At 39.9% G+C, this 108,365-nt stretch overlaps 1 protein-coding gene across 1 annotated transcript; it reads left to right on the plus strand.

The window, feature by feature from the left end:
* Positions 1-4,380: 4,380 nt before the first annotated feature.
* LOC126188979 (uncharacterized) lies at positions 4,381-107,630 on the plus strand. The gene is made up of 3 exons (XM_049930767.1): positions 4,381-4,539; positions 73,432-73,595; positions 105,425-107,630. Exons 2-3 carry the CDS (start codon positions 73,499-73,501, stop codon positions 107,593-107,595), a joined length of 2,268 nt encoding a protein of 755 aa, XP_049786724.1. The 5' UTR covers positions 4,381-4,539; positions 73,432-73,498; the 3' UTR covers positions 107,596-107,630.
* Positions 107,631-108,365: the final 735 nt, after the last annotated feature.

A 108,365-nucleotide genomic window follows, 5' to 3' on the forward strand; every position in this document is an offset into this window, starting at 1 on the left:
CACTCTAGTCGAGCGATGTGGTTATCCTGAAGGAAATCATTCACAAGATGTGCACGATGGGGACGCGAATTGTGGTCCATGAAGACGAATGCCTCGCCAATATACTGCCGATATGGTAGCACTATCGGTCAGAGGATGGCATTCTTGTATCGTACAGCCGTTACGCGACAACCAGCGACGCACGTCGGCCCCACATAATGCCACCCCAAAACAGCTACACTCGCTGGACAGTGTGTCTAAGGCCTTGAGCCTGACTGGGTTGCCTCCAAACACGCCTCCGACGATTGTCTGGTTGAAGGCATATGCGACAATCATCGGTGAAGAGAATCAACCGCCAATCATGAGCGGTCCATTTGGCATGTTCTTGGGCCCATCTGTATCGCGCTGCGTGGGGTAGTGGTGGCAAAAATGGACATCGCCATGTAGGTCAAGAGTGAAGTTTCGGATCTTGCAGTCTATTGCGCACAGTTTACTCGTAACACGACGTAGTGTGGCTGCACGAAAAGCATTATTCAACATGGTGGCATTGCTGGCAGGGTTCCTTCGAGCCATTACCCGTAGGTAGTGGTCATCCACTGCAGTTGTAGCCCTTGGGCGACCTGAGAGAGGCATGTCATCGACAGTTCCTGTCTCTCTGTATCTCCTCCATGTCCGAACAACAGCGCTTTGGTTCACTCCGCGACACCTGGACACTTCCCTTGTTGAGAGCCTTTCCTGGTACAAAGTAACAATGCGGGCGCAATCGATCTGCGGGATTGACCGTCTAGGTATGGTTGAACTACAGACAATACGAGCCGTGTACCTCCTTCCTGGTGGAATGACTGGAAATGATCGGCTGTTGGACCCCCTCTTGTGTAATAGGCGCTACTCATGTGTGGTTGTTTACATCTATGGGCAGGTTTAGTGGCATCTCTGAGCAGTTAAAGGGACTGTGTCTGTGATACAGTATCCACAGTCAACGTCTATCATCAGGAGTTCTGGGAGCTGGGGTGATGCAAAACTTTCTTTGATGTGTGTAATTCTTATGACAAATCTCAATAACGTAACTACATGTAAATCTCTTCTCATTTGCTCTAAATGAAATTAACACAGTCCTCCTGTAGTCTGAATCCCCTCATCTGGGCAATCTGCCTTTTGAGGAAGTATTTCTGGCATCCTTTTGTAAACACTGTAAGCCACCACTTACCATGAAAGGGTGAAGTTTGTACATGTGCCAGTCCGTCAAGGAATATTTAGCAATTGTTGTTAAATTACATTTAAAACTTCGTTTTCCATTGTGTCTTTCAAGTATATCTTCGCTAGTGCCTACATGCCATCGCAGCTTGCCTTTCAGAATGGAGGCAGTTCAGTCCATTATAAGTTGCTGCATACATCATGACACCACTCTTCTGATATCTTTGATAAATAGACTGGCCTACCAATATCACCATTTTAACCAATAGGGACTGTGGGAGGTGCACCATGTGTATAATCACTGGAGTGTCTTTGGGGGCAGAGTGTAACTGCTTCCCTCTCTAGTGATCCAGGCTTCGGTCAGAGCAGTTTGTGCCATCTCTCCGTGGCCCTATACACCAGGGTGTCACCAGTAATATGAATGTGAACTGCCACCTCTCTCGTTTCTTTGCCTTTACATTTTTTGACAAGCTTCTTAGACTGACATTCAATCTATACCTCCCTACTCAGGGTGAGCCCTTTCTTTATTCCGTCATTGATAGTATATCCCAAGTTCTCTTTAATTGTATCTTTTTGTTCACCACCTCCCTTCCAATGCTCACCCAGCGCACTCTGTATCCTATGCATAGCATACGATGGCAAGTCATAATGATGAGAACTATTTATGATTATTACATATGTAGGTATTACCTTTCCTATGCATTCTTTTAGGGCTGCCACAGTCATATGTGATTCACTTACGTAGATATCATCTTAATCTGCTATCAACACAATAAATCATTAGAATAAGGTTAGTTACTTCTAACTTTTTTTTCCGCTTCTGTACTTCAGATGATTTCGGTGGGGGCACTACACTAATGAGTGAAAGAAGATTCCTGGCAGTTGCAATGGGCTTGGTGCAGATGCTTCACGCTTCTACATCAACCAACCCAGTAACGCGATTTTGTATACATCTCACTGGCGATGCCTCAGTGTTGTCGCAACTCTAGAGACAAGTATTGTTTTGGCCTGCACCCATTTGCACTTCGTGTGTGAAAGCTGGCAATAGCACTCCCGGCTGTCAGGGATTTTCTTTCGTCGATTCTACTGTAGGTTTGACGAAAGTAGTTATCCCTGCACTGGAGTCTTTCCTTCTGATTTCGGCCATATGATGACGATGACGATGACTGTGAACTAGAAATCTCCATGGCCTATTCTCTATTTTGTATGCATATTGAACCCTACTGTGACTACTCAAGTTGCTTGCTTTGCAATTCGAAATATTTTTGTAACGTCATTTGCCCACTATTTTCTTGATAGTTTTATGTCTTTTGTCAAGCTATTTGCTTCATCAATCGAAACATTTTTTACTATAACGTCACTTCTCCAGTATTTTGTTGATATCGAAAAAGGAAGTAGTTGTAGGTTTTAATGAATACTAGATAAATGGTAGAACATTTCAGTGAGTAAGTGACAGTGATATTTGGTAACTGACTATAGATTTTAAAATTAATTTCAGTGGTTTGTGGCACATATCTTCGAGACTACTCGTGTGAACACCATAGAAATGGAAGTCGACTGTTCATGTTTAGAGCTGCAGATGTGCTTATATAGTGATGAAAGATGTCGTAAGTCAATTCAGTCTCACTGCATCTTTTTTATTTTCCATGTTATCAGTGTTAAAAATGTGTTGCTACTATTCTGGGTACCAGCAACTCAAATAGAGGTGAATCGCTGTCTGAGAGAAAAAGTGAAACACAGAGAAATGGAAGAGGAAATGAAACGCAACTTCACAGGTTATTAGGGTATGTGATGCGTTTTAATGATTACAAAATCGAGTCACATTTACAAAGAACTTCACAATATGAACCTACTTATCAGTATGCCATTACGATCCCTCTGGCCTTGACGCATACGCTAATTTAGATGGAAAGGGTGTCATAAAGCCATTGTAACCTCTCCTGACGCACGCTAACCCATAACTGTTGTAACTGGTGCTTGATATCCTGGATGATGCATTGACATGGACTTGATGTCCGAGCTAGTCCCGCACATGCACTATTGGAGACTGATCTTATTTTCAATGGGAGTATCTTGTCACCACTCAAACAGTTCATAGAGAGGTGTGACATATCTGAATGAGCAGTGTCCTGTTGAAAACTGGGACCATGATTCTATCACAAGAGATATAACATGTGTACGTAGGAGGTTCGTGACATATCATTGTGTCATCAGAGTCCCCTTAATCAGTATCAGCTGTGACACACCTTGACGCCAGGGTTAACACTACTGTTGTTTACAAAACATCAGAAAAACGGAAAATCTCTTTGTGTAGCTGACATACTAGCTGAAGATGCCATTTCGATGCAGTGCAGAATCACGACTCACCACTGAACATAATGTGACGTCAGTCATCAACAGCCCATGCTTCCCTGTCATGGCACTACTCCAAATGCGGCTGTTTGTGGTGTGATGTTAATAACAGCCGATGAATGGGACGGTACTTTCCTAATCCAGCTACTGTTAGTCACCAACCAACAACGTGTGACAACACAGAATACTTGAGGGAGTTCACTACTTATTCTCCGATTCCAGGCGCAGATGTGAAGGGGTTACGATGTTGTTGCACAATACGGTGATCCTTTTTTATGGTGGTCAGATATGGTTGACCGAACCTCGATGTCGAGTATGCCTATCCAGCATTTGCATGCTGGTACTCGCCGATGCCGTGTATGCGTACAAAGTTAACTGTCATCTGGCTATATCTTCTGGGTGTTTCACTATTTTTGCCAGGCAGTTTATTTTCTTGAAATAAGGACAAGTCACCGGAATACGATGGAAAATTTAGTCCTTTGAAGAAATATCAAAATTCACTCGCTACTAATGCAAAAAAAGAAGGGGAACAAAAGGAATCAAGCTTTCACTGCACTAGGACGACTTTGCCTCTTCATTCCTTCTCCAACTGTTTTAGCTAACGATTTCTTAACACAATCATCAATTATTCCAAACCAAGAAGTTTATTCTGTCGGAATTGTTACACTCGAATTTGGACGTCTGTAATGGCGAGATGATATGTTACGAGAGAGGAAAATCGTCGCTCGGGGAGTAATCACTGTTATTGTTTTCCACTTGTTTTCTCTCTTGGAGTAAAAGAAGCGGTACACTCAATACACATGGAATAACCCGACAGATCAGTAGGTCTTTGTAATCTCTGTGTCAGTGAAGTCATTGACTGAACTGCATGTATAGTTGCGGGAAGTTTTGACTCAAAAATGGATCAAAATTACTTGGCTCACTTTCTTCCCATAGTGTACAGTTACAACTATCGTCAGTAATCTGTATACCATGCTTCGTTTCACATTAAGACCAACAATGGCTAGGACGAAGGTAAGCTTGGAATCTCCTTTTTCATGTAAAATTGTGACTTTTAGAAATTGCCAAAATAAACCTTTTAAGTTAATTGAGGTAAAAACACAATTTAGTTAACGCTGATAGTCTCATTTCGAGTGTCTTAGATTCCCAGGAAATGTATTTTATGATGTCTTGTACTATTAAGCACGTGACCTTGAGTTTCTCCGTATCGCGAACCGCTATTTTAGTAATAGTTCATTAAGCAGCATTTCACGTACAAATTCAAAACATATGCATACTTCCACCACAAACTTCAGATGTCGGGTCCTCTTTCCACCTGTTAAAGTCGAAATTTTTACGGGCACAATTTCAAACATTGGGCCAAGGGAAATATTTGTAAGTGCGTCACTGATATAGCGCTGATGACACAAGCACGATTTTTTTAAAGAACTTCTTATTATTCTAATATATCGATAACAGCAGGTCACATACAAATTATTTTCGAATGAAGAATATTAAGCTTGAATATTTTTCTATCGTTTGTGTATACTGTACATGCAAACATATATTCAGGTCAGAAATAACTTACAATCTGCGGATGTAAACTTAACCGCACAAATAAATTTTTAGCAGTACTGTTATCCTCTGCCCCTAGCCAGGTTTTTGGAACAAACTGTATTGCTTTAAATGACGTTAAATTGATACCCATCAGTGATAAAAGGAATTTCTGAAAAACATAGTACAAGATTCTCAGTGCTTCCGCAACTGTGTGTATTTTGATACTTTAAAGACGTACAGAGTTGTTTCATGCATTCTAAACGTTCAGAAGACAGAGATGATAACATGCGGAAGAATGCGATTTTGTATGCCCTCGTTTTATTCACATTTTCTTGCGATGTATTCGTTTTTCGTATTTTCTTTTAGTTTTTCAACCCCTTCGCCCCATATGGGCAGGGAGGGGCTGCCAGAGGTGCAACCAACCAGCTCTTCAGCAAAGGATTTATACTTACATAAGACGAAAAACAATAAATTGCACATCTTCCTAAAATTTGTGGGAGGTGATTTTGAAATTTTTATATTAAAAAGAACCTTGATTTTCATTTAAGCTCAAAGGTAAAATAAAAATAATAAGAATACATCTCAAGCACGTTATAAAAACATGATCTTAAAAATAGAGCACTACATTTTTACTAAAGTTGAAGAACTTGCCCAGGGAAAAAATGACATATCCTTGGAGAGGAAGAAGTCAGGTGTTTCGTAGGACAGGAGGATTTGGGTGTAAGTATAGAGATCTGATAAAGCCTGTTCCAAAATATAAATGGTCAACGGCAATTAAAGTGTGGTTAATAGACTGACAGGTAGTAACAGTGGAGAAAGTGTTGCAGTGGCTGTGGGAAGACGGGTAGGTAGTAGTAGTTTGGGATGTGAGTAGGGCCATAATATGAAGGAAAAAAGATATAGAGAAAGATGTGGAGGGGAAGGTAAAGGGAAGGGGAGGATTGGAGAGAAATGGTAAGGGAAAGATTAGGAGGGAAAGGGGAACCCTGATATAGGATACGTGGGGTGAGATTATAGTTGGTAGGATGGATACATGTCAGGGCAGATTTCATTGTGTGGGAGGGAGATGGTGAAAGTTTGTTGGGCGGTGATGTGAAATGTGTGTAAGGATAGGGTTGGTGGAATGTGTCGATGCAGGTGCAGCAGCATATCAGGATTGGAAATTAGAGAGCAGACAATAGGATTATTGGAGTCGCATATGAGTATCATATAGACTTAGAGAGCAGACAATAGGATTATTGGAGTTGCGTATGAGTATCATATAGACTTGGAGGTATTCATGTGAGTGAGGAGAGGTGGGAATTTGATGAGATGGTACGAGATCCATATGGGGAAAGGCAAGTGGATGTGGAAAATGAGGTTGTATGCGTGGCGTTCAAGAATTTGGAGGTACTAGTAAAGCCTAGATGGAGAAGATATCCATGCAATGTTTGCATGTGACAGGATAGGTTGGATGAAGGTTTGTAGGTGTGAAGGCTAGTGGAGGAGTGTAATTCCCAAATCTGTCTATTTAGTTTTGGTTTATTTGTGTGTTCAGTTCAATAATTATCAGGTGGGATTTCTATGTCAGTTGCAAGTCAAATGTTACTCCCAGATGTTTTAGTATGTTGGTTAATTGGATAGGGCCATCATAGATCTTGAGGTAGGAGTCAAGTAGGTGGAAGTACAGTTAGTTCACCCTGTAAATATTACTTGGGTTTTGGAAATGTTTATCTTGAGGAGCTATTGATTACACCAGGATGTAAAATGATTATGATGGATTTAGAAGGATTGTTAGAACTTCTGCTGCATACAGTTAGAGGGCTAGGAAAGCAATGTAATAAGCACATTGAAGTAGGTCGACAGGAGGAGGTTCTTTGGTTATCCCAGCAGTGTAGAGGATACGAATGAGAGAAGAGAGGTTGAAGCCTTGGGGCAGGGTTACAGTGGGGTGGAAAGTATGGGAATTGCTTCTAATAGTTAATAGTGCCAAAGAATGGAGGATTAAATATGGAGGATGCAATAAGGCAGACATGGGTAGTTCATACATCTGGAGAGTGCAAATGAGACCAGAATGTCGTACAGAGTTATTGAGTATCTCCAGGTCAAGGAATACAAAAAACACTGGATTTATGGTTGTCGAGGTGGTGAGATAGGTTGTGAGAGAAATACAGGAGTTGGTCATCAGAGGAGAAGTTGGGACGGAACCTCCTCCCTTTCACATCTCCTTTCGAAATTTGTGCCAGTGATTCTGAAAACCATGTTGTTACTTGTACACATTGTGTAACTGAATAGTTACAAACTAAGTCTATTTGTTTGCTGCTCAGCTTGCTATTTAAATAAATTAAAAGAAATTAATAAAAATCACTTGTTTGCCAATAAAGAAAAGCTGTGCATAGGAAGAATACAAGGTAGAGCTTCTGGGTACCACTATCAGAAGCAGGTGATGCTTTGGGTTGCTGATGAGGGAAGTTATATGATGCAAAATAGTACAGTAACTGCACTCATTATTGTGATATTGATTTTTTTATCCCAGTGAGTGGATTTAAGACTGCACAAAGTACATAGAACTGGTTGGTTGGTCTTCTTCTGTATACTACTCAATCTCTTTCGTTCCTTTATAGTGAGCTTGTTTTATCACTTGATGCCACATTGCTCTGGTCTGCTTTCTGTTTTTTCTCTTGGCCAACTTGCCATTTTTGAATCAGATCAAAAACTTCCCCTGCTCTGGATGTCATATTGTTTCATTCCTGACAGTGTAAGACAATTTTACGTATTCCTTCAGTATATTTGATGATCACCGTTTTTGTTTTGCTTATGCTCTCATAAAATTTAACTTTTTTCTTATCAGTCCCTGTGATTTTGTTATCTTGATATGGTAATAAATTTTTTACCTAATGTAACTGTGAAAGTGTGTGCGATTGCCTATGCATTTTGGCTGGGACATTATCATGTAACTTGTTGTTTCTTATCCTTCTGTAACTGCTCTTTCTGTATCTTCTGTAACTGCTTTCCTGTCTGAATTAGTGTCTGTGAGGCGTAAAGGCAGAAAGGGAGAAAGGAGGGACTTACTAATTTTTTTTTGTAGAGAAAGAGTGAAGAAAACTTTTTTTTACCAAACAAACTCAACACCAATGAAAACTTTGTTAGTCACCTAATATCACTTTATAACAGGAACCTGAAGTGTTCTTAACTAAGATAGTACACTTTGTATGAAATTAGTACACATTATTTTGCTGTCAAAAAAGTAATGTTAAATTATATTTGAATACTTTATATATTCACATTTTAGTAGTTTTTAGGCAATGGATGATAACAAAGGAAAAAAAGACCTGAATGATAATAACCTATATAACAAGTGCAATGTTGCAAACTTTTGTTACAACAAATTATGTAATTTCATATTTGTATGAATGCATATGTACAAAAAATCAGAGACAATATAAAGCAAGCAAGCAAGCGAGAAGGCTTTTGAGATTTCTATTAAACGAGGGCAAGCACAGTGTTTCGTATTTCTGTTGCCCATTTGCTGTCAGTGGTGGCTCATGACTAATAAAACAGAGGCTTCACATGACAATTCAAATCTGCCCATGAATATGAAAATCTTTATGAAGTTCATATGAACCACATACATATTGCTATAAAACTTAATTCCAAATGAAATAATTTGGATTAACTAGTGTCAGTATGATTTGCATGTGATGAGTACGGTAACATTTCTGTATGTAATTCATATACACAAAGGCAAGTCTTAAGCCTTTAAAAAAAAAAAAAGAAAAGTTAAGTATGCTCTGAATGATGTACTTCTAAATGGACAGAATTGCTAATGTGTTCAGCCTAGGCTTGTTCATTGCACTTCTTAAAAATGTAATGGTCCTCCTCAGAGTTGAGAAGCATCTTTCAGTGTAATTATAGTTACTGTTCAGATAAATGTCAAAAGTCTGCATGTTCCTGGAAATGTCAGAACATTTCAATATGTGAATTATGAGACAGACCTTCAGACATAATATACACAAAATAATTTTTACATATAACATGTAATAAAATATATCACATACTTAAACTATGAAAAAACAAAAGTGCTGAAGCTACATACGTTGTCAACACAACACATACTTTTCAACACATTGTCCATTCCACAACCAGACCACAGCTGCAGTGTGTGATTGTGGTTTGTGGCTGCAAAGTTCCTTCGCCATTTTGCTCACCAAACACAGCCCACACTAATCCGTAAGCACTCCTGACCCAACATGCAATGTTACATTACACTACATAAGTCTTATTCCATGGTTTCCACAGAAAGTGATCTCTAGGACGTGGAAAGAACTGAAAATGTATCTTCTATTTTATTTTATTGTTGTATGGTGAAATAGCGTAACATTTCGAAAGACCTTTGTATTACAGTGCTAATTATAATTATAAAATAACCTAAACATCAAAATTCTTAAACTTGTTTGCATTGTATAAAATTTAATGTGCCCTGGCAGTTTGAAGGATGGCTACATATGTACCCATGTATCTGATACCTGTCTGTACTAATGTTAACCCCTTGTAGTCTCTGTAGAGGTTGTTTTTAGTGTTATATTCCTGCTTTTCACTATTTTTTGAGAAAAGAGAAATATTGGTAATGATAAAGGATATTGATCAACATAAGCATTGTCGAGTAATTGTCAAAAGACAAATTTATTTGAATGCATCCCTGTACTATGTTCTACAATTAACACCAGATATAGCTCTTATGACACTTTTCTGTATTCTAAACATGTTTGTCTTAAATTGAGTCTCCTAAAAAATGTGTCTTTAACTGATTAACAAATAGAAGATACAGAATAAAGCAATTTTTTAGATGCAATAAATCACATGGAGGCTCTTGCATGCTTACTTACTCTGATAAAAAACATGAACTGATTTTAATCATTTGAATGAAGAGTATATATTTGAAAGCTGCTGTATCGAGTTGAATGGCATAGTAGTCTCTGTTTATAGAATACCAGAGAAAGCTAAAATTGAAGCTTTTCTAGTAGAATTTCATTGGCTGCTTGAAATGCTCAGTGAAGAAAAAGGAAAAAGATAAATTATCATGATCGAAAACAATGGACATGTCCAAATTCACTGATTTAATAAAAAAAACTTTGGCTTCAAAATAAACTTGATGTAATCCACTAGAGTAAATGCAGAGTCAGCTACCTGTTTTGATAATATTCTAACAAATTATGTATTTGAAGATGTTTATAAATTTTGCAGAGATTTAGGACTCTCTGACCGTTCTGCATTATTCATTGAACTACCAGAAATTAACAAAGAAATTTCATGGAGCAAAAGCCATATGTAAAGGAACTTTAATGAAAAAAATCCAGTTACATTTAGAAATAAGTTAAGATGGATTGAACGGCCTTAAACAGCTGTATTTCAGGTAATTGTACTTTTAACAATTTTTTAAGCAGCCTTCTTGAAGTATTTAACTTAACTTTACCACTGAGAACTACATGTAATGAAACAACTAATAAATTTAAATGGATAACTCAAGATATAAAAATTTCTAGTGCCAGGAAAAGGAAATTCCCCAATGAACAGAAATATAATAAAAACAGACATTTTATTGAGTATGTTCATCATTATAAAGCTATATTTAAAAAAGTTATGAAAGCAGCCAAACAAATGACAATACGTTCATTATACAATTTAAAGGTAAAATATGAGCAGTGTCGTCTGTTGTCAAATCAGAGTTACGTGTAAGAGTTAGTAGGAATGAAATACTTAGGATTAAAGTAGATGACAGCTTTACTGTAAACCCAGCTCATATATCAGAGTGTTGACATGAATTCTTCATAAATGTGGCAAAGTCAGATGTTGATGCAGATGAGTATCAGGGAAAAGTAAATTCCTGTGGACCCCACCAAAAAGCTGAGTATCTTACAGATTTTAAAAAAGTCACAATAAACGACGTGGAAAATGTTATATTGTCATTAAAAAATAAAAACTCTACTGGATGGGATGGGATACCCACTAAAGTGATTAAAACAGTGTGTGACATAATAGCACCTCCCCTAACTAAAATATTCAACCAATCTTTTGAACAGGGATGCTTTACCGATGTTTTGAAGTATGCCGAAGTCAGACCTCTGTTCAAGAAAGGATCGAGGTAAGATGTGAGAAACTATCACCCTATTTCTATTCTTCTAGTTCCGTCGAAAGTGTTAGAGAAAGTAGCTGCAAATCAGATCAAAAATTTTATTGTAAAAAAATGATATTATTAAAAGTTATGTTTCACCCAGGAAAAAACACTCTGCGTGCAGTGAATAACTTTATTGAAAAGGTATGCCAATCACTGAATCATTGGAGTAAAGTTGCAAGTATCTTCTGTGATCTCACAAAAACATTTGACTCCATGAACCATGACTTGCTCATCTACAAATTAGACAAATACAGGATCAAGCACAGTCCTCTAAATTGGCACACATCATGCTTACACAACAGAAAACAAAGGGTAACTATCACCTCAGATGCAGTGAATTATTATTATTCTAAATCACAGGATGTGCCTCAAGGTTCCATTTTTGGGCCAATCCTGTTCCTATTCTGCATAAATAACTTGCCCCTAAATATAAATTCCCCATGAGTTCTGTTTGCAGATTATACTTCCATTTTAATTGAAGAAGACGATGCAGAAAAAATTCCGAGCTGCATTGTAAGTGCACTGGATACCTTAGAAAACTGTTTCCAGTTAAATGGGTTGAAACTGAACATTGCAAAAACCCATATCATATGTTTCAAAACCAAACATTCAAAATGTGTGAAACTTGAAATACAATGAAACAATCAACTTATGATAGAAATTGACACGGTCAATTTCATGGGACTAAATGTGGACAATAACTTAAGCTGGAATACAGATTTTGACTTCCTATCAAATAAATTTTGCAGTTTTGCATTTGCAATGAAAATTCTAGCAAATTCCACTGACTTAAGTATCTGATAAATGTCTTATCATAATTATTTTGAATCTGTTATTAGATATGGAATAACGGGCAATTCAAATAGTGTATCTCGTATATAGAATGTATTATAATTTGAGCAACGGGTAATTAAGTGTTATATATATATATAAAAAAGAAAGATGATGAGACTTACCAAACAAAAGTGCTGGCAGGTCAATAGACACACAAACAAACACAAACATACACACAAACTAGCTTTCGCAACCAACGGTTGCCTCGTCAGGAAAGAGGGAAGGAGAGGGAAAGACGAAAGGATGTGGGTTTTAAGGGAGAGGGTAAGGAGTCATTCCAGTCCCGGGAGCGGAAAGACTTACCTTAGGGGGAAAAAAGGACGGGTATACACTCGCACACACACACACATATATCCATCCACACATATACAGACACAAGCAGACATATTTAAAGACAAAGAGTTTCTTTGTCTTTAAATATGTCTGCTTGTGTCTGTATATGTGTGGATGGATATGTGTGTGCAAGTGTATACCCGTCCTTATTTCCCCCTAAGGTAAGTCTTTCTGCTCCCGGGACTGGAATGACTCCTTACCCTCTCCCTTAAAACCCACATCCTTTCGTCTTTCCCTCTCCTTCCCTCTTTCCTGATGAGGCAACAGCTTGTTGCGAAAGCTTGAATTTTGTTTGTATGTTTGTGTTCGTTTGTGTGTCTGTCGACCTGCCAGCATTTTCATTTGGTAAGTCACATCATCTTTGTTTTTAGGTATATATATATATATATATATATATATATATATATATATAACAGAATTGTATTATTACTATTATTATTATTATGCTGTTTGTTAACACCAGCTGTTCTGTTTTTATGGTGAAGTTTTACCACAACTTTGATGTGTCTCCTGTCCTAAATCAAATGATTTAGATTATGTATGTTATGAAACAAATAAACCAAAATTCACAATTCCTCAATTTTAAATCATGTGTTACAGTTACCGTGTGTACTGCAAATATAGCTAAACTAAGGTATTTAATTAATTCTAGGTGGTGAGACTTGCAAATGGAATTTTGATTTATCTGTAATCCTGTGAACTCAACACTTTCTACTTCTTTTATTTCGTTATACGAGAAACCTATTTTTATATCTTATGCAGTTCTATGAGATGAGAGGTACTCAACTGTATGTTCTGAGTCTGGTCACATTTCAGCGGTATACTCCATCTGCATTGAACCATCTGTTGTTGATTTTGAATCTTTGTTAGCTGCATTTTCAGTAAGGGAACTGGTACTACTTTTTATTCCTGTGGTTATATAATCTGAAAAATAAATTTTCGCTACTGAGACAAATGGTAAAAAAGCTTCCTGATCCACTGTTTCGAATGAGACCATCCCCACTCTCAGTCTGCTGTGCCTCTGTACACCGCACTCCATTCAAACAAAACAGGACCCAAAATAAAACATTGTGGTCCACCATGTCTGATGGCTTCAAATTCTGAGTGTCTGTTGCCATGTGATTGACATATAACAGACACTCTTTGCTTTCTGTCATTCAGAGAAGACAAACATCATGAAGCTGCTGCTACCAGTATTCTGTAGTATTTTTAATTTGCACGTCAAAAGCTTTCCTATACTAAGTGCTTATGAAGTCTATTGTACATGATCTTCTCGAAAATTCTACTGATAGGGCTGCTCAAGCTACACAGGCCTCAACAGAGGGCCTGGTGAAGTGAGTCTAAACACCTTAGGGGAGAGAGAACTGAGTTAGTGCTTCCCCAGAAAACTCAGCCAAAAATGGTTTTTTATATTACCATTTATTTATTGTTCACCAGTCAAGACTGAGCAGACTGCATCAGTGTTGCAAGGTTAATATTACATAAGCATTATAATACGATAACTAATCAACTGAGAACTTTTTAACAAGTACATGTCTGCTTCATTTCATATAGTAGAGGATTGTTTAGGCAGTCGAATTTGCTGCTTCACTGTGAAAATATTCATTTATACTGTACAGTGGTTTTTGGTGTAGATTTTGTGACATCTTTCCTTAAAATATCAAAAATTCCAAGCACTGCAGCTTAGTATTCAGATGCTTGAACATTTTAATAGCTACTTTTGGAAAACTGTCATGTATCATGGAGAGTTGACAGCTTGGGATGTCCACGTTTTATTTATTGCATGTGTTATAATTTTGGACCTCACTCCTGTTGTTGAATATTTCGTCATTTTGTTTCACAAACACGAGACAGGTGAAGACATATTGACTGAAAATTTTCGTCACTCCTAGACGGTATTGGTGTGATGAACTTCGGGTTTCTGAGCTGGGGCTGGTCAGCACTATCAGTTGGTTGGTACTGTTAACTCTGAGCATTCTTCAGCAGCCATCATTAGAAGTGATAATGAAACATTGTGTATTTGAGGGTATGGGAATCTTGGTGTAACTGCCTGAGTCACAAGGAAGGTACAAGCCTTTATTGAAAAATTCTCAGCCTCTGTGTGTGCTATATGCTGCTGGGATGGATAACTGTTGAGGCAAAATAGTCAGAATGGTTACGTTGGCATAAGTTGATCCCCGACAGTTGCTGTTGGCTGGGTGCGGCAGCTTCGCAGGCGTATCTCAACCAGTAACATAATGCGATTTTATAAGTCTCTATGGCAGTGCCTCAGTACTGTCAAAGCTGTGTAGACAGCTGCTGTTTTCACCTTCAGTCATTAGCACTTTGCAGTTGAAAGTGGGCAACAGCAATGTGAGCAGTCAAGGATGATCTTATGCCAACTCAACTGTAGTGGGCAACATCTGGGTCACCTGCAATATTCCAACTATATATAAAAGTTGCTCAGGGGGCAAATCTAACAGAAAACCCATACAGGAAGCACTTACCCTCAGGCAAAACACATACCAAACAAACGAAGAGAGCTCAGGTGGTCAGCCCAGCCAAGAAGGACTATCAGAAAGATAGCAACAGGGCACAGGTTTCCGATAAAATCTCTCTACTAATCAGAAGTGGAGACGAAATCTTTGAAAACTCTTCCCATTTCCATATTCATGGAAGCCCCGAGGGAACTGCTGTGTCTTTAAAAACAACTTCATAATGGTATGCTAGAAAAAGCTATGTGATACCAGTTATCTAAGTTTCTAGGATGCAAGAATCAGGTAACAACAATACCCTGTAATAGTGGAAATGTGTAAGACACATAACTTTAGCAATTGAATAGTGTATAGTACAGATAGTTTTTCAGGTTGAGTGGATATGAATGGAAAAAGTTGGTTTTTACGGAAGTGAAAAACTATTTGAGAAAAGTAAATGGTTCATTGGGAAAAAAGCAACAGTTTTTTAATATTCAGTATTCTTGTACTACCTGGACATATTACTGCATGTTATATATCCCAAACCAGATGTGATGCTTCAAATGGCAAAAATTTGTCCACTCTGCTACATAATGGAAGAATTGCAAGTGGGAATCATGGAATCCCAGCACATGAAACAGGTGAATCTTGTATATTTGCTCCAAATTGTATAAATTATGCTGGTGATCTCTTGGAGTGGAGCAGAAAGTGCTGCATTTGTACTGAGGAATGAAATTTCAAGAACTGTGCCAAGAAGAATCCACTATAATGAGGCTAGAATGCCATTTAAGACAATGCATCTCCAGATATCTTAAGGAAAATTATAATACTGAAGGAAGGGCAAAGTGTAGAGTTGCTGTTTTTGTCAGTGATGAATACTACTTGTGCCAAGTCCCCATTGCCATAGACATAGAGGCAGTTGCAGTGGCACTTCTTACAGCTATCAGGATCACAGTATGTTCTTTATACCTCCCACCAAATGATTCTTTGGATGACTTCTTTAGGGCCTATTCCTCATTATGGAGGACTTCAGTATTCTGTGGGGAGAGGTTACTACATGCCCCAAGGGTTGAGTCATTGGGAGACTTGTCCATTTAGAGCACATATGCCTCATGGATTCTGAATCACCTTTGTATAGCTGTAGGGTTATGTTTGGCAGCTGACATTGCTTCTGTTCTCTAGCTCTCACAGACTCAGTTCAGTGGAAAGTGGCTGCAGATTTTCATTGCAGGACCACTTTCCTGTGGACCCATTTGCTCTATTGAGCTGTTGTGGACAGGAAACCACAAGGGTAAATTAAATAGGGCCTACTATATATTGTATTTGAATTAAAATAAAGCGTCTGGATGGTGGGTGGTATTAGCTGTCTGATACACAAGATTTCCAAAGAATAATTCATATCAAAGACCAGAAACTGTCTCAGAAGACTACCTGCCATTCAATAATTAGAGCCAGGCGCATGGCTTTGTGGAACTTTAAACATAGCCCATCAACAGAAAATCATGCTGCCTTCTGGACTGCAAGGGCAAAACCATGACAAGTGATTAAAGAAAGCAAGAGAAACTCCTAGGAGGAACTTGTGAATGCCATTAATGATTCCATTTCAATTACACAAATTTGTTAGTCAATATGGAGAACTTTGTGCAGGGATGGAACAAAAACTCAACTCCTACAGGCATATTGAAGAATGAGCTCCTGGAGAGATTCTCAACAGGAATGGCTCAAGCATTGACTGGACACTTTTGCAACATTATTGCATTACTGAGACAGACTCCACTGGCAATCTGCATAACCATAGGTTAAAGAATTTCCTTGAATAATAATGAAACCTACAGCCAAAGTGGGAAATAAAATTTGCTCTGTCTGCAGAATGAGAATTGGCCTCCAGGATCAGATTAGAGCATTATGCTAAGCTGTGCCATCTGTGTTTGGGAGCCAAGTACATGCTTCTACATTGTTTCAGTAAAGTGTTGTTTGGTGAATAATATCCCAACATGGGAAGGGAGACAAAATTAATTCATTTGCTGAAACCAGGGAAGGATAATACCAACCCTCACAGCTATGGTAGCATTGCTCTCACCAGCTGTACTGAAAAAATTCTCAAGCGAATACTCAACTATTTCTTCACATGGGTTCTTCAATCCCAAAATCACCTGGGTCATTCCCAGTGCGGTTTCAGACAGTACTGCTCCACCTTGATAATTTAATCCACTGGAGAGAGCACTATTAGAGTCTTTCTAATGTCAAAACTGTTTAGCTGGTTTGTTTTTTGACCTGGCAGAATTGTGCAGCATCATTGGGAGATACAATTTCCATTATCAACTTCATGAAAAGGGCTACCAGGATATCTGTCAGTTCTTATTCAGTCTTTCATTGAGGAGCAGTACTTCTGCTACCATACTGGAGATGTCCTATCAGACAACAATATGGCGACTACAGCTGACCATCGGGAGGCTGGAAAGCTCTGTCGAGACCTTCTCATACTGTGCCCTTATTTTCTCAGACAGAATCTTTGGAGGAGTATGCATAAGGAGTTTTCAGTACCGAAATTGATACCTTTGCAGTCTTGAAGAGCTCAGGCACTGTCTTGACCAGCAGCTCTGCTTCCTCCTGTGGATGTATCTGGGGCGCCTCCTCCTTAAGTCAATCTACTGTTCTCATCCCTTCACAGACAAAGACAAGAGCACTTTTATCCAGACAGACACTTGTGAATTTGGGGTGTGGACTAGTGTCCTCCCCAGTCATCTCAAAGAGAACCACCTGAACAAGCTTCAATTGGTGTAAGGTCAAGTTGAGTAGTTGGTATCCCTCTTGGATATTGCAGTACTGAGACTGCAGTACCATAGGTCTGTCTTCCTATTTATTGCCTTAGCTTTTTCTGGATACAGTTATTCTGAGAAGTGGGAGTATTAGACTGATCCCGTGTTCTCTTGTTTTCTGTCTGGTGGAATGGGTCACTCTGGGACAGTCTTTTTTTGGAGATCTTAGGTTCAAGACCTTTTAGTTCCCTCCACTTTTGTTTAGGAAGCCATTCTTTATCTTCCATTTGTTTTTGTTCTTTGAGAAGTTTTCTTCTCTAAGGTCCGCAGCTCGTGGTCTCGCGGTCGCTTTCTCGCTTCCTAAGCATGGGGTGCCGGGTTTGATTCCTGGCGGGGTCAGGGATTTTCACCTGCCTCACGATGACTGGGTGTTTATGTTCTCATCATTTCATCATTATTCATGAAAGTGGTGAGATTGGACTGAGCAAAGATTGGGAATTTGTACAGGTGCTGATAACTGCGCAGTTGAGTGCCCCACAAACCAAACATCATCATCATCATCATCTTCTCTGAGCCCCCAACAAGTATTTGATCTTGACCTGGTCCAGCTTCTTCAACTGGTCTGTCACCCAATCCAGTTGTAGAAACAGTTTTATCAGTTCCAACCCCAGTGTGTGGATGTCTGAGGTCTCATCACATGCCTCAGTCTTATGTATTTCTATGTTCTCCATTTTGGTCCCATGAGAATTGGGGAAATATTTCATTCACACCATGGAGCACCATGCGATGCAAGGCTAATGGATCTGTTAATGACACCTTTTCTCGTGTACCATGCACCCCTCAGCAAGAATCACAACACATCTTGGGTTGGGTATCTGGGAAATTAGGGAAGGACTGTGGAATTGAATATGGGAGACGGAGTGTTATGGGACACTCTTCATCTGGTTCATCTGCTGTCGGGCATGGGTGACCTTTGTCTATGATCATGCTTTTCCTGAAACCTATTTAGGAAGTAGGCTGTCTCTACCAGGTTGTAAGATTCAGCCAAGTCCATTAAAGTTATTTGTAGTACTTAATTTTAATGTAGGTAGCCAGAAATGAGGAGATCAACTTTATAGTCAGTGTGGTCCTTCACCTTCTCTGGGATTAATTCATGGTGAAATAGTTCACATATGAACTATTTTGTCTGTGTAATCAATATTCTGCAGTTTACACATGGCAGCTAGCAGAAGGTGGTAGTGCAGCAGCCTTTTGCCGTCCCCAACCTTGTCTCAGCAGCTATGTTTCCCAAGCCCACATGCAATTTTAGCTGCAGAAGTTTTCCCTGTCTTACATATCCCCTCCACCTTCAGCTTGCTACCTTGCCATTCTCCTGTCGAGTGCATCTCAGCCACCTGACAGAACAGGCATAAACTCAAAAGTATTTACACTTGTAGAAATTATATTGTGACAAAATTTACTGTCAGTTTTGAGTGCAAACTTGGCCTAAAAATAGTGACTAAAATTGCACAGAACTTACAGAAGGTGGACAATGTAAACTGTTCAATCATCTTGTCAAGTTTAATAGCTTTACCATAGTTATTCCCTGAAATACAGCACTCCGGACTTAGACTGTCATCTGTCTTCTGTAGCACAGACTTTATGCTGCGTCCCAAAACTCTGGATCACATTCTGACATTAAATATAGAAAGTTTCCTTTTGACACTGTCACCCTACATGAGAGATGCAATAAACAACTTGCAAAGTCACAATGGCAGTTTGTATTGTCTGGCCAAGGAACAATAGTGCAGCTACTCTGATGTAATATGAAAGATAACTGACATTCTTGGCTTGGAATACTGTTCAGACAACCACTCTCTGCACACTCTTGGACTGTCCACAGACTAAGTTTCTTTTCACAGCTCTGATGGAATAGACGTCACTATTGATAGGTATGATGGGACTAATAAAACCCGCGTTATGCCATAAGTCACTGGAATAGTCGCAGATCTGATGTGATAGTCCAACCAAAAACAGAAAAAAAAGGAAAGTCTTTCCTACCCACACTTGACCACTATTCTAGGATGGATCACATAAGTGTTTTATAAGGAATCTCCCTTGTAGACTGCATTTTCCCAATATCCTATCAATAAATGGAAGTCTGCCATGTGCTTTACATATGTTGAGCCTGTGTCATCATTTGATTTCATATACACACAAAAACTGTTATAGACAAGTATTGTATGAGATCTTAACAATATTTATGAAAGACAGAAAAGGCATGTAGGAGCCATTCTGAATTTAAAAAAATGTTCTTAGATAAACAATTTACTTGTAAAGCATGTTATCCATTCCCCTCTCTTATGATATAAAACAACTTTTGAAGTCCTGCAGTGTGATGTAATACTTAATCCCTGTTGTAGATTCCATCTGAAATATTGTAAATTTAGTATGATTTCAGCAAGTAGCAAGTGATCTGAACTGTCTCAGTATTTTATTTAAGGTTTTTAGTAGAATGTCTCCTTTCTTGTTATAGATTTGTACATGTCTTCAAGTTCTGGTCATTGGCTGATGCAAGAATTTGTAAAATCCATGAGACAATAGAGTAGTTCATTCAGTATGTCATCAGAGAACAGAATGAACTAGAGATTAATGCCATCAACTGAGTTCTATTCAGTTGCAAGTGGAACACCACTTAAAGTAGCAGCCTCTTGCAATTTTTCATATTAATAATACCTTATAGGCTGTTAGAAGCAACTATAGGGCACTGCATGGAGATCGAACTCAAGCTCAGCGTGGTAAACCTCATACTCTTATTATTTTGTTAATTTCTGTCTGTATTAACCATTATGCTAATGGAAAAGTTCATTCACTACACAATTTTTTGTCGATTTCTTACAACTGCTTCTCCTTTAGTTAGGAGCAGAGGATGGAACTGAAGTTGCTCTACACACAGTCACTATTTTCAGTTCTTAATTGCTTTTTAAAACCCTGTTTTTCATCACTTCATGTGTGTTTGTAGCACAGTTTACTTCCTTGTTACGTACCCTGGTATTAATAATTTATTAAATTTCTCTGTGGGTGTTTGTTTTCCACTTAATTTATTTGTTGATTTTTCACTCTACGTATTCATTTATTTAAGGGGTGCATTACTTGCAAGAGCAGATGTTGCACTGTCTTGTTTCACGTCTCATATTTCACATGCTACAAAAATTCTACTACTTAATTAAAAAGTGATCTAATTAGAATGCCCTTAGGGCTTTACAAGTTTTACAAAAGTGTGAGAATAAGTTTTACTTATGTGGAAGACTGTTGTAAATTTATGTTACAGGTCATTTGATGTCAAGTGGACCATTTTTAGAGGTGGTCTCAGCTTGATCAATTCTGAATCTAGTTATTTTTTTGAGTAGATTCAGGAAGATTCATACTTACATTTATAAAGTTTCTTCTTGAGATCTCCTTTGGTTCCATTTCTACAGCCTCCCAAAAATAGGTGTTCCAAGTTTGCACCAATTACACGCATGCTAAAGTTCCAGCTTTGGATAATTTTATGAAAGGTACTCTTTACTTGAGAGTCCCTACTTAAACAACTTCTTGTGCTGAATAAGGATATATTACTGCTTAGATTTTTTTAACACATCTGGTGACAGCTGTACTTCAGAAAAGGCAAAAAAAGGACCGTGTGGCTCGAACAGCCCATTTTTTACCAGCCATAAGTCATAATTCTGTGAACAGATTCAGCCAACAATTGGCAATATAACACTCAGCCATACTATCTTCTTGTGATTTTTGTACAGCAGCTTCTGTCCTTCTCTTTCAAATTATAAGCACATACAGAATTGATGAAAACATTTTGGGCACCAAATTTTGGGTATTATTCGGGCACCATATCTCAGCTGTATGTTTTTCATCTTTTTTCCTTGCTGTATCTATAATGATTATTCCTTAAGATTCAGAAGTTAGATAGTTTAATTTAAGACTCATGCCTGCTTATTAACTCAAAGTTATTACTTTTCATACACAGTGTATGTCCTACATTGTGACATTAATGAGTATACAGAAAGAAAAATCAGTGAAAACTGCTTTCGTGTCAAGTGTAGCTATGTAGAAATCAACTTTAAGCAATAATCAACAATAAAACAAATGAAAATCCAGAAGGTTACATCTTAAAATACAGTATACAAAAGAAAAAAATTATAATCCACTTCAGACTGAATGCATTGCCAGTACTGTCTTGTTCAGGTGCTGAGTAAACGTATTGCCTTCCTGATAATGTTGTTGATGTTAAAGCTGTTTTGCTCAGGAATCCATGAAGTATCTTTAATAGGTGATGCATAAAGCTGGCCAAGTTTGGGTTTATTCTCTTCCTCTCCCCAGCCCCCTAATGAAACTTCAAATACATTTCTCACCCACATTACAGAGTCATACATATAAGCAGCATACTCTACAGGTTGCAACTGTAATTTCTTTATTTGCCTCAAATGCATTAACAGTGAATGCTGCAGCATCTTGGAAACTCTTCTTACTCTAATCTTGTCTAAATCAGTGGGCTTCAACGCTTGATTTTTCTCTTATCTCAGCAATTGTGTGAACTTTACCAAACCTTCTTTCTTGATCAGACTGAATTTGTTCCATTTCTTTCTGTGTAACATAAAAGAAGTTGATACTCAAACTGGAGAACTTTTGATTGAGAGCTGTTGATATTTGGTGATCTTAAGGTCTCTGCAAACTAGCATGAACTGCCAATCTTTTAGCTGTTCCTCCAGTTCAATCACAAGGAGATCTTCTACAGTTGAATCCAAAGAAATTCCTCCCAATATAGATTCCAAAGTCCTTTCCATGATGACATAATTTGATCAAATCCTTGAAATTCTTTTTTGGGCAGTAGATCCATCATGAAAGTAGTGAATGTGCTTCAGTTCTCATATTGTTAACCTCAAATATTTAATCAGCCTCATTATGAACTCATGAACTGCAACAGTATCATGATGAAGGCAGCCACTAATAATAAAGATGCTGATAATCTGTAGTTCTTTCTCATGAGAGTAAACTACAATGGGATATAATGTGGCTTGATTATACACCCAAAGAAACATTGCTACATCTAAATCTATACTATGCAGACCTCTGTGAAGTGCATGGCACAAGGTATGTCCCATTCTGCTAGTTATTAGGGTTTGGGGTTTACAGTTTCTTCCCGTTCCATTCATGTATGGAGCGTGGGAAGAATGATTGTTTAAATGCCTCTGTGTATGCTGTAATTAATCTCGTTCTCATGATGCCAATGTGAGTGATAAGTAAGGACAGGGTGTATACGACCCGGGACAACCGGGAAATCCGGGAAAAACCCGGGAATTTTTTCATCCGGGAGAAAACCGGGAAAAACCCGGGAATTTTTCGGAATTCCGTGAATTTTTCATTGTTTTAGCTTTCACTTAAATTTTTTAATTTGGCTGCAGAATTGATTCTCTAGCAAAGAATGTTATTGTATCCTGCTACTGGAGAATGATACTGCAGCAATAAAATATAAACGAGAGGGGAAAAAAATAAAACTTTAGTGACAAAGGAAATGTGCAATTTACAACAACAAAAAACCGTGCACGCACAAGCGTTTGCAAATAGCAAAAATATGTCAAAGGCCGTAGGGCGCAGACTAATTCTTCGTAACAATAAACTGCTTGCTATGAGCATGACGTCACAACTGTTCACATTAGGTTCGTTTGACCAATTGCCAGCGGTCTGTTGGGCATGCGCATTTGACTCGCGTATAAGCAGTACCTTCTCCCGCTACTTGAAGTTTGACTGTTAACTGTGTCGGTAACAGTAGCAAGCAGCCAGATGCAAACGAGAAAAATTTTTTTCGTGCGCCATAGCTGCCAGTTTCACGCTTGCACAGAGTTGTCTGAGTTGTAGTGGGCAGGGGGTTAACCTCCACGTGACGCGTGTTTGCGTTAAGTGATTTCGCTGCTTCTCTTCGTGTACAGCTCCCAAGTCAAATGAAAACAAAACGGATTTCTGTGGCGGGGGAGCTATCAAGTGAATTAAAATACATTCACATAATTATGGAGGGCAAAAATATATTATTAATTTCAGTTTTCTGATTTTATTTTGTTTCCAAGTTAGTAGCAGTCAAGCATTAATTGCCTTGCAGAACAGTGAAGTTATTTTTGCAAGTTTGCTAAAGAAATTTGGCTTTATTAATCTTTCCGCTGAGGCAATCATTTTATTTGAAACGGAGTGTTTCATTCTACAGTATTGGCTAGTTCCAACTTTTCGCTGAATTTCAAGTGCACGTTATCATCTTCTGCCATACATGGCATTATGCCATAATAAAGAACCAAAAATGAGATCGTAGAGTACTGGTACTCCAAGAAAATTTACATCCCAAAAGCCACACTGGAAAGCTTAGTATCAGATGGGACATACTTCATTGTGAATCTGGAAAAAGCCAATTCGCACTTCAAGCCGAATTATGCATTTTAGTATGGTTTACGAAATTCCGATGCTCTTTGGAGTACCCTCTGATGCCCTGTTTCTTTTATGGTGTAATGTAAGCTCTTTTAGTGCTTTATACACACGAACATAAGGGCTTCCTACACCACTGCAGTTGCACACGCACAATAATGCCTGTTTTCTGGCGCTCTCTGGAAACTGGTAAATCGAACCTATTTCTAACAGTCTTCGGATAGTATTGCGAACGGTGGTTGGAAAAGCTTTACTTTCAAAGTAAATTTCTTTTTACGCAAGATGAATTATGTTACGTGTGAGAAAGTGGGTTGGATATCTAAATCACAGAGCGTTCGAAACTGAACAGTTTGAGGACCAGCCACTTACAAGAATTTCGAGCCGAGACATTTATGTCATAATATTAAATTTACTGGCACATTTGTGTGATGTATCTTAAAGTATAACACACGCAAAAAAGATCAATATTACATGTACTGTGTACATTAATGTAAACCGTTAACTTTTCCTCTTGCGTGTTCGCGCTATTTAACCAGTGATCTTGCTATTGGCTGACTATAACACGTGTCCTATGTTCTGCATAGCTGCTGTCATCGGCTGACGAGATCTCGTGGCTTGAGATATGACTCGCTTACAAAATGACATCGCAACCTCGGTTTCAACGCTCCGCAAACTAACGCGCTGTGTTTGGTGCAATTCGAATTTATACTTATGTAATAAGAAAATATGCAACGTATATGTTGCTGCAAATCAAAGGTCTTTCCAACACTTCTCTCCTTTTATTTTTTTTATTTTTTATTAACAGTCTCTCCAAAACTTCTCTGCCAGTCTTTTTTTTTCTTTTTTTTTCGGGAAGTTCTACACGATTGTATAAAACGTTAACCATTCAAAGACTTGATAAGTTTTACAGTTCCGAGGGAAAATCTACGGAAAATCTGTCACTTAGCACAGAAAAAGTGTATTTTCGCCCGGGAAAAAGCGTATTTTTTAAACGGGATATCCGGGAGAAATCCGGGAATAATCCGGGAATTTTTTTTCCTTGTCCCCGTATACACCCTGTAAGGAGTTTTAGTATATTCCTACAACCATCATTTAAAGCCAGTTCTTGAAACTTTGTAAGGAGGCTTTCTCAGGATAGCTTACATCTATCCTCAAGAGCCTGCCAGTTCAGTTTTCTCAGCATCTGCGTGACACTCTCCCATGGGTCAAAGAAACCTGTCACCATGTATGCTGCCCTTCTCTGGATACTCTCAATATCCCCAGTTAATCCTGTTTGGTATAGGTCCCATACACTTCAACAGTATTCCAGATGGGGTCAAATGAATTATTTGTGAGCAGTCCACTTTGCAGACAGATTGCATTTTCCCAGTATTCTAACGATAAAACAATTTCCGTCACCTGCTTTACCTAGAACTTAGACTATGTGATCATTCCATTCCCCTAAAAAGTGTTACCCCGAGTATCTGTAGGGGTTCACCAATTCCAACTGTCACTCATTCACATTATAGTCATAGGATACTATGTTTTTTCATTTACATTTCTGAACACTCAAAGCAAGTTGCCAATCTTTGCACCACTTAAAGCAAGTTGTCAATCTTTGCACCACTTCAAAAACTTGTCAAGATCTGACAAAATATTAATGCAGCTTCTTTCAGACACTGCCATCTGCAAAAAGTCTAAGGTTACTGTTGACATTGTCTGGAAGGTAATTAATATACAACATTAACAGCAAGGGTCCCTATGCTTCCTAGGATCACATCGAAGTTACTTCTGCACCTGACGATGTCTCTCCATCCAAGATAACTTACTGGTCCTCACTACCAAGAAATCCTCAGTGTAGTCTCAAACTTTGCTTGATACCACATACAGTCGTATTTTTGATAATAAGCGTAGATGTTGTACTGAGTCAACTGCTTTTAGGAAATCAAGAAATATTGCATCTACCTGACTGCCTTGGTCCAAAGCTTTCAGTGTGTTATGTGAGAAAAGTGCGAGTTGTGTTTCGCATGATTGATGTTTTCCGAATCCAGGCTGGTTGACATGGAGGAGGTCATTCTATTCAAGGTATCTTGTTACATTTGAGCTCAGAATTTGTTGTAATATTCCACAATAAACTGATGTTAAGGATATGAGGTGGTACATTTTGTGGATCATTTCTACTACCATTCTTGTAAATGAGTGTGTCCTGTCCATTCTTCCAACTACTGGGCATGATTTTTTGTTTGAGGGATCAATGACAGATTATAGTTAGAATAGAAGTTATGTCAGGTGGAAATTCAGTGTAAAAGCTGATAAGGATTCCATTGGGGCTTGGAGCTTGGTCAGATTTTAATGATTTCAGCTGTTTCTCAACACCACTGATACCAACGCTTATTTCACTTATCATTTCAGTGGTAGGCCTACCAGGATTAAAGTGGGGCAGTTCTCTTGGGTTTTCCTTTGTGTAGCAACATTTGAAAATGGAATTAAGCATTTCAGCTTTTGTTTTGCTACTCTCAGTTTCAGTTCAGTCTCCTTCACAAATGGCTTTGGTGCCACTAACAGCCTTTACATACAAGTAGAATTTCTTTAGTTTTTGTGAAAGATCATTTGACAGTATTTTGTTACAGTATTCATTGAAGGCATCACACATTGCTCTCTTGACAGCCAAACATGATTCAATGAATGTCTCTCGATCTATAGCCCTATACTTTGTTTTACATCTATTGTGGAGTAGTCTCTATTTCTTTAGAAGTTTGTTTGCATAGACGAAATACCATGGAGGGTCCCTTCCATTATGAACTGTTCTATTGGATACATATCTATCCAGTGCACAGTATGCTATTGTTTTGATCATAAGCCATAGTTCCTCTACATGCTCCTGTACTGTGCTGAAAGTTTTGAGTTTCTCATTGAGACATGACACTACAGATTTTTTTGTTTTGTTTTCATTCTCCTCTGTATTTTGGTAATCATTATTGCCAAAGTGCATGATGGTCATATGGTCATTGATGCCAGTTTCTATGTAAACATCCTCAAAGAGTTCAGGTCTATTCGTTGCCAATAGATCAAACGTACTTCCATGATGAGTGGGATTCTGAACTATATGTTCTAGGTAGTTTTCAGAGAAGACACTTAGTAATGTTTACAGGATGTCTTGTAATGCCCACCATTACAAAACTGTAGTTTTTCCAGTTGATTGTTGGATGATTTATGCCTCCACCAATGATTACAGTGTGAGTGGGAACTTATGTACGAGTGAACTGAAGTTTTTTCTAAACTTTTCGATTACATTAGGAGGTGCATGTAGTGGGATCCAGTTACCATTTTATCCTCAGACAATCTCAGTGGATTGGAGTTGCTTTTCTACTGCAACAAATACACCACTTCCATTTCCTGTTAGCCTACCCTTTTGATAAATACTTAAATTTTCTCCAAAACGTTCATTGCTATCAATTTCAGGTTTCAGTCAGCTTTCTGTATCTCGTATTACATGAGCTTCACTGCTTTTCAGGAGCGTGCCTAACTTTGGCACTTCATTGCAAATGCTCTGGCAGTTAACTATTAGGATTTTAATACTCTTGCCTGTAGGAGGCATTCTTTTGGACCTTACACTTATACATCTGGATCTCCTACAGCCATTATTTACTGGATGGAGAGTTGCTTAATCTAAAAATACTTTGTGTGCTACTTGGGTAGCAGCCTCTGATGTGCAGTGCACACCTGACCCATTTAGGGGGACCGTACAGCTCTCAACCCTGTGGTGCAAATTCATGAAGTTGCAGTCTAGCTTGTCACGGAATGTGCAAAAGTCTCTGGCAGCCCTTCCACTCGACTCAGATCCAGGGGCCACAATCAACTATGGGGCAGTGTTGCAAGTTGTGGTTGGTCTTCTCAACCTCCTTTGCCAGTCGCTGGGAGGATTGAAGTATGACTTTAGAGGCCGGACAACAGGCATCATTTGTTCCAATGTGCTCCACAATTTGCAGTTGATTGCACCCTCTTTCCTCAGTGGCTGTGGGTACAGCTTCTTCAGTGTGTTGAATGAGACCTCCATGTATATCCACTGAGTACACCTGATGTTCCTTCCTGTCCCTGCCCTGTTCCCTCCTGCTGCCCCTTTTCCTAAGTATAACAGTATACAGCATATGTTTAAACTGCTGACAATTAATGGACCCCTACCCTGTTTCCTCTTGACACAGGACAAAGCAGGTTTCCTTGGAACAGGTGAAGTGAGGCCCAGTGGCTCAGTTTCTATGAAAGACAGCATCTTGAACTTATTGGTTAGGGGGATCGTATAATACTCAGGGTCCTCCCTGTCTAGCCTGTACGGGATGCCTAGATCTACCACTAACAAGCCTCTCGCAGTCAAGTAAACTATTAATGACAGACTCCCAACCTTCCCTGCAGAGGAGACAGCAACCACAGGAGAGGAGCTGAAGGAGGTTAATACCATAATGAAAAGTGAGTTCCAGAAGTGCTTTGAAGATTCGAAAAAGCACTGACATGAGTATATTACATCCAAGGGGGATTGCTTTGAAGGGGACAAGTTTGATATTGATGAATAAATAAAGATTCATTAAGAAAAACAAAAGTTCTTGTTACTTTTTGATTGCACCTTGTATTTCAAATAAAAACAAGAACTGATACAATAAGTGAAATATTATGCAGAAGTGACACAAAAAGTAAAACATGTGATTCTAGAATTTCAAATCAGCACACGAGTCTGGCGCATTCAGTTTCACACAAAGGATAGTTCCGAAATAGGCTTTTACACATAAATAAATGTGTCAGTGTTTTGCATAGCTGATTCTGTGGTAACTTCGGCACTGGGATGTCAAAGAGGAACATTGCAGCATTGGTTTATCTCAGTCAAAACCACAAAAATGTGAATATTGAATGATAAGTATATCTCAGCAAAATACATCAAAGTGATCACTTCACCATCTTCAAGATTTTCATTCAGGTGCCTCAGATATGAGCCTTGGTATTCTGAAATTAAATGATGGCTTTCAAATCAGAGAGTAGGATGTGTGTCTGCTTATGAACTTTCTAATCTTCCATTGTTACTGTTATGTAATCATTTTTGCCTGGGTGCAGCCGAGAAAATTCATCATCTTCAAAGAATCTGAGGATTTTGTGTTTGATCTGATCACTGAGGTTTTTTGTTTGTGTTTTGAAGGTATTGTCAAGATGTCAGTATCTTTAGTTTCCTTGCCTACTTCACCACTTTTGCAGAAACACTAAATTCTTTTGCTGTTTGTTCTATATTCCAGCTGCTAGGAGTTAGGGTCAAAATTTGAACTTCGTTGGAATGGCTTGAATGATACATTGTAAATTTTTAAATTGTTAATTAAGATGTCCATATCCTTTTACTTTTGGCATTGCTTCAATATTTGTGTCCCACAACATCAATGGAGTGCACACTAGCAGCTGCTGCTAGTGATGGAACCTTGTTATTTCTGAACTTTCTACCTTTTGTAATCCATTGAATCATTTTCACCAGTTAATTAAAGCCGTGAAAGAGAATCACCAAGGGATGGTATTCACTCTGTAGAAAGTGACAGATGCATCCATGTACTAAGGAAATATTGATTCTTGCTAATTCTGAGGCTATAGTTGCTTATAAGCTAATACTTGTCTACATCTGAGACATAACTTCTGGTCAGTCTAGAAGACTTTATTAGCCAACAGTTTCAGTTTGTCAACATGAGAAATGTCAACTGGCTTTAAAACCTTCTTAACTTTATATTTGTCTTTCTCAAACAGACTACACCAAGCATTTTTCAGAAATTGAAATTTTGTCATCATCAGGGCATTATGGCATGAACAAATTAGGTCACCTTCAGTAAAGTTGAGGTTTAAAAGCACTTTGTGCAATGAGACGTTTTTTTCACTGACTTCATCTATATCTACATGACTACTCTGCAATTCACATTTAAGTGCCTAGCCGAGAATTTATCGAACCTCTTTCACACTATTTCCCTGTCATTCCACTTCCGAACAGCATGTGAGAAAAACTAACACTAAAATCTTTCCTTGCGAGTTCTGATTTCTATTATTTTATTATGACAGTCATTTCTCTCGAAGCAGGTGAGCATCCACAAGATATTTTCGCATTTGTGGTGGAAATTGGAAATTGAAATTTTATGAAAAGATCTCACTTGGGGGGGGGGCTGCTCTTATTTGAACCTTACTGATGTCTGCCATCAGTCCTATCTGTTGACTTTCACCATAATAAAATGATGAAAGGTTATGACAATCAGTGCAATCCTGTTTACAAATTAGTTTAGTTACAAAACTTTCTAAGTTCAGCAAGCTGATCACAAGTTCAACACCAGATAAGAACTGACGGTTCAAGGAAAATATATATTCTTACAGCAATGGTGCAAAAATGTTTTAACATTTTTTTCAATAATGCATTGTATAGTTTATGAAGCTCAAGGGCACTCATTCTAGACACAGCTAGTTTAAAGAATTTTTCTAACAATGTCTTGGCAATATATTCAACATTCATCCATAAATAGACATGGATATTCATTTGTTTTATTGCTGCTTAAAGCTTGACACTCTAATATCACATTCTAGAATATACACTGTGTATGAGCAATGTTTTTCATTGATAAGTTTGTTGTTTAAGATCACTATTTTGCTGCCTAAGTTCATAATTCATTTCTTGAATGTATGAAAACCATTGATTTAGTCCTACAGATACTGGTCCTTTGCTAACTGTTTGTGTGATAACCTCCACTGTTGAGCTGGCTACCCGTTCCACAACTTCATTATTCTCACTGTTCCCTGTTGTATCTATTGATTGTAAGCCTTGTGAACTTCATTCTTGTGGAATTCACTGTATCCCTGCTGTCTATCATAAGGTCTTATGCAGTCATCATATTTTCATGATCCGTTACGAATGGTCTTATTTGGTGCTCCAAAATTCTGTTCATTACGTAATTCGTATATGTGTCAACCTATCATCAAATGGAATAAGCTTTGTCACCATACTCATGCTGCAATATCTCATTGTCTTGATTTCTCATGTTGGAATGATTGCCCCCATGCTGCCTTTTCTCAATGCGTGGAGCTTCAGTTCAGACTGCCAACAAATATGCATAATTGACATCATTGTGTCTTTAGAGAGCTAATTTCTCCGCACATGCAGTGGCAATTGCTGAATAGGAATCTCTTATGAATTCTGTGCCTTTTCACAGGATCATGTAAGTATACATTACGATCCCAATACTTCTGAAAAAGCTCACAAATGTTACCATTACTGCAGCCATACAGTGATGGTGTCAATAATTTGGACTTAACTGCCCACTGTTGTTCGACAGATCAAAATTTATTCCAGAAGTCAGTCTGAAATTCACTGAAACTATTTTCAGTATCTGCAACTCCCATGTCCCATGTCTTCAAATTACTCACACAAATATGTTTTTTTGTTTCTCAGAATTCAATGTTGAGAAAGCATGCTTATATTGACGTTATGAAAGCAAATGCATGTACTCCTCAATTTGGTATGAGTTCATGAAATTTGTGTATATTAATATTGGTATCAACAGTCAGGCTTGGTGTTGCACTCAGCACAATGTGACATTTCTCTTGTACCCCATTACTGATTTTTTCTTCTAGCACACATTTGTCTAAAATGGACTGCTGCATGTTTTAGACTTGAGAGGTGAGGGTCGTGCATTGTTCCTGTATGCCAACTATCATTTTAAGGAGTGTCTTGCACTGTAAACAATCCTTGTTTACTGTTATGGTCTTATCATTGACTGTATTTTCCATCTGACCAAATGTGGTTTTATTAGACTCGTGATCTTCATCATGCTCAAGTTTAAATTTATCAACTTCTGCTGTGAGCTCTGAGCATCAATTATTCAGCCGTAACTTTGTTAAGTAACTCATTGAGCTTTCCCAAGAACGTATCGATAAGTTCCATTTGCAACATTTTTAATTCATCTCGAAATTCATGTGAACTAATGAGCTAATTCTCCACATGATTACTAGTTTCAGCAGCTTGCTTCTAAAGATAATCAACAATTTTCTGATTAAGATCATCATTTTTCTGCCTAAGATCTTATTCATTTCTGTAATGTATGGAAACAAATGATTTAGCCCCACCATTACCGGCCCATGTCTAACTCTTGGTGTGATAACCTCCTTTGTTGAGCTGACTACTGGTTCCCAAAATTCATTACTTTCACTATTTAAGTTGCTGTTACTTAACATATTCCCAATTCATCTTCAGAATCAACATTTACAGTTGGATTGTCCTGCATATTGATATTCCCTACACTCCCAATGGCATCATCACTATCAGCATCCACTGTCAAGAAGCACTGCTATGTTGGACTGCTGCACACTCATTATTTTCAGTAGTTTTGCAGCATTGGCTGTCTCTGAAGACTGCAATGAAATCATAGTCCAATATACACTCCTGGAAATTGAAATAAGAACATCGTGAATTCATTGTCCCAGGAAGGGGAAACTTTATTGACACATTCCTGGGGTCAGATACATCACATGATCACACTGACAGAACCACAGGCACATAGACACAGGCAACAGAGCATGCACAATGTCGGCACTAGTACAGTGTATATCCACCTTTCGCAGCAATGCAGGCTGCTATGCTCCCACGGAGACGATCGTAGAGATGCTGGATGTAGTCCTGTGGAACGGCTTGCCATGCCATTTCCACCTGGCGCCTCAGTTGGACCAGCGTTCATGCTGGACGTGCAGACCGCGTGAGACGACGCTTCATCCAGTCCCAAACATGCTCAATGGGGGACAGATCCGGAGATCTTGCTGGCCAGGGTAGTTGACTTACACCTTCTAGAGCACGTTGGGTGGCACGGGATACATGCGGACGTGCATTGTCCTGTTGGAACAGCAAGTTCCCTTGCCGGTCTAGGAATGGTAGAACGATGGGTTCGATGACGGTTTGGATGTACCGTGCACTATTCAGTGTCCCCTCGATGATCACCAGTGGTGTACGGCCAGTGTAGGAGATCGCTCCCCACACCATGATGCCGGGTGTTGGCCCTGTGTGCCTCAGTCGTATGCAGTCCTGATTGTGGCGCTCACCTGCACGGCGCCAAACACGCATACGACCATCATTGGCACCAAGGCAGAAGCGACTCTCATCGCTGAAGACGACACGTCTCCATTCGTCCCTCCATTCACGCCTGTCGCGACACCACTGGAGGCGGGCTGCACGATGTTGGGGCGTGAGCGGAAGACGGCCTAACGGTGTGCGGGACCGTAGCCCAGCTTCATGGAGACAGTTGCGAATGGTCCTCGCCGATACCCCAGGAGCAACAGTGTCCCTAATTTGCTGGGAAGTGGCGGTGCGGTCCCCTACGGCACTGCGTAGGATCCTACGGTCTTGGCGTGCATCCGTGCATCGCTGCGGTCCGGTCCCAGGTCGACGGGCACGTGCACCTTCCGCCGACCACTGGCGACAACATCGATGTACTGTGGAGACCTCACGCCCCACGTGTTGAGCAATTCGGCGGAATGTCCACCCGGCCTCCCGCATGCCCACTATACGCCCTCGCTCACAGTCCGTCAACTGCACATACGGTTCATGTCCACGCTGTCGCAGCATGCTACCAGTGTTAAAGACTGCGATGGAGCTCCGTATGCCACGGCAAACTGGCTGACACTGACGGCGGTGGTGCACAAATGCTGCGCAGCTAGCGCCATTCGACGGCCAACACCTCGGTTCCTGGTGTGTCCGCTGTGCCGTGCGTGTGATCATTGCTTGTACAGCCCTCTTGCAGTGTCCGGAGCAAGTATGGTGGGTCTGACACACCGGTGTCAATGTGTTCTTTTTTCCATTTCCAGGAGTGTATGTTGTTAGTTGTGTGAGTCCTTTTGCTTCACTTAATTGAAAATAAAATCTCTTACCTTTGACTATGATAGATCATTGATCTATCCGTACCGTAGATGCAACCACAACGGAGGGGTATCTGTTGAGAGGCCAGACAAATGTGTGGTTCCTGAAGAGGGGCAGCAGCCTTTTCAGTAGTTGCAGGGGCAACAGTCTGGATGATTGACTGATCTGGCCTTGTAACACTAACCAAAACGGCCTTGCTGTGCTGGTACTGCGAACGGCTGAAAGCAAGGGGAAACTACAGCCGTAATTTTTCCCGAGGGCATGCAGCTTTACTGTATGGTTTAATGATGATGGCGTCCTCTTGGGTAAAATATTCCGGAGGTAAAATAGTCCCCCATTCGGATCTCCGGGCAGGGACTACTCAAGAGGACGTCGTTATCAGGAGAAACAAAACATGTTGTACGGATCGGAGCGTGGAATGTCAGATCCCTTAATCAAGCAGGTAGGTTAGAAAATTTAAAAAGGGAAATGGATAGGTTAAAGTTAGATATAGTAGGAATTAGTGAAGTTCGCTGGAATAAGACTTTTAGTCAAGCGAATACAGGGTTATAAATACAAAATCATATAGGGGTAACGCAGGAGTCAGTTTAATAATGAATAAAAAAATAGGAGTGCGGGTAAGCTACTACAAACAGCATAGTGAACGCATTATTGTGGCCAAGATAGACACGAAGCCCGCGTCTTCTACAGTAGTACAAGTTTATATGCCAGCTAGCTCTGCAGATGACGAAGAAATTGAAGAAATGTATGATGAAATAAAAGAAATTATTCAGATAGTGAAGGGAGACAAAAATTTAATAGTCATGGGTGACTGGAATTCGAGAGCAGTAAAAGGGAGAGAAGGAAACATAGTGGGTGATTACGGATTGCGGGTGAGAAATGAAAGAGGAAGCCGCCTGGTAGAATTTTGCACAGAGAATAAATTAATCATAGCTAACACTTGGTTCAAGAATCATAAACGAAGGTTGTATACATGGAAGAATCCTGGAGATACTAGAAGGTTTCAGATAGATAATATAATGGTAAGACAGAGATTTAGGAACCAGGTTTTAAATTGTAAGACATTTCCAGGGGCAGATGTGGACTCTGACCACAATCTATTGGTTATGAACTGTAGATTAAAACTGAAGAAACTGCAAAAAGGTGGCAATTTAAGGAGATGAAACCTGGATAAACTGAAAGAACCAGAGGTTGGACAGAGTTTCAGGGGGAGCATAAGGGAACAATTGACAGGAATAGGGGAAAGAAAATGCAGTAGAAGAAGAATGGGTAGCTTTTGAGGGATGAAATACTGAAGACAACAGAGGATCAAGTAGGTAAAAAGACGAGGGCTAGTAGAAATCCTTGAGTAACAGAAGAGATACTGAATTTAATTGATGAAAGGAGAAAATACAAAAATGCAGTAAATCAGTAAATGAAGCAGGCAAAAAGGAATACAAATATCTCAAAAATGAGATCGACAGGAAGTGCAAAATGCTAAGCAGGGATGGCTAGAGGAGAAATGTAAGGATGTAGAGGCTTATCTCACGAGGGGTAAGATAGATACTGCCTGCAGGAAAATTAAAGAGACCTTTGGAGAAAAGAGAACCACTTGCATGAATATCAAGAGCTTAGATGGAAACCCAGTTCTAAGCAAAGAAGGGAAAGTAGAAAGGTGGAAGGAGTATATAGAGGGTCTATACAGGGGCGATGTTCTTCAGGACAATATTATGGAAATGGAAGAGGATGTAGATGAAGATGAAATGGGAGATATGATACTGCGTGAAGAGTTTGACAGAGCACTGAAAGACCTAAGTTGAAACAAGGCCCCGGGAGTAGACAACATTCCATTAGAACTATTGACAGCCTTGGGAGAGCCAGTCCTGACAAAACTCTACCATCTGGTGAGCAAGATGTATGAGACAGGCGAAATTCCCTCAGACTTCAAGAAGAATATAATAATTCCAATTCCAAAGAAAGCAGGTGTTGACAGATGTGAAAATTACCGAACTAGCAGTTTAATAAGTCACAGCTGCAAAATACTAACGTGAATTCTTTACTGATGAATGGGAAAACTGGTAGAAGCCGACCTCGGGGAAGATCAGTTTGGACTCCATAGAAGTGTTGGAACACGTGAGGCAATACTGACCCTACGACTTATCTTAGAAGCTAGATTAAGGAAAGGCAAACCTACGTTTCTAGCATTTGTAGACTTAGAGGAAGCTTTTGACAATGTTGACTGGAATACTCTCAAACTCTGAAGGTGGCTGGGGTAAAATACAGGGAACGAAAGGCTATTTACAATTTGTACAGAAATCAGTTATAAGAGTCGAGGGACATGAAAGGGGAGCAGTGGTTGGTAAGGAAGTGAGACAGGGTTGTAGCCTCTCCCCGATGCTATTCAATCTGTATATTGAGCAAGCAGTAAAGGAAACAAAAGAAAAGTTCGGAGTAGGTATTAAAATGCATGGGGAAGAAATAAAAACTTTGAGGTTCGCCGATGACATTGTAATTCTGTCAGAGACAGCAAAGGACTTGGAAGAGCAATTGAACGGATTGGACAGTGTCTTGAAAGGAGTGTTTAAGATGAACATCAACAAAAGCGAAACGAGGATAATGGAATGTAGTTGAATTAAGTTGGTTGGTGCTGAGGGAAATAGATTAGGAAATGGACACTTAAAGTAGTAAAGGAGTTTTGCTATTTGGGGAGCAAAATAACTGATGAAGGTCGAAGTAGAGAGGATATAAAATGTAGACTGGCAATGGCAAGGAAACCTTTTCTGAAGAAAAAAGATTTGTTAACATCGAGTATAGATTTAAATGTCAGAAAGTCATTTCTGAAAGTATTTGTATGGAGTGTAGCCATGTATGGAAGTGAAACATGGACGATAACTAGTTTGGATGAGAAGAGAATAGAAGCTTTCGAAATGTGGTGCTACAGAAGAATGCTGAAGATAAGGTGGGTAGATCACGTAACTAATGAGGAGGTATTGGATAGGATTGGGGAGAAGAGAAGTTTGTGGCACAACTTGACTAGAAGAAGGGATCGGTTGGTAGGACATGTTCTGAGGCATCAAGGGATCACCAATTTAGTATTGGAGGGCAGCGTGAAGGGTAAAAATTGTAGAGGGAGACCAAGAGATGAATACACTAAACAGATTCAGAAGGATGTAGGTTGCAGTAGGTACTGGGAGATGAAGAAGCTTGCACAGGATAGAGTAGCATGGAGAGCTGCATCAAACCAGTCTCAGGACTGAAGACCACAACAACAACAACAACATTAATTCAATGTATCTAATACTCTCCCCTTAGCCATAATACATGCTCCTCAATGTTCTTCACAAAGGCAATTATATAATCTAAATACAAAATACGTTGTCTAGGTTTCTGTAATAACTTCAAGTTGAACAAATATATTTCAAGGAAGACGCAATACATGAAAGTCACAGATCAAGTAAACAGAGTAAGACGTGTGTACACTTTAACAGTAAAATCATAACTGAGTCCAAGTCTAGCAGCCACTGGCTGGCTGGCCGCTTAGGTGGTGCTGCTGCTGCATGGCTGGCAGACAGCGCCGCATGTAGAGGACGTGCGTAACTGCGCGGCGGCACTTTGAAAGATTGGCGAGTCACAACACTTTTCCCCCCTTTGAATTTTTTGCACAGGTCTTGATGGAGGTGGCATGTAGATTGCTAACGTCCATAGGTGTTGTTTGACTGCCCGTAAAGTCTCGAGGAGGAGGCTTCCAGTACAGACGGAAGTGTCCCCAATGATAACGGGTCGAGATGACAGGAGACATGGGGGTCGAACCTGCTGGGGCCCCGTGCACCAATCTGCCCGTTGCAGCAACTCCGGTTGTTATAACAGGAGACATGAGCGATGTGTCCGCGTCCGTAGGAGAAGGAAGCGAGTAGAGTTGCTCCGACAGATGATGGTCATCTGGTTCCTGTATGGGCACGTCTCCTGGTGGCATCAGTTCTTGTGCTAGGACCGATATGATGGTGAGAGGACTATGTTGTGAGTAATGAGAGATTCCAGTATCCCGAGCATCAGGTAGAGCTGAAGGTGGTGTAGTGGCATCCGGAACAGGCGTTTCTGGCACATGAGGCCGAAGCTGGTCCGAATGACGCACTGGAACACCGGTGTCCGTCTGGTTTTCATACAGGCGTCGGCCACGGAGTCATAAGATGCGGCCAGGACTCCATTTTGGCCGCCTGCCATATCCCTGTACCCATACAAGGTCGTCAGCGGGGAACCAGCCAAGCGAAGGCACCCGCGGCCGTGAGGTGGAAGGCCGCAGAAGATGAAGTAGCGTGCGGGGCTGTCGGCCATGTAAGAGCTCAGCCGGGCTGTGGTCGCCCATGGGGGCGAAACGGTAAGAAGTCAGAAATTGGAGAAGCGCATCATCAGCAGAAGTCAGGAGTTTCCTCATCTGAGCCTTAAATGTGCGGACCAGTCGTTCACCCTCACCGTTTGACTGTGGATGGAATGGAGGGGATGTGACATGCATGATGCCGTGACAGGCACAAAAATCCTCAAAATCGGAAGAGGCAAATTGTGGACCATTATCAGTAACAAGAGTAGAGGGAAGGCCTTCCAAAGAGAAAATGCGGGCTAGAGCATTGGTGGTTGCCGCGGTGGTAGGCGATGTGCAACGGACAATGAAAGGAAAGTTAGAGTAGGCATCAATAACAAGAAGCCAATAAGTACCTAAAAAAGGTCCTGCAAATTCAGCATGAATACGCTCCCAGGGCTTCTGAGGCGAAGGCCACGGTGACAAAGATGACTTCGGGGCGGTGGCCTGTGACCCACAAGGGCTGCAGGCAGCGACCATGTGTGCAATTTCAGAGTCGATCCGGGCCAGTACACATGACAGCGCGCTAGAGATTTTGTGCGAGAGACACCCCGGTGCCCTTGGTGAAGGAGGCGCAAGACCGAAGCACGCAAAGACACAGGTACCACAACATGCGGTGAAGCATTTTCAGTGGAAAGGAGGATAACACCATCCCTAGCCGTGAGGTGGTAACGCCTAGCTTAGTAGTTCCACAACAGATCAGAAGTCTTAGTGCACGGACAATCTGGCCAACCCTTCTGAATACAGTGTAAAACCCAGGAGAGGGTAGGTTCAGAACCCGTAGCAGCTGCCAGCCGGTTCCCGGTGATGGGGAACCCGTCCACAACCCACTGCTCGGCAACATCCAGGTGGAAACACAAAAGTTAGTCCCTATCAAATGCCAGATCAGGACCCATGGGAAGGTGAGACAGTGCATCAGCATTTGCATGTTGAGCCGTCAGCCGGAAATGAATCTCATAATTGAAACGAGACAAGTAAAGAGCCCAACGCTGGAGGCGGTGTGCAGCCTTGTCAGGAAGTGACATTGATGGATGAAACAAGGAAACAAGTTGTTTGTGATCCGTAACAACATCTAAATCTACATCTACATGATTACTCTGCAATTCACATTTAAGTGCTTGGCAGAGGGTTCATCGAAACACAATCATACTATCTCTCTACCATTCCACTCCCAAACAGCGCGTGGGAAAAACGAACACCTAAACCTTTCTGTTCGAGCTCTGATTTCTCTTATTTTATTTTGATGATTCCTACCTATGTAGGTTGGGCTTAACAAAATATTTTCGCATTCAGAAGAGAAAGTTGGTGACTGAAATTTCGTAAATAGATCTCGCCGCGACGAAAAACGTCTTTGCTTTAATGACTTCCATCCCAACTCGCGTATCATATCTGCCTCACTCACTCCCCTATTATGTGATAATACAAAACGAGCTGCCCTTTTTTGCACCCTTTCGATTTCCTCCATCAATCCCACCTGCTAAGGATCCCACATCGCGCAGCAATATTCTAACAGAGGACGAACGAGCGTAGTGTAAGCTGTCTCTTTAGTGGACTTGTTGCATCTTCTAAGTGTCCTGCCAATGAAACGCAACCTTTGGCTCGCCTTCCCCACAATATTATCTATGTGGTCTTTCCAACTGAAGTTGTTCGTAATTTTAACACCCAGGTACTTAGTTGAATTGACAGCCTTGAGATATGTACTATTTATCGAGTAATCGAATTCCAACGGATTTCTTTTGGAACTCATGTGGATCACCTCACACTTTTCGTTATTTAGCGTCAAGTACCACCTGCCACACCATACAGCAATCTTTTCTAAATGGCTTTGCAACTGATACTGGTCTTCGGATGACCTTACTAGACAGTAAATTACAGCATCATCTGCGGACAACCTAAGATAACTGCTCAGATTGTCACCCAGGTCATTTATATAGAACAGGAACAGCAGAGGTCCCAGTACGCTTCCCTGGGGAACACCTGATATCACTTCAGTTTTACTCGATGATTTGCTGTCTATTACTACGAACTGCGACCTTCCTGACAGGAAATCATCAATCCAGTCGCACAACTGAGATGATACCCCATAGGCCCGCAGCCTGATTAGAAGTCACTTGTGAGGAATGGTGTCAAAAGCTTTCTGGAAATCTAGAAATACGGAATCAACTTGAGATCCCCTGTCGATAGCGGCCATTACTTCGTGCGAATAAAGAGCTAGCTGCATTGCACAAGAACGATGTTTTCTGAAACCATGCTGATTACGTATCAATAGATCATTCCCTTCAAGGTGATTCATAATGTTTGAATACAGTATATGCTCCAAAACCCTACTGCAAACCGACGTCAATGATATAGGTCTGTAGTTCGATGGATTACTCCTACTACCCTTCTTAAACACTGGTGCGACTTGCGCAATTTTCCAATCTGTAGGTACAGATCTATCAGTGAGCGAGTGGTTGTATATGATTGCTAAGTAGGGAGCTATTGTATCAGTGTAATCTGAAAGGAACCTAATCGGTATACAATCTGGACCTGAAGACTTGCCCGTATCAAGTGATTTGAGTTGCTTCGCAACCCCCTAAGGTATCTACTTCTAAGAAACTCATGCTAGCAGCTGTTCATGTTTCAAATTCTGGAATATTCCATTCATCTTCCCTGGTGAAGGAATTTCGGAAAACTGCATTCAATAACACCGCTTTAGCGGCACAGTCGTCGGTAACAGTACCATTGGCACTGCGCAGCGAAGGTATTGACTGCGTCTTACTGCTTGTGTACTTTACATACGACCAGAATTTCTTCGGATTTTCTACCAAATTTCGAGACAATGTTTCATTGTGGAACCTATTAAAGGCATCTCGCATTGAAACCCGTGCCAAATTTTGCGCGTCTGTATATTTTAGCCAATCTTTGGGATTTCGCGTTCTGAACTTCACATGCTTTTTCTGTTGCCTCTGCAACAGCATTCGGACCTGTTTTGTGTACCATGGGGGATCAGTTCCATCTCTTAGCAATTTATGAGGTATGAATCTCTCAATTGCTGTTGCTACTATATTTTTGAATTTGAGCCACATCTCGTCTACATTTGCATAGTCAGTTCGGAAGGAATGGAGATTGTCTCTTAGGAAGGCTTCTAGCGACACTTTATCCGCTTTTTTAAATAAAATTATTTTGCATTTGTTTCTGGTGGATTTGGAAGAAATGGTATTGAGCCTGGCTACAATGACCTTGTGATCACTAATCCCTGTATCAGTCATGATGCTCTCTATTAGCTCTGGATTGTTTGTGGCTAAGAGGTCAAGTGTGTTTTCGCAACCATTTACAATTCGCGTGGATTCGTGGACTAACTGCTCAAAATAATTTTCAGAGAAAGCATTTAGGACAATCTCGGAAGATGTGTTCTGCCTACCACCGGTTTTGGACAAGTATTTTTGCCAACATATCGAGGGAAGGTTGAAGTCCCCACCAACTATAACCGTATGAGTGGGGTATTTATTTGTTATGAGACTCAAATTTTCTCTGAACTGTTCAGCAACTATATCATTGGAGTCTGGGGGTCAGTAGAAGGAGCCAATTATTAACTTAGTTCGGCTATTAAGTATAACCTCCACCCATACCAATTCGCACGGAGTATCTACTTCGACTTCACTACAAGATAAACCACTACTGACAGACACAAACACTCCACCACCAATTCTGCCTAATCTATCTTTCCTGAACACCGTCTGAGACTTTGTAAAAATTTCTGCAGAACTTATTTCAGGCTTTAGCCAGCTTTCTGTACCTGTAATTATTTCAGCTTCTGTGCTTTTTATTAGCGCTTGAAGCTCAGGGACTTTCCCAGCACAACTACAATTTACAACTACAATTTCGACTGATCCTTGATCCAAGCACGCCCTGTATTTGCCATGCACCCTTTGAGATTGCAGCACACCCCGTACTTTTCCGAGGCCTTCTAACCTAAAAAACCGCCCAGTCCACGCCACACAGCCTCCGCTACCCGTGTAGCTGCCAGCTGAGTGTAGTGAACTCCTGACCTATTCAGGAGAACCTAAAACCCCACCACCCTATGGCACAAGTCAAGGAATCTGCAGCCAACACGGTCGCAAAACCGTCTGAGTCTCTGATTCAGACCCTCCACCTGGCTCTGCAAGGTTCTGTCAACGATGCTGCAGATGGTGAGCTCTGCCTTCATCTCGTAAGCAAGACCGGCAGCCTTCACCAAATCACATAGCCGCTGGAATCCAGAGAGAATTTCGTCAGATCCGAAGCGACACACATCATTAGTGCCGACATGTGCCACCACCTGCAGCTGGCTGCACCCTGTGCTCCTCATGGCATCCGGAAGGACCCTTTCCACATCAGGAATGACTCCACCCGGAATGCACACGGAGTGCACACTGGATTTCTTCCCCTCCTTAGCCGCCATTTCCCTAAGGGGCCCCATTACGCGCCTAACATTGGGGCTCCCAACTACCAATAAGTCCACCCTCTGCGATTGCCTGGACCTTGAAGGCTGAGAATCATCCTCTGGAACAGGGCAGGCAGCTGCATCTGGCTCAGCCAGAGACAGTACCTGAAACCTGTTTGTCAGACGCACCGGGGAGGCTTTCTGATCAGCCTCCGGGGAAGTCTTTCGCTGCCTGCCACGCCTTGGAACGACCTCCCAGTCAACCACAGGCAAGGGCTCAGCCCCACTGCGGGCAGCAACCGGGGCAACCACAGCGGCAGACCGATCTGGGGACAGACGGGACGAGGTTGACATCCCCGTGATACCCAAGTCCGGCTCCCCACAGTGGTGCCCATTGGCAACAGCCTCAAGCTGCGCGACCAAAGTCAGTGCCGCCTGCAGCTGTGAGCGAAGGGATGCCAACTCAGCCCTCATCCGAACACCGCAATCACAGTCCCTGTCCATTCTAATCGATGTTGAACAACAGTTACTGAAACACGAGTCCGTGCCTAGATAACACAAAGGAAACACGCAAAAAATGTGTGAACTAACCTGTACAAATGCCTAACAACTGCGCTACAATCTGCCTGAATTTACGATTACAGTAACTAAAACTCGAAATTACACCTCCTATACGATACTCACATGCAATTTAAGTAAGAATCTACAAAGTAAACACAGAAAAGAAGCTATATACGTATCTTTCTGTGCTGTTGATGTGCACCAACTGGGAGCTCAGGCCACACTGGTCTCTGAGAGCCTACTGGACAGACAAGTGCCACTGACGTACCAAAACAAAACAACTGCCTAACGACTGCGCTACAATCTGCCTGAATTTACGATTACAGTAACTAAAACTCGAAATTACACCTCCTGTACGAAACTCACACACAATGTAAGTAAGAATCTACGAAGTAAACACAGAAAATAAGCTATATACGTATCTTTCTGCACTGTCGATGTGCACCAACTGGGAGCTCAGGCCACACAAGATGAAATTTGGATCCATAGAGAAAAACACCAAACTTATGAAGAGCATAAATAATGGCCAAAGCTTCTTTTTCAATTTGAGAATACTTTTGTTGGGCATCCGTGAGCGTTTTGGAGGCATAAGCAATGGGTTGTTCAGAACTGTCAGAAAAACGGTGCACAAGAACTGCACCGACCCCGTATTGAGAGGCGTCCATCGCAAGAACAAGATTTTGGCCAGATCGATAAGTAGCCAGGCATGGGGCCTGTTTCAGCATAGTCTTCAGTTTCTGGAAAGCCGCATCACATGACGTGGACCAGTGAAAAGGTATGTTTTTATGCAACAGGTGATGCAACGGCTGAGCCACCGAAGCAGCAGATGGTAAAAACTTGTGATAGTATGCTCTTTTCCCCAAGAAGGCCTGCAGGTCCTTAACAGATGTAGGGTGAGGAAGGGCATCATAGATCGCAGCGACAGTTTGCTGAAGCGGACGAATACCATTCTGAGAGAGTTGAAACCCCAAGTATATGATAGATACCTGAAAAAAATTTGATTTCTGAAGATTACACTTAAGACCAGCAGTCTGTAAGACATGAAAAAGTGTGCAGAGATTTTGAAGATGTTCGTCAGTGGTGGAGCCAGTGACAACCATGTCATCCTGGTAATTTATACACCCAGGGACAGTGAGCAATAATTGTTCCAAGAATCACTGAAAGAGAGCAGGGGCGCTGGCAACCCCGAATGGCAATTGTTGGTATTGATAGAGGCCGAAAGGCATGTTAAGGACCAAAAACTGCCAGGAAGCAGCATCGAGAGGAAGTTGATGATAAACTTCTGACAGGTCAAATTTAGAAAAATACTGGCCTCCAGCAAGTTTAGTGAACAATTCTTCAGATTGAGGCATAGGATAAGTGTCGATAAGGCACTGAGCATTTACAGTGGCTTTGAAATCGCCACAGAGATGAATATCACCATGTGGCTCAGCAACAACAATGACAGGAGATGACCATTCACTGGAAGTGACAGGAAGCAAGACCCCCTGAAGCAGTGAGACGATCCAGCTCCCGTCTGACCTGATCATGAAGGGCCACAGGAATGGGCCGAGTCCGAAAAAACTTAGGCCGAGCAGTGGGTTTGAGCAAGATATGATCTTCAAAGTCGTTTGCACGCCTAACCCAGGAGAAAAAAGGGATGAAAATGTCGACAAGGAATCCAATTGAGCATCAGAGACGATATTGACAGAGTCATCTATGGAGAACCCAAAAACGCGAAAGGCATCGAAACCAAAAAGATTCTTTGCGTTACTATGGTCGACCACAAATATGGGAACAGTGCAAACGACAGATTTGTAAGATACCTCAGCATCAAATTGTCCCAAGAGAGAAATCTTCTGTTTATTGTTACGTCCGTAATTGCCTAGTGACAGGTGACAGGATTGGAGAACCCAACTGAAGATACGTCTGAGAATTGATGATAGTGGCAGCAGAACCAGTATCCACCTGCATGTGAACATCTTGACCAAGTATTTGGACAGTGAGGAATAACTTCCCTGAAAGGGAAGAAGTACAGTTGACAGACAACACAGAATCAGAATCAGCGTCATGTTCATGAACATCATGTATGCAGTCAGATTTGCAAACGGATGACACATGACCCTTTTTTTTTTGCATTTGTGACACACAGCCCAACGTTGTGAACAATCTTCTCGTGAATGTTTCGTAAAACACCGCGGAGATGAAGGAAGTTGCTGTGGGTTTTGCTGCAGTTTCTTAGAGGTTTGTTTACAGTTAATCCAAGGCTGTGCTTGGGAGCGTACTATGGCCACGTCGGCCGGCGGGGACACGCCACACACTTCATCAACATCGCACAGAGGTTGTATTTCCCAGACATCGCCCCATGCCTCTATTTGCGCTCCAGCAGCGCGAGAAATTTCAGAAGACTGAGCGATGGATAGGACTTCATCTAGAGTCAGATTTGTCAATTGCCTAACTTATTTGTCGGGCGCTGATCGGATAATAGCATCCCATACCATGGAATCGGCATAGGATTCTTTGTGAACTTCAGTAACAAATTGACACTTTCTACTGAGGCCGTGAAGTTCAGCAGCCCAAGCGCGATAAGATTGATTCGGTTGTTTTTGACAACGATAAAAGGCAACACGAGAGGCTACCACATGCATTTGCTTTTGAAAATAGACAGACAGAAGTGAGCACATTTCAGCAAAGGACAAAGACGCAGGATGTTTCAAAGGAGCCAATTGCAACAACAACTGATACATTTGAAGTGAAATCCATGAAAGGAACAGAGACTTACATGTTTTTTCGTCCGCGACATGAAATGCCAAGAAGTGCTGTTGAAGACATTTTTCATAATCAGACCAGTGTTCTGCCATCTTGTCGTAAGGAGGAAAAGTAGGTAGAGACAATGACGAGAGACGCCCCACATTTGATGCCGCGACGAAATCACAAATTGCATTTGTGAGAAGCGTTTGCTGTTCTATGAGACCTTGCAGTAGTTGCTCTAAAGTAGCCATGGAAACATGTGGGTCAACGATGGAAAAGAAAAATCACTACCTCGTCGCCAATTGTAATGACTTCAAGTTGAACAAATATATTTCAAGGAAGACGCAATACATGAAAGTCACAGATCATATAAACAGAGTAAGGTGTGTGTACACTTTAACAGTCAAATCATAACTGAGTCCAAGTCTAGCAGCCGCTGGCTGGCTGGCCGCTTAGGTGGCTGCATGGCTGGCAGACAGCGCCGCATGTAAAGGATGCGCGTAACTGCGTGGCGGCACTTTGAAAGATGGTCGAGTCACAACAGTTTCAGTCTCTGCAAAACTTTTCAATCTCTGCAGAACTCCATTTAAGAGGCATTGAAATGTGCCCAGTGCATTTTGCAATTCAGATAGCCTATTCTGATACTGGTAATGTCCTGACAGGACTGTAAATACTGCATTTGGCCAATCCTCTGGCACTACCTCTAACTAATGATAACCACTTTACGGATCCATGGTAGAAAAATATCTGTGTTGCCTCAGATTATCCAAAGTTTCCATTATATTTGGGATTGGCTAAGCATCTACAACTGTATGCTTGTTAAGGTACTGTTAATGACAACAAAAACAATATGTCTTCGTTCCATCCATACTTTTCTTCAGGACAATCAACACTTGGGACTGGTACTTCCCTCAATAATACCATCTTGTAAATGCTGATTAACAAATTCTTCCATCACTGGTTGCAGGTGATGTGGGATATGATATGGTTTATGATACACAATGGCAGCTCATGAGTACACATTCTGGGTGTTCACAAATTTTTAGGTTCAGATGAATGTGAGATTGTGAAATTAATATCATCTGCTATGTAACAGTTGTGCTTATCAACAAATTTATACAATTACAGCCACATAATAATAATAATAATATGCATAATGTGTGTAACAATAGAAAGAATTGTGTTTGTCAAATTTTGTTGTTTTGTACATAATTAAGTACAGTTTAGGGCAGGAACAAACTAATGTGTAAGCTTTTGCTACTCTCCATTTCAAATTTTTGTGTAAGTGGGAGTTTTCGTGCTTTTTTATTTTTTTGGACAAATGTACGAGATCGTCAATGCATGTATTAGTCCTGAATTAATTTCTGGGCTGAAAAACAGACATTCTTACTTACACTGCACCAACACAACAAATTACACTATTGTTTACATATGTTGTGGTTTTTTTTTATTTTTTTGGACAAATGTACAAGATCACCAACACATGTATTAGTCCACAAATTAACTTCTTGGCTGAAAATCAGACATTCTTACATTGCATCAACACAACAACTTATGGCATTGTACACTTCTTTGTTAAATGTTTGCTAGTACAAAGGCTTACTTGATTTCATCACTTTCTCAATCAACAAATCTGGTCTGAGAGGCCTAATTCCTTGACTAGTAATGTGTAATTTCCTTTTCTCTTAGCACTCATAAACAGATTCATCAGATGATATGGTTTATGGTACACAATGGCAGCTCATGAGTACACATTCAGGGTGTTCACAAATTTTTAGGTTCAGATAAATGTGAGATTGTGAAATTAATATCATCTGCTGTGTAACAGTTATGCTTGTCAACAAATTTATACAATTATAGCCACATAATACTAATAATAATAATAATAATAATAATAAACCCCGTGGAGGCCCGGGAAAAGAATAGGCCTCCGGTATGTTCTGCCAGTCGTAAAAGGCGACGAAAAAAACAAACCACTAATAGGGCTAACCCCCCTTTTAGTGTGATTAGTTGGTTCGGGACAGAACTAAAGAAGCCTCGGACAAGCGCCGTCATGGTCGGGGTTGACGCTTGAACCCTATGCCCGCCCACAATGGTAACGACACTGCTAGCCAACTGGAAAATGATTTAAATCGAAATAGAGGTGTTTTGCAGGACATGCTTCCTGCGACCACCCTAGAAGGAAAACAAAGACAGAGGATGAGATGGTCAGATGAAGTTAATCGACACCTCATGTTCTGTTATTACCAAGCAACAAACCCAGGAACCAACACAACTGGATACCGATCACAAGTATACACAACATTTATTACCAGATACCCAGAATTAAAATTTTTAACAGAACAACGACTAGCTGATCAGATCCGTGTAATAATCAAAAATAACAGGATACCCCAGTCAGAATTAGAAAACATCAAACAACAAGTACAACAGATACTGGAACAAAATAATGTGCAATCAGAAGAAGAAGAAGAAGAAGAAGAAGAAGAAAATACAGTAATGGACTCAAACATCCCAGAGCAAACAAAGAACAACACGCATCAATTAAACAATCAGAGGAAAACGAAATTTTAAGACAGCCACCAGAACAAGCACAAATAGAACATGAAGTGACACACATGTTAGATATAGAAGAAAAATTTCAGCTGACATATATAGAATACAAAGACACATATACAGACATTAGACCATTCTTGCATAGACTGCCAAATAACCCACAAGTCGAAACAACAATAAAAACTATCAACACAATCATACACAACAAAATAAATGAAAACACAACTATGTAAGAGTTACAACTACTTGTTCATATAGGAGCACTCACTACACTAAATATACACACTAGGCAGAGATCAGAACCAACCAACACACAGAAGAAACCCACAAAACCAGCATGGCAACACAGGCTATAGATCAGAATAGAAAAACTGAGAAAAGACATCGGACAGCTAACACAATTTATAAGAAATGAAATGTCAGAAAAAAAGAAGAAAAAGGTTAGGTAAAATCTCACAACAAGAAGCGATAGAACAATTAGATGCAAAGAAGCAGAAATTACAAGCATTGGCCAAACGACGTAGAAGATACAAAAAAAGTGAAAATAGAAGGAAGCAAAACCAGACATTCAACACAAAACAAAAGAGATTTTACCAGACAATAGAAAACACACACATTAAAATAGACAATCCACCAAACATAACAGACATGGAACACTTCTGGAGCAACATATGGTCAAACCCGGTACAACATAACAGGCATGCATGGTGGATACAAGCAGAAACAGACACATACAAGATGATACCACAAATGCCTGAAGTGATAATTTTGCAACATGAAGTCACCCAAGCAATTAATTCTACTCACAATTGGAAAGCCCCTGCAAAAGATAAAATAGGAAATTTCTGGCTAAAGAAGTTCACCTCAACACATTCACATCTAACTAAATTATTTAACATGAATATAATAGAGGGAAACATTCCACGTGGGAAAAATATATTTAAAAAGAAAGATGATGAGACTTACCCAACAAAAGCGCTGGCAGGTCGATAGACACACAAATAAACACAAACATACACACAAAACTCTGGCTTTCGCAACCAACGGTTGCCTCGTCAGGAAAGAGGGAAGGAGAAGGAAAGACAAAAGGATTGGGTTTTAAGGGAGAGGGTAAGGAGTCATTCCAATCCCGGGAGCGGAAAGACTTACCTTAGGGGGAAAAAAGGACAGGTTTACACTCGCACACACACACATATCCATCCACACATACACAGACACAAGCAGACATTTGTAAAGGCAAAGAGTTTGAAACTCTTTGCCTTTACAAATGTCTGCTTGTGTCTGTGTATGTGTGGATGGATATGTGTGTGTGTGCGAGTGTAAACCTGTCCTTTTTTCCCCCTAAGGTAAGTCTTTCCGCTCCCGGGATTGGAATGACTCCTTACCCTCTCCCTTAAAACCCAATCCTTTTGTCTTTCCTTCTCCTTCCCTCTTTCCTGACGAGGCAACCGTTGGTTGCGAAAGCTAGAGTTTTGTGTGTATGTTTGTGTTTATTTGTGTGTCTATCGACCTGCCAGCGCTTTTGTTGGGTAAGTCTCATCATCTTTCTTTTTAAATGTAAATTATTTAACAGTTACATTGCAGACCCATACACATTCCCTGATACACTTACACATGGAATAACTTATCTGAAACCTAAAGATCGAGCAGACACAGCAAACCCAGCTAAATATCGCCCCATAACATGCCTACCAACAATATACAAAATATTAACTTCAGTGATTACACAGAAATTAATGACACATACAACACAGAAATTAATGACACATACAACACAGAACAAAATTATAAATGAAGAACAAAAAGGCTGTTGCAAAGGAGCACGAGGGTGTAAAGAGCAACTGATAATAGATGCAGAGGTGACATATCAAGCTAAAACTAAACAAAGGTCGTTACACTACGCATTCATTGATTACCAAAAAGCTTTTGATAGTGTATCCCACTCATGGTTACTACAAATATTGGAAATATACAAAGTAGATCCTAAATTGATACAGTTCCTAAACATAGTAATGAAAAATTGGAAAACCACACTTAATATCCAAACAAATTCAAATAATATCACATCACAGCCAATACAGATTAAGCGTGGAATATACCAAGGAGACTCATTAAGTTCTTTCTGGTTCTGTCTTGCTCTGAACCCACTATCCAACATGCTAAATAATACAAATTATGGATACAATATTACTAGAACATACCCACACAAAATCACACATTTGCTATACATGGATGATCTAACACTACTGGCAACAACAAATCAACAACTCAACCAATTACTAAAGATAACAGAAGTATTCAGCAATGATATAAATATGGCTTTTGGAACAGACAAATGTAAGAAAAATAGCATAGTCAAGGGAAAACACATTAAACAAGAAGATTACATATTGGATAACCACAATGACTGCATAGAAGCGATGGAAAAAACAGATGCCTATAAATATCTAGGATACAGACAAAAAATAGGAATAGATAATACAAATATTAAAGAAGAACTAAAAGAAAAATATAGACAAAGACTAACAAAAATACTGAAAACAGAATTGACGGCAAGAAACAAGACAAAAGCTATAAATACTTATGCTATACCAATATTGACCTACTCATTTGGAGTAGTGAAATGGAGTATCACAGACCTAGAAGCACTCAATACACTTACACGATCACAATGCCACAAATATAGAATACATCACATACATTCAGCAACAGAAAGATTCACATTAAGCAGAAAGGAAGGAGGAAGGGGATTCATCGACATAAAAAACCTACATTATGGACAGGTAGACAGTTTAAGAAAATTCTTTCTAGAACGAGCAGGAACTAGCAAAATACACAAAGCAATCACTCATATAAATACATCGGCTACACCACTGCAACTTCATAACCACTTCTACAACCCTTTAGATCACATAACATCAACAGATACGAAGAAAGTAAATTGGAAAAAGAAAACACCACATGGCAAGCACCCGTATCATCTAACACAGCCACACATTGATCAAGACGCATCCAACACATGGCTAAGAAAAGGCAATATATACAGTGAGATGGAAGGATTCATGATTGCAATACAGGATCAAACAATAAACACCAGATATTACAGCAAGCATATTATTAAAGATCCCAATACCACAAAAGATAAATGCAGACTTTGCAAACAACAAATAGAAACAGTAGATCACATCACAAGCGGATGTACAATATTAGCAAATACAGAATACCCCAGAAGACATGACAATGTAGCAAAAATAATTCACCAACAATTTGCCATACAATATAAACTAATAAAACAACACATTCCCACATACAAGTATACACCACAAAATGTACTGGAGAATGATGAATACAAATTATACTGGAACAGAACCATTATAACAGATAAAACAACACCACATAACAAACCTGACATCATACTCACAAATAAAAAGAAGAAATTAACACAACTAATCGAAATATCCATACCCAATACAACAAATATACAAAAGAAAACAGGAGAAAAAAATTAAAAAATACATCCAGCTGAGGAAGTCAAGGACATGTGGCATCAGGATAAAGTTGACATTATACTATCAACTACAGGAGTCATACCACACAATATCCACCAGTACATCAACGCAATACAGCTACATCCAAACGTATATATACAACTGCAGAAATCTGTAATTATTGATACATGTTCTATTACCCAAAAGTTCCTAAATGCAATGTAACATATACCGTACAGTTAAAAGGAAGTCACGCTTGATCAAGGTCGGCGTCACTTTCCATTTTTAACCAGACATAACGTCTGAGGAAGGAAAGAAATAATAATAATATGCATAACTTGTGTAACAGTAGAAAGAATTGTGTTTGTCAAATTTTGTTGTTTTGTACATAATTAAGTACAGTTTAGGGCAGGAACAAACTAGTGTGTAAGCTTTTGCTACTCTCCATTTCAAATTTTTGTGTAAGTGGGAGTTTTTGTGCTTTTTTATTTTTTTGGTCAAATGCTGACACTGCACATGAAAGCCGATTCGTGAACAGTAAACAACCAACTCCAAACACAAACTGTGATTTGTGGAAATGGTTAAATTCAAGCAGTAATGTCTACCAACAGGGTCACTTGACTAGAATACAAACGAGACACTGAGAGCCATAAAGGTTAAAAGCACATCTTTGTCAAACTTACATGTAAGTGAATACAGGGTGTTACAAAAAGGTACGGCCAAACTTTCAGGAAACATTCCTCACACACAAAGAAAGAAAATATGTTATGTGGACATGTGTCCGGAAACACTTACTTTTCATGTTAGAGCTCATTTTATTACTTCTCTTCAAATCACATTAATCATGGAATGGAAACACACAGCAACAGAACGTACCAGTGTGACTTCAAACACTTTGTTACAGGAAATGTTCAAAATGTCCTCCGTTAGCGAGGACACACCCTCCGTCGCATGGAATCCCTGATGCGCTGATGCAGCCCTAGACAATGGCGTATTGTATCACAGCCGTTCACAATACGAGCACGAAGAGTCTCTACATTTGGTACCAGCGTTGCGTAGACAAGAGCTTTCAAATGCCCCCATAAATGAAAGTCAAGAGGGTTGAGGTCAGGAGAGCGTGGAGGCCATGGAATTGGTCCACCTCTACCAACCCATTGGTCACACGTAATCTGTTGTTGAGAAGTGTACGAACACTTCGACTGAAATGTGCAGGAGCTCCATCGTGCATGAACCACATGTTGTGTCGTACTTGTAAAGGTACATGTTCTAGCAGCACAGGTAGAGTATCCCGTATGAAAGCATGATAATGTGCTCCATTGAGCGTAGGTGGAAGAACATGGGGCCCAATCAAGACATCACCAACAATGCCTGCCCAAATGTCCACAGAAAATCTGTGTTGATGATGTGATTGCACAATTGCGTGCGGATTCTCGTCAGCCCACACATGTTGATTGTGAAAATTTACAATTTGATCATGTTGGAATGAAGCCTCATCCGTAAAGAGAACATTTGCACTGAAATGAGGATTGACACATTGTTGGATGAACCATTCGCAGAAGTGTACCCGTGGAGGCCAATCAGCTGCTGATAGTGCCTGCTCACACTGTACATGTTACAGAAACAACTGGTTCTCCTGTAGCACTCTCCATACAGTGACGTGGTCAACGTTACCTTGTACAGCAGCAACTTCTCTGACGCTGACATTAGGGTTATCGTCAACTGCACAAAGAATTGCCTCATCCATTGCAGGTGTCCTCATCGTTCTAGGTCTTCCCCAGTCACGAGTCATAGGCTGGAATGTTCCGTGCTCCCTAAGATGCCAATCAATTGATTTGAACGTCTTCCTGTCGGGACGCCTTCGTTCTGGAAATCTGTCTCGATACAAACGTACCGCGCCATGGCTATTGCCCCGTGCTAATCCATACATCAAATGGGCATCTGCCAACTCCGCATTTGTAAACATTGCACTGACTGCAAAACCACGTTCGTGATGAACACTAACCTGTTGATGCTACGTACTGATGTGCTTGATGCTAGTACTGTAGAGCAATGAGTCGCATGTCAACACAAGCACCGAAGTCAACATTACCTTCCTTCAATTGGGTCAACTGGTGGTGAATCGAGGAAGTACAGTACATACTGATGAAACTAAAATGAGCTCTAACATGGAAATAAAGCGTTTCCGGACACATGTCCACATAACATCTTTTCTTTATTTGTGTGTGAGGAATGTTTCCTGAAAGTTTGGCCGTACCTTTTTGTAACACCCTGTATAAGAGAAACCAGTGAGACAGCTTTTCATGAATGTTCAGATACACATACAGTGGGTCTGTAGTACAGATAAAAATGACTCACCACAAGATCAACAGATATCAGAAGCATGAATAAATGCTACAGTCTCACAGTCAATGCTGATGTGCTTTAGGCCCTCAAATGGATTACTGTATGATAAATCCAGAACTTAATATACTGTAACTCATTCACAAACCCACCAACTAGGTTTTTCTGTGAGTATAACTATAACATATACTGACGTCCGATCTGATTTTACTATACAGTGAGTAAATTGGCATATCTGAGGACTGTGCTACTGTCAAACACAATTTGTGCCAAGTGAATGGGGATAAAAGTCTGCTGCAGTGTGCCTACTACCTGGTGGTACTGTCATAAACTTGTAGTTGCACATTAGGAGATAGCCGTGGAAAGGTGTCGAAAGTTAGGGTGTTCACATGTTCTTGTGCTCTTACACAGCAGCCACCACTGCATAGACAGTTCATTCCCAGTTCAGGTTCTATGCTGTGTTATGTGGGTTGCTGGCAACACCATCAGGATTAAACAGATCCTCATATTCTAACAATAATTCCCACATTGCTGTCTTTTCTGATGTTTGCATGTGCAGTATCTCCTCCCATAATGCAGCTAATCTGGTGGCTTGCTTAAGCCTATGGTCCAAATTTGTTCTATCTAAATCATCTCCAAAGTGCCGACTGTCAATCCCATAGATAATTCCACGCCCAAAGACATAAAGTCCTGCTCACCACCTGCTCATTGTCTAACTCCTGTATGCATAAAACACACATACACATCAAACATCATGCTTTATATAATTTCCAATTTTCTTGTAGTGGTTTTACTATCCACAATACATTTACCAGCAGGTCAGTTCCTTGGCTCACCCACAGTAGTTCTCCCATCCTTTCGGCACATTATCATGCAAATTGATCCTTATTGGCTGTGTAGAGTCTAAATGAAACTTACCTGGCAGATTAAAACTGTGTGCCGGACCGAAACTCGAACTTGAGACCTTTGCCTTTTGCGGGCAAGTGCTCTACCAACTGAGCTACCCAAGCACGACTCACGCCCCATCCTCATAGCTTTACTTCCGCTAGTACCTCGCCTCCTACCTTCCAATGGTTTGTAGCAGAGCTTCTGTAAAGTTTGGAAGGTAGGAAACGAGGTACTGGCAGAAGTAAAGCTGTGACGACGGGGCATGAGTCATGCTTGGGTAGCTCCATTGGTAGAGCACTTGCCCACGAAAGGCAAAGGTCCCGAGTTCGAGTCTTGGTCCGGCACACAGTTTTAATCTGTCAGGAAAGTTTCATATCAGTGCACACTCCACTGCAGAGTGAAAGTCTCATTCTGGAAACATCCCCCAGGCTGTGGCTAAGCTATGTCTCTGCTATGTCCTTTCTTTCAGGAGTGCTAGCCCTGCAAGGTTTGCAGGAGAGCTTCTGTAAAGTTTGGAAGATAGGAGATGAGGTACTGGCAGAAGTAAAGCTGTAAGGAAGGGGCGTGAGTTGTGCTTGGATAGCTCAGTTGGTAGAGCACTTGCCCATGAAAGACAAAGGTCCCGAGTTCGAGTCTCGGTCTGGCACACAGTTTTAATCTGCCATGAAAGTTTCATATCAGCACACACTCTGCTACAGAGTGCAAATCTCATTCTGGTTTCCTTTGTACCAGGAATGAACCTTGCAGCAGTGTGGTGCTTTCAGCAGTTTCCTCTAGATGGAACAATGTCTCATCAAGTTCTACCATGTGTCGATCAAGCGCAATTTCAGTGTGAGCAAGGAATCTGACTCTAAAATTGCATAGTAATGATTGACTGTATTAGGAAAAACTTCATACAAATCCAAAAACTTTATGCCCCCAACCCAGAAACTCAACAACTTTCAACCAAGTGAATGCATGTCATTCCTATCCATTCCAATTAACCTGCATAGTGATAGGCCCACCCTCAGATATGAACCCCTGTCCAATAAAAACTTATGCTTCCTTCCATTCACTAAGCTATCTAAGCAACATTCCGCCACTACACACATTTTAATTGTGCTTACATTTACCTGGAGCACCACACAGCAACTCAGGAACCCCTATTGGCATTTAATGGTGAGTTACTATTCCCACCCTGTGTCCGTGTGTCTTGCTCCTGGTGGGCTCTGCCTGCAGTTCCATTCTGGATCCTCTGTTCACCTGCATTTCCTTCTTCACGGTTCACAGCATTTACAATGTATGTGGTCTGTTCATCCACATTTGTAACACTTTACTCCTTTGGTGAAAATTCCTTTCCTATCTCAAACTCAGGTCACCATCTCTCTTTCTTCTAAAACTATTGCAATTGCTTGAGCTGATTTCTTAGGAAACTTTGCCCATACTTTCCATGATGTATTAGGCAGCAGCTGTGTAAAAATGTATCCAACATTATCTGTTTTGCCTCTTGCAGAAGGATCCTGTTGGTATCATCACTTTCTGTCAGTTCATATGTAGTGAAATTCATCTTTCTAATCCTGTCCCTGAAGTTTTCAGTGGACTCCCCCTGTTTCTGTGACACATTTCTCAGTTGTTCACTATAATACCTACAGCTATTTTTCCTTCTGTATTACTGTACTAAGCCTGCCCTCAGAATTTCAGATGTCAGTGCATTCCTGTATCCCTTGCGATACATTATGTATGTTTTAGTGTCTCCCACCAAATGTGTACATGGTGTCCCTCCAAATGGTGTTCCACCTTAGTGACTTTTTAATAAATTGTCTGTGAATGCTAAGATGTCCTCTCCTGTCGTAACAGAAAAAGGAGAGACTAGGTTCTTGATATTAGAGTCTAGTGTGGGCACCAACATACTGGATACAGATTGATCTCTCCTATCCTCTCTAAATGTATCTAACTGTTTGTGTAGCTCCATGTTGTCTTCCTGTGTTTGTGTCATCTGATTCAGCAAGGTCTGAACTGCTGCTGCAATGGTAACCTTCTCTAGCCCTGGTCTGTCCAATGAAAGGAAAAATACAATAGGAAACGAACCGACATCAATATCATAATCATATTTTCTTCCTCAGAGCACAATTCCTAAAACTGAATGCTGCCCATGCTTATTCCATACATTCCCTGGAATAATGTTAAGCCCTTCTATTCTGGCAATTATACACTGTGTGTCCAGCTCCATCACATGAAAAACAGTTCATTTTCAGTCACTATGTTGAAGTGATACTGCAGACCATTACTCTTCAATGTTGCCCTTAGATATTGTCTCATCTTATATCACATGTAATGTTGTTGTGTTTGTGTTGTAACCACTATGCTGACATCAGTGCTGCAGGAGGGCCACTTGTATCTCCAAAGTGACATGTGCCAGAAACTGTAGGATGGGATCTCCAGCACCACGGTGATCCTGGAGTGCAGAATGCTTACTCAGCAACAGCATTCTTTATTAACAGATGCACAGGGGATCAATGACTGTAGCTCAGGAGCTGGATCTGGCTAGCAGACAGCTGGCTGCAACAGCAGCCTTGCTGATGCAAGACAGGTGACAGCTTCACAGTACAGGGAGCTTATTGCTGGACTGGCATACACTGCATGTGCCCCAGGATGGCTGGCAGGTGTGTGCAGACACCTCGAGCCAAACCTGGGGCTCTTAGAGACTGGCTAGAGTGTCAAATAGTGGCACTCAATTGGGGCCCTGACATGTACAGTTCAAACTGCACAACTGATTGGAGCACATCTGTGCCCACACCTGAATGTGTGCAGAACCGTGGTGTGCAGCTGCATGGAGTGAAGTTAACAGATGCATTCTCACCTGCGCACAAGTCAGCATTTAGGACTGCCACAGACAAGCATCTGTGTGTATGGTGACCTGTGGTATGTGTGCAAGCATGACATGCGGAGTTTTGTAAATTCTAAAGTCTTGCATGGTGAGTACATTAGTTGCAGCCATGTTCCACATTGAAAAGGATTGAACACATGTTACACACATCAAAAAAAGTTTTGCATCACCCCAGTTCCCAGAACTCCTGAAGATTGACGTTGACTGTGGATATTGTGTCATAAACACAGTCCCTTTGGCTGTTCAGAGATGTCACTAAACCCACCCAAAGATGTAAACAACCATGCATGAGCAGCACCTATTAGATGGAGGGGGTCCGAAAGCCGATCAGTTCCAGTCATTCCACCAGGAAGGAGGTACACAGCTCGTGTTGTCTGTAGTTCAACCAAGCCTAGACAGTCAATACCATGGTTCGATCATGTCTGTATTGTTACTTTTTGCCAGGAAGAGCTCTTAACAAGGAATGTGTCCAGTCTCGAAGTGAACCAAAGCGATGTTGTTCGGACATGGAGGAGATAGGGAGACAGGAACTGTTGATGACATGCCTCGCTCAGGTCACCCAAGAGCTACTACTGCAGTGGATGACCGCTTCCTACGGATTATGGCTCAGAGGAACCCTAAGAACAACAACACCATGTTGACTAATGATTTTCGTGCAGCCACAGGATGTCATGTTACTACTAAAACTGTGTGCAATAGGCTGCATGATGTGCATCTTCACTCCCAACGTCCATGGTGAGATCCATCTTTTCAACCACGACACCATGCAGCTTGGTACAGATGGGCCCAACAACATGCCAAATGGACCGCTCAGGATTGACATCATGTTCTCTTCACCGATGAGTGTCACATATGCTTTCAACCACACATCATTGGAGACATGTTTGGAGGCAATACATACGGTCCAGCGAGTGCAGCAAGGTGGAGGTTCCCTGCTGTTTGCGGTGGCATTATGTGTAGCGATGTACACTGCTGGTGGTCGTGGAAGGGGCCGTAATGGCTGTATGATACATGAATGCCATCCTCTGAGCGATAGTTGAACCATATCGGCAGCATATTGGCGAGGCATTCATCTTCATGGATGGCAATTCGCACCCGCATCATGCACATCTTGTGAATGACTTCCTTCAGGATGACAACATCGTTCGAATAGAGCGGACAGCATGTTCTCCAGACATGAACATGCCTTGGATAGATTGAAAAGAGCTGTTTATGGATGATGTGACCCACCAACCACTCTGAGGGATCTGTGCCGAATCGACATTGAGGAGTGGGACATTCTGGACCAACAGTGCCTTGATGAACTTGTGGATAGTATGCCAAGACAAATACAGGCATGCATGAATGAAAGAGGGCATGCTACTGTGTATTAGAGGTACCAGTGTGTACAGCAATCTGGTCCACCATCTCTGAAGGTCTCACTGTATGGTGGTACAATATGCAATGAGCAATAAAAAGGGTGGAAATGATGTTTATGTTGATCTCTATTCCAATTTTCTGTACAGGTTCTGGAACTCTCAGATCCAAGGTGATGGAAAATTTTTTGGATGTGTGTATTATTGGTGCTGCAGTAATAGATGTTGCAGCTATGAATGTGAACATGAACGTAAATCAAACAAAACCTGGTACTTGGTTAAAGATTATAATTAGCATCCCAGGCATACTTCCTTTCTTAAAGAGATGAGAGATAATTCCTCAATTATTGAGTCTATTTAGAGGTGATATATTGCTTGAAAATGTCAGGGACAAAAACAGCTGGAACGGCATAGTTATGAGGAAGAGCATTTCTGCAAAAGACTGAAGCTACTCTCAGATTTTTGGCAAAGGGTTACTGTCTCATAGATTTAAAATTTGTTGCAAGAATTTCCACATTCTTGAGACATGCAAAGTACTTTATGATATGCTATGGCTGGAGATCACAATGGTGAACAATTAAAAATATCAGTTATTATATTAATGTCTGTAATTTAAGAAATTGCTGTAAATTATGTTAACATCACTGTTTAAAAATTAGCAAACCCCAGGCCATTGTTACTACTCTGTCATCATATAATTACCAAATGGTCGTAAAATGTGTTAAGGAAAAATAGTGTCTTGATCTGAAACATGAGTGTGAGACCCTGCAAGCATTAAGGAGACAAAAGAGGAAAAGGTGTCGAAGCATGGTGTGGTGCTGGTATCAACTTGACTTTACACATATTACTGTCACACAAATCAGTCCCCGCAGTCAAAGATTTCAGCAAATGTTGGCAGCTTCTGACACACAGTGAATAAAAATAAGTTGCTGTACTGAGTTAATTGAGAAACCTGCCGCTACAGCTACCACCAGGAACTTCCTTCAGTTCCTTTCTAAATGAGCCTTTTTTGCAACAAAGTCACAGTTTGTTTCAAGGAACACTAGTTTGCAAAATGCAGTAAATTTTTCATAAGCTTTCGTTTTTAAATACTTATTTAGTTTCCATAAATATTGTTGTTTTTATACTCATACATATGTACAAATTCCATAAAAATATCCTTGATCCAGCAATGGGAATCCGCCATGATCATGTCGGGTACTGTAGACTACTGAAAAGAATCTCAGAAAAAAAGTACACCACAATCCCGTTGTGTACTGTGGGAAATTGACAGAAGAGTCCAACAGAGAGCACATAATAGATTGTGTGACAGTGCCACATGCCTGCCATGTTCTTTTAAATGGAATGGTGGTGAGGTACAGGACACATCTGACTAACGGCTTAACTGCACTCCTACTTCTTTAATGACACTGCATTCACATGGACATTTTTATGTGCGTATCTGCATGGCTCGTCCTATATTGCATGGTTAGTGTGTGTGTGTGAGTCCCTCTAATGGGTGTTCTCGATGTGGTGGATTCAGTTTGAAGCCCAGAACTATCAGGACTACCTGACAGCTTGTACAGCAGTGGTTTCACCTAGTTGATGTTGCTGTTTGATGAAGCTGTAGCTGTTTGGCCCTGCATTCAACCAGTGACTGATGCACAGACTGCACCAATCAAATGCATGGCACTGATGAAATTCTGCTATTGGAGAGCATTTATACTTGCTCTGGCCAGGTGTATTCTGACAAGAGCAGGTTCCTCACATATAACTGGCTGCACAAATGCCATGTAGCACTGCAGCATGTAGCAGTCTAGTCCACCACTGATGGAAGAACACTCTCTGGTAGAAAGCTATGTACCAACATTATTTCAGTGTCTTAAATGCAGTATTATTTAAGTGGCTGGCCTACATATCCCTTGGCTGGTTGTGATGCTGATGATCCATGTGTTGGGCGACTGGTTGAGATGGTGACATAAAACCATCACTGCTGTTGATAGTGAAGTTCCATCTACATCTACATCTACATTTATACTCCGCAAGCCACCCAACGGTGTGTGGCAGAGGGCACTTTACGTGCCACTGTCATTACCTCCCTTTCCTGTTCCAGTCGCGTATGGTTCGCGGGAAGAACGACTGTCTGAAAGCCTCCGTGCGTGCTCTAATCTCTCTAATTTTACATTTGTGATCTCCTCGGGAGGTATAAGTAGGGGGAAGCAATATATTTGATACCTCATCCAGAAACGCACCCTCTCGAAACCTGACGAGCAAGCTACACCGCGATGCAGAGCGCCTCTCTTGCAGAGTCTGCCACTTGAGTTTGTTAAACATCTCCGTAACGCTATCACGGTTACCAAATAACCCTGTGACGAAACGCGCCGCTCTTCTTTGGATCTTCTCTATCTCCTCCATCATCCCGATCTGGTACGGATCCCACACTGATGAGCAATACTCAAGTATAGGTCGAACGAATGTTTTGTAAGCCACCTCCTTTGTTGATGGACTACATTTTCTAAGGACTCTCCCAATGAATCTCAACCTGGTACCCGCCTTACCAACAATTAATTTTATATGATCATTCCACTTCAAATCATTCCACACGCATACTCCCAGATATTTTACAGAAGTAACTGCTACCAGTGTTTGTTCCGCTATCATATAATCATACAATAAAGGATCCTTCTTTCTATGTATTCGCAATACATTACATTTGTCTATGTTAAGGGTCAGTTGCCACTCCCTGCACCAAGTGTCTATCCGCTGCAGATCTTCCTGCATTTCGCTACAATTTTCTAATGCTGCAACTTCTCTGTATACTACAGCATCATCCGCGAAAAGCCACATGGAACTTCCGACACTATCTACTAGGTCATTTATATATATTGTGAAAAGCAATGGTCCCATAACACTCCCCTGTGGCACGCCAGAGGTTACTTTAACGTCTGTAGACGTCTCTCCATTGATAACAACATGCTGTGTTCTGTTTGCTAAAAACTCTTCAATCCAGCCACACAGCTGGTCTGATATTCCGTAGGCTCTTACTTTGTTTATCAGGTGAGAGTGCGGAACTGTATCGAACACCTTCCGGAAGTCAAGAAAAATAGCATCTACCTGGGAGCCTGTATTTAATATTTTCTGGGTCTCATGAACAAATAAAGCGAGTTGGGTCTCACACGATCGCTGTTTCCGGAATCCATGTTGATTCCTACATAGTAGATTCTGGGTTTCCAAAAACGACATGATACTCGAGCAAAAAACATGTTCTAAAATTCTACAACAGATCGACGTCAGAGATATAGGTCTATAGTTTTGCGCATCTGCTCGACGACCCTTCTTGAAGACTGGGACTACCTGTGCTCTTTTCCAATCATTTGGAACCTTCCGTTCCTCTAGAGACTTGCGGTACACGGCTGTTAGAAGGGGGGCAAGTTCTTTCGTGTACTCTGTGTAGAATCAAATTGGTATCCCGTCAGGTCCAGTGGACTTTCCTCTGTTGAGTGATTCCAGTTGCTTTTCTATTCCTTGGACACTTATATCGATGTCAGCCATTTTTTCGTTTGTGCAAGGATTTAGAGAAGGAACTGCAGTGCGGTCTTCCTCTGTGAAACAGCTTTGGAAAAAGGTGTTTAGTATTTCAGCTTTACGCGTGTCATCCTCTGTTTCAATGCCTTCATCATCCCGGAGTGTCTGGATATGCTGTTTCGAGCCACTTACTGATTTAACGTAAGACCATAACTTCCTAGGATTTTCTGTCAAGTTGGTACATAGAATTTTACTTTCGAATTCACTGAACACTTCACGCATAGCCCTCCTTACGCTAACTTTGACATTGTTTAGCTTCTGTTTGTCTGAGAGGTTTTGGCTGCGTTTAAACTTGGAGTGAAGCTCTCTTTGCTTTCGCAGTAGTTTCCTAACTTTGTTGTTGTACCACGGTGGGTTTTTCCCGTCCCTCACAGTTTTACTCGGCACGTACCTGTCTAAAACGCATTTTACGATTGCCTTGAACTTTTTCCATAAACACTCAACATTGTCAGTGTCGGAACAGAAATTTTCGCTTTGATCTGTTAGGTAGTCTGAAATCTGCCTTGTATTACTCTTGCTAAACAGATAAACCTTCCTCCCTTTTTTTATATTCCTATTAACTTCCATATTCAGGGATGCTGCAACGGCCTTATGATCACTGGTTCCCTGTTCCGCACTTACAGAGTCGAAAAGTTCGGGTCTGTTTATTATCAGTAGGTCCAAGATGTTATCTCCACGAGTCAGTTCTCTGTTTAATTGCTCGAGGTAATTTTCGGATAGTGCACTCAGTATAATGTCACTCGATGCTCTGTCCCTACCACCCATCCTAAACATCTGAGTGTCCCAGTCTATATCTGGTAAATTGAAATCTCCACCTAAGACTATAACATGCTGAGAAAATTTATGTGAAATGTATTCCAAATTTTCTCTCAGTTGTTCTGCCACTAATGCTGCTGAGTCGGGAGGTCGGTAAAAGGAGCCAATTATTAACCTAGCTGGGTTGTTGAGTGTAACCTCCACCCATAATAATTCACAGGAACTATCCACTTCTACTTCACTACAGGATAAACTACTACTAACAGCGACGAACACTCCACCACCGGTTGCATGCAATCTATCCTTTCTAAACACCGTCTGTACCTTTGTAAAAATTTCGGCAGAATTTGTCTTTGGCTTCAGCCAGCTTTCTGTACCTATAACGATTTCAGCTTCGGTGCTTTCTATCAGCGCTTGAAGTTCCGGTACTTTACCAACGCAGCTTCAACAGTTTACATTTACAATACCGATTGCTGCTTGGTACCCGCATGTCCTGACTTTGCCCCGCACCCATTGGGGCTGTTGCCCTTTCTGTACTTGCCCGAGGCCATCTAACCTAAAAAACTGCCCAGCCCACGCCACACAACCCCTGCTACCCGTGTAGCCGCTTGTTGCGTGTAGTGGACTCCTGACCTATCCAGCGGAACCCGAAACCCCACCACCCTATGGTGCAAGTCGAGGAATCTGCAGCCCACACGGTCGCAGAACCGTCTCAGCCTCTGATTCAGACCCTCCACTCAGCTCTGTACCAAAGGTCCGCAGTCAGTCCTGTCGACGATGCTGCAGATGGTGAGCTCTGCTTTCATCCCGCTAGCGAGACTGGCAGTCTTCACCAAATCAGATAGCCGCCGGAAGCCAGAGAGGATTTCCTCCGATCCATAGCAACACACATCATTGGTGCCGACAGGAGCGACCACCTGCAGATGGGTGCACCCTGTACCCTTCATGGCATCCGGAAGAACCCTTTCCACATCTGGAATGACTCCTCCCGGTATGCACACGGAGTGCACATTGGTTTTCTTCCCCTCTCTTGCTGCCATATCCCTAAGGGCCCCCATTACGCGCCTGACGTTGGAGCTCCCAACTACCAGTAAGCCCACCCTCTGCGACTGCCCGGATCTTACAGACTGAGAGGCAACCTCTGGAACAGGACAAGCAGCCATGTCAGGCCGAAGATCAATATCAGCCTGAGACAGAGCCTGAAACCGGTTCGTCAGACAAACTGGAGAGGCCTTCCGTTCAGCCCTCCGGAATGTCTTTGCCCCCTGCCACACCTTGAGACGACCTCCCACTCTACCACAGGTGAGGGACCAGCCTCAATGCGGGCAGTATCCCGGGCTACCACAGTCGTAGTCCGATCGGGGGATGCGTGGGACGAGCTGGCCGTCCCCGACAAACCCCCATCCGGACCCCCACAGTGATGCCCATTGGCAACAGCCTCAAGCTGTGTGACCGAAGCCAACACTGCCTGAAGCTGGGAGCGAAGGGATGCCAACTCAGCCTGCATCCGAACACAGCAGTTGCAGTCCCTATCCATGCTAAAAACTGTTGTGCAAAGAACGTCTGAACTAATCTACAGAGAGCGCAAACAAATCGACACAAAATTTAAATGGTTATTAAAATACAAGATTGCATAGTAAATGCAGTAATGCTGCTACTTGTGCACTGCTGACACACTGATCGGCGGCGGAAGGAGACTACGCGATTTTACACTATTCATGTACTAAAACGCGATGCTACAACTCTCAAATACTATAATACGCCCGAAATTTATGAATTAAACAATGCAAGTACCAAAAATACGCAAAGAAATTAAGAATTAAACTATGTAACAAATGAGTGAGCTAGGAGTATACGACTTGCTGCTGCAGCTGCTTATCCAACGGTGGCAGGGAGTGACAGGTGATTAAAACCTAAGGAAATTGCAGCAGGGTTAAGATTATCTAAAACAATCATTTACCAGATCATGCATGATCATTTGAACCTAAAAAATGTCAGTCAAAGATGAGTGCCCAGACTTCCCTCTGCAGTGCAGAAGGAGCAGCGTGTGACTTGTTGCATCAAGTTTTTACAGCTGTGCCTTGGCAACCAGAAAGAAGTAATGGAATCCATCATTACAGTGGATGGAACTATGGTTCCTTATTATGATTGTCTGTCCAAAGAGAATCTTTTGAATGGCATACAGCAGATGAAGCTCCACCAAGAAAGGTGAAGGTCACTCAGTCCATAAAGAAGGTCATGGTAACAATCTTTTGGGATTATAGAGGAATTCTCTTAGTTGATTTCAAGGAAAGGGATATCATTGTGAAGACACAATACTGTGATTCACTTTTGTAAAAATTACACAACTCTATCAAACTAAAGAGGTGAGGAAGGTTGTCACACGGTATTAGTCTTCTTCATGACAATGTGCCAGTGCACACAGCAGCAATTGTGAAGGCTATAGTAAAGGAAAGTTGCTTCCAGGAGATTGACCACCCATCGTGTAGTCCAGATCTAGCCCCAACTGCTACTATCTCTTCTCCAAACTGAAGAAAGGTCTTCAAGGAAGGAAATTTGATAATGGTGATGGGCATGATGATGATGATGATGATGATAATGAAGTGAAAGCTGCTGTGATGGGACATTTTGCCAATAAAGAATCAGATTACTTTTTGAAAGGCATAGAATTGTTAATTCGCAGATGTAAAAAGTGTATTGAAATAAAGGACGATTACACTGTTGTTTTATTCTTACAACTTTAAAATTGTAATCAAACTGGATACTTTTGGAACCTACCGCATACTTCTGAAGCCCATTTCAGTGTCGTCATGTGTGGTGTGGAATCTACACCTATACGACTGACGTCAATTAGCTTTGCATCTCCGAACAATACAACAAAGTGATTGTGAATTGAATTAATGATCTCAGGTGAGTGGATCAGTTTCTGTATTTCGGTCAAGGGAGCACCAGGCTTATCAAATGCTTTTACTTTTCCAGCTTTTGTTTCATTCATCTGAGAGGCAATTCTATGACTATGGCTCAGCGAGGATAATGAATTTTGTTATTTTTTTGCATTTTGGAATGCTAGGGCAGTAGATTGCTATGATTCTGAGAAGCTATGGCAGCTATCTGCAAATATTCATTAAGAACTCTGTATTCTCCATTCATTTTATTTTGCAATGGATGCCAATGTGAGCATTCTTAAATACAACTTTTTTAAGCTGTTATAATCAAAAGGGTAAGAGTTTTATCTCCTTTATAAAAATACTATGTTATTAATGACTGACTTAAATTTGCGGCCAGGTGCAGTATATTCCAATAAATTGATATATTTTTGCCACACACTAAAAAATGATTGGGCGCAAGAAGTACAATGGAAATTTTCACTTATCTGGTAATTCGTGGAGTCATCTGCAGTTCATGTGTTATGGAGCTTCCGCTTTTGTCTGGGATCCTTCAGAAATTTTGTATATATCATACTGAGTGTACATGTGTAACTCACAGGAAAGGAGGGGCACCTAAACAACCAACCTCTCTCTAATTTTTCATTTTGTACAGTTAAAATTATACTCTACAAGAAATCTTACAGTTTTTTGCTGGAGGATAATTAATGTAACATTAACATTCTCTGACATAGTTAGACATTACAGCACCTGAACATTAGTCATAAATATGCTTTACATTCCCCCCTAACTATAAGAATCGGAATGACATCAGTTGAATATTTATTTACTTTTTACATACTTCATCAGTGTGCTTTCTACTGCATTTCTGATGGCTGGCCAATTTCTTTTCTCCAGCAGTTTGAGACATATGGCCCACCCAAGCAGATCAGCTGCAGCTGCAGAAATGCATTCTTAACTCTATTAGTGTAACTAACACTTTGCAACATCAAAGGAAATTCTTAGTACTTTATATGCATGAGAACTTTGCAACATCACAGAAAATATGTAGTAAGTGCATGAGAAGAAGTTACAGTAACTTGCAAGCATGTTAACAGATGACAATGCTACAGCCAGAGCTCCCAGCATTAACCCACTAACCACAGTAACAATGAAACAGCTGATGTTTGTCACTAAGACTTGGCTCCCCTTGTTGCAATTGTGCACAGGGCACTTTGTTCTTATTGTTCCCCTTGCGCATCTATTAGCGGACATCTGATGGCATGATAAAAATAACTGAGTACATCCACTAATTTCCCTGTGAAGTACTGAATTATCCAGCTAAATTCACTTGACATTTTTCTTATAATTTTAATGAAATATTGCACAGAATTTTAAGATGTGATGCTGAATATGCAACTTCAATTTTTTTAAGTCTAAGAAATTTGCTCCATGCATAAACTCCTGTTCCGGTTCACTTAGACATCATTATGACAAAGAGAAATTTAAACCAACAGTGTCTCAATAAATAATGTGCTCATATTGTGCAACAAAGGCTGCTTTAACTGTCAGATCATATCTTTCTGGACAATCAGTACATGCTGCCGGTGTCCCCCCCCCCCCCCCCCCCCCCCCCCGATTGAACTGCAAACTATCTGAACAACATTCAGTAAGGATCTCTCTGTGTCGCAAGTATTTTTGCAACCTCTCTTAGGTATTTTCTTTGGGAATACCAAGCAAACTAAGATTCAAAGGGACTCTTAATGATACAGCATGGATTTGGGCTACGTTTGTCATTTGGCCATCAGTCAACATGAATAAATTTAAGTAGTGGTGATCAAAGTAAATATCATTTTTCAGCAGTAGGTATGGAGATGAAAAACTCATGAAATTGGAGAATCTCACAATTATAGATTTCTGCTTCAGTCTATATATTTTTTAACAGACAATTTTATTTATGTAATTTGTGCAGGTTTCTTTGTAGGTCTACTCCTACCATAATATTGGGGGTCCATACATGCTTCTTCCTTACAACAAAGAGCTTTGCATACACTCATTCTGTATCAAAGTAAAAAATTTGGATGTTTCTAATTCATGATGTTTTGGACAAGCTCCATTTGCAATTACTTCTTTTATTGCAGTTCTTTGTATTTTTGTTATAAGCTTATCATGTAAAGTGTGTTGTTTTGTATTTTCGGGTAAATTTTAATCGTGGTGGTAGTGTATATACTTTAAAGTGGCTTGTGTCATTTCCTTCAAGAGCAGTCATTACATGAACTTGCCATTACTATGGTGAAATTGTCTTGTTAGCAGCTTTCCACACTAGGTAACTTAAAAAGGTGACAGATTTGAATAACATCTAGTTCAGTATCTGTTGCAACACTTTTAGTTAGCTTAAGTTTTTCGTGACTCCTTTCATGGCAGTCAAAAGTCTGGTGATTTATTTACACTTTTGGTAGGCATGCTCTGCATACAGTGCATTATAGTCATTTCGTTTGATAAATCAAACAACAACAATAAATAATTTAACAGTTGCTAAGGTGAGACCAGCAGAAAGCACTGTAGATGGGTGACGTGCGGTCATTGCAGTACAAAGTTAACACCTGTGCAGTGGATTGCAGCCATCAGCAGGCAACAGTTGCATTGAGGAAGAATTCTGGAGAGTTCAGGGGTGGAAGCCAGCCAAGATATGTACTGTGAATGTATTTTTCAATTGAACTGTTATTAGCGACATGACAGAATGTGAAATAAATTGTGTGTGATATATACGTACCAGTAAACCCCTCATCTCAGATTCCTGAAAGAGTCAAACTCCAATATATTAAACAGCTTCAAACTTTTGATTACTTTACTAATTACATAAAGTGTTAAATATTTGACATTGAATATGTAAGTGAGAAGAAGTTTACAAAAGGTTTGAAATTATGTTTAAAGTTTTGTTGTAAGTTGCTACATGAAAACAGTGTGGCTAGTTTGCATGCCGTGTGTTACTTTGTCTCCAGATATATACATAGATTCTAACTGTAATACTTGTTGTACTGTGTTAAACTTTTAACATAAGATTATACCTATTAAAGAGTAGATTATGACAGAAATTTAAATTCTTAAATTTTGTCACTAATAATATTAAATATTGAAAGCCATTAGATAGGCAGCCTGCAATTGGGACAGTGTACCATGAACCATGAACTGGATTAGCTGTTTAGTAATGTAGTTGTTTTGCCTGAGTGTGGTATGAAAAATTACGTTAGGTGATCTTCAATTCCAGACTCTTGATTTACACTGCATTCCATTTGCCACTAGACCATTGGCAAATACAATAAAGCATAGCTTAATATGAAAAGAATACTTTCTGTACAAGCTTACGGGGACTGTTGTTTCATTTTGTGCAGATTGCCAAGTTTAGAATTCAGAGAGTGGTAAATTTATCATCACACTGGCTGTTTGTTTGATCTTAGTGTCTAAGGCAACCACCCTGTATACATTGCATAATTTAATGATAAGACAGACAGATTAATAACATAATGCAGAGTGTAAATGGATTATATACAACATATGTGATGAAGTAGCTTTCTGGCAGATTAAAAGTGTGTGCCTGACTGGGTTTCAAACCCTGGATAGCTGTCAGCAAGAGACAAGCCTTGGAGTTTGAGTCCCGGTTTAACACATACACTATGTGATCAAAAGTATGACTGACAAGTTCATGGTGCCCTCCACCTGTAATGCTGGAATTCAATATGATGTTGCCCACCCTTAGCCTTGATGACAGCTTCCACTCTCGCAGGCAAATGTTCAATCAGGTGCTGGAAGGTTTCTTGGGGAATGGCAGCCCATTCTGCACAGAGTGCTGCACTGAGGAGAGGTATCGATGTTGGTCGGTGAGGCCTTGCATGAAGTTGATGCCTCTTAACTAGCTCACAACAGATGTTATTATTTGACAGCCAGGACTGTACTTCACTTTTAGTGGACCAGAGAAAGGTGATTTCTACTCCTGCTTCTTGTAATGTGGAGCACTCAACACTTATGAATGTATTTCAAGGAGGTACTCCTGTAAGTTTGATCTCTATATATTTTTTTTGAAATTTCTGATTGCTAGTCAATTATAATAAACAAAACTTCAGTTATACATTGACTGGCACTTTTGTTTGACAATACTCTTCACACTCAGTCATTTTGCTACCATTTACTCATTATGCAATGTGCATAAGTCAAAAACTTTGTCTAAACATGTCACTGGTTGCTTTAATGCTGATCCTTCATTATTCTATAAAAATCTAATGTTATATGCCCTTTTTACATCTAGGTCCTCTTGTTCACACATGACAGCTCATTTATTGTGTCTTCTCTTAAAATCAAATCCCAAAGACAGAATAGTTTTTTGGGAATATTCTTGCTAGTTCTGAGAGACTAAAGGTGTGAAGTTTTTGGAAAGTTTTAATTTCCTTGTATTCTCCATAATATCACAAAAATTGCAGCCTAATAACACATTTATCCATATCATTAATTGAATATTTATTGTGAGCACTTTGCTTCTGGGGTAAATACATGAATCACTTATTCTTGGGATTGTCTCACTCCTGCTGTAATATACATGCCATTGACTTACTCAGCTGTAATACAGGAAGTCCATAAATAATCTTTACCAGTTAACACTTTAACAGTTTTAAAACTATACTAGATATTATAATAATAGTTTTCAACATGTGATAAGTTATAAATTATTGTTTCCTCGATCATACATATCAATGTTTAAAACTATACTAGATATTATAACAACAGTTTTCAACATGTGATAAGTTATAAATTATTGTTTCCTCTATCATACACGTCAATGTGTGCACCCTTAGTGGTACAGACAATGTCTAGTCAGAACGCTGTTTCTCTCCATGTACAATTCAAGATCTCCACGGTGGTATGTTCTCTAACCTTCGATCAGCACACCAGATCCGCTACAAAACCCCATAGGAAAAAGTCTACTGGTGTGAGGTCAGTGGATCATGGTGACCATCTCATCCAATCCACCTATCTGGAAACTTTTCATCTAGAAATTGATGGACGTTTTAGGGACAGTGGGGTGGAGCTCCATACTGCTGCAATATGACATCAGGTTGCAGGTGCTCCAATTGTGGACCAGCAAACTCCTGTAACACGTCCAGATAAACACCACTGCTGACGGCAGACTTGAGAAAAAAGGAAGACCAATGATGCACTGTGTCTTTCCATTTTACTTGTTTCATATGAGGATGCTGTGAATCCCATAATACGAACATTACAATGATTCATTTGCCAGATGCATGAAATGTGGCCTCATCAGAGAAACAGATCTTTTCCAAAAAGTCATTGTTTGGGTCAGTCACGCCTAGCATTTCCCCTGCAAGCTGTTCATGCTGAGATTTTGCTGTAGGCTTTAATACCTAAAGCAGCTGCACCGTGTAGGGATATAGCCGTAAGCTCTTGTACAAGCCATTGTCCGCTGTTGATTGTCTCATTTCCAACTTTCTGGCTGCTGTACACACTGGTTGGGTTTGAGTTCTTGCGTATGCCTGCCATACCTTGTCCATGGTGTCAAGTGTAACAGTTGGCTGACCTGCCCTTTTTTATGGAGAACACTACCTGTTTCTGTAAATAACATGTACCAAGCCCGTAGCTGCATTCCATAACATGTTCAAAAGTTTTGTTGGACTTGGGTGTTTCATGTCATATGTCATCTGTATGAATAAGGCTGCGCACTGAGCTTTGTTCTGTGGCGTCCACATTTTATCAGGTTTTCCATCAAAATTGCATCACCTGGAACCTAAAAAAAAAAAAAAAAAAAAAAAAAAAAAAAAAAAAAAAAAAAAAAAAAAAAAAAAAAAAACCTCGATGAGTTATCTTACCACATGTTGGAAACCATTTGTTAATATCTGGTATAGTTTTAAAGTTATTAAAGTCTTAAGTTGTAAATATGTTTTATGGACACCTTGTATTTTGCTTGCACATTCTGTCTCTTTCTATGTCAGCATTATCTCTCCTTTTTCTTTCTCATCGTCACTAAAGTTGATACGTTAACAGCAAGCCATTGCTCCAACCAATGAAGGACATTTTCCACTATCACTTTTCTGCTTTCATTGAACTGGGATGTGGCCATACCCACTCAAACACTTTATCCCTGCTGGAGTTCAGCACATGGATCATCGAGTTATCTGATTGACTTCTTACATTGGATGCTCATATGTTTTGCACTGAAGCACCTGTTGACCTGTAGAGGTATAGCAGACTCTGAAACATTGATAATCTCTTTAATTGAGCTGAAACTTTGTGATTTCCCAATGTAAGCAACAAACTGAATATATTTTAACCACAACATGTCTCATACACAGCACTTTATATCTATTTGTTAGTTTGGGGCATCTCTCTGAGCATATGTCATTTGTTATATAGAAAAAAAATACCTGTAACTTACCCATCATGCACAAAAGGCCACTATCTAACACATAGATAGACCCATTGAAATTTGCCTTTGAGTCACACTACAAACCGTAACAAAGATTTAGGGTACACATGGTGTACTTCACAGGTCAATATATGGTCGTTCACTCAGTTTCACCATCTTTGCTCTGCTACATGATGTACACGTATAAGACTGTTTTACATCCTGTTTCATATGGAGCATGTTATATAGCATGTTGATATCTGCTATTTGCCTCACAAACAGTGTAAATTGTTGCTTGATATATCCTCTTTACTGTTCACAACTCTGTTATGTAATTTTCATAACCTGAAACTCACAAAGTGATCCCACATGATGGTGTGCTTTGTTTACAGATGGACTAAATAATATTTTTGCAAAAGAAAAAAAATTCTTCCTTCTGATCCCACTAGAATATATGAGATGACTGCTAATACTGTGCCACTATCAAATGCCGAGAAGGAAGTGAGAAAAATACTGGATGAAGCTATTAGTGCCTGTGTCACTGCTTCCACTCCAGGTAAATGCAAACATGCAAAACAATTAACAATGCATGATGTGCAACAGAATAGTGCAGACAATGAATAACTCAAGTTTAACAGTCTGATAAAATTATTATGTATGTTGTATTAAATTTCTCATTGAGAAAGTTCTCCCATCTTGTTATATTATGATTATACCATTATTTGCCATCTCCTGTCCTTCAACTTTGACAGACTAGCTCTGTTATAGTAAGCAGAAATATAGCAGTAGATATGATCCTTTAGACAGGCCATGATGACACAGATGGGAGATACAATTTCAGATTAGAGTATTGCACACAATTTTAATCTGTCAGTGGGATTCACTGTCTGTAGCAGCAATTTAAAGGAGATTACACATCAGTGCAACAATTAAACACCCAAATGTACTCAACACGTCATTACTCATTACAGAAATGAACTGTTCATTTTCCAAAAGGGACTGAGAGATTTGTAGTTGGCGGATAATGCCACTCAGTTATGAAGCAAGCAACTGAATTTCATAATAGTTTACAGATCATTACATAGGTTAAAAGAAAGTAGTGCCCTTCCATAAAAGAAATTGGTTACAACATGCTCATGAAGACGGTTGTTGTCAAAGATTAATTTCAAATCACAGTGAGCAGAGAGACTGAAAGAAAGTCATGATGCTTATCTGAAATGTAATCAAATATAAAAACTAAACTCAGCCCCTTAACCCAGTTAGATCATATTTGAATGCCCCATTGATAGCTGTGAAGTCAATATAAGCTAGTATGATTTTCACATATCAGCTAACAATTGTTGAGTTAGGAAGACCTCAAAACAGTCTTCTAAATATAGGGAAACACCACACTTTTTACACTGCCATGCACTTTCACTTCTTTTTCCTCTTGAGTTTCTCACAGTACACCTTTTTGAGACACTTTTCTTCTCTGGTGAGGATACATACTCAGGTAGCTGTGCACACTCTAGCTGTTGCTGTGCAATGTCGGTCCTGAAGTTGGTGTAGCAGGCTTTTTTTTTCATTCCACTGATCCTGTGATATGTGATTTACAATACATTTAAGAGCCATCAATTGGCTAAAAATTGAACTTCATAGAGCTCATCATATGATTTAAATACCATTGCAACTTCATGCAACTGCAGCTCATCATTTGTTTGATACAACTGGGCTAAGAAGCCAAGTTCGTGACTTACTCCACCCTTGGCATAAAACTGTAATACTCACTACACTTTTTTTCTAAAATACAGATCTTTGCATTAATTATGGAAGATTGAAAACATCACAGGACAGCCAAAAATGACTGTCACACATTTTTGTTAAAAACTTAAGAACCAATTTCTAGTGCCCATTTCTCCAGCCTTTTGTTATCTGCGGTGGGCAAGTTGCCTACAAATAAAGAACAGTTGACAGGATAGCTTACTATGGACATAATGCCACTTGTAACTATTAAAAATTCAGCCTTTGGGGATATCAATTTCTTGTACAAAATTATCTGATAGGGCATCTCTGACTCTCTATCTAAACTAGTATGAGGAGGGGATGGACCAAAAAATTAGATACATGTTCCTGGAGGTGCCAAGGTTTAGATTATCAATAGCTGAGCTATATATCCTGAACACATACAGAAAGTGACTAATGAGCTGGGTACTAAACAAAGATATGGTGGTGGTTGATTGTCTGCTCCAAGGTATTTCCCACACAGTTTATGCGAAGACAACAATGTGATAGATACTTATGCATTTCCAGCCCTTTCTAGGTTTACGAAGGGGAGTTAAAATAGAGTCCTTCCATGAGTCAGGAAATTGTCCAGTTTCCATGTTAATTTCCAAAATTCAAGGACAATTTCATGAGCAGTTTAAGTGAGGTGGCACAACATGCTGTAATGGATTTTCTCATGATCAGAAGTAGTGTTGTATGCTGCAGACAATGCTGAATCCAGCTCCCACATTAAGAAGGGACAGATGTAAACATAATTATTTGTGGAATTAATATGCCAGCTACCCCTCTAAGGGAACATTCTATAACAACAGAAAGGTTTACTTTGGTTGTCAGGGATAGTTATTTGAGCAAAGTGCTCTGCCATTGTCTGTGCAGTGTTGCTCTTGATGGTCAAGAGACATCCATTTCTCATTATAGCATTAATACAACACCACCCACCTCACCCTAAAATCCTTGTAATGGCTTCCTGCACAGTGGTTGGTTTAGTGGAATGCTTGATGTAGTTCATGAACAGTTGCTTCAGTGTCTTTTTGCTCTCCAAAATTGTATGATGACTTTATGTCCTTGCTACCTGAAAGGCTGTAAGATTTTCATGATATGGCCTGCACTTGTTCTTGTGCAGCACAATTCTGCTTTTGTGTCTTCTGTAGTGTATGAAAGTACACAAACTGTAAGTTAATCTTTTGGACAATAATACTTTTGTTGCTTCTCTTGTGAATTTTGATAGAGACCTTAGCGTTTCTAAAGCTACTGTTTGCCCAAGTTGTTGCAGGGTAATTACTGATGTGTGATGGTCATGGTTTTATTTTCTGGCATAAGTTACAATCTGGTAACACTTCACAGATTCTGAGCACCATATTATAAAAATACATCACCATGTGATTTGTTACTACTGTAGGTGATTTAAAAATGAAGAAATGTTGTTTTCTGACCAACTGTTGTCATCACCAATATTTCTCATATTTAAAAAAAAAAAAAAAAAAAAAAAAAAGAGTGAAAAGCATGAATGTAACACTAGGACCAAAAAACTAGTCTTTACAAAGACTTTAAGGTGCTGACGTTAGTACAAAAAGGCATCTGAGACATGGGTACATATGTATTCAATAACGTGCCAGAGCATATTATACCCTTGTAGATACTGTATTGGAGCTTAAGGCTGAATAAAAAAAACTATATAAAACAAGCAACTCCTTATACTCCATTGAAGAATATATTCATAGAAACTCTTAAAATTAATGCAACCGTTGTTTTATAATTAACATTCGCACTGTAGTACACTAGTTTTTAGTAATGTTAAGGCATTTAGTTTTATTGAATAAATAAAATGTACACCACTGAATTCTTTCCACATCCCAGAGAGCTCTCCACGGGATCTATGTTTTATGATGAATGTAATGTCAGGCTACTTCTTTGCATCAAAGTGCACATTACTTAGCTGTGTATACCATGTCTAATAATGCATCACACACTATGATTTACATAGTTTAAAAATATCACTGTTCTCATCCATCCTTATATACAGAATTCCACAATGCAACAAGCAACAGTTTTTGCAGCTTTTATTCTCCAGTGCACAACTCCATTTCACCAATCATAATCCTTCATATGTGTTTGCTGCCTTCTGATATTGATTAATTTTCTCGTTATGTTTCCTGTTCATTCTTATGTAGCAAATTAAATACCTCACACCATTGTGCCTCTTTTGCATTGTGTTCTTCAAAGTCCATTGGCACCCATGACACTGCATCAGAAAAAAACTGCATCAGATACTATGTTTTCTTTACCTAGCTAATATGTGATTTCAAATTTTAACTATTGTGACATCAGCACCCAACTTGTTAAGTGATCGTGCCTTACTCTTACTCATTAACAGCAGTGATGTTGTCTTGTGGTGTATGATGACTATGTTATTTATTCTCCAGAATAGAAGCAAATCTACACCACCTTATACAGATCGACCATTTTTCCTTCTTTTCACTTTGTCAAGGCAATGCTTCTAAGCATTATATTCTTTAGATGTGGTTCATACCTTCCCTCTAATTTCAGACATAGCTGTATGACTATGCAGCATTTGAAAATTTGATGAAAGACCTAGATGTACTAGAATCTCAAGATTTTCTACTCCTTTCCAGTATCTTTAATAATTTCCCTGGAATTTTTTGTCCATTGGTATGGACATTGGAGGCCATTTCCTCAATTTTTCCACATCATTATCACAAAAATAATTGACCACCTAACTTATGAGAGTGAATTCCCTCCATGGTAATTATGTATCCCAGGAACTTAACTTCCATTCCAATTCAGTTTTTTTTTCCGCAGATACTATTCTCATGTTTCTTATGATACATCATGATTTTGCTTGCCAATTTCTTTGTCAGCTCTTGGTCTAAATTTCTGGTAAACATTGTATTGTATTGTATATTTATTGGTCCTGTGAATCATACACTGTACAGGGGTACGTAATGATATAGGACAAGTCAAATAATTTGCAATAAAGTTTAACAGAAAAAGCTGTTGTATGGTTTTCAGTATATAGTAATATAACTCTAACATATGGGAATAACATTTCACAAATAAATTTTACACACACACATTTCATACTTTTGGCCTTTATTATACAGACATACATATATGTAATAGACCACATATAATACACAGATAAATCTAATGTACACATTTCTTATTTTGGCCTTAATTGTATAAACTATTTAAATTTTTCACATATTTACATTGTAGATAAAAATTCATCAACACTATAGTAACAATTCTGTAGCAAGTAGTCACTCACTGCAGTTTTGAATTTATGCATGCCAGTTATTGCCTTAATTTCTTTAGGTAGTTTGTTATACAGTTTTTTTCCTGCTTGCAAGGGTCCTTTTTGTTTTAGTGTTGTATGTGAAAACTGCATATGTAAATCTTGATTATTTCTTGTGTTGTATGAATGGATATTTTGGTTTTTTGGAGCAATCTTGTTATTTTCATCTACGATTTTCCTTACAAACATTATTGTTTCTAGGATAAATAGGCATGGTAATGGAAGAATATGAAGCTTTTTAAATGAGGGTTTGCATGAAGATCGAGGTGCTAAGCCTTCCATGGCTCTTATAATTCTTTTTTGTGCAATAAAACAGCTTTTGCTGGGTGGTGAATTTCCCCAGCAAATTAAACCATATCTTAGTAATGATTTTGGGCATAGTACACATTTTATATGGCTTGCATAGATGTGCATTCAGTAAGAATTTTTATACTATAACAAATGGTATTTAATTTACTACATAGGTGTTGTGTGTGTTTCTGCCATCTTAGGTCATCTTGGATCCAAACTCCCAAAAATTTGGTGCTATTTACAATTTCAAGTCTTTTGCCTAACAGTTCTATGGTTGCAGTCAAAGGCTGTTTATTCTTCACTGTGTGTAGATGCATAGTGTTTGTTTTATGTGTGTTTATTATTAAGTTGTTCATTGCGAACCATTTTGATACATGTGTAGTGCTCTTTTTTATTTCATTTTGGAGCTCTTTTTGGGTCTTTCCTTTGATAAGTATATTTGTATCATCGGCATATTTAATGTACTTATAGTTAGGGCTGGATGGTTCCAGGTCATTTACAAACAGCAAGAACAGGATGGGTCCCAGTACGGAACCCTGCGGCACACCGTATTTAACACACTGTTTTTCTGACTGATAGGAAGTTAAATTTTTTCTTCTTTGTACAAGACTTCAACTATTTGGTGTCTGTTTTGTAGATACGACTTTACCCATTCATGGGCTGGGCCTCTGAACCAACATTTTCTAGCTTTCTAAGCAAAAGACCATGGTTAATGATGTCAAATGCTTTTGAAAGATCTAGGAATATTGCTGCTATTTGTTCTTTTTTATCTAATGCATTTAAAGCTTCATTTAAGAAATCGATAATAGCTGTCTCAGTGGATTTACATTTTCGGAAACCATGCTGTGTAGCTGAGAAACGTTTATTTTTTTCAATGAAATCTGCGAGTCTTTTATAAAAAATTTTTTTCAATTATTTTAGAAAAAAAAACAGATAGTAGAGAGACTGGCCTATAATTTGTTATATCTGTTTTTTCACCCTTTTTGAACAATGGCTTCACTTTAGCTATTTTTAGCCTTTCTGGGAAGATTCCCCGAGAAAGTGAACTATTGCATATGTCTGCCATGGGCTTAACTACTAAGGGTGCACATTTTTTAATGATATGGTCTGGTATGTTGTCAGTACCAGAGGGAAATTTTGATTTTAGCTCCCCTATTGTTTTTAGCATGTCCTGTTCATCTGTTGGGTGTAGGAAGAGAGACTTGTTACTAGGGACAGTTTTAATCTGATTTGCAGTGACAGCATTTTGAAAGTTTTGCTTCACCAGAATCTCAGCTGCCTCAGAGAAATATGAGTTAAAATTATTTGCTATCTGCTGGGGATCAGATATTACAGAAGTGTTTTCATTCAGTTTGATATTATTGTATTCTCTCTGTTTTACTCCTGTTTCATGCCTTACAATCTCCCATATGGCTTTCATTTTATTTTGTGCATTTGCTATGAAGGAACTATTTGCCATTTTTTTTGCTTCTTTTATGACTTTAGTTAAAATCTTTTTGTAATTCTTAAAATAGGAATCAAATTCTGGGGATGTGGTGTGCTGTCTAGATATTTCATGAAGTAGTCTCTTTTTCTTCACAGATATTTGTATCCTTGTTGTGAGCCATTTTATTTTCAGATCCTTTTTTGTGACTGTCTTTTTATGGAGTGGAAAGCAAAGTTCAAAATAATAGGTAAAACTATTTAGGAATTTATTGAACTTATCATTTGTACTTTCACATTCATAGATGTCTTCCCAAGTTTCTTTACGCAGATAGTTAAGGAAATGTTGTATATTCTTGTCATTATACTTCCTAGATGTAGTAGATAGACATTCAGTTGAACTAAGCGGTTTTCCTAATCTTATACTAATTTCTTGGGCTGTGTGGTCCCCAAAGCCTGTATTGTGGGTTTGTGTTGTATGCTTCAAGGGCATTGACTCTGATGCATTTAGGCCAAGCAGTAGAACTCAGTATTGATATCAAACTCTTCAATATATAAATGTGATATGTGGATAGGATCACATTGTAAGGTCCAAGCCACTAAATACTTGAGTACCATTAGATTTCAAAGCAATTCTCTACTGCAAAAGAAGGCAATAAGAATGATTACATCGAGCAACAGCCAGGAACACTGCAGACTGTTCAAATGGCTCTGAGCACTATGCGACTTACCTTCTGAGGTCATCAGTCGCCTAGAATTTAGAACTAATTAAACCTAACTAACCTAAGGACATCACACACATCCATGCCCGAGGCAGGATTCGAACCTGCCACCATAGCGGTCGCTCGGCTCCAGACTGTAGTGCCTAGAACCGCACGGCCACTCCAGCCGGCTTCAGACTGTTATTCAGAACATTGGGAATAATGACTGTTTATAGCCACTATGTATTATTATGCCTCATCCACACAAGGGAAAACCTAGACACCTACAGCAAGAGGCATAACGTCCATAAACATAATACCCGCAGGAAAGAAGACATAAATCTACCAACCTGCCGACTGTCCAAAACAAGAGACAGTGTTCCGGTGATCGCTGTGAGGATGTTCAACAAACTATCTGTTGAATTGCAGACCCTTCCACTGGACAACTTCAAGAAACAAATTGCTGAAATCCTAAAACAATGCCCATTATACTCGGTCCAAGAATTCTTTGACTGTGAAGAAAACGAATGGACACAGTGAACATGACATAGTCTATATACATTACCTGTATAAAATTTAGATATTATTCTGTAATTCATTATATTGTAAATCACTTGATTGTAACTTTGATGCAGTCTGTTCAGCCATGGCTGGTGAATGATGAAGAGCTGGTAATAAATGGTATTACACTTAGGCTTTCCTTGTTTCTAATACCAAGTGCATTTTGCCATTATCTTTTGTTCACCCTCTGTGTGATCTTTAGATCCAACATGCATTGCGACTCTCACTGCACTGTCACTCTTTTCATGCATGGTATAGTGTAATAAGTCATAAAAAGCAAGGTGTGGTCTCATTGTTTCATCAACATCCCAATTAACAAATTTTTCATTTTTTTTTAATTACTGCACAGCTCTGTTAACTTTTCTGTTCATTTCTGGAATCCTAAGAAATTACAAATGTTGAAAAGGTTGTACCTGTTAAATGATTCTTACCACATAGCAAAACAATTATACAGGTAAGATAAAACAGGAGTTGGTAAAAATGTGAGATAGCGAATAATAAAACACTAGTGTTATTGTACAGTAAACTTACACAGTATAATGCTTGTTACTGGAAAATATGCTGAAGATCTGTTTAAAGATTTTCTCACCTCCTTTTGTTTTCCTGAGCTAAACATCCCTGCCATTAATGAGAGATTGAGAGATACAGACTCAGTTTTTTAGACAGATAAACAGGATAGCATGAAGAATGTAATTGATAGGCATGGGTTTCAAGTGTGTGTGTGTCTGTGTTTTTTTTTTTACTGGTCCTCATATGTAAATGAGAAGGTAACATTAATTTTGTCACTATTTGCAAACTTGTGTGTTGTACTATGCTGACATGTTTATCATCACTTAAAAATGATCTTGGTTTGTTCTATGATTCCTGCTATGCTGCCTTCACAAAATTTCTCCACTTGTATATTTATAAATCAGATGTATTCTTTCCACACCATTGGCTACTGTTTAAAATTAAATACACTCTTTCCCACACCCTTCTTAATTCCAGTGCATCTGTCACTGAAATCTAATTCCACCTTATTCTCCACTAGCCATTTGGCTCCTAACATATGACTCATCTTCAGATCAGTTCAGGTACAACCAATGTTACCACATCATAAGCATCTTCCACTACCCTCATTCTTAATGATATTTGCTTGTGGATTGGTTTACTACTGACAGTATCCGTACCTGAAACAATGAAATTGACACAAGGAAACATAGGATTTTTCCGTAATATTCTAACAGTTAATCATAAAATTCTTCCTCAGTTGAGCAATGGTCTTATTGTCAAACATTCAATATCCACTTTTAACTTGGACATTGTTTCTTTCACACCTATTTGGTTTCTATGTAGCATTTCACTTTTTATCATCTTTATACTCTTGACAGGTCCCATCTAAAACAATTGCTCATATATCCATGCATCACCTCTTCTTTTTTTAATTATGCGGTGAAATTGATAATCCATACATTTTCTTTATCTCATCGCTTCTTTATTTATGTGGTCCTCCTTGCCTCTCATAACTGTGAGCCTGAAGCAACTGTTGTAGTCCCTCACAAGCTTCTTTCAAGGAGCTGAGCCAAATAAGTACTTTCTTTCCACAGTCATTCCATAAATTCATGAAGGTAACTGAAGAAACTTTAGTATGTCTCATCTATCTTTCTTGTAAACAACACTGCTTAAAAGCCATCTTCAAATTCAGTATATCTTTTGACACTTTTTGGGTTTAAGTTCTTTCCATAAATCTGCTTCTCTCCTTAATCATTCAAAACGAAGTTAATCTTCCATTTCTCTGACTAACAGCATAGAAAAACTTTCAAAAATTTTCTACATAAATGCAATCAGATGGACATTTGAGATGAATTAAAATTTTTATGGTGAACTTGAATTTAATTTTTTTATGGTGAACTGAATTTTCAAAGAAGTTTTGGGCCTGCTGCCAATTGTCTTTAACTAAATACACAATTTTTCAACTGGACACCGTCAGTCATCTTCAGATGATCCATCAAAGACTGAAGAAGGCTTTCCCCATTTCACAATTTATTCTGCACAAGCTTAAATATAGTGGTGGCAGACTGACCACATTACCTGGTGAGCAGTGGAATTGTGGAACTCAGCTACCCTGATTGTTGCCACTCGCTAAAGCCATCCCTGTACTCTGTCTTCCTAGTCTTGAGCAAATCATGGGAAGTAGTTTCTGGTGAATAAATTCATCCCAAGAACTTACTAAACTGACTGTGTAACTCTTCCGCTGATCTAAGGATCAGAGCAGGACACTCAGTACTCAGTAGTTGATCGGCTTTTGCACATGCTCTGTTTTGAGCGTGAATTAAACCTGTCACAAATTTTTAAAATAAATATGACTGGCTTGTGAGTTCCCCGACTGCAAAATGTTTGCCATCGTTCCACCTTAAATCCCTCTGGACAGACCCTCCTAGGAATTTGAAGGTTGCGGCTCATTCTAGTGACTAAACACTGATGATGTTGTAGTTAAATGATATTGGATTTTTCATCTTCTTAACTGTAGTACATAATATTTATTCTTATTTAGAATCACCTGCTAATTTTTACACTATCAATTGACCATCTGGAAGCCTCTAACATGTTACTAAATGCCATCCCCTCCCTCTCCGTAAGTGCATCATCTGCAAACACTGTCACAGGCTTCTGTTATTATCTGAACTCATCTGTGGATGGCCAGTATTTGGTCAGAAGATTTAGTCACAAATTTATTTAATAGCGTGTAAGCAGTCATTCCATGTCATTATTGTTTCACTTAAATTAAGCATAGCTTAAAACAAATATAGTTTCAGTATAATAAAGGAAATCAGTAGTGGTAGCTATTCAAAATGAAATTAAAAATTAAGAACTTAACTTCAAATTTTCTGGTAGAAGCAGCAAATGACCACAAAGTTACTCTTACCTGAAAAGTAAGTGAAAGAATGATGCCAATATGCAACATTATTTGCAGACTTCATTACTATGATATTTTGATTTCCACTGCTGACAACATCGTTGAGCTAGCAGTTGTTGCATTGTAGCTGCCGGTACATGTGTGTTGCTGCAAATGAATCATGTAAACATGAACATATTTCAAAATGCAATTTCATGAAACATTGTTACTTTCGTGTGTCATTTCTACCATAGCAGCTGATCGGTATGCGGGCAAATTTTCAGTGTTCACGTGCAGAAGATTTTAATGCCTGGTAGAGAAGATATCATCAGAGTTATGAATATGAAAGTATTTATGTTCTTTTACCACTCTTAATGGCTAAGTGCAGACATGAGTTCTTCCTTGCGCGCATCTATAGCAAAGTACCATTCAAATTGTGTAAGTTTCATTGGCCTCCTTGCATAATTAATAAAAAAAAACTGGTATTTCAATTTTTGTGTTCACTTATTAATATTTCATGGAAATGATAGTGTTCCATACACTACCTAACTGTTAGCCACTATCTGCCATGCATATTTCCGTGGATTATTTAATAATGGAGCCCCAAAATTATGTTGACAGGCCACAATTATTGTTTTATTATACTCCATTGAATATCCAATGGACATACTATGTTCAGCAGTAGCAGATTTGATTGCGTAAGGTGAATGCAGTGTTGATATTTAGAACAGCATTCTTTCGTTGCGTGTGAGACATCCCGCATTCCTGTTTCTTTGTCACATTCAATTCTGAATAATCTTGAAGTCTTATTTCTTGTGGAACTGAAAGAATATACTGAGGATAGACATCAGGAAGGAGATATTCAAATAATGTAAACTGGACACAAAATAAGTTTTGAAGCTTGTTTATCTCAATATATTTGTGCTATATTGTAGTTGGTGGCTACTTCTGGTTTCACAGTTCACAGGTAAATGAAAGCCTCTCTCTTTCTTTGTAGTCCGATAAAGGAGGAAAATCATCCGACTTCCAAGCAACAACACGGATTTAGTTAAAGTTCACAGAGGCAAAATAAATGTATATTGACAGAAATATGATTGGAAAAGTGCACATGAAATAGTACAATAATCACATAATTAATAACCCTGCCTTGTGAATATTGGTAGTGGAATATTAGCACACTGATGTCACAAGTATACAGTTTTACCTGAGATGTTCAGGAAAATGGTTTTACCTAGTTTCATACTCATTACAGTGTACTTATTGCACATATTATGTTGAGGCACTAAATGTCACTTTAACTAACCCAAAAATGTGAGCTTTAGGTTAAAAATATACAGATTTTCACAGGGCTCAACATATTGATGTTATCTTAGTAAGTGCCAGTCACAAACTTTTAATGCAAACTGATTTATATAATTTATCCATATACTAGCTTAACACGATCTGACATAGAAATGTTAATAGTGTACAGGTTGGATGTGGACTTTTGTGCCATCTGGCATACAGATGTTTACTGCACATTGGCTGACTGCAGACTGTCAGTTTTGGGAGGGGAGTGGCTATATGAAAACAGGCATAAGAACATGATGTGAACTCTGAAATTACATTATGCTTTGAAATTGTGTTGTGTTACATTCTAATATTTGGCATAAACTCAAAGTCTTCGCTATTGACTAGATTGTGTATTGGTTTGGTGCATAAGCTCGTAGCTTTTCTCCTTAAGTTTAATAAACTCAACAGGCACGCATAACAGAGACTTTAGTCATCAATAATATATTCTCCTTCACTATTTACAACAGTCTGCCAACAATAAGGTAAGTTTTCGATTCTGTGACAGTAGAAATCATATGGATTTTGAGGTGATGAACTCGTCAAGCCATGTGTGGAGTGCATTTTCATCCAGAAAGGAACTTCCTTGAAGGTTATTCAATAGAGAGCAGTAAAGGTGCAAGTCTGAGGGCACAAGAGCAGGCGAATAAGGTGGGCAAGGAATGACTTCCCAACCCAACTCCTGTGTAGTGGTTTTTTGTCAGCCTAGCAGAATATGGGCAGGCATTATTGTGAAGAAGCATCACTTCATCTATTCCTTCTAGTTGTTGTTTTAGACTGCATCTGCAAGATGGTGGAACGATCATGATTCACCACATCTGACAGTTCTTGAGTACACTGATGTGGATCATTGTGGATTAATGCGTTTAAACGGTCTTCATCAAACCCTGAAGGTCTTTCTGAATGTGGAGGGTCACTAATATCAAGAGATCCTCCTTAAAACGAGAAAACCATTTTCTTGTCATGCTCTCTCCTTTGGAATTATCCTCATACACACTACAAATGTTTCTGGCTGGCTCCACTGCTGTCACCCCTGCAAATGTTTCTGGCTGCCTCTGCTGCTGTCACCCGACTACTGAACTCAAAAAGATGAATATGTCAGAAATGTTCAGATTTCTCCACTTTGTACTCCATTTTCTAGTGTCTACAGCTCCATTGACTGCCTCCAAATGATAAAATGACAATATGTTAACCCAAATAGCAATAGTGAACTACAAATAAAAAATGACAGTTATAAATAAACCCATAGCAACCAGAATACCACCATGGAAAACAAAAATGCTATAAACTTATGCACCAAACTAATAAAATTGTTCAGGTCAGCAACTCACAACAGTACATGAACCATTATTATAAGGCGGTTTTATGAATCTCCTATTTACAAATATAGTATCCAGCTTGAAAAACGTTTTATAATTCTAAATTATTATAAATCTTAATTATCAACTGCATTAATTAATGAGAGGTTTTGACTGATTACAAAAAATACCACAATGAAATTATATCAGAGTTCAGAATCTTGCAGTCTTTAGAACAAAACAGGTGACTGAAATTTGGAGGATTTGAACTTTTAATATCAGAGGATTTCAAATGTGTTCTTGGAAAGTCAGGGATGCTTACTTTTGAGTGATTGGTAACAATAACTCCCCTGCTGCTTCTCATGTCATGTGTTTTTTTACTATTGCCTGATGTCATAATTATAATAATCTGTATCTTTTAATTGTCAAAGCTTTCAGCAACACTAATTGCATTATTTTAATAAGGAACATAACTATAAGCAATTGAGGTATAAGTTTACATGAGATTTTGCACAGATAATAATTTACATAATCCTGTACAGATGATATACAGGGTGTCCCATTTATCTTGACCAACGTGTTTGTCCATATGCAAATTACAACATGTTTCAAGTAAATGTTCTTTAACTGTCATGGGGATATCAATGAGCATGATTGCCTTTGTTGTAGCTTTGTTTTTTTTACAAATATGTGAACAGCAGTAAGACATTTTTAAATGGCACCCTGTATTTTTTATTCAATAATTCATTCCCTCTCCTAAAGACCTATTCAAAGATGTATCACAGTGTGCCATCACCGAAACACAATGTTGTTAATTACATTACACAACACTGACTTTGAGCCCGGGATCACAAACTCGCCCACTTGCTGGAGTTGTCAGAAAACAAATGAAAACCAAGTAAAACCGTAACACAAAATTGACTTTGACTCTCTTGTACCATTACCCAGGAGTAGAGCATTCAAAAGTGCTCAAAGTGGTGACCCTGGACACCAATACACTGGTGCACTCGTTGAATGAAAGAATTATTTATTGCTTCCAGTGTTTTCTGCTGAAGAGAATTACAAGCAAGCACAATAAGTTCCTGCATGTCCTCTGGAATTGTTGGAATATCATGATAGACAACGTCTTTAATGCAGCCCCAAAGAAAAAAGTTCAGAGGATTTAAATCAGGAGACCTAGCAGGCCAAGTAACTGTTCCTCCTTGACCAATCCATGTGGCAGGATACCTTCGGTTCAGAACACGAAGTGCATGCAAGACATTATGTGCTGGACATTCATCATGTTGATACCTTATAAGCATTCTGGTTCTTAGCGGTGCTTCATCCAGAAGAGGAGGAAGAATTCATCTGAGGATGTTGGCATATGCTGTGCCTTTTAGACTACCATTGATGAAATAAAGGCCAATAATTGTAGTACCAAGCATCCCACACCAGATTTAACCCTCCATTGACGCTGATGTTCCACCTGCCTAAGCCATCGTGGGTTGTTGCTGGACCAATACTGCATGTGCCTTGTATTTACCTGTTCTTTGTTTGAGAAGGAACGTTCATCGGTAAGTAGAACATCAGAGAAGACATTCGGGTTGGCGAGGATTTGCTGATGTGCCCACTGACAGAACTGTACAAGATTCTGGAAATCATTCCCATGCAATTCTTGATGTAGGTGTACATGGTAAGGATGGAACCAGTGATGTGTAAGAATACGATGTACACTGGTTTTAGGCATGCCAATCTCATGTTCAAGCTGTTGTGTGCTCATATGCGTTTTCATAGCAACGGAAGTGAGAACAGTAACTATGGCAGCTTCGTCTGTGCGAATGCTATGACAATTGCGTTGTTATTGGTTGAAACTTCCTGTTTCTGGAAGCATCCCAACAAGATGAGAAAACATTCATCGGGAAGGTGGGTTCTTGTCAGGATACTGCTCTCTGTACAGTTCTGCTGCCTACGTAGCATTTCACCTACCTTCAACAACAACAAAAACAATAAAAGAAATGTTATGTCAATGCATTGTGTAGGAAGGACAGCCTTTACTGTATGCTTGCTCTACACAACAGTATTTAAAAGGACTAAACTACTGTACTAAATGTACCCGTACATTGCCTCATGAACAAAATAGATTAATAAAGTTTTTGTATCACCTCAACTGCACTCATAAGAGCATTTAATTCACTTTGGAAATAGAGAAAATAGTTGTCTGCCTTTCCTGGAGGTTTTAGGTAGGCAGAAGAATGATGGATCTGGGAAGTTCAATTTATGGTAAGCCCAATCATATCAATTTGTGTTTGAAAACATTGAGCGGTCATCACACATTACAAACTATGAGTGTGCTTAAAACTCTAACATTCAGAACTTAGATAGGCTTAAATCCAGATAATCTGCTTAAAGAGATCACCCACATAAAGAGAAAAGCCAACAGATTAACAGAGCACCATCAGTTAAAGGCAAAAAGCCATGAAGTAGATGAAGAAACTCCCTAGCTATTCTTCCCTTTGTTGGCAATATTACATTCAAGATAGCCAGAATCATCCAGGGATTTCAGTTTAAAGTGGTTTTCCACTCACCACTTAAAATTTCAGACCCCTTGGGATCAGTGAAGAATGATTTCTTATTGTGAAAGGCTGGACTCTTACAAAGTACTGTTACACAGAAAAGTAGTATACTTGGCGAAACCAGAAAAATTTCCAAGTTCCTCCTTGGCAATGCTAGAGGCAGAGCAGCACAAGTCAATAGCCAGCCCAAATGCCAGTGAGAAAGAATCACTGATGAATTAGTAGTGAAGATGGAAGCTGTTGCAACACCATTAAGAGCTAAGCACCCAATCTAGCAGTGAAAATGACCTCGTGGTGATGGAGAGATATTGTGATACTGGTGACAATGCAGAGTGTTGCCAGAAAGCTTAAGTCGAATGTAAGAGTAACTATTTAGTTTACTGAAACAGCAGAAAGTGCATTTGAATGGTGAAATAGTAAATCCTAAAAAGACCAAGAGAGCTGACCAAATAGAAAATCCAGAACAAATGATGTCATTGGCACTCCACTATAGCAGAGCATACAAACTCATCCTGTATTAAATACTACTTCTGTTCTGGTGGGGTTCTGTTCAGTTTGCAGACAGTCTGTTGAGAGGGCACCCCTATGTTGGTCGACCCTCTTCTTGTCCAGTTACCTTTGATCTTGTGTGGAGTAGCATGTCCTTTCTGTAGGAGAGCTGCGGCCACCACCATCTGGCATATGACGGAGATCTTAAACAGCAGGGTCTGGGAGCATATCATCATTTGTCATCATGTGGAGCCAATGTGACCAGCCTTGTGACATCACTGCTGCTGAGCCAACATGCCTCTGATTACAGGACGAGTGCTGATTAGCACTTTCCACAGTGGTACACTACCACCATTCCTGCCCCTACTGGCTGCCTGAATGCTGAAGCAATAACTGTTGTATTTTGTGGGCAATAAATGTTTAATGTTGTAAAACCATTTTAATAACACCTTCATGCATCAAACAGACATCTACCCTCTGTTATCAGCTTACCAACGTCTCTTAGGTGTTCAGTCATCAGCCTCGACGTGACCTCAGTACACCATTCACTGTAGCATCCTATCTTTTGGATGCTGCAATACCTTGTCAAAGTGCTGTGGCTTACACAGGCCAAAACAAGTGCACTGTGGAAGACTGCTGTACTGAAAATCAGTGCTATACTTACCTTATGTTATTGCTGATCATTGTACCTCCACCGGACATTCAATGGAGTGTGATAAAACAATAATTTTGGTCACAGTAACATCATTTTGGGTCTCCAATATTAAAGAATTCAAGGAAATATATGTGACAGAAAATCTGATGAACCATAATGGTGGCTAATACATTGAACCCCATCATTTCTCCAATTTACTTCAGATGTAGGGTGACAAAGTAATCCGATGGCCATGAGAAGCAACACCCTGATGATGGCTGAATTCCATCACTGAGAGCACTGCCCATTGGGTAGCACGATCAGTCTGCTGCCACTATCTTAATGTGTGTACATGGGGAACATACAGCATGCTAATAAATTGTGGGTTGATTCAGATTTACTGTTTTTTGAATTGATTATTAAAATGGAAGAGGAGGAGATTAGTGTTTAACATCCTGTTGACAACAAAATCATTAGAGACAGAGCACAAACTTGGACTAGAGAAGGATGGGGAAGGAAATTGCCCACAAGTCATAGAAAACTTAATGGAGCCGGAACAATGAAAATGGCAAAATTAATGTCTTTTTTTCATTATAAGATTATTTGGAGTTTTCTGAATAAAACAAATCAAGTTTCACCCTTCTAAGTGAATTCTAAGTGTGTGTTTTACTGCTCCAAAGTTGACGCGTGGCGTAAATGGTTGTAGCGACTTGGCATGTCACCTCTGATGGCACCGCTTGCTGGCTGCAAGGAGGGTATCTTCCCGGAATTAGACAGTGTTTTGCTTTCCAACATTGTATGGCTTTATCTCTGTGACAAGTGACTGTTCATATTGATAAACATAAACTGTATACTGTGTGTGTGTTGACTTGTGGAGTTTGCTTTGTGTTGTTTAGCTGTTCAATTTTGCATATTTGATGAATTTTGCTCGCACCTGTTTTACATATTTGGTTTGTGGATATCAGTATGCCCTGTTTCAGCAATTGAGCGTTTAAGAAAAGGCACAATGAATGGAAGAAGAAATCTTTTGTTGTTTCGAAGGGAGATGCTGCTGAGACTGCTTCACCAACTACTCCAAATGAATGTGATAGAACTTCTTCCAGCAAGAAACTTTGTGACAGCAAAGAAAAATTTGAAAACTATGAAACTGACAGTAATGATGTGAATGCAATTTAATTAACATTTCCTTGCTCTCTAATATTTTGAAACATAACATATTATGCCAAGTTTGCAAAGAAAGAAGACTGGAATTGAAAATAACTTCACACATTGGTTTGGCATGTAAAATGTTATTGATGTGTAACAGATGTGCTGCAGAAGTTTCGTTTTCTAATTCTAACAGTATTCCTTGTAGTGGTAGTAGTGGAAAGAAGGTGTATGATATAAATGTTAGGTTTATGTATGGCTTGTGTTGCATTGGCAAGGGCAGTGCTGCAGGGACAATGTTATGTGGAATTATGAACTTGCCAAAACCACCAACCAAGTTTGGATTTTATAATGAATAGGTGGGAAAGAGTTAATGGGGAAAAAGATATTAAATCATTGACTGAAGAACGTGTATTTATGATGGGAAAAGATGGTACAGGTGGTAATAATACTGTGAATAATGATACAGTTAGTGACAAAGGTGAGAATGTTTATGAAATCCAAAATTTCATAGTGTATAATGAAAAACAGATAGCCATGCATGAAGAGCTAAATACTGAATGGATGGGGAAAGATGAGTGTGGTAATGATGGTGATGACTGGGTTAATTTTGCAAAGTTGCACCAGCAGTTGATACCAGAGACCTGGGAGGAAGAAAAATATAGAGTTGCTAGAAAGCTAGGGGGGTTGAGTGTACGAAACTCTGGAATTAAAGAGGCCTTTGATTTAATATTTTCAGGGGATAAGGATATTGAATCTTTTAGTGAAGAGCAGGTGTGCATCATGACTAAAGATTGTGCCGGCCGGGGTGGCCAAACGGTTCTAGGCGCTACAGTCTGGAACCGTGCGACCGCTATGGTCGCAGGTTTGAATCCTGCCTCTGGCATAGATGTATGTGATGTCCTTAGGTTAGTTAGGTTTAAGTAGTTGTAAGTTCTAGGGGACTGATGACCTCAGAAGTTGAGTCCCATAATGGTCAGAGCCATTTGAACCATTTGAACTAAAGATTTCATTCAGGAGACAGGGAGGAATTGTTGGCCGAAACAGAATTGAAGCATGATTTTATTGAAAAAAGTGCAGCCAATAATAATTGTTGGTGTGGCAGGAGTCTGTGAAACTGTTTTGGTGGATACTGTAAGTTCTGTGTCTGGGGTGGCAGAGATCATATTAAGAACAGGGAAACAGAAGAAGTTCCAGTCACAGGGGTGAGAATTAAAAATGCTACAGGAACTTTCAGTAAGCCAGTGAGAAAGGAGGTAGTTCTAGATGTAAACATTATTGGAGGTGAAGTATTTGGTCACTCATTTTTGGTGGTCCCAAATTTAAGTATGGACCTGGTGTTGGGGATTGATTTCCTGAGTAAATATGAGGCATATGTAGATTGTAAGGACCAGATGGTGGAACTGAATACTATTGAGGGACGAAAAAGGGTTAAATTCAAAAATGCACTCAATGATTGAAAACTGGTGGCCAGTTTGCATGTAGCACAGTGCTTAATGCATAAGATGGAGGTTGAGAAAGAGATAAGGAGTAAAGTAAATGGCAGAAAGGGGTTTCTGAGGATGAGAAGGCAGATTTATATCAATTATTGAGTAAAAACAAAGATGTGTTTTCTGAAAAACCAGGGAAAGTGAGTGATTTTGAGAATTCACTCGAAGTGAATCTACATGAACCCATTAAGGTCAGGCAATACCCTATACCACTGGCAGAGAGGGAGGCAGTTAGAGGATAATTTATCGTATTGTAAGGGTCTACAGATTGTGCGCAGCCATACGGTGCATTAACATGCACTTGTCAGCTATCTGGAATGCTGATGATTCGCTTGGTCAGTAGACGCGCGTCTGGCCGCGCTGTGACGCAGAGTACACGACTGGCTGCCGTCCGCAGCGGGCAGTATTAACTAGCGAATATGTCTCTTATCTTAGCTCACCATGGAGCCTTTCGATAAGATCGTAATTAACCAGTGTTAGGATGTCAGACACAGTGATGATGAGTGCATGTAGCATGTGTGTTTTATAATCTGCCTTTGTTAATAAAACTGTTTAAACTTACTTCTCGGGTTCGCGTATTGCCGTACCTCAAGGACCCACTGTTTACAAATCCTGACAAAATATTCATGTAATCATCATACGGGGTAACAACACAGACTACCCCCCTTATAGAAGTGGTGTCAGCATGGGGATGATTATGGAAAATCTACAGTCCTGAAGAGGCGCAGTACAACATGAACTTCGAGCAGCATCAGCGTGAACATCTTCCGACCACGTGGGGACATCCAACGCTGGAATTCAGGTTGGTCTACTCCAGTTTGGCTAGAATGTGAAAGGCAGTGATGGAGTTTTATTTTACATTTGAGTGACTCATTGGCGTTAAATTAGAAGAAATGTCGCAATCCAGTCAGAGTAACATTGTCGATCTACAAACTGTTATTAATGAACTGCAAGAAGAGATTCGGCAGTTAAAAGCAGAAAAAAGCAAGCGTAACATTCCGAGAGACTTGTCAAATGATAGTTCATGTGGTACAAGTACAACTACAATAAAGAATTTTTCATTATTGCCATCAGTACCAGTGTTTAGCGGGAAACCCGAAGATGATGCAAAAGTGTTTTTTCATAAACTTGAAGGTGCTGCCCTGTGGACACATTCCGATAAGCTAGTGGTTGCCAAATTAAGAATTCAGGGAGCAGCACAAGATTTCATTAGCATGTAGCCTACATGCGTGGAAACAGAAGATTACAATGAGTTTAGAACGACTGTTGTTCAGAGATTTAAACATAAAAACACCATCAGATTTTATTGAGAGCAGCTGTTGGTTTCATTGAAGCACTAAGACGACCAAATGGGATGCAAAAACAAGACTGTAGAGTTTTCAACACAACAGTATTATGGTACAGATGCAATGAGCTGGGTCACAAGCGTAAGGATTGTAAAGAGAATCGAATCTGCTATCATTGTGGGATGCAGGGTCATGTTTCGAGAGATTGTCACAACAAGAAGAAAGGTAATGCGAGCAACAGATCTTTAAATGAGTACGGGGACGTACGGGCCACCACTCTGTCCGCCCCTTGTCAGAGACAGTGATTCATGTTAGTTCCAGCGAAAATCAGACCGAAAATGACTTTGTGATAGGTGCTGTATATCGTGAGAGAAACATCAAGCTACTTATTGACACAGGAGCACAGACCTCATTAATGTGGTGTTGCATAGATAAACGGGATAAATTGAAACCGCTGCTATTAAAAGTGTGAGTGTTAAACGAGGAAAGCTACGTAACAATGGAAAAGTTTACATAGAATTAATTCTTGGCCAAGGCCAAAATGAAGGTGAAAATAAAGATAAATACACGGCAAGGGTGCAAGTAGTTTCAAATAACGAAATATGTTATGATAGTGTACTTGGGTTTGATTTCTTGTCCACTAACGAGGCAGAGATATTTGTCTAAGAAAGAAAGATCAGACTAGGCTGTAGTAACTACAACCTAGGAAATTATTCTTCAGATCATACTCAAAGGAATAGCAATACTGACATCGTGGGAATGGACTGCCCAAACGATGCCTCAGTTCAAACCGTCCAAGTCGATGTTCAAATTAATCAGCTGCAGCAAGTTCCCAAGGGAGCAGGAAAGACAATCTACATTGAGGTTAAGTCTCCCTGATGCAAGGAACGAACTTCGTTATTAATTGAGCGATCCGAGAAAAGTGAGTTATTGGATACAATGCATTGTTATGTTGCTAGAAGTGTAAGTGTCACTACAATGGTGAGACAGAATGTCGCAAAAGTCCTGGTTACCATAACGAATATGAGCAATGAGGATGTTGTTTTGCCATGAGGAATGAAAGTTGCTGAAGTGTCGAGCGTAAGTAAAAATGATGTAATACAGATTCCAGATGAGGTAACAAATGCTGCAGTTATAAACACAGATTTTTGTAACAGTACCACAAAATTGCAATGAGAAGGTGAAGTTAATAATGAACTGAAGTGCAAGATTTGGGAAAAGATAGAACATTTGACAGTTGATGAACAGAAGATTTTAGCACCTGCTTTGCTGGAGTATGCAGATTTATCCTGAGAACATGCAAATTTACCTGTCACTGATTTAGTTCAGCATCGTATTCATACAGGAACGCTGCCCCAATCACACAGAAACCTTACCAAATACCATTTAGTCAAAGAAAGTTGGTAGAAGACATGGTTAAAGAACAATAAAAAGCCAGAATTATAAAACCGAGAAATCCTTCACCCCACCATGGTGTTTGCCTGTTGTAATTGTAAAGTAGAAATCAATTTCAGGAGAACCACAGTTCCGTTTTTGTGTTGATTACTGATCTTTGAGTGCTGTGACCACACCCGACATTTACCCCTTACCAAATTTAGTGGAAACCTTGGATTAGTTGGGCAGATGTCGATTTTTTTCATTATGTGATTTAACAAATGGTTATCACCAGTTAACAGTGCATCCAGATGATCAAGCAAAAACTTCATTTGTAACAGCAACAGGAGTATACAAGTATCTTCGTATGCCGTTTGGACTTCGTAATGCTCCATCTACATTACAACGACTGATGGATTCAGTTTTATGAGGGCTCACCCCAACACAAGCACTTGTTTACCTTGATGATGTAATAATTTTTAGTGAAAACATGAAGCAGCATACTGAGAGACTACAAGCTGTTTTTGAGCGTATAAGAGCAAACCTGTCTTTATCAATAGAGAAGTGTCATTTTGCACAAAGTAAAGTTATCTATCTTGGTCATGTTATAACCAGTGAAGGTGTTCGACCTGATCCAAAATTAATTGAAGATGTAAAGAATTTTCCTCAACCACAGAATTTGAAAGAACTACAATCACTCTTGGGATTGTCAAATTTCTACAGATGATTAATAGCCGGTTATGCGAATATAGCACGTCCAATGACACAGCTACTGAAGAAAGGAGTCACATTTAATTGGTCAACAGAATGTAAAAAGGCAATGGAAGAGCTTAAAATTGCTCTAACCATGGCCCCAGTGTTAGCCTATCTGGATTTTAGTAAATCTCTTATTCTTTCAACCGATGCATCCAGTTTTGCCATAGGTGCAATCTTGTCTCAAGAAGTTGATAGTCATGAACATCCAATCTCATTTGCTTCCAGACAATTAAAAAAAAGCAGAATGTAATTATACTGCTACTGAGAAGGAGCTTTGTGCTTTGGTTCTTGGTATAACACATAACAGATGTTTCTTAACAGAAAGAGAATTTACAGTTATTACAGATCATGCTGCCCTTAAATGGTTATTGAGCTTAAAGGATCCAAGTTCCAGATTAACAAGATGGGCATTAAAACTGAGTGAGTACCATTTTAAGATTATTCACCGACCTGGTAAACAACAAGTGAATTCTGATGCAATGAGTTGAGAAGTCAATGTTTGTGTTAACAATTGTTACAATAAGTCGAGTAGAAGAGTTAAAGGTAGCTCAGGAAGAAGATCCACAATGCAAATTATGGAAAAATGATCAACATTTTGTTGAAATAGATGGATTACTGTACAAAATAACCAGTAAAGGAAACTGCCTAGTTATTCCAGAAAGCATGAAAGAGCAAATCATGAGAGAGCAACACGATTCTTTATTATCATGACATTGTGGTAAAAAAAGCAACAAACATTAAAATAGCTCAAATGTTTTGGTGGCCAAGTCGCAGAGCTGACGTTTTCAAGTTGTTTCACAACGTGATTCCTGTAACAGATGGAACAATGTAGGAAAAATTAGAGCGCCATTGCAAGAACTGACAGAAACAAGTGAACCATGCGAATGAGTAGGACTAGATGTTGTAGGACTGCTGCCTAAGACTAAAGATGGAAACAAATACATATTGACAATGTTAGATCATTTCTCTAGATACCGTCTCATGACACCAATACCTGATCAGAGCGCTGAGACTATAACTAAAGTTTTTGTAAAAGAATTGATTCTTAAGTTTGGATTAGTGATCAAGGAACGAATTTTATGAGTGAATTACTAAACAGACTTGTAAGCTCATGCAAATAACTCAGTTAAGGATTACACCAGCACACCCTGAAGGAAATGGAAGAGTCGAGCAAGTCGACAGAACAATTATTAAAATGGTTAGCCATTATGTGAGCAGCAAACACGACAATTGCGATGTCTGTTTACCGTACTTGGTAAGTTGTTACAATGCCAAAATGCACAGTTCAACTGGCCTAAGTTCATATGAGATCATCTACGGAAGAAGAATGCATTCACCCTTTGACTTTGCACGATCGACTGCCAGAATCAGCAATGAACACATAAGGGATCTAGCATGCTAGCTAAAGGAAGCATGGAGGGGAGTGAAACAGCGGAATCATCAATCCTTTCTTCAGCAAGCAAGACAACACGACCACCAAGCAGCAGTGCCACAGTATCGAGTTGGATATCTTGTGTATCTGAGCAATGTGGTGTTAAAGAAGAATCAAGTGAAAAAGTTTCAGAAGTTTTGGAAAGGACCATATCCAATCGTGGAGGTGTTGATGCCAGCCACTCTTAAGCTCCATCTGCCCTTTTGTTCGATTGTTGTTCATGTCAATCGTGTAAAGCCATTTCTGGGTAGATTTCCTGTAGTATCACAAGACGACAAGGACTGACCGAGAGGCAGATCTGCTGTTCTCAAACCCAGGAAGCGAGAATCGCGAGGTCGCAGTCCAGACTTCGAGGCCGAGGCATCGTCACGTTCCGAGCGATCCTGTTCCAGACACCCCTACAATCTGCATAAATGTGTGTAGTGTGCAAGAGTGCAATGCGTGTGTTTATTTCAGCCATGTGCTTATGTGAATGTGTTGTGAAAATTTAATATTGAAGCTACTGCACGAGTGCACAAGTGAAACTAAACCTTTTATTCCACAGGTTACCCCAAGAAACTCATTTATTTTATGTTCATTGTTAACTCTAGTATTTAGAACTAATTAACCATGTTCATTTTTATTCTAATGCTTGCTATGGCAGCGGATTCCACTAATGCTGCAGTAATTGTATCACAGAGTACAGGTGTTTTGTTTGAACCACGATCAGACATGGTAGTTTCAACAAGTAATACAAAACGTGTCCTCAGGTACAATCTGAGTGACATCCAGCAACAGTTCAATTCTGTAAAGAAGCAAATTGACCTAATTCGTTCTGTTAAGGGTAATGATACAATTTTGGAAATGGGTATGTCTTGGTATAATAACTGGATCACAGCCAAAATGCAGGTAGAGTCTACATTTGCTAATTATGAACAAGAGATTTACTGTTTTTTAAGGCTTTTGCCACATAAAACTTTAATTAGGTATAAACAAGCCTAGTTTGATTTTACACCCAGGAGCTCATCTTGAGCCACCTACGGTTGCTATTTTTCTCTGGAGAAAATGATGTAGAGGTCTACGGATTGCGCGCAGCCTAACGGTGCATTAACACGCGCTCGCCAGTCGGCCTATGTGGTATGCTGATGATTCGCTTTGTCAGTAGACGCATGTCTGGCCGCACTGCGATGCAGAGTATGTGACTGGCCGCCATCCGCAGCAGTCAGTATTAACTAGCGTGGCCTCAGGCGCGAATATGTCTGTTTTCTTAGCTCACCATGGAACCTTTCGATACGACCATAATTAACTGGTGGTAGGATGTCAGACACATTGATGATGGGTGCATGTAGCATGCATGTTTTATAATCCGCCTTTGTTAATAAAATTGTTTAAACTTACTTCTCGTGTTCGCCTATTGCCGTACCTCAAGGACCCACCACTTACAAGTCCTGACAAAATATTCATGTAATCATCATCCGGGGCAACAACACAGACTACCCCCCTTATAGTGTGTATGTTAGCTAAGTTTTTTTTTTTTTTTTTTTTTTTTTGTTTTTTTTTTTTTTTTTTTTCCCCCCCCAAAGGGCTCCTTTCTGTATACTATTTACAAATGTGTTTAGTTTTAAGAATTTTCTGGCTGACCTACTGGTTTTCATGTTTATCTATAGTGGTATTTAAATTGTGGAACAACTGGTTGACGCAACTATTTCTCTCATAATGACTAGCGATACAGGCTACAACAGTTGTAACCACTGTACAGCACTTATATGTACATGATAGGACGTAAATGTGAGAGAGGGATACTAAGTGGCGTTTTTCTTATTGTTTATAATGATATGAATTTTATCCCATGCCACTTTCCTTGACGTTGACCTCCATCTGTCCAATGGCCAGCTTCACACGTCCGTCCACATCAAACCCACCAACAAGCAACAGTATCTCCATTATGACAGCTGCCACCCATTCCACATCAAACGGTCCCTTCCCTACAGCCTAGGTCTTCATGGCAAACGAATCTGCTCCAGTCCGGAATCCGTGAACCATTACACCAACAACCTGAAAACAGCTTTCGCATCCCGCAACTACCCTCCCGACCTGGTACAGAAGCAAATAACCGGAGCCACTTCCTCATCCCCTCAAACCCAGAACCTCCCACAGAGCAACCACAAAAGTGCCCCACTTGTGACAGGATACTTTTCGGGACTGGATCAGACTCTGAATGTGGCTCTCCAGCACGGATACGACTTCCTCAAATCCTGCCCTGAAATGAGATCCATCCTTCGTGAAATCCTCCCCACTCCACCAAGAGTGTCTTTCCGCCGTCCACCTAACCTTCGTAACCTCTTAGTTCATCCCTATGAAATCCCCAAACCACCTTCCCTACCCTCTGGCTCCTACCCTTGTAACCACCCCCGGTGTAAAACCTGTCCCATGCACCCTCCCACCACCACCTACTCCAGTCCTGTAACCTGGAAGGTGTACATGATCAAAGGCAGAGCCACGTGTGAAAGCACCCACGTGATTTACCAACTGACCTGCCTACACTGTGAAGCTTTCTATGTGGGAATGACCAGCAACAAACTGTCCATTCACATGAATGGACACAGGCAGACAGTGTTTGTTGGTAATGAGGATCACCCTGTGGCTAAACATGCCTTGGTGCACGGCCAGCACATCTTGGCACAGTGTTACACCATCCAGGTTATCTGGATACTTCCCACTAACACCAACCTGTCAGAACTCCGGAGGTGGGAACTTGCCCTTCAGTATATCCTCTCTTCTCGTTATCCGCCAGACCTCAACCTCCGCTAATTTCAAGTTGCCGCCGCTTATACCTCACCTGTCTTTCAACAACATCTTTGCCTCTGTACTTCTGCCTCAACTGACACTTCTGCCGAAACTCTTTGCCTCTACAAATGTCTGCTTGTGTCTGTGTATGTGCGGTTGGATATGGGTGTGTGTGCGAGTGTATACCTGTCCTTTTTCCCCCTAAGGTAAGTCTTTCCGCTCCTGGGATTGGAATTACTCCTTACCCTCTCCCATAAAACCCACATCCTTTCGTCTTTCCCTCTCCTTCCCTCTTTCCTGATGAAGCAACCGTTGGTTGCGAAAGCTTGAATTTTGCGTGTATGTTTGTGTTTGTTTGTGTGTCTATCGACCTGCCAGCGCTTTCGTTTGGTAAGTCACATCATCTTTGTTTTTAGATATAAATAATACAAAATGATTGATAGACATCCACTTAGTAACATAGACCACTCCCTTTTGTAGTAATAATGGTTGGTTGCTTGGTTTCATGATTAAAGGGACCAAACTGCGAGGTCATCAATCCCTCAAACCAGAAACAGGAAAGTCAAGAAAAATACATAACAAAGAAGGGACTAGTGTGTGAAACCCAAGGAAAGAAAACACAATGGTCTATTATGGCCAACAATACCTGGAGAAAGGAACAAGGAAGAAGTAAAGGGGGGAAGGAAGAAAGGCAGGTCAGGTGCCCCATCTCGGGAACACCAGAGGTCCCCAGAGACAGAAAATGTGATTCAGGACATCTCTCCCCCCCCCCCCCCCCCACACACACACACACACGCCAAAACACACTTACCAGAGGCACCCCACCCAACAATACTGAGAAAAGTCCAGCGACACAAACAGGACGAGAGAGACACAGGAAAACAGTGGAAGAACACCAAATCAAGCAGAACATGTGAGAACAGGTAAGAAGAGCAAAAGAAAAGGTAGGGCGAGGGCTGGGGCAGGCCATCAAGCCCAAAGAGATGTTATCAATTTGGGAAAGAGGAAGCAACAGGGTGTTGTGCAATTCTCTCAATGGGCTGACAAGGGTGTCCAGCAAAATGTCGACTACTGTCGAATGGGCACCACAACAGTGGTCAGGTCCTCATGACGAAGGAGATGACCACGAGTCAGTCAAGTATGGCCGGGGTGGAGTCAGCAAAGGACAATGGATTCCTTGCGAGAGGCCCACATGGAGGATCTCCACAAATTCATGGTCTCCTTTATTGCCTATAGTTTGTCTGCCAAAGTCAGAATATGCCATTTCGTATTTCAAATCCTTAGAACTTGATGGCATAACACCAATCGTAGGTCCAATTTTGGAAACTGGATCTCAAGAACTGGCTTGGTGGTAGCCAATTAGTCTAGCCTTTTAGTGAGTTCATTCCCCAGGATCCCGACATGACCCAGAGTCCATACTAAGACCATTGTGCGTCCTCATTGTTTGATGGCAAAAAGGAAGTCCTGGGTAGTCAGAACCAAGGGACTGTGAGGATAACACTGGTCAAGAGCTTATAAACTGCTCAAAGAGTCACCACAGGTGAGGAAGGACTCATCAGTGCAGGAACAGATATGTTAAGGAGCATGAGAGATGGCTACAAACTGCAGTGAAAACACTTCAACCATCCAGCAAGGAGCAGAATGTGCATGAATGTAAGCAAAGCCAGAATGACCTGCAGCCATGAAGCCACCAGTATAGACTACTTCTGAACCCCAAAACGCACTGAGAATGGAGAAGAATTGGTGGCAGAGGGCCTCAGGCTGAGCCAAGTCTTTCAGACATTGTGATATGTCAAGACAGACGTGTGTATGGGGGATGCACCATGGAGGTGTAAGTGAGTGGGCCAGGAGAAGAGGTTGTAGAAGGGGAAATTGGAGTTCAGAGAAAAGGGGCCTGGTGTGGAAGGTGATCATAATCCCCTGTCTGCCAGTGTAGGGAGGTGGATCTCCATATCTGGAAAGAGGAGGCAGATGTGTAAGACATAAGGGATCAAGTATCATTCTCACAGAACCCACAATGGTGGAACCCTGTCTCCATTAGGAGGCTGATCATGGGGCTAGGGTCCATCATCTGTAACATCGAAGGTGATGCCAAGCCATATGAGGGGCTACTGTAACTAGACGTGACTGTGTAGAGCTGTATCGAAATAGAGTGGTCCATGCCCCAGTTGGATTGCTGAGGCACAGAAGAGCACTGAGGTGCAACCAACACATCACTGCATTAGCTGACGAAGATAGGGAATCCATGTCAACTGGGCATCAAAGACCAGTCCCAAAAAATGATGAGAGTCCAACACATTCAGGGAATGGCCATTAAGGTAGAGATCTGAATGAATGATCATGACAGAAATATGTAACACAGGTCTTGGCAGGTAAAAAACAGATGCCTTGTAGGAGAGCCCAAGATTATGGTCAGTGTATTGCTCCCCGCAGTGTGTGTTCAGCAATGCCCATTGTGGATGAACAAAAATAAATGCAAAAATCATCAGCATAGAAAGAGTAGGCCCTGCAGCTGCCACCAGACCATAGATAGCCACTAAAAATTTAGAAAGCGAGGTCAAACCCCAAGGGGGACCAGAAAAAGGGAAAGTGGAAACATGAGACGCAAGACTGAATTGGAACAGCAGAACCAAAGGAATAGCTGTATCTTCATACAGGGAAACACAGAGGGAGTAGGGGTGTGTGTGGAGAGGGGGGGGGGGGGGGAGCAACAGTCTTAGGAGCTAGGTTTGGAACGAATGAATATGAGGAAGGGAATGCACCCAAGGCTGCAATAGCTTGGGTCCATTTGCGCACCACACACGTACCCACAAAATAGCTGTGGCCTCCCTGGATGGGCTAATAGTGGTAATGACACATCAAGGAACAAACACTGGAAAGTTATCATGAGACGTTATTACTCTACAGCTGTCCACAGCTCATATAGATTGGATAGAGCTGTGTCTAAAAAACCCACATCTCACTCAGTGTTGTCCCAGATGTGCTCAACATAATTGTGGTGAGGTGACCTGGAGGTGTTTTCCTAATCTTCTTCAATTATTGTGAAACAATCTGAGCATGATACAACTTACTGAAGGTATGAAGGTACAGGTTACATGACAGGTGGCGAAAATGGACAAATTCAACTGATTGGACAGTAATTTCCTGTACTATTCACTGGCGTGAGACAAATGCAGTCACATCGGGGCCCCCATTTCATTCCCCCCTTACCCCTCCACTCTCCAGCCTCACTTAAAAAAAACTCCCATTTGCCCGAACAATACTCTGTTGGCAACTGGAGTATAGCACTTCGTGAGGTTTCCAACATACTCCTACCTGCTATATGCAAATACCAGTATATACCATGACTCATCCGTCAGGTGTTTGCTCACTAGTTTTTGTTGCCCAGCACTGAATTGACAAGCGATTAACTGTACTGTGTCCTGCTTATCCACTGTTATGATGGTGATTTGTGTCGTTAAAACATTGCCAACACGGTAATCGCGGTAACATGACATTGTGGCATGTGAGATGTCCAGTGCTGCATGATCTTGGGGTTGAAGTGTCCCAAATGTAGGGCACCAACGATCTGTCATAATCATTTTTGCTAATATTGTGCATCATGCCCAACTGTGTATAACTGTCATGTCAGTGGTATAACTGACTAACCTTCATCATGTGATACACTGAAATATTCATGAACGAAGGGTGGTGCGTGTTCTCTGTTTAGTACAGTAGGTACCTTTTATTCAATTTCTCTTGAGTGTAAATCCTATACTGGCTATAAATTTATTGTTTTGCAATCCAGCAGTTACGAGCTTTCAAATTCATTCCTGTAAAGGAACCACACTTTACTTTTAATTCTTTCCACACTCACTATTACTGTTAGCCACCTTTTATTTTCACATCTTCCTCATTTTGTGATCAGCTTCTTACAATTCAATATTTAATTTTTTACCTATTTCTGGGTATGTCTCATATTTTGTAGTTTCACTTATTATTCCTTCTATTGTTATCCCTTCTTTTATTTGACATCTACCGTGGGAGTCCAAGAAATTCAGCCAAGAAGGGGGGTGGGGGGGGGGTTAGACAAACTCTAAAATTGCCATTTGTTTAAAATAAAGGAGTTGGTCAGTTTCTAGAAGTTTAAGTCACAAGAAATAAATTTCAAAAGACACAAAAACACTGACTGTGTTCCATATAACTGTTGACTATCCGTGGTGTATGAGAATTCCGTAATGGATAAAAATTCTGTGCTCCAGTTCCTAGGGAAGGGGGAATGACACAAGTTCCCCAATATCTCCCACCCCCACTTTTGTTCTACACAATTTACCTTTTATGTTAGTTTTCTTTGCTGTACAGAGTCTGTAGCTTATCTTTACTTGTGGTTTCAGTTCACTCTTCATTTATCTCTTAACTTGTTAACTAATTTCTTCTCAATTCACCCAGGATTAAATAATGGGAAAAGAGCCACTCGTCCCAGAGTTGAAGCATTGAGCAATAGACAGACACATAAACAAGATTGTAATCAATTGCTAAATTTGTATGTACCTGTTGACCATTGAGTGCCTCTACTTTTCATTTCATTCAAATCTGCGAAAAAACTTGTCTGCTTCTGGAATTTCATTGCTGGTTTCTCCCTCACACTGCCCTGCTCTGTCTTTTTTCAACTGGGGATCATTATGACGTCCTTACTTAATCCGATGCATCTCCTTTTTTTCTTCTTTCCTCTCCTTATTGAGTGAAACATCTTCTGGTTACAAAGATTATCATTAGTGTCAGCTCCTGTTTATGTGTGTGCATGATGCTGCTGTTGCTGCTGCCCAACAGTTATGTATTTTTCAGTCTTTATTTAATACTAAGTACTATCTGTTATTTGGTGTTATTTTATGTATTATTACCTGCTGCATTTCTTGTATGTTTACAGGGATATCATGGGGAAAGCTGATGACTATAATACAGATGCAGAAGCCTCTTGTGGATGACTATATCTCTCAAAGAAGAAGGGTACAACCTATACAGGAAGTTAACATAGGGGACAGTGTTAACCCTTTTAGGGCTGAAATTGTGAAGTTAATTCATGCTTTGCAGCTTACTGGCCGCTTTACGAATACTAATACTGCACCACTGGAAATTACTAGGGAAAATAATAGAGTGATAGATCCATACAAAGTAAGCTTATATGATAATGATCATCAGACAGGACGTGAAATTACAGTAAGTAAAAAATCTAAAAATACCAAATGGGGTGTGAAACATTTTGGAATGGCAAGCAAAATGCATGAAGTTTCTGAAGAAAGTCATCTCCTCAACACTTACAATGATGCAGGTGGAGGACAGAACAGTGGTCCATTTTCATTTACTTTCAATGTCCACAGTGAAGGAATAACCAAAGGCCACCAAAGTGAACAGCTAAATGAGCTAAATATAGACACTGCAACTTACAGAAATGATTATAATTCATATTTAATAGCACGGTATGAAAGTGAATATGGTGATGTAAACCTCTTAAGCACAAAGAATGGTGAATTCAGTAAGTTACATCATGATGATGAAGAAGAAGAAGCTCAGTATGTCGAACATGATATGCATGTACTAAAGAAAAGCAGCTCTGATCATCTGTGTGTGTACTCCAAAAATAAAAGTGAAAATAGAGGTACCTCTAGCAGTTTGTGTGATAATACTAATCAGAAGTTGCAAACATGCAAGTCAAAAGGCAATGGCATTCACTGCGATGAACAAACCTCAAGCCAGATTGTTAAAAATGTGTCACAGCATTACCACCCAGAAACATCTGGAAAGTGGGAGGAAAAGCCCTTAGGAGCTAATTTATACCCTACTTATTCGGTTATCTGTGCAGATAGCTCTTCTGAACATTTAGCCTGGATGTCACATAAAAATGAAAGAGATTACACCTACAACAAAATGCAAGAAAGGTCAGTGTCAGATGAACAAAAGGAGCCTCTCAGTGAGGTAACAGATTCCGAAAGTGTTTGTGAGCTGTACAGAATGAAAGAAAAATCATATAACAACAACTCAGTGGATTCGGCATCAAAAGGTAATAGTCCTAATAATAAAATACTTGTGACTAATGATCAGCTTCACTTGCACCCAGTAGCAGGTTCAAGATCACAATTTATAAATTTAGAACATGTTATGGATGAAAGAACATATGTGACTAGAGGCAGTTCCAAGAAATATTCTTCGCTCTCTGGAAATACTGCAGAGTATCACTTTCAAAATTTCATTCAGCCGGAAGATGAGAATAACATCCAGATGCTGCTTGAGCATAATCTCTCTTCTGGCTGCAAATCTACACATTATAAAAGTATTCATGAGGTAAATGCAGTACCAGACTGTATATTAGAGGATACACTTGGAGATCAAAGCAGACAACAGATCCAAGAAAACATTGTGGATAAAAATGAGGAAACTGAAACTAGTATATTGGAACATAGATACCAAATAATGAGCAGTTCAAGTGACAGTTTGAATGATAAGAAGGAAACTGTATCTGGGAGAAAACCAGTTTTGCAGACATTTCATCAAGTTAATGACATTCAACAACATTTGAATAATGCAACTAGTTGTAATAATACTGCTGTTAGTAACAGCATCAGTACGTCATATGTCAATACAGCTGCTGATGAATATCAAAACAAAAACTCAAGTAATACATTTTCCAATAAGAAGGTATACTGGAGCTCTGTGGGACTAATCATTGAAGACCTGATTGATTCAAATATTCTGCCTGTAGCAGGACAGTCTGATATGACGTTGACCGAACCACAAGATTCAAAAGCTGACAAAAAGTCTTTTATTCTATATGATGATAAAAGTACAAGAGATCAAATTATAGACATTGGAAACACCAACAGCTCCACATCAGACATAAGTGATGGGACTGAGGACACTTCTTTCATAACTGAACCTGATGTAAAGGGTTCCACAGATCTATTAGGAAAAGGCAGGTCACCCTCTGGAAAATTACTTTCAGAGGGTACTTCTGATAAAAGTAAAAAAACAAAAAATTCACAACCAAAAAGATCATTTTTTAAATCACTGCAACGAGTCTTTCATTTTTCACGAAAACATTAATTTCCTTGTATGCCCAAAGGAAAGACATATAAAACAAAAAGAGTGTAAATGGAAATCCAAATCAATTAAATACTTAAAATATTTCTTAAAGTTTCTGAATGACAAATATACTGGTTTCACCACAGACAAAACATTACTTTTATATTAACATTTTTTATAGTTAACTAATAGTAGCAATAAGCTAATAAAGAAACAGTACTTATCAGAGAGTTGACAGTTTGACAGATTTTTCAGGTGAAACTGTATGGGTCATTAGAAGAGGAGGAGAAAATCAGTAACAGGTTGACACACAGACTTAAGGGATGTTTTCAGAAGGCTCAGCCTGGATGAGCACTTCACATGAAAGACAGTGAACCAGGTTTGAACCCCAGTTCATTTCACATGTCATGAATGTTTGATGTGGAGTGGAGCATAAAGAAGTTTTTTGTGGTTGAATGAGAATCAGTTTTCATCACAACACAGAATATCCAACACTGTGCATCTCTGCTAGACACAAATATTAAAAATAAGCATTACTGCCAAGTAATCTGGACTTCGCATGATAAATGAGTTCTGCAGGTAGACTGTGGGCAGAATACCGTGGCTGGTAGATGTGTAGTCAGCCGGGTAGATATTGAGAGAGCGGTAGTGGCTAGAGGGGAAATGCCATTCTAAACTCAAGCCTGTGCTCACTTTTTTTGTAAATACATATTAAGCGGAGCCTCTCCATGCCCACACTTGTTTGGTGACCATTCAAAACTCCACTGTCAACTCTGTTTTGGTTAGCATCT

The sequence above is a fragment of the Schistocerca cancellata genome, chromosome 5 (genome assembly GCF_023864275.1).
Source record: "Schistocerca cancellata isolate TAMUIC-IGC-003103 chromosome 5, iqSchCanc2.1, whole genome shotgun sequence".
NCBI classification, from domain to species: Eukaryota; Metazoa; Arthropoda; class Insecta; order Orthoptera; family Acrididae; genus Schistocerca; species Schistocerca cancellata.

Bases quoted from the DNA above. Each gene is read 5' to 3' on its own strand.
- LOC126188979 (XM_049930767.1), top strand. From the start codon at position 73,499: ATGACTGCTAATACTGTGCCACTATCAAATGCCGAGAAGGAAGTGAGA. The intron at 73,596-105,424 runs GTAAATGCAAAC...GTATGTTTACAG, and splicing joins TGTCACTGCTTCCACTCCAG to GGATATCATGGGGAAAGCTG.